The sequence below is a fragment of the Apodemus sylvaticus genome, chromosome 4 (genome assembly GCF_947179515.1).
Source record: "Apodemus sylvaticus chromosome 4, mApoSyl1.1, whole genome shotgun sequence".
Classification (NCBI taxonomy): domain Eukaryota; kingdom Metazoa; phylum Chordata; class Mammalia; order Rodentia; family Muridae; genus Apodemus; species Apodemus sylvaticus.
In genome coordinates, this window is record NC_067475.1 from 61,363,563 (window position 1) to 61,507,741 (window position 144,179).

At 43.6% G+C, this 144,179-nt stretch overlaps 1 protein-coding gene across 2 annotated transcripts; it reads right to left on the reverse strand.

Annotated features, from left to right (window-relative positions):
* Positions 1-40,378: 40,378 nt before the first annotated feature.
* Ngf (nerve growth factor) lies at positions 40,379-94,376 on the reverse strand. 2 transcript variants are annotated; one of them, XM_052179625.1, is made up of 3 exons: positions 94,318-94,376; positions 48,571-48,694; positions 40,379-41,262 (listed from the first exon to the last, which is right to left on the reverse strand). In XM_052179625.1, the coding sequence occupies exon 3, from the start codon at positions 41,248-41,250 to the stop codon at positions 40,525-40,527; it is 726 nt and encodes a 241-aa protein (XP_052035585.1). In that variant the 5' UTR covers positions 41,251-41,262; positions 48,571-48,694; positions 94,318-94,376; the 3' UTR covers positions 40,379-40,524. The 2 variants fall into 2 exon arrangements, with proteins under 2 accessions (XP_052035585.1, XP_052035584.1); XM_052179624.1 differs by lacking the exon at positions 94,318-94,376 and adding an exon at positions 93,846-93,926.
* Positions 94,377-144,179: the final 49,803 nt, after the last annotated feature.

The following is a 144,179-nucleotide window of genomic DNA, read 5'->3' on the forward strand; positions in this document are numbered from 1 at the left end:
CATGTATGTAGGGGAAATGGCTTCAGAGCAGACAACCAATGGTGTATACTGTGCTACTCAAGAAATACTTGCTGTATGAATCATTTGTATGAAAGCTATCTATACTCTCTTTTAAAGTTCTCTATATATTTTAAATTATTTTACTGCATGTGCATGGGTGGTTTGCCTCTAAGTATGTGTGAGCACCATGTGCATATCTGGTGTCTGAAAAGGTCAGAAGAGGGTGTAGGATGCCCTGGAACTGGACTTACTAATGATTGAGAGTCACTATTTACATGCTGGGAACCAAACCTGGGTTCTCTGCATGAGTCACAGGTGCTTCAAACCACTGAGCCATCTCTCCAGCCTTAACTATATATTCTTAATAATAAAGAAAAATCAGGTGTCCAATAATGGTGAAGCTGTGGGTAAAAGAGTCTTATCTCTTGCATATGAATTCTGGGGGAACAGTTTCTATCCAGGAGGATATCAAAATACCCTGGGCTGGCCAAGGAGGTGACCTTTGGCTTCCTTGTTCCATTCCAAATGAGCTGAGTAGTTTTATGTGAACTTGACACAAGCTAGAGTCATCTGAAAGGGGGGAGCCTCAATCAAGAAAATGCCTCCATAAGATCCAACTGTGGGGAATGTTCTTAACCAGTGACTGATGGGAGGGCCCATCGAGCTAGGTGGTGCCATCCCCGGGCTAGTGGTCCAGGGATCTGTAACAGAGCAGGGTAACCAAGCCACCACGGGGAGCGAGCCTTTAAACAGCACTTCTCTGTGACTTCTGCATAAGCCCTTGCCTCCAGCTTCCTGCCCTGCCTGAGTTCCTGCCCTGACTTCCCTCAGGGAGGGGCTACAATGTGGAAACATAAGCTCAATAAACCCTTTCCTTCCCAACTTGCTTTTGGTCATGGCGTTTCATTGTAGCAATAGTAATCCAAACAAAGATACCAACTAATAAAATATGCAAAGAAGCAGTGAACCCATATATTTAAAGCCATCTGGGGCCTGTGATCCTCAACCCTGGCTCTGTGACAGAATTATAGAGGAAATGAAAATATATCAATAATTAAGAACATCTTCAGAGGTTCTGTTTTGTCTTGGAATTCTTTTTCTACTGATCCTCTGGAGTTTTACTTTTAAATTTAAAAATTAAATACCATTAATTAATTACTTAATTACCCCACTTCTCTTCATCTCCCTCCAGCCCTTCACTCGTCCCTTTCCTTTAACTCCTCTCATGTCTCCCTGCCTCATTCCTCTCAGATCGATGGCCTCTTTTTCCTTGGTTATTATTGTTATATGTATATAGAGGGAGGTCTATACTAAAGTCTGGTTCCCTAATTAGTTCTTGATTTGGTCAATAGAGAAGGCTGGAGCTAATTGCTGGGCAAAGAGTAAAGGTGGGACTTCTGGGTCCCAGGAGGAAGAAAAGATTTAAGGAAAGAGAAAGGGCTTTTAGGCCAGCCGTTGGAATGAGAAGCACACAACAGCCACATACAATTTTGAGGTAGCTAGAACCAGCGACCCCTGCCAGCCGTGGATGGCTGATAGAGAGTAGCTGCTAAGGTTAGGGCAGGAGATTCTACACCCAGCAGTTGTGTTATCTGGCAAGCCCTAAGATAATAAAGCTGTTGAAATGTTTCTTTTAAAAAAAGATTTATTTATTTATGATATGTAAGAACACTGTAGCTGTCTATAGACACCAGAAGAGGCATCAGATTCCTGTGACAGATGGTTGTGAGCCACTATGTGGGTGCTGGGATTTGAACTCAGGACCTTTAGAAGAGCAGTCAGGGCTCTTAACCACTTCCTTGGAGCAAAGGTGGGCAGAGATTGAAAGATGCTGGGCTGTTGATGGCAGTTTGGCAAAGCTAAGCTGGGAGGGGCCGGGAGGGGCCGGGAGGGGCTGGGAGCATAATTTCAGCTCCTAGGACCGGCAATGGCTGGCTGTTGGTGGAGCTAAGCTGGGAGAAACAGGCAAGTCTGGTGTGGGACTATGGGCAGCTGATCTCGGAGCTGAGCTGGGAGCAAGGGCCATGGTCCTGGGAAAGGTGGTAGCATGCTTTTAAAATCACACATAACACATGTATAAACAAATAAGTATATAAATATAACCTCCAGAGTTCTTTTAGTGTGGTCTGGGTATATATTTTAGGGGTGACTACTTTGTATTGAATAACCATTTGGGGGAATAATTTGTGGGAAAGACTAATTCTCCCTCTTTTAGATATCATTGGTTGCCTGCAGTTCTTTGTCTAGGGGTGGGTCCTCAGGAGACTCCCCCAGTCCATGTATACTGACTATTGATGATCTCATCTCATTGTTCAGGTCTTAGTTAGGCAGCCCGGTTGTTGCCAACAGCTGTTTAGTTGGACAGAAGGCCCACTCAGGACTGGAGTGTTGTGGTTTGACTATGCTTGGACCATGGGAAGTGCTACTATTAGGAGGTATGGCCTTGTTGGAGGAAGTGTATCACTGTGGGTGTGGGCTTTGTGGTCCTATGCTCAAACTCTGCCCAGTTCAGAAGAGAACCTTTTCCTGGGTGTCTACAAAAGAGAGTCTCTTCTTGGCTGCCTTTGGATCTAGATGTAGAACTCTCAGCTCCTTCTGAAGCATCATGTCTGCTTACATGCCGCCATGCTTCCTGCCATGATGATAATGGACTAACTCTCTGAACTGTAAGCCAGCCCCAATTAAATGTTGTCCTTTATAAGAGTTACCTTGTCATGGTGTCTATTCACTGTAACGAAAACCTAACTAAGACAAGGAGGGAAGCTATGTCTGGTACTAGAAAGCTAGCCAGCTCTCTGGGGCTGGTGTGGGCATAGGTCTACTGACACTTTTCTAGACCAACATGATTTCTAATGATTCTAAAGCGTATCCAGGGACCCACAGATGACACTCATCTAAGAAGTCTCTCTTTTTTAAGAAATGTTTTAGAAATTTCATGTTTCTCCAGTGATTAAAATATTCACCCAGAGCTGTGGATTGCTCTGCCTGGGAAGATATCTGTGTTACTTTGCTTGAGCAGCCACAAAAGTATGGTATACCAAGTAGCTAAGCAACAGGACAACTTGGTTGTCTCACTTCTGGAGTGTTGATGTGTCTTCTGAATTCTTTTCCTGTGTGTGTGTGTGTGTGTGTGTGTGTGCACATGACATATGGAAGCTGGAGGTCTTCTTCAATCACACTTCAATACTGAGTGTCTTCTTCAATCGGTTTGCCATCTTAATTGTTGAGACAGTCTTGCTCACTGAACATGAAGCTCACTGCCTGGCTACACGAGCTGTGCAGCTCTTGCTGCTGCCTCCACAGGGCTGGAATTACAGGTGTGCGCTCCTCCACCTGAGTTTTAATGTGCGCTCTGGGGACCTGAACTCAACTCTTCACACTTATACAGCAAGCACTTTTCCGCCTCAGGGCCTCTCCCTCTGGGTGTTTCAGGCCATTTTCTCCTAGTGTCATCACATGGTCTTCCCTCCATAGCTATGTCTTAGTTTTTCTTTTCGTAAGTACACCGATCATCTTGTATTAGGACTGACCCTAATAAATTACATCATCTTAACTTCCTCTTTCAGGACACCATTCTGCAAGGTGGGGACTTCAGCACACACATAGCTTTGGGGAAAATTTACCAAATACTTTTTGCTCTTTGGGCCACTAACCGGTAGGAAGGATGCTGAAGAGGAAGGATGCTGAAGAGGAAGGATGCTGAAGAGGAAGGATGCTGAAGAGTCCCCGCCTTCTAGGGAGTATGACAGGACCACACAGCCAATGGTGTGACCCGCCTTTCCGTAGGGTGTTAAATTTAGGAAATTCTGCCTCTTTTCTTTGTGATACATATTTGGTCACAGTCACAACACTGATGACAGGGTTGGAAGCACCACTGCTTTGGCCTACCATTTCTGATGTATGTAGCCCTAGGTGAAGGCAGCTCCCTCCCTCTCCTTGTCAAGCCCACCCTAGTCTCACTTCCATTCAGTTCTGTGAATAAGATGGAGCAGCCTTTCAGTCCATCCTGAGGGTTTGGCTCAGCCCTAGATGCTGCCTTCGTGTGCTTGTGCTCGAGCTTCTGTTCTCTGACATCTCCCTCACTGCTGTGAGCCAATGCTACTCAACACCGTGGCAAACTACAGAACTAGTCTGCCTAGTGTCAGCAGTATCAGTGAAGAAAATCAGCTGTGTGACTTGTACTGAGCCAAGGCATTTGGTTGGCTGCCTTTATCCAAGCCACATACTGCAGTCTGACCCTTACACTTGGCTTTGAAGTATCGGATTAAAAACAAGATTCATTAACTTACTCATTCGTCGCTAAGCACCTAGTCTAGGCAGAGAATGAACAAATGTGTGTAGGACAAAACAAGGTATTTATCCTCACGGATCAACATAGAGGAAATAGTGAAATAATCACACAACACACAGGTGACTATGAAATATGACAACAGCTAAACAAGGCAGGTGTCCCTGGAGACACACTAAACCCATATATTAATGCTCTTCAAAGTGCTCTTTGCTTAGGCTATTGCTAAGGCCGTTTTTGGAAAAGAGCTTGGTGTACCCAGAAATATTCCTGTGTGATATGTTTATGGCACAAGTTAAGCATGTCCAGAAGTGTTCTTGTCTGCTGTCATTCCTTCTCCAACTGTGTGTGACCTTTGGCTGAGCATGTTCTTTAATGTGCATGTTAACTCAAGATGCATACTCATGAGCATGCTTGGGAATGAGCCTAGTCTGGTGGCTTTTCCTTATGAACATGCAGCAGCTCTGCAGTAAAATCCTCACACTCTCTCGGCTAGAGGAGGGTTATGCTTTGGGAATGACTCCTGTGATGTCATCTGCTACAAATAATAGATATTTCTTCACTTTCAGTTCTTGACGGTTCTTGTTTTGGTTTTGCACTTACCAAGATGTTAGCCCACTTTACTTGGCCACAGTAGGTGCTATGATGGGACAGTCAAGAAAGCAACAAGGAAGTAGGGTGTTCCCACTGAGGATGGGGCATTTGGACACTTACAGTAGGACAGAGAGGACATACTCTGCTGCACTCCCCTGCACACATACTTCTGATGCTTTCAGTGTGGAGACTCAATCCCTCACAAACAAAGCTGTGTTTGGAGAAAATAAAATGAAAGATATGAAGCAGGTATTCTTTAATGTGCTGCAGTAGAAAGGGACACTTGATTGGAGACTTCCCTCTCCTTTTTCCCATTACAGAAAGGGTCACCTACAAAATCATTATATACATCTCAAAGCCATTGCTAATGGGATTGCCCTAGTTGGCCCCCATTCTTTAGAATACATCTTGTGGGAACCAAAGTATGAAGTTCCTGACAGCACAGCAGGTTCTGCCATCTCATTGGTTTTGCAAGAATGGAAAATAAGAGCAGGCAACTGAAGTGAAAACTTAAGGGTTCTTTCGAAAATCGGTTGAATGGTGTTTTGCTGGGGCAAACATGTGAAGGAATGTTTCGCTGAAGCAGACACAGGAAAAAGGTTTTTCTGCTAAAGCAAGCACATGACACGTGTCTCTGCTGACATCACTCTGCCAATCAGTCTGAGTCCACAGAAGTGGCAAGAAACTGCAGCAGAGAAGTTTTTTGATGCTCTTCTTTTTCTGGAATCCCAACCAATGGAGCTCAAAAACACATGTAAGGTGGATCAATATATGCATTGTTAGCAAAGAATCCTCCATCACATGTCCTTCATGTGCTTGCTTTAGCAGACTAACAACAGGAGTTAATCAAAACTGCCTGTATTTTATTTAGCAGTGGAAGATAAAGAATGCACCTCTTATTTTTCTGGGGGTAATTATTCATCTGAAGGGACTACGCCTGTCCTAGTTACAGCTTCTATTGCTATGATGAGACACCACAACCAAGAGAAGGGTTGGGGAAGAAAGGGTTTATTTGGCATATATGTAGTTATCAGTTTTGAGCATCAAAGGAAGTCAGAACAGGATCCTGGAGGCAGGAGCTGATGCAGAGGCCATGGAGGGGTGCTGCTTACTGGCTTGCTCATCATGGCTTGCTCAGCCTGCTCTCTTATAGAACCACCAGTCCAGGGAGATGGTACCACCTACAATGGGCTGGGCCTCCTCCATCAGTTACTAATTAAGAAAATACTTTACAGCAGAGGTTCTCAACTGTAGGCTGAAACTTCTTTGGGGGTAGAATGACTCTTTCATAGAGGTTACCTAAAACCACCAGAAAACACAAAAATTTACATTATAATTCACAGCAGTAGCAAAGTTACAGTTATAAAGTAACAATGAAATACTTTTATGATTGGAGTCACCACAACATGAAGAACTTTTTAAAGGGTCACAGCATAAGGAAGGTTGGGAACAACTGCTCTACAGGGTTGCCTATAGCCCCGTCTTGTGGAGACATTTTTCTCAATCAACGTTTCCTTCACTCAGATGACTATAGCTTGTGCCAAGATGACAGAAATCTAGCCAGCACAATGCTCTTAGCCAGCTAGTCTCTGTGAACCTCACTAAGGACAAAAATCAGTGGTCTCAAGACACCTTCAACCCTGAAACCTTTATAGAGATCAAAGATGAATTTAGACGTGCTAGCCTCCTGTGGCTCTTGGCCCTGAGTTCATGCATTATGCATGACAGTGGCCAATCATCTCTCTATCTCCCATCTGAGTCCCCCACTGCTCAGGGACAGGTGAAAGGACTTAGGTCATGCTGAAACAGTCTTAAAACAAAGAACACTCATCAGGTGAAGGAAGTCTTTTCCTCGGCCAAAGCTCTGTGACTGCAATCTATGAGGACAAAGTCCCACAATGTGGGATACCACAGTCTATCCCCTCAGATGTGATAAAATAACCCCAACGAGCAGCCACAAAACCATCTGGAGCTACTCACCTCACTAGTCACCAGAGTTTGGCTCTGGTACATCTAGCCACTGACCCTGCCTCATCCCTAGGGAAAAGCTCAGGCTCAAAAGTCTCGGGAGGGTCTACTTGAAAGGACACTGCTGACGTTGATCTGGACAAAGCTCATGGGATGACGTTTTATTTCTGTGAACCATGACTCAAGGCTGTGGAGCCACTGGTGACTCTGTGAAGGAGCTTGCATGACATGTGCTGGAGCACGTGGAGACTCAGAGCGAGAGGTTAGGGAGTTAAATGGTTGACAGAAGGGATAACATGCCACACTGAATCATTCACAACCAGAACAAGACAGGCTCTCTTTGGAAATGGTTGTATTTCCTTAAGTAAAAACAAAACCTCTCCAACAGGAAGCACAACCTTAGAGTAGGCAGTCCCAGGGGCTTGCTCACGCCTCTCTCCATTCTCCTTTTAGGAGGCGTGGAGGAGAGTTGGGCTTAAGCCTGTGAATGACTTGCTGGACTGTGGAAATATTCCCAGAAAGGCCTATGACTCTATAAGGCCAAGAGCCTGAGTTTTCGTCAAGACAATAAAAAGGAATAGAAAGTTTTATGAATCAATATATCTCTTATTTAGCTTTACTTTCTAGACTTTGGAGAAAACAAACAAGATTCCCCCTAAGTTCGTGTAGGAAGCTATCTACAGATAACTGATATCATCCTCAAACACTCCCAGTAAGTATATATACAAACACACACAGACACACATCCACAGAAACACACAGACACACAGACACACACACAGAAAAACAGACACACACAGAGCATATGTGCACACATACAGAGAGAGAGAAAGAGAGAGAGAGAGAGAGAGAGAGAGAGAGAGAGAGAGAGAGAGAGAGAGAGGAGAGGAGAGGAGAGGAGAGGAGAGGAGAGGAGAGGAGAGGAGAGGAGAGGAGAGGAGAGGAGAGGAGAGGAGAGGAGAGGAGAGGAGAGGCTTTCTTAATAATTAGCTTTGTTGAGTACCAGTCTGCATGTCAAATGTTCAAAATTTTCACAGAACTTCAACTGGTCTTGTTGTGCTTGGATCTGAAATATTGTCCCAAAGTTCTTGTTGAGAACTTGAGTCTAATCCAGCACTGTTAGAGTTGGCCTTTGGGATGTAATAGATTGTAAGTTCTCTGACCCCACTGGCTTATGGGCCAACAGTGACAACAACAATGGCCTGTATGTTTTATGAGTATCTTGGCCAAACCTGGCCAACAATTCCAAAAGGGTTTCTTATATCTGGGGTTGGGGATTTTGTTAGATGGTCCTTAGCTCTTGCAGGGGTCATCATCTGCCTAAATATAATTTTTTTTATTTAAATTATATATGTATATCTGTATACTGATTTATGTATATTATAGCTATTTTAAGTAGATAGTTAACAGTCTGATTCCTTGCACCTTTTCCAGTGTATTTTACCCTTCTTCTTCTGTAACTATCTCCTTGCCCCTTCCTAGTGAGAGTCCTGTGTTTTCCATCAGATCACTTGTACTCTTCCACGTCCCGCTCCCCGTTGCTTCCCCTACTCCCTTCCCATCCCAGTAAAGGTCCCTTTTCACTTTCCTGGTTTTTGCAGTTACTCATGGATACATACTCACATCTGAAGATTTGAACCTAGGAGTCTCAGGTGAAAGAGGGCACATACATCTATCTTTTCTGGGTTTGGGTTACCTCACAAAATAGATCTTTTCTAGTTCCACTCATTCACCTGAAAATCATATGACTTTATTTTGATTTAGAGGTGAGTAGTATTCCCTAGTGTTTACATACCACAGTTTCATAGTCTACTCATCAGTGGAAGAAAATGTAGTTGTTGGCATTTCCTCAATATTGTGTATAAAGCAGCAACAAACATAACTGGGTAAGTATCTGTGGAAGAGATTGCCTAACACTTTGGGTACATGCCAAGGACTAGTCTAGATGGCCATATGGTAGATTTATTTTGAGTTTTTTGAGAACACTCCACACCAGTTTCCCTAGTGGCTGCACCAGTGTGTAGCTCCATCAACAGTGAGTGAAGTTTCCCGTCCCCCCGCCCCCAATCCTCTTTAGCATTGTTAGTTATTCCGTTGATCTTTGCTGGGATAAGAATCTCAACATTAATTTGATTTGTATTTCTCTAATTGCTATGAATGAGCATTGAGATATTTCTTACGCATTTTCCCCTTCTTTTGAGAACTCTCTGTTCAGGTCCCAGAACCATATTTGAATTGATTGTTTGGTTTTGGATTTGTTTTTTAAACTTTAAAAAATGTTTTTTTATATAGTCTATATATTAGTTCTCTGTCAGGTATATATAGCTGGCAAAGATTCTGTTCAATTCTATTGGCTTCCTCTTTACCTGATTGTTTCCTTAGATGTGTAGAAGCTTTTCAGTTTTATGAAGTTCCACTTGTCAGCTGTTGGTCTTAATCCTTAGGCAAACTGAGTACTATTTAGAAAGTCCATTTGTATACCTATGTCATGTAGAGTACTGCCTATGTTCTCCTCTGAGAGTTCCAGTGTTTCAAGTTTCACACTGGGTATCTTACCTGTTTAGAGGTAGATTCTTGTACAAGGTAATAGACACAGGTCTATCTTCATTCTTCTTCATGTGGACATTCAATTTTCCTAGCACCATTTGTTGAAGTTACGTTCTTTTCGCCAGCATGTTCTTGGCATACTTGTCAAATATTAAATAGCAAAGTTATGTGTACTCAAGTTTGGGTCTTAATTTTGTTCCATTGGTCCAAGTGTCCTTTTTGTGTGTGCTAGCACTATATTGATTTTATTACTACAGATCTATAACATACCTTGTGGAATGATAAAGTCTCCAGCATTGTTCTTAGTCAAGATTGTTTTGACTCCCAGGGGTCTTTTGTGGTTCCACATGAATTTTAGGGTAGATTTAATTTCTGTGAAAAATAAAAAAGGGATTTTTTGATTTGGATTGCATTGAATCTGTAAATAACTTTTGGTAAAATGGTCATTTTTCGATATTCTACCAATCCATGTGTATGGGACATCTTTCCATCTTCTAGGGTCTTTTCCTATCACCTTATTCAAGATTTAAAGGTCCAGTGTAGAGGTTCTTTACATTTTTGGTTAGGTTTATTCCTAATATTTCATTTTTTGAAGCTACTGTGAATGGGTGTGTGTCCACAATCTCTTTCTATGTATGTTTGTTATTGTATAGAAAAGCCATTGGTATGTGTAAGTTGCTTCTGTAAGCCTGTTCATAGTTGAGTTTGTTTACTGCTTCTAGAAGTTTCCTAGTGGAATTTTTTTAGTCTGACTTCTTTCCCTATTTGTATCCCTTTAATTTCTTTCTCTTTCCTTATTGCTGCAACCAGTGCTTTGAGCACAATATTGAAAAGACATTCTTGTCTCATTTCTGATTTTAGTCAGATTACTTCAAGTTTCTCTCCATTTAAAATACTGTTGGTCATAAGTTTCTCATATAAAGCTTTTGTTATGTTGAGGTGTATTCCTATAATACATTCTCTAGGATTTTTTTTTTTTATCATAAAGGCATGTTGGATTTTGTCAAAGACGTTTTTGGTGTCTATTGATCATGTGATTTTTTTCCTTTAAGCCATCTTGGTTATGGTGCATAATCTTAATGTCTGTTTGTATTCTGCTTTCAAGTATTTTATTGAGCATTTTAAAATCTATATTCATCATATATTCCCCTTCCCCTCCCCTCCCCTCCCCTTCCCCTCCCCTCCCCTCCCCTCCCCTTTCCCTCCCCTCCCCTTCTCCTTCCCCTCCCCTCTCCCTCTCCTCCTCTTCCCCTCCCCCTTCCCTCCCCTCCCCTTCCCCTCCCCTTCCCCTCCCCTCCCCTTCTCCTCCCCTCCCCTCACCTTCCCCTCCCCTCACCTTCCCCTCACCCTCCCCTCACTCTCCCCTCCCCTTCCCCTCCCCTCCCCTTCTCCTCACTCTCCCCTTACCCTCCCTTCCCCTTCCCCTCCCCTCCCCTCACCCTCCCCTCACCCTCCCCTCCCCTCCCCTTCCCCTCTCCTCCCCTTCTCCTCACCCTCTCCTCACCCTCCCCTCACCCTCCCCTCCCCTTCCCCTCCCCTCCCCTCACCCTCCCCTCCCCTTCCCCTCTCCTCCCCTGACCCTCCCCTCTCCTTCCCCTTCCTTTCCCTTTCCCCTTCCTTTCCCCTTCCCTTCCCCTCCCCTGACCCTCCCCTCCCTTCCCTTCCCCTCCCCTTCCCCTCCCCTCCTCTTCCCCTTTCCTCCCCCTCCCCTCCCCTTCCTCTCCTTTCCCCTCCCCCTTACTTTCCCCTCCCCTCCTTTTCCCCTTCCCCTCCCCTCCCCTCACCCTCCCCTCACTCTCCCCTCCCCTTCCCCTCTCCTCCCTTGACCCTCCCCTCTCCTTCCCCTTCCTTTCCCTTTCCCCTTCCTTTCCCCTTCCCTTCCCCTCCCCTGACCCTCCCCTCCCCTCCCTTCCCTTCCCCTCCCCTTCCTCTCCCCTTCTCTTCCCCTTTCCTCCCCCCTCCCCTCCCCTTCCTCTCCTTTCCCCTCCCCCTTACTTTCCCCTCCCCTCCTTTTCCCCTTCCCCTCCCCTCTGCTCCCCTCTCTTTCCCCTCCCCTCCCCTTCCTCTCCCTTCCCCTCCCATTCCTCTCCCCTCCCCTCCCCTCTCGTTCCCTTCCCCTCCCCTCCCTTTCCTCTCACTTCCCCTTCCTTTTCTTTTTTTCTTTTCTTTTCCTTTTTCAAGACAGGGTTTCTCTGTGTATGCCTGGCTGTCCCGAAACTTGCTCTGTAGACCAGGCTGGCCTCAAACTCAGAGATCTACCCACCTCTACCTTTTTTAGTGCTGAAATTTAAGGCCTGTGCCACCACTGACCACACTTTTTTTCTTTTTAAAAAATAGTTTAAGAATTATTGGCTCTAGCTTTCCTTTGAAAGTCTGGTAAAATCCTGCTGTGAATCCATCTGGCCTTAGCCTTTGTTGTTGTTGTTGTTTTGATTTTATTTTTATTTTTTCAAGACAGTTTTTCTGTGTAGCTGTGACTATCTTGGAACATCCTCTGTAAATCAGGCCACCCCTGAATTCAGAGATCTGACTGCCTCTGCCTCCCGAGTTCTAGAAGTTAAAGGTTTGTGTGACCATACCCATGCTCTACATTTAAAGAAAAAAATCCAGAAGGCTTTTTAGTACTATTTCAATCTCCTTGCTTATTGATGTATCACTTTTAAGTTTTGACCTGCTTGGTTTAATTTTGCCTGAATCTAGAAATTCTTCAATATCTTTTAGGTTTTCCACCTTCATGGAATATAGGTTTTTAAAGATGCCTTTATAATATTCTGAATTTCTTTGGTGCATGTTGTCATGATTACCTGTTAATTTAATTCTGCTAATTTGAGTCCTTTCTCTCTTTTGGTTGGTTGGGCCAGGGGTCTGTTAATCTTGTTTATCTTCTCAGAAGCCCAGCTCATAGATTTGTTGATTTTTTGTTTGGTTTTCTTTGTATCTGTTTCATTGTTTTCTGCTATGATTTTTATTATTTCTTGCCATCACCTGGGTTTGGATTTGATTTGTTGTTGTTTTCTCAACTTTTTGAATCGTATTATTAAGTTGTTTTTCTGTTTGTTCTGATTTTTTTTTAAAATCTAGGCACTTGGAGTTATACAGCTCCCTCCGAGAACTACTCTCACAGGACTAGTTTCAAAGGGTCTCAGAGGTTTTGTTGTACTGTGTTTCATTTTCATTTAGTCTCAGGAACCTTTTTATTTCTTTTTGATTTCTTCTTTGCTCCATCCATCATTAAGTAATGGGTTGTTTAATTGCTATGCTTTGTGCAATTACTAGAGAGTTGCAGCCAATTTTAACTCAACAACAATTTCTCCAACAAGGCCACAACTACTCCAATAAGGTCACAGCTCCTAAGAGTGCCACTTCCTGTGGGCCTATGGGGGCTATTTCCATTCAAACTACAACAGGGAGAAAAATTCTGAAGATGCATGTTAAGTCTAATTGATTCACAATGCCATTTAGCTCTGGTGTTTCATTTTTTGTCTAGATGAACTGTCTGTCTATTAAAGAGCTAAAATATCCTATTTTTAATGGGTTGGTGTTAAGCTGTGTCTTTAAATTCAGTAGTATAATTTTATGAAATTAGGTGCATCAGATACTGATGCATATGTATGTAAGACAGGAATGTCTTTTTGGTTAACTGTTACCTTTATTGAATGAAATGCCCTCAGGATGATATTTTCTAGCTATTCCATTTGCCTAAGAATTTCATGAAGTCATTGTTTTTGATAGCTGAGTAGTACTCCATTGTGTAAATATACCACATTTTTTGTATCCATTCCTCTGTTGAAGGACATCTGGGTTCTTTCCTGCTTCTGGCTATTATAAATAAGACTGCTATGAATATAGTAGAACATGTGGACACTATGCTGCTATGAGCATAGTGGAGCATTGTGAATCAAGTAGACTTATTACATGTTGGAGTATCTTCTGGGTATATGCCCAGGAGTGGTATAGTTGGGTCCTCAGGTAGTACTATGTCCATTTTTCTGAGGAACTGCCAAACTGATTTCCAGAGTGGTTTTACCAGCTTGCAATCCCACCAGCAATGTAGGAGTGTTCCTCTTTCTCCACATCCTCTCCAGCATTTGTTGTCCCCTGAGATTTTTATCTTGGCCAAGCCCAAAAGCTCAGAATACCCAAGATACAACTCACAGACTACATGAAGCTCAAGAAGAAGGAAGACTAAAGTATAGATACTTTGATCCTTATTGGAAGGTGGATCAAAATACCCATGGCTCACAGCCAACCAATAGACTGAGTATAGAGTCCCCAATGGAGCAGCTAGAAAAAGGACCGAAGGAGCTGAAGAGATTTGCAGCCCTGCAGGAGAAACAATAATATGTACTATCCAGTACCACCTAAAGTTCCCAGGAACTAAACCACCAACCAAAGAGTACACATGGAAAGACCCATGGCTCCAGCCGAAGATAGCCATTTCAGACATCAATGAGAGGAGAGGCCATTGGTCCTGTGAAGCTATGATTCCCCAGAAAGTGTGTGTGGGGGTTGGTGACCAGGGGGAGAGGGAGGGGATAGGGTTTTTTTTTTTGAGGGGTAATGAGGAAAGGGGAATAACATTTGAAATGTAAATAAAGCAAATATCTAATAATAATAAAAAAGAATGAAATGCCCTTTGTTTCTTTTGTAGTTTGAAGAGTATTTTGTCAGATATGAGGATAGGATTCCTGCTTGATTCCTGATTCCATTGATTGGAAATTTTTCTCTCTATCCTTTTACTCTAAGTGGGTGCCTATATTTAAAGCTGCATTTCTTGTAGACAACAGATAAGTGTATTTGTTTCTTGATACATTCAATCATTCTTTGTCATTTGAGTGGAGAATTCAGATCACTAACATTTAAATTTATTATTGAAATTTGTGTATTGTGGTCATTGTGTTGTTTTTGGTGTTGTGTTCCCAGTGATACTTTGTGTTTTGGTATTTATGGCTTTCTACTTCTTTCCACAGCTCATTTTTTTCTTCAGCATGAAATACTGCTTCTTATATTTTCTTTAGGTTTAGTTTGTTGAATATAAACTTTGCTTTTTATACTATTTAAATTGTGGGAAATTTTTCTTTCTCTTTTAATGTTGCCCAATAGCTTTGCTGGGTTATTACTTTATTTTTTTCTGTTAATAATGGCACTATTTTTCGATATATTCTTTATGTACATTTCAAATGACATCCCCTTTCCTGGATGCCCCTCCCTGAAAGTCCCATAAGCCCTCTTCCCTCCCCGTGTTCCCCAATCAACCCCTTCCCTTTTCCCTATCCTGGTATTCTCCTACACTGCTGCACTGAGCCTTTCCAGGACCAGGGGTCTTTTCTTCCTTCTTCTTGGGCATCATTTGATATGTGAATTGTTTCTTGGGTATTTGTCTTAGTCAGGGTTTCTATTCCTGCACAAACATCATGACCAAGAAGCAAGTTGGGGAGGAAAGGGTTTATTGAGCTTACACTTCCACGTTGCAGTTCATCACTAAAGGGAGTCAGGACTGGAACTCAAGCAGGTCAGGAAACAGGAGCTGATGCAGAGGCCACTGAGGGATGTTTCTTACTGGCTTGCTTCCCCTGGCTTGCTCAGCCTGCTCTCTTATAGAACCCAAGAATACCAGCCCAAAGGTGGTACCACCCACAAGGGGTCCTCCCCACTTGATCACTAATTGAGAAAATGTCCTGCAGCTAGATCTCATGGAGGCACTTCCCCAACTGAAGCTCCTTTCTTTGTGATAACTCCAGCCTGTGTCAAGTTGACACACAAAACTAGCCGATACAGTATTCCAAGTTTATGGGCTAATAACTGCTTGTCAGTGAGTGCATACCATGTGTGCTCTTTTGTGATTGGGTCACCTCACTCAGGATGACATTCTCCAATTCCACCCACTTGCCTAAGAATTTCATGAATTCATTGTTTTTAATAGCTGAGTAGTATTCCATAGTATAAATATACCACATTTTCTGTATCCATTCCTCCATTGAGGGATATCTGGGTTCTTTCTAGCTTCTGGCTATTATAAATAGGGCTACTATGAACATAGTAGAGCATGTGTCCTTATTACATGCTGGGGAATCCTCTGGGTATATGCAGAGGAGTGTTATAGCAGGGTCCTCCAGTAGTATCATGCCCAGTTTTCTGAGGAAATGCCAGACTGATTTCCAGAGTGTTAAAACCACTTGCAACCTCACCAGCAGTGGAGGAGTGTTCCTCTTTCTCCGCATCCTTGCCAGCACCTGTTTTCTCCTGAGTTTTTGATCTAAGCCATTCTGAATAGTGTAAGGTGAAATCTCAAGGGTGTTTTGATTTGTATTTTCCTGTTGACTAAGGATGATGAACATTTCTTTAGGTGCTTCTTAGCAATTCGAAATTCTTCAGGTGAAAATTCTTTGCTTAGCTCTGTACTCCATTAATAGGGTTATTTGGCTCCCTGGAGTCTAACTTCTTGAGTTCTTTGTATATCTTGGATATTAGCCCTCTGTTGGATGTAGGGTTGGTAAAGATCTTTTCCCAATTTGTTGGTTTCTATTTTGTCCATTTGACAATGTCCTTTGCCTTACAGAAACTTTGTAATTTTATGAGGTCCCATTTGTCAATTCTTGATCTTAGAGCATACGCTAGCAGGGTCCTCCAGTAGTATCATGCCCAGTTTTCTGAGGAAATGCCAGACTGATTTCCAGAGTGTTAAAACCACTTGCAACCTCACCAGCAGTGGAGGAGTGTTCCTCTTTCTCCGCATCCTTGCCAGCACCTGTTTTCTCCTGAGTTTTTGATCTAAGCCATTCTGAATAGTGTAAGGTGAAATCTCAAGGGTGTTTTGATTTGTATTTTCCTGTTGACTAAGGATGATGAACATTTCTTTAGGTGCTTCTTAGCAATTCGAAATTCTTCAGGTGAAAATTCTTTGCTTAGCTCTGTACTCCATTAATAGGGTTATTTGGCTCCCTGGAGTCTAACTTCTTGAGTTCTTTGTATATCTTGGATATTAGCCCTCTGTTGGATGTAGGGTTGGTAAAGATCTTTTCCCAATTTGTTGGTTTCTATTTTGTCCATTTGACAATGTCCTTTGCCTTACAGAAACTTTGTAATTTTATGAGGTCCCATTTGTCAATTCTTGATCTTAGAGCATACGCTATTGGTGTTCTGTTCAGGAAATTCTCCCCTGTGCCAATGTCCTCAAGGGTCTTCCCCAGTCTTTTCTATTAGTTTCAGTGTGTCTGGTTTTATGTGGAGGTCCTTTGTAGTGTCCAGCAACTACATTCTAAAGGCAGGTTCTATGGAAGGAGAAATGGGAACTGAACAGGGTGGCAAGAGAAAACACGTGGAGACAGACATGGCTTCTGGTTCAAGTCTTCACCTTTCATGCATCTCTCCCAAGTTAAAAAGGCAGCCCAAACCCCTCCCCTGAAGGCTGGAAACTGGTTCTGCTTGTTCTGCAGGAGGTGGGGGGTGAGGTTGCTGGCTGCTATTCTTTGAGAACAATGGGCTGGGGGAGGTCACAGTCCTTGATCCACTTGGACTTGAGCTTAGTACAAGGAGATAAGAATGGATCGACTTGCATTCTTCTGCATGCTGACTTCCAGTTGAACCAGCACCATTTGTTGAAAAGGCTATCTTTTTTCCACTGGGTTGTTGTAGCTCCTTTGTCAAAGATCAAGTGACCATGATTGTGTGGGTTCATTTCTGGGTCTTCAATTCTATTCCATTGATCTACCCTGTCACTGTACCAAAACCAAGCAGTTTTTAACACTATTGCTCTGTAGTACTCCTTGAGGTCCGGGATACTGATTCCCCCAGAAATTTGTTTTAGCTATCCTGGGTTTTCTGTTATTCCAGATGAATTTGAGAGTTACTCTTTCTAACCCTATGAAGAATTGAGTTGGGATTTTGATGGGGATTGCATTGAATCTTTATATTGCTTTTGTAAAGATGGCCATTTTTACTATATTAATCCTGCCAATCCAAGAGCATGGAATATTTTTCCATCTTCTGAGGTCTTCTTCAATTTCTGTCTTCAACGACTTGAAGTTTCTGTCATACAGATCTTTCACTTATTTGGTTAGAGTCACTCCAAGATACTTTATATTGTTTATGGCTATTGTGAAGGGTATCATTTCCCTAATTTCTTTCTCGGTCTGGTTATCCTTTGAGTATAAGAAGGCTACTGATTTGCTTGAATTAATTTTATATGCAGCCACTTTGCTGAAGTTGTTTATCAGCTGTAGGAGTTCTCTGGTGGAGTTTTTTGGGTCACTGAAGTATACTATCATATTATTTGCAAATAGTGATTATTTGACTTCTTCCTTTCCAATTTATATCCCTTTGACTTCCTTTTGTTGTCTAATTGCTCTAGCTAGAACTTCAAGAACTATATTAAATAAGTATATATAGAGAGGGCAGCCTTGTCTAATCCCTGATTTTAGTGAGATTTCTTCTAGTTTCTCTCAATTTAGTTTGATGTTGGCTACTGGTTTGTTGTATATTGCTTTTATTATGTTTAGGTATGGGTCTTGAATTCCTGTTCTTTCCAAGACCTTTAACATGAAAGGATGCTGAATTTTGTCAAATGCTTTTTCAGCATCTAATGAAATGTCCATGTGTTTTTTTTTCCTTTGAGTTTGTTTATTTAATCCAATGTAGTGGATTACATTGATAGATTTCCATATATTGAACCATCCCTACATCCCTAGGATGAAGCCTACTTGATCATGGTGAATGATCATTTTGATGTGTCCTTGGATTTGGTTGGGAAGAATTTTAATGAGTATCTTTGCATCAATATTCATAAGGGAAATTGGTCTAACGTTCTTTTTCTTTGTTGGATCTTTGTGTGGTTTTGGTATCAGCAAAATTGTGGCTTCATAGAACGAGGGTAGTGCTCCATCTGTTTCATTTTGTGGAATAGTTTGAAGAGTATTGGTGTTCAGTCTTCTTTGAAGGTCTGATAGAATTCTGCACTAAAACCATCTGGTCCTGCGCTTTTTTTTTGGTTAGGAGACTGTCAATGACCACTTCTATTTCTTTAGGGGTCATGGGACCATTTATATGGTCTGTCTAATCCTGATTAAAGTTTGGTAGTTGATATCTGTCTAGGAAGTTGTCCATTTCATCCAGATTTTCCCGTTGTGTTGAGTATAGGCTTTTGTAGTAGGATGTGATATTTTTTTGAATTTTCTCAGTTTCAGTTGTTATTTCTCCCTTTTAATTTCTGATTTTGTTAATTTGGATAGTGTCTCTGTGCCCTCTGGTTAGTCTGGCTAAAGGTTTATCTATCTTGTTGATTTTCTCAAAGAACCACCTTTACTCAATAGTGATCTGATAGGAGGCATGGAATTAGTTTTATCTTAAATCTGTTGAGGTCTGTTTTGAGACCAATTATATGGTCAATTTTGGAGAAGGTACCAGGAGGTGCTGAGAAGAAGGTATAGTCTTTTGATTAGGATGAAATGTTTTATAGATATCTATTTTGGTCCAAACTTCTGTTAGTTTCACTGTGTCTCTGTTTAGCTTGTGTTTCCCTGATCTGTCCATTGATAAGAGTGGGGTGTTTAAGTCACCTACAATTATTATGTGGGGTGCTATGGGTACTTTTGTAAAGTACCCTTTATGAGCATAGATGTTCAGAATTGAGAGTTCTTCCTGGTAAATTTTTCCTTTAATGAGTATAAAGTGTCCTTCTGTGTCTTTTTTGATGACTTTTAGTTGAAAGTCTAATTTATTGTCTATTACAATGACTACTCCAGCTTGTTTCCTGGGGCTACTTGCTTAGAAAATTGTTTTTCAGCCTTTCACTCTGAGGTAGTATTTGCCTTTGACACTGAGATCTCAGTGTATGCAGCAAAATGTTGGGTCTTGTTTACATATCCAGTCCATTAGTCTATGTCTTTTACTTATTTATTTATTTTTATTCGATTTGTTTTTTATTTACATTTCAAATGATTTCCCCTTTTCCTGGCTCCCCACTCCCTGAAAGTCCCATAAGCCCTCTTCCCTCCCCCTATTCCCCCATCTACCCCTTCCCTCTTCCCTGTTCTGATATTCCCCTATACTGCTGCACTAAGTCTTTCCAGAATCAGGGGCCACTCCTCTGTTCCTCTTGGACATCATTTAATATGTGGATTATGTCTTGTATATTCCACATTTCTAGGCAAATATCCACTTATCAGTGAGCACATACCATGATTGATCTTTTGAGACTGGGTTGCCTCACTTAGTATGATATTCTCCAGCTCCATCCATTTGTCTAAGAATTTCATGAATTCATTGTTTCTGATGGCTGAATAGTACTCCATTGTGTAAATATATAACATTTTTTTGTATCCATTCCTCTGCTGAGGGACACCTGGGTTCTTTTCAGCTTCTGGCTATTACAAACAGGGCTGCTATGAACATACAGGAACATGTATCCTTATTGCAAGCTGGAGAATCCTCTGGGTATATGCCCAGGAGTAGTATAGCAGGATCCTCTGGAAATGTCCTGCCCAGATTTCTGAGGAACCACCAGAATGATTTCTAAAGTGGTTGTATCATCTTGCAATCCCACCAGCAGAGGAGGAGTGTTCCTCTTTCTCCACATCCTCACCAACACCTGCTGTCTCCTGAGTTTTTAACCTTAACAATTCTGACTGGTGTGAGGTGAAATCTCAGGGTTGCTTTGATTTGCATTTCCCTAATGACTAATGATGTTAAACATGTCTTAAGGTGCTTTCAGCCCTCTGAAGTTCTTCATGTGAAAATTCTTTGTTTAGCTTCATACCCCATTTTTAAATAGGGTTATTTGGTTCTCTGGAGTCTAACTTCTTGAGTTCTTTGTATATATTAGATATTAGCCCTCTGTTGGATTTAGGGTTGGTGAAGATACTTTCCCAATCTATTGGTTGTCATTTTGTCCTTTTGACAGTGTCCTTTGCCTTATAGAAACTTTGTAATTTTATGAGGTCCCATTTGTCTATTCTTGATCTTAGAGCATAAGCTATTGGTGTTCTGTTCAGGAACTTTTCCTGTGTGCCCATGTCCTCAAGGGTTTTCCCCAATTTCTTTTCTATTAGTTTTAGTGTGTCAGGTTTTATGTGGAGGTCCTTGATCCACTTGGAGTTGAGCTTAGTACAAGAAGATAAGGATGGATCAATTCACATTCTTCTGCATGCTGACCTCCAATTGAACCGGCACCATTTGTTGAAAAGGCTATCTTTATTCCACTGGATGTTTTCAGCTCCTTTGTCTAAGATCAAGTGACAATAGGTGTGTGGGTTCATTTCTGGGTCTTCAATCCTATTCCATTGATCCGCTTGCCTGACATTGTACCAATACCATGCAGTTTTTATCACTATTGCTCTGTAGTAATGTTTGAGGTCTGGGATACTGATTCCCCCAGAAGTTCTTTTACTGTTGAGAATAATTATTTGAGAATTGCTCTTTCTAGCTCTATGAAGAACTGAGTAGGGATTTTGATGGGGATTGCATTGAATCTGTAGATTGCTTTTGGCAAGATGGCCATTTTAACTATATTAATCCTGCCAATCCACGAGCATGGAAATTTTTTCCATTTTCTGAGGTCTTCTTCAATTTCCTTCTTCAGAAAACTTCTTCTGAAGTTCCTGTCGTATAGGTCCCTCACATGTTTGGTTAAAGTCACCCCAAGATACTTTATGCTGTTTGTGGCTATTGTGAAAGGTGTCATTTCCCTAATTTCTTTCTCAGTCTGCTTATCCTTTGAATATATAAAGGCTACTGATTTGCTTGAGTTGATTTTGTAACCTGCTACTTTACTGAAGTTGTTTATCAGCTGTAGGAGTTCTCTGGTAGAGTTTTTTGGGTCACTTAAGTATACTATCATATCATCTGCAAATAGTGATAGTTTCACTTCTTCCTTTCCAATTTGTATCCCTTTGACCTTCTTATGTTGCCTAATTGATCTAGCTAGGACTTCAAGAACTATATTGAAAAGATATGGAGAGAGGGGGCAGCCTTATCTAGTCCTGATTTTAGTGGGATTGTTCAAGTTTCTCTCCATTTAGTTTGATGTTGGCTACCGGTTTGCTGTATATTGCTTTTACTATGTTTAGGTATGGGCCTTGAATTCCTGTTCTTTCCAAGACTTTTAGCATGAAAGGATGCTGAATTTTAATCAAATGCTTTCTCAGCATCTAATGAAATGGTCATGTGGTTTTTTTTCTTTGAGTATGTTTATGTAGTGGATAGCATTGATCGATTTCCATATATTGAACCTGCATCCTTGGGATGAAGCCTACTTGATCATGGTGGATGATCGTTTTGATGTGTTCTTGGATTCGGTGGGCAAGTATTTTATTGAGTATTTTTGCATCGATATTCATAAGGGATATTGGCCTGAAATTCTCTTTCTTTGTTGTATCTTTGTGTGGTTTTGGTATCAGCGTCATTGTGGCTTCATAGAATGAGTTGGGTAGTGTTCCTTCTGTCTCTATTTGGTGGAATAGTTTGAAGAGTATTGGTGCTAAGTCTTCTTTGAAGGTCTGATAGAATTCCGCACTAATACCATCTGGTCCTGTGCTTTTTTTGGTTGGAAGACTTTCTATGACCCCTTTTATTTCTTTAGGGGTTATGGGTCTGTTTAGATGATCTATTTGATCCTGATTTAATTTTGGTATTTGGTATCTGTCTAAGAAATTGTCCATTTCCTCCAGATTCTCCAGTTGTGTTGAGTACAAGCTTTTGTAGTAGGATCTGATAAGTTTTTGAATTTCCTCAGTTTCTGTTTTTATATCTCCCTTTTCATTTCTAATTTTACTAATTTGGATACTGTCTCTGTGCCCTTTGATTAGTCTGGCTAAGGGTTTATCTATCTTGTTGATTTTTTCAAAGAACCAGCTCCTGGTTTTGTTGATTCTTTGTATGGTTCTCTTAGTTTCTACTTGATTGATTTCAGCCCTAAGTTCGATGATTTCCTCTCTTCTTCTCTTCCTGGGTGAATTAGCTTTTTTTCCCCAGGGTTTTCAGTTGTTCCTTTAAGCTTCTAGTATATGCTGTCTCCAATTTCTTTTTGGAGGCACTCAAAGCTATGAGCTTTCCTCTTAGCACTGTTTTCATTGTGTCTCATAAATTTTGGTATGTTGTGCCTTCATTTTCTTTAAATTCTAAAAAGTCTTTGATTTCTTTCTTTATTTCTTCCTTGACTAAGGTATCATTGAGTAGAGTATTGTTCAGTTTCCATGTATATGTGGACTTTCTGTTGTTTTTGTTGTTATTAAAGACCACTTTTACTCCATAGTGATCTGATAAGAGGCATGGGATTATTTCGATCTTCTTATATTTGTTGAGGTCTGTCTTGTGACCAAGCATATGATCAATTTTGGAGAAGGTACCATGAGGTGCTGGGAAAAAGGTATATTCTTTTGCTTTGGGATGAAAAGTTTTATATATATATATATATATATATATATATCTGTTAAATCCAATTGGTCCAAAGCTTTAATTAGTTTCACTGTCTCGCTGTTTAGTTTCTGTTTTCCTGATTGGTTCATTGGGGAAAGTGCAGTGTTGAAGTCACCCACAATTATTGTGTTATGTGCAATGTTTGAGCTTTAATAAAGTTTCTTTTATGAATGAGGGTGCCCTTGCATTTGGAGCATAGATGTTCAGGATTGAGAGTTCTTTTTGGTGGATTTTTCCTTTGACCAGCAAGAAGTGTCCTTCTATTTCTCTTTTGATGACATTAGGTTGAAAGTCAATTTTATCTGATATTAGAGTGGCTACTGTGGCTTGTTTCCTGAGACCATTTGCTTGTAAATTGTCTTCCAGCCTTTTACTCTAAGGTAGTTTTTGTCTTTGACACTGAGGTGTGTTTCCTGTATGCAGCAAAATGTAGGGTCCTGTTTCCTTATCTAGTCTGTTAGTCTATGTCTTTTTATTGGGGAATTGAGTCCATTGATGTTAAGAGATATTAAGGAGTAGTGATTATTGCTTCCTATCATTTTTGATGTTAATTTTATACTTGTGTGGTTATCTTCTTTTTGATTTGATGAAAGAAGATTATTATCCTGCTTTTTCCAGGGTATAGTTTCCCTCCTTGTATTGGTGTTTTCCCCCTATTATCCAGTAGGGCTGGGTTTGTGGAAAGATATTGTGTAAATTTGGTTTTGTCATGGAATATCTTGGTTTCTCCATCTATAGTGATTGAGAGTTTCACTGGGTATAGTAGTCTTGGCTGGCATTTGTGTTCTCTTAGAGTCTGCATGAGCTCTGCCCAGGATCTTCTAGCTTTCATGGTCTCTGGTGAGAAGTCTGGTGTAATTCTGATAGGTCTTCCTTTATAAGTTACTTGCCCTTTTTCTCTTACTGCCCTTAGTATTCTTTCTTTGTTTAATACATTTGGGGTTTTGATTATTATGTGACAGGAGTTATTTCTATTCTGGTCCAGTCTGCTTGGAGTTCTGTAGGCTTCTTGTATATTCATGGGCATCTCTCTCTTTAGGTTAGGGAAGTTTTCTTCCAAAATTTTGTTGAAGATATTTGCTGGCCCTTTAAGTTGTAAATCTTCACTCTCATCAGTGCCTATAATCCTTAGGTTTGGCTTTCTCATTGTGTCCTGGATTTCCTGGATGTTTTGGGTTACAAGCTTTTTGCATTTTGCATTTTCTTTGACTGTTGAATCCATGGTTTCTATGGTATTTTTGGCATCTGAGATTCTTTCTTCTATCTCTTGTATTCTGTTGTTGATATTTGCATCAAGGCCCCTGATTTCTTCCCAAAGTTTTCTATCTCCAAAGTTGTCTCCCTTTGCGATTTCTTAGTTGTTTCTACTTCTGTTTTTAGATCCTGGATGTTTTTGCTCAGTTCCTTCACTTGTTTGTTTGTGTTTTCCTGTAATTCTTTGAGAGATTTTTGTGTTTCCTCTTTCATGACTTCTGCCTGTTGATCAAATTTCTCCTGTATTTTTTTTAAGTGATTTTTGCATTTCCTCCTTATTGGCTACTTACTATCTTTTGACCCACATTCTCCACATGAATTTCTTTAAGTGATTTTTGTGTTTCCCTTGTAAGGGCTTTTGATCATTTTTCTCATGAATTTCTTTAAGAGATTTCTTTATGTCATTCATGTGTTCCTCTAACAGCATCATGACCAGTGATTTTAAATCCAATTCCTTTTTTTCTGATGTATTGTATCCAGAACTTGCTGTTTTTGGAGAATTCGGTTCAGATGCTGCCATAATGCCTTGGATTCTGTTAGTAATGTTCCTACTATGTTTGCCTTTAGCCATCTAGTTCTCACTGGTGTTCCATGGTCTTATTGTCACTGGCTGGTGCTTCAGCCTCCTGTGGACCTGTAAGATTTCTGTGACACTGGATGCCTGGGTTTCCTCTGGCCCAGATTGTTGATGTGCCTTCCTCTTTTGTGCTGTTGGAACCCTGCTGAGTCTTGCCCCAAGCAATGTTATACTTGGGTTGTCTCAGTGAACTGGATGCTCCCCGACTGCTCTGTCGTGGTGCTGCTTTTCTATCCTGTCAAGCAGGGAAGATGGCTGCGGGGAGTCACTCCCTCTGCTGATCTCCACATAGGACACAGGCCCCACAGCAGGCTGGCTGGCTCAGGACCTGAACACAGACAGACTCCTGGCAATTTGTGTCCCCAGAGCTCTTAAACTCAGGATATTCAGTACCTGGTGCTGCTTTTCTGCCCCGGCAGGCGGGAAAGATGGTGGTGGGGCATCACTCTGGACTATCTCTTTTTATTGGGAGCCACTTTAAGCTGTATCATATGGCGCCATTGTTTCAATCATGAGGAGTACTGGAAGGAGGGCAGAGATTACTTCAGTTCGCAAAGAGTTTTCCTGGCATGCACAAAGCTCTGGAGTCCAGCCTTCAACATCACAACCAAGCCAGATATGGTGAGAGGTCAGGTTAGCTGAGGTCTAGATCCTGCCTGACAAACTGAGGGGCTCTATTGTTAGCACGGAGAGGCGGTCTTCAGTGAGACAAGACTGTGTGCAAAATTTAGGCGAGGAAGTGGCCTGGTCTTCAGGGCACTGGTGTGAGTCACCACCACACAATCAGTCTATGTCTTTTTATTGGGGAATTGAGTCCATTGATGTTAAGAGATATGAAGGAATAGTGATTGTTGCTTCCTGCTATTTTTGATGTAATATTTATGTTTGTGTGGTTATCTTCTTTTGGGTTTGTTGAAAGAAGATTAATTTCTTGCTTTTTCTAGTGTGTAGTTTCCCTCTTTTTGTTGGTGTTTTCCATTCATTATCCTTTGAAGGCCTGTATTTGTGGAAAGACACTGTGTAAATTTGTTTTTATCATGATATCTTGGTTTCTCCATTTATGGTAATTGAGATTTGCTGGATATAGCAATCTGGGTTGGCATTTGTGTTCCCTTAGGGTCTGTATGACATCTCTTCTGGCTTTCATAGTCTCTGGTAAGAAGTCTGGTGTAATTTTGATAGGTCTACCTTTATATGTTACTTGACCTTTTTCCATTACTGCTTTTAATATTCTTTCTTCATTTAGTATATTTGATGTTCTAATTATTATGTGACAGGAGGAATTTCTTTTCTGGTCAAATCTATATGGAGTTCTGTAGGCTTATTGTAGGGCTGGATTTGTGGATAGATATTGTGTAAATTTGGTTTTATCATGGAATATCTTGATTTCTCCATCTATGATGATTGAGAGTTTTGCTGGGTATAGTAGCCTGGGCTGGCATTTGTGTTCTCTTAGGGACTGTATGAGGTCTGCCCAGGATCTTCTAGCTTTCATTGTCTCTGGTGAGAAGTCTGGTGTAATTCTGATAGGTCTGCCTTTATAAGTTACTTGCCCTTTTTCCTTTACTGCTTTTAATATTCTTTCTTTGTTTCGTTAATTTTATGTTTTGATTATTATGTGCTGGGAGGGCTTTCTGTTCTCGTCCAGTCTGTTTGGAGTTCTGGAAGCTTCTTGTATGTTCATGGGCATCTCTTTCTGTAGGTTAGGGAAGTTTTCTTCTACAATTTTGTTAAAGATACTTACTGGGACTTTAAGATGTAAATCTTCACTCTCATCTATACCTATAATCCTTAAGTTTGATCTTCTTATTGTGTCCTGGAGTTCCTGGATATTTTGGGTTACCAGCTTTATGCATTTTGCATTTTATTTGACTGTTGAGTCAATGTTTTCTATGGTATCCTCAGCACCTGAGGTTCTTTCTTCTATCTCTTGTATTCTGTTGTTGATGCTTGTATCTATGACTTCTGGATTCTTTCCAAGGTTTTCTATCTCCAGAGATGCCTCTGTTTGTGATTTCTTCATTGTTTCTACTTCCACCTTTAGATCCTGGATGGTTTTGTTCAGTTCATTCACTTGATTGCTTGTGTTTTCCTGTAATTCTTTAAGGGATTTTTGCGTTTCCTCTTTAAGGGCTTTTACCTTTTGATCCATATTCTCTTGTATTTCTTTAAGGGATTTTTCTGCTTCCTCTTTAATGGCTTCTACCTGTTGACCCATGTTCTCCTGTATTTCTTTAAGGTAGTTATTTAAGTTTTTCTTGAATCCCTCTATCAGAATCATGAGATACGATTTTAAATCCAACTCTTGCTTTTCTGGTGTGTTGGGGTATCCAGGACATGCTGTAGTGGGAGAACTGGATTCTGAAGTTGCCATGTGACCTTGGTTTCTGTTGGAAGGGTTCTTGTGCTTGCCTTTCACCATCTGGTTATGTCTGATGCTTATTGGTATTGTTGTCTCTGGCTGGACTTTCTTCCTCCTGTGGGCCTGTAAGCCTGTGTCCTTACTCCTCTGAGTTCAAAAGTGAAAGCCTCTATCATCTTCTTAAAGCACTTTATCTGTGAGACATTCCTTTGTCTTTTCTAGTTTGGCTATTTTCTTTTGTTTGTTTTATTTTGTTTTTCAGCTCATTTTTACTTTTGTTTTTCATCTATTCAATGTTTCCATTTCTCTTCTTTAAAAGAAATTATTGAATTTTACTTTTAAGTCCTTGATTGTCTTTGTAATTTTTATCAGCCATATGCTTATATTTTCTTGGTTCTCACTCATATACTTATTCTTCTTAAACTCTTCCTCCTGGATTTTATTGATCTGTTTCTTTGTGTCTTCTTCAAACTTCTTAAATTCTTGAATAAAGTATATAGTTTTCCTTTGAAATTCTGTGCCCTGGGGTTCATCTAGGTAGTTCTCATTGGCAAACACTTGTATAGGACTGGGAGGTTTTGTAGTGAGATGCTAGTTTGGTCTTTCATGTTGTTTGCATGGTTTGTGGTAAGATCTGGGTATGCTAGTCCTGTTTCTGATGTGGGCTAAGCAGAATGGGACAGAAGAGAATATGTGTAGGCAGCTTGGGCCTCGAAGTTGGAAATGTCTTAGGAGGAATAAATCCAGATGGACAGAAGGACTGGGAATAAAGACAGATATGCTAGCTGTGCATTCTGGCCCAAGCCTGAAGTGTGGAGGTTGATCTGACTGGGTGCAGAGCTTGGATGTGGTATAGGAAGAGCTTGTGAATTGGGGACAGGCAGGTCATAGAGGAAGCCTAGAGATTGGTTGTGGCACAGACAAAGGTGTCCAGTCTAAGCTGGGACATTGGATGTGGGACCTGGGCTAGACCTGGCAGGTTGGAAGATGAGCATCGACGGGAGAACCAGTGCATTGTCATTCTTGTTATTTTGACTTGAGCAGTATAGTGGGGTGCCCTGGGTTGAGGATTCCTCAGACAGCCTTCCCATGGAGAAACATAACAGAGCTTCTGAGGACAAGACCTTGGGTGTGAATGTGTAGAGGTTTCTGCCCATCATTGTGTTCCAGAACAACTCCACCCAGACCCCAACACATGTTGTGGGCCAGGCAAAGAATGTGGATGAATCAGAGGAGCCTTGAGGGTGTAAGCAGGCCCATGGAGTCTTTTCCCAGTGGTCCTGGTTAGTCTCCATCAACAATGCAGTTTCCTATGGCCACCCACCTCCTTTTTTTCATTCTTTAAACAAAAACAAACATTATATAAAATACAAAAATTCACTGTAATTCTACAATGTACATATTATACTTCAAATGTCCCTATTATCTTTCTTATCATCCTCCCACACCTCCCTTTCCCTATTCCACACCCTGATAATCCCTTTACTTTCATGCCTTCTGCCCCAGGGTCAATTCCACGAGCGATATCTGTCTTTGTGAGTATGGCTTATGTGCTTAATGCAATGATCTCCAATTCTATCCATTTCCCTACAGCAGATATATTCTAATTCTTTATGGCTATGACTCCCTTGTCTATACAGGCCACAATTTCTTTATCTATTTATTTGTTGGTGGTACCCAGGCTGATTCCATGACCTGACTACTAGGAACAGTCTCAACATGGCATGAACGTATCTCTTTAGTAAGTTGACTTAAATTGTTTGGGGGTAAATATCCAGAAGTGGCATACCTGTGTTATACAAAACTTCAATCCTTAGATTTTTCTGAGGAACTTCCATATTGATTTCCAAGCTGAATAGACTAATTTATGTTCACCTCAACAGTATGTAAGACTGCCTCTTGTCTTGTGTCTTTATCAGTATTTATTGGGCTTTACTTTCTTGATGATAGCCATTCTGATTAGGGTTAGATGGGATCTCACTGTCGTTTTGATTGGCATTTCCATGATCACTGATGATAGTGAGCATTTTAATGTATTCAGTGGCTATTTGGATTTCTCTATTTAACAATTGTTCTGTTAATTTCCTTAGCTCTTTTTGTTCAGTTGCTTACTTTTCTATGTTTTCTTACATCTTTTTCTCTGCAGATGATGCCTACTTTGTTAGAGATGGCCTGCCATGAACAATAATTTGCTTCTCATATTTAACCCTTCAGCCCCAACATGCCTACCTGTTGCTTCCATGTGGAGAATTACATTCTTTCCTTCCTGGGTTACCCTTCTCATCTTCCTATCTATTCATGATTCATTGTTTCATGTCTGGTCTTCTGGCTGGTCTCAAGTCCACAGTGGTCAAAACTCTACATTGCCAATGATTTTTATCCATAGTGTGTAGTAGAAACTCATTTCCATGTTAAAAGAACAGGTGACCAAATGAATGACCAGCAGTAAAGAATAGCTTGACTGTAACTTTGTGAATGGCGTTCAGTGATCCTGGAATGAAGGGAAGCAAGCATCGTGCTTTGGGTCACCTGTTGACATTGTTTTCCAATAACGAAGAACACCAAATGAGAAGTGTTATTGAGTGACAGGCTCCCATAAACTAAGGGGAACTCTTCAGAGAAATATTGTGAAGTAGCATAGCTTTCCTCAGGCTTTTCTGCAGCTTTAATCTTCTCTAGCACTTAAAATTTCTCCTTACGCTTTCAAAGATGATCGAACACCATGGTAAACAAAGAAACAAGCAAGAGCCCTCTAGTTTCCTTTGAAAGACTATTCCTAAGTCTGTGATGGAGTCATTGCTCTATCAGGTCCATGATTTACACATGGTACTTTGGTCTTCTCAAGGAATTGGTCAGTGGGGTCTATGAGATGCTTGCTAACACTGTAGGGAATATGCATGAAAATTATTGCATAGTTAGCTCAAAGAACAGAATTATTCTTGATGACAAGCCAAGTGACTGTCTTTTATTGCCTCGTCTTCCTTCAAGCCTCCACTGTGCATGATGTTTAGGGCTTATTTTTATCCACCACAAGATTGTGAGTTCCATACTTGATTTTTTTCAAATGTATCCTCAACTCCTACACAGCCCTTGGCGTTAATGAACAAAAGAACGAACCAAAGCTCCAAAGCACAACTTCAGTGAACACAGGGTCCAGATTTCTGTGAGAGGGAAACTCTGATTTAGGCAGTGGCAGGACAGCTAAAAGGGTAAGAGATGTGGTGTACAGTCCACATGAATGTACAGTAACTCCCTCAGTCCAAGGTCACATACATCAGTCTTTCTTCTATTAGCCTCAGAATGAGGTCAGCCTCATTCTGCCTGAACTTGTCCTTCTAATGGTTGAGAAAAACAGTCAGCTTTGGATTGGTGAGGTTTGGTAGCTATTATTATACTTTGGATTTAAAATGGAGCCTTTGCTCAGTACTTCCTTGCTGTCTCCATTCTTAAAGCTTGCATCATGCTGGGGGAGGCACCTAGCCCAGAATACAGCTGGTATGTCGGGTCAGCAGACGAGGCACTGTGCTAGACTCTGGAATATTACACTGAGTCAGATAGAATTTCTGGCCACACGGATCTTATATTTTACCATTTTGTAAGCCAGATGACTTTGTTTAGGTCAAATAAGCATGGAAAAAATGCAAGAGTCCTCTTATAATGGTAAGAGCCAAAAACAAAATCAACGACATGATAATGTCCCGTGAACTCGAAGTGAAAATCTAGTGTGATGTGGCAATAGGGAAAGGCTGTGTAATATCAGTCTGTATTGATAGAAATAGGTACTTCCAGTTATACTTAGGGATGGTCAGTCTGCAGCTAGAGTATTGCGTTTCCTTCTGGGCACCACATTTACCACATTTATCTGATTTAAGGGGATAAATCAGAGTGTGTCCAGAGAGGGTTGGTCAGGAGAGCAAAGGGTCTGTTAGCCATGATACAGGGGACTGAAGGACCTGGTGATGTTTAGTCTGGGAAATAAAGACTTAGATTGGAGACACATAGCTATTTTCAAAGACGTGTAATATGGACAAGAGTGTGAGTCACCTTGTGCATTGCCCAGAGAGCACTCTTGCAACAGCAGCTGAATGAATGGGTGGAGATGTTGGGGAGGATCTTTAGTTCAAAATGAGCAGAAACTCACTTGATATTCACCATCCAACAGTGGACTGGAAATGATCCTTTTACTAGGACTTCAGATCCTTTCATCCCCTTTGCCTCCACTCCCTGAGGCAAAAATTTGGAGATTTCTTTTTCTTAACTGTAATAGAATGAAACTGTAGAGTCTCCTTCTGTCCATGTAAGTGAGAGGTAATACTGACAAACAGTTTACGGAACTGACACTTAGACCAGCCGCCAAAGGATGCTCCCGTAAGACACGTGCAGAAACAAACCTTAGACAACGAAGTGGAAGAGGCTGGTCTGGGCTTCTGCTTCTCTACTCCACTGCTGTGATCTCTCTGCCTCACAGGCCTCTCCATCACTAAAATACACATCCATTCAAAAAGGCAGCATGTGCAGTGTGCTGAAGGAGGAGGGTATTTTCCAGTAAATGAGGTGGAGTAGAAGCCAGCACGTGGCTTCTTGTGTGTGGTGAAGACAATGGGAACCTGGCAGCACTTGGCTTGTCATGACACTGAGTGAACTCTCCATAGTGTCTTTGAGAAAAGAAAATAATTCTCAGCTTCATCCCATGCTTCCTATGGATGGCAGGTCGGTTTTTGTTGTTTTTAACTTTCTTATTTCACCAGGGTTCGATTATTCCGTTTTAATCACATCTTTGTTACTGTAAGTAGGACTAAGCTTTACACAATGAATAAAGTAACTGAAAAGCTTCTTCCACTTAAAAAAAAAAAGGAAAAATACTTTTGTGACTCACCCAATATAAACCACAACCCAATAAAGCCACGATTAAAGTGGATATAGACTAAATCTCTCAGTGAATGGAGTTTCGCTTTCTGTTTTCTCGAGTCATCCCAGTCCTTTGATGCATGCTGGGGCCTCTTGCTCACCACCTTCTGTTCTTACTTGACTCTTTTCTGCCATGAATGCCATGCCTGCCATTGCTTGGCTCAAGCTTGCCTAGCAGAAGATGGAGGGAAAGGCTTCCCGGAACACGTGGAGCAAAGTCAGGAAAATGACCCAAGTGAAGGTAAACCAAGAAGAAGAGAAAGAGGAAGAGGAAGAAGAAAGAGGAGGAGGAGGAAAGAGGAGGAGGAGAAGGAGGAGGAGGAGGAGAAGGAGGAGGAGGAGAAGGAGGAGGAGGAGAAGGAGGAGAGGAAGAAGAGAAGGAGGAGAGGAAGAGGAGGAGGGAGAGGGAGAGGGAGAGGGAGAAGAAGAGGGAGAGGGAGAAGAAGAAGAAGAAGAAGAAGAAGAAGAAGAAGAAGAAGAAGAAGAAGAAGAAGAAGAAGAAGAAGATAATGATTTGTGGCAAGTTCATGGCCCTTGCAGCTGGATGCTTTCCTGTGCTGGCTGACTTCATGGCTTCTGGGCTAAGTGATCAACACTGACTGGGAGAGACTTTTACCCACATTTTTGTTGTCTGGCTCTTGCTCTTCATATACTCACTTAGTAAAAATTCAAACAACAGCAGCAAAAAAAAAAAAAAAAAAAAAAAAAAAAAAAAAAAAAAAGGAAAAGAAAAAGAAAAGGAAACGCCAGGCGTTTCTCTGAAACAACGTATTTTAAGAGAAATGTGTATTTACCACCTGAGGCTTATAGTCCATGGCACCATTTACCTGAATGTAAACTCTAGAGACTCTCAGAGTGATGGTAATATATGACTTCTGGCATACACAGGCAGGATTTACTTTGATTCTAATGCTCAGAGAAACTATTTACACAGAGTACTCACCCCATCTGGTCCGATAAACTTTGGGTGGTTTTAATTCTTTGCAATATTTTTCCCCAGCAAATCTCTTCCTAGGGCAGTCATTTTTATTGTGTCCATGATCTTTTTACCCAAAATAGTGATATTTTTTATGTAATGGATCAAAGAAAGATTGTGATTATAGCAGGGACTATTATGAAATCAGAAAGGAGCCAACTAGAGAGAGAAGGAATACCGAAGGCTATTTTTAAATGGCATTCTTCAAATATGACCGACTGTAAATAAACTGTATGTTGTCCTTTGAGGGCAAGATCCTGAAGTGGAAACACCACATATGGCCATCAGGAGGTCTGGCACACCACGTCCGTGTGTTTCAAGTGACTCTAGATATGGTTTGGCTATGGAATTCTTCAGCTTGAGGCTGCGGAAGACAGTTTTTTTCAGAGTCCTAGAAGCTACTTTCTTTAGACATGGAACGGTGGCATTTTTTCATTTCTATAGCCATCACTGATGTCTGTAGCAAGAGTTTTGCAAACTGTCCTGGGTTGAGTACAAATAATCCCTCTGGGAAGTTGTGGGATGGACCTAAAGTCCTCTGGAAAGGGTGACTTTTCATCTCCCATTATCAAGAAGATGAACTGTAGAGAGAAAAACGTGTTCAGAATCATGTAAAGATGGAAAGCCTGTACTTTGTTTCCATGGTGACAGTCTTTTTGTGATCAAGTCTTTTTTTCTCTCCAAGTAGGGCCATTCTTAGTGCTATGTGGTAGGTTCTGCTTTTCTTTCACCTGCCCCACACTATTCCTTACAATTCCCTCTACCTCCCATTCCCCTGGTGTGCTATTGGTCAGACAGGCTCCCTTCTGACTTCTACATTTCCAGGACAAAAGCTGACCTCTGAGGACATGGGCCAGATTTAAGATTAGATCTCCAGGACTGCTACATAAGTCTAACTTAGACTCTCAGAACCAAAAAACCTGAATCTCATCAAAGTTCTTAGATGAGAACTGAGGACCGGACCACTGAGAGACCAGGCACGGTCCCAGTCCTAGCTGTTCAGAGTATGTGCCATAGAACATACCCTGGCATTCTTGGAAGTGTTTCGACTGTAGAAGCTCAGCTCCCAGCCCCCAATTACCATATTGGACCTCTGGGTGCTTCTGGTGAGCATAAAATCTGGAAAAGTATATCTTAGAGAACTGGAAGCAAGGCCAAGAGTCAGGCTAGTTAGAAGAAATTAGCTGACAATAGTGTTGAGAATGAGAGCAGGACAGTAGCAAGCAAGGAAAGACATGAGAGGGGACCGGGGCGATTACTGCCAACACCAGGGATGTCTGAGGCTGTCTTCATGTGCCATGAGTTTGTGGCTATGTGGTATGTAGGTATATCCTGACTGTAAAAATGGCTTGAATCCTCCAGTCAGCCTTCTAAGAGACTGGGGCCCATCTTTCTCTTCTATCTGCCCCAGACCTGCCATGGCACCTCATAGCTCACTGACACATAGTCATTCTTTGTTGAACAGAATAGTTTCCTAGGGCCCTCACTAGTCATATATTTTGAGTTTCTTGTCATAGACAATCACCTTTGATTATGCATCTCCCCCAGGAATCTCCCTGTGAAATAACAATGCTTGTGTGTTTTCTCCAGCACAGGGCAAAGTGAAGCAAGACACCCTGCTGGGTCAGAGCTGATCCAGCACCATATCACTTGAGAGCTCGGGCAGTGCCCCAAAAGCACTCATGACAATTGACCTGCTAATGCACAATTTCTGCAAAAAGGCTAATAAACCTGCTAGCTCCCATGATGCCCAAAAAGTCAGTGCTTAGATGTCAAATTCAGAGCTGAACTTTGTACAGAATGGGGAGCCACCTCAAGGCTTCGGGAGCAGGCTCCACACACAGCAGCCTCCAACTGGCAAGAGTTAATGCTAAGGTGCAGCTGCAGGAATGTGAAGCTGGAGAGCCAGCTCGGGGAATTGCTATTGCAATCAGAGGACAGCCCAAGTCAGAGCTCCAAAGCCCTTTGAAGGGATGCCAGCTGGGACACATGTTTCCAATTATCATATGCAATCTCGAGGCAGTGTGTGAGCTGCACTTTCATTATGTTAAAGTGAAAGGAGTGGTGGGGAGGGGTGAAGAGAAGGGCGAGAGGCCGAGAGGCTGGAGACCACTCTCTGCTGTGGCACCAAATGTGCCCAGGCGCAGAGTGAGCCTCCGACACAGGTCTGTCCTGGAGGTGTGTGGCACCTACTCTGAGAACCTTTGCTTTCCTTTCTCGTTCTGAGGACAGAGCCAGCTGACACCGCTATAGGAGGCCCAGTCTCCAGGAAACTTGACCATCTCTTTGGTATTTGCTCTGGCCACAGATAGGAGTCTATGGAAACCATACAAAGATGTCCACTGTTGTGTCCAACCACAGGATTTCAGGTTATTTCCTAAGTTTTTCGGAAGTTTGTATTTCCATGAGGAGATGGTTTCTCTGCCTGATGTAACGCAGAAGGAGGTGCAAGCACAGACAGTTCTTCCTTCTCTCCGTTGGGCTTTGCTTCCTTTTTGCATTCTGAACTAAGCCCTAACCTAGGAGATTATTGCCTTCAACTGTGTTTTCCAAACAAAGTTCAAGAGATTTCCCCTGAGGAGTTCTCCCAGACTTCCCTCTTCCACACCATTGCCTCTTAGGACTGTTGCTCATAATTGGAAATGGCTATTTGGCTGATCCGAGTGCTGTTCTGTCTTTTTAAGTCAGTGTGCAGCGACTTGTGTATTATATACAATAATCAATGCTGGACTAAGCAGTTTGTAAGACAACAGAGTTTCCATGTAAGAGAAGTGACATTCAGAGAGACAAGGAGCCTGGCAGCGCCGTTCAGTGCTGATTGTCTAGCAGTAAAGCCAGGCTTGGGTTCTGATGGTTCTGTCACAATCCTCATAACATCTCCCTCTGAAAGCCAATCAGTTGTCTCCCACGCTGTGCACCTAGGAAATGCCACTCAGAGTATCATTCCACTTACTGCTGACCGAGGGAGCATGGAGGGGAGAGGAGCCTGGGGGGGACTAGTGGCTGTGAAGAATAAGACAAGAGCTGAGTAAGCACTGCTTTACCTGCCCCGAGACACTTCTGAAGCCCGTGCTTGCCTGCTGCCTGCCAGACTGGGTCCAGGAATGGAAGAGACGGAGATGGAATACATCACTGACACCAGGAAGCAGCCCTGGGTTGGGGGAGTCTCCTCAGGCTACTGCTGTGGTTAGTTAAGTCTGGCCAACTTTAGCTTCGTGACCCCGCTGTGAGCCTCCTATGAAGACCAGAAGAACTCTGGGGAGGCCAGAGCTCTTTAGTACAAATCCAACTGAAACTCAGCAAAACACACTCCACGTGCTTGACACGTGGAACCTCTCAGAGCCAGTGGTTGATAAATGTGCCAACCTTGAGGAGTAAACATTCCAGAGAAGGCTGCATGCAAGCCTTTCTGGCTTCATCAGATGGCTATATTAGCTTCAAATCTGGAGGTTAGCTCATAGCTAATCCATACAAGGTGTTGAGTCCTGTGCCAGGCATACAGTGAGCAGGCTCTCGGTAAGTGCTAATAGACACTATTAGTAACACTCACTATTTCAAGTCAGTGGGAACGGAACATATAGTTATAACAATGGCAGCTGATGAACTTACGTGCCTCATGGAAAACCATTCCACCACATTCTAAGAGCCTTGAAATGTTTAGCTGAAGCTGACTCTAGTTTTCAAAACTATAATTTGTTACATATTTTTTAAATGCTAGGTAAACATACATACATATATTATATATAATCTTAGCTATTTCTAGACTTTCTGAGAACAGCATTATAATTAATTATCCCTACTTTACAGTTGCAGAACTTAACTCATAGACAGTTCCTAAGAACCATGTTTAAAGGCCTGCAAGATGGCTCAGCTGTGCAAATCTGGCAACCTTAGTTCACTTCCTTTGAGAATCCTCTCCGTGAAGTTGTCTCCTGCCCTCCATGCATGTTTCACAGCACATATGCTAATATACAACACACACACACACACACACACACACGTGCACACACACACACACACACACACACACACACACACACACACACCAGTTGAGACAAGAACTGGCTCTTCATCACTACTCTGACACTTCTGAACCTGAGATGATCTCTCAGAGGCCAGATTCAAGTGGATTTTGCTCCTACCCTCCTGAGCCTAGCTGTATACAGCCATAGTCTATGATCTCTATGAGCTCAGCTGTATACAACCATAGTCTATGATCTCTATGAGCCCAGCTGTATACAACCATAGTCTATGATCTCTATGAGCAAAGGGCTTCTGTCTCTACGCCGTCTGTATACCCTGCAGTATCCAGTGATTCCTAGCAAGTCAGCACGGGCTTGCTCACAGCTAAGTCTTCTGACCCTTGCCTGGGACTTAACCGGCTTCGTGGCTTTACTCTGTGTCCACAGCCCTGTGATTATTTTCACTTCCCAGCTGCCAGGCTTAAGAGAAGCTGAGCCTTGCCAGAGTTCTCAGATAGGACGGAGGGAGCAAGACCCAGGACTTGGCTCTGCTGCTGTCTTCCCAGAACTTGTCCCAGAACTGGGGACTGCTTCCTCTCTACCATGCATAACCGATGACTCTGACTCTGTGTGGCCCAGTGCCTCCCATTGTTCTGTAGGAAGATTACAAGGTCAATGCTGAGGGTAGCCCCTGAATCCCAGACAAGCTGTGCTTCCCCATGGTTCTGCCTGTCTTGCCTATTTCTTTCTCTCCAGAATACAGGCAGGCATCCCAGATGGGGCAGAGCCTGCCTTCTGTCCTGTACTCCCCCCATAGTGCTTAAACTTTGGGATCACTCCTGGGGTCCACAGTAGCCAGTCTAGCTATTTGGTGGTGCCAAAACCCTGCGTCTAACTCTGCCTTCGGTTAGGAGTGGCCCTGGGAGATGCTGGCGGTCCAACTGGAGGTGGGAAGTCCAAGGGACAAATTGGGACTCTAACCCAGAATCAGATCACCTAGTGCTGTCTGCTCCTGGAACTAGGAAGCAGAGAAATGGATCCTGGAGGGAGGTTGGACTGGGCTAGCAGGGAGGAGGACGGTGGGTTTGTGTTAGTTTTCTGTGGTGGGTTGGAGGATACCTTCAGAAGGAGGAAGCTGCTGAAGAGAAGTGGGAAACAGGTGGGAAGTCTTAGGAAGACACGGAGGGAAGAGCATGGGGTGGGTCACTGCTTCTCTCTGAACACAGTGGGAGAGCAGAAGCTGGCTTTTCCTCATGCTCAAATGGTTGGGACCCTGGCTAAGCAGTCAACTTTAGGGGAAAGCCACCATAGGTCTGCTGGTTGGTGCTGGCCTCCACATAGGAGAGAGTTCAAGCTGCAGAAGGCTGGCTTTGGACAGCTTACACGCTCTTCAGCCAAACTGAGAGCCTTTCATGCTGTGTGAAAACATTAGCTTCCACACCGTGACTCTAGGGACTACCTAAAGCACTGTTTCCCTTTGGGGGAGCAGTGGGGGGCGTTGGGCAGGAGGCTTGTTTCGACCAGTAACTATAGAACTTCTTTTGTGGAGATGGGGTGTCCTCAACCAGTCTCCATTAGAGATCCGGATGTTGAGTCAGCTCTGTAAGCAGGCCAAGGAGAGCCAATGACATTTTTTCAGATATTCCCAGAGCCTGGCAGCACTGGGCACATCCTCTCCGGGAATGGCTTTAGTGGTATGACCACTCTGAGGCACCACTGCTCTGCCTAGATGCTTCCAGAATGCTCTCCCTCACCATTACTCTCCTCACATCCAGGACCTTGCAGGTCTGCCTCCTAAGAGAAGGGCTTCACATTCTGTTCATGGGAGGACTCTGGGACTTTTGAGGCCATGGAACTGGAGCCCTGCAAAACCCACAGAGACGGGCCAGTAGGAGAGCTCCCTTTATCTGACCCAACATCTCAGCACACAATGTTCTGGTTAGTGTTTCTTGAACATAAATCTTTATTCCAGTTGCAGTAGCCCTGATAGGAAAGGCCATCGCACTGCATCAGCCCTTTACCCTAATCTGACAGTTCTCACTACAAAGTCTCCGAGTTTCCTGTTTGCCCCATTTGAATGAGGTTTAGGGTGGGTCAGGGCAGGGAGGTTTACAGAGGTCATGAATGCCTTTTTTTTTTTTTTTTTTTTAGCTGATGGACAGTTTGGGATGTTTTTTGAAAAACAGAGTACACATTGTTATCCTTGGAGGAGAGGTGTGGACGAAATCTCCCTGTGAGGATTCCTATTCTAAGGGGAAAATTGTGGCTCAAGGGAAAAACAATAAACAAACAAGATGAAGGGTGTGGGGACTTTGACTATGTGGGATTTGTCATGTCCCTGCTCCAGGGAGGAGCCCTCAGTCTCTGTTGCCTTTATTGCTCTTGAGACAGTGGACATGAGAGCATTAAAAATGATATTCCCCTTCCCCAAACTACCCAGGGATCTGGCTGTCTAGGAGGAAAGGGCTTTGGTAAAGGATAGACGGCACACACATGCACATGCACACACGTGCATGCATGCACACACACATACATGCATACTCTTGCACACACATACTTGCAAGTATGTATGCACACAGTCACGCACACACCCCATGCATGCACGTACCCACGCATAGAAAGCAACTGTGCCATACTGGTTTGGACTGGCCCTTCTCCATCTTCCAGAGCTTGTGTTGGTCTTACTGTATCTGTTCTACCTCACCTCTCTCATTCCTACAGGTCTTGTCCCAGTCAGCTCTGGTCACTTGTGGAAATCATCTAAGTAAATTTAAAAAAAAAAAAAAAAACTTCAGAAGTTCTTTTCTGATTGGTCCCTGGCTTGCTACTCGGAAGCCGATGCTGGGTCGATTGGGCCACCGACAGTTGCTCTTAGAGCTGTTCCTGTGTGTGGGTGGCAAGAAGTTTGGAAGCCTTACTGTTTTCCTGGGATAGTGAAGTTTTTCTGCAGGCAGCCACAGGGGAATAGTAGAGAAGCAGCCATCAGAGCTAAGCAATCTTAGCATGAAATCAGATCTGCCATGACTGGCTCAGAAGATGATTTTTGTTACAGCTCCTTCGGACTGCCCATTCAATTGACTGAAGCCAGAAGACCTGTGAAGCCTTTACTTACCCACACGGGGAGTTTCCAGCATCCTCCGAGGACCCACCTGGGTCTCTCAGAGGTGTGAGGCTGCCTGTGTACACAGCAATCTGCTTTCTGACCAATCTCAGCGACTCTTCTCTCCTCAAGTGAGGCAGCCAAAGCTCATGGATCCCTGCTGTGCAGCAGATAATCCAAGGATTTGGTAGCCTTGGCTCTGGAATGTAGACCAGAGCCTGCAGGCTGCCTTCCCTTCCTAATCACGCTGGGTACAGAGCAGGGTCTGAAACTAGTTAGCCAGCCCCAGAACAGTGCTGGCTGGGAATGAGGGGTTCAGATGGGCTGTGGTGCCAGGAGTGGCTGGGTACAGTTCACTTCTGCACTCTCTCAAACTTTGTGGGTACTCTTACTGAGAGAAAGGACTCAAGTGTGGGTACACACAGGATGCTTTGAAAATTTAATAAATAATGACTTTAAAATTGTATAAACGATAAATTATCATGCAGTCCTTATAATTTAAAATAATTTACAGGCTGAGGTAGGGAGGGGCCCAGGAGCGTGTGGAGGGGGCAGGTGGGGGAGGGGCTGCAGGCAAGTCAGCCTCTTCTTGCAGCCTTCCTGCTGAGCACACACACACAGGCTGTGTCTATCCGGATGAACCTCCAGGCAGCCTGCTTGTCATCTGTTGTCAACGCCTTGACAAAGGTGTGAGTCGTGGTGCAGTATGAGTTCCAGTGCTTGGAGTCAATGCCCCTGCATCCACTCTCAACAGGATTGGGGGCTCGGCACTTGGTCTCAAAAAAATACTGTTTGAATACGCTGTTGTTAATGTTCACCTCGCCCAGCACTGTCACCTCCTTGCCCTTGATGTCCGTGGCTGTGGTCTTATCTCCAACCCACACACTGACACTGTCACACACTGAGAACTCCCCCATGTGGAAGACTGGGTGGGTGGATGAGCGCTTGCTCCTGTGAGTCCTGTTAAAGGAGATTGTACCATGGGCCTGGAAGTCTAGATCCAGAGTGTCCGAAGAGGTGGGTGGAGGCTGGGTGCTAAACAGCACACGGGGTGAACGGAGTCTCCGTTTCTTAAACAGTCTGGGGTCCACAGTGATGTTGCGGGTCTGCCCTGTGACGCGGGCAGCTATTGGTGCAGCAGGGGCACTGCGAGCTCTGCGGAGGGCTGTGTCAAGGGAATGCTGAAGTTTAGTCCAGTGGGCTTCAGGGACAGAGTCTCCTTCTGGGACATTGCTATCTGTGTATGGTTCTGCCTGTACGCCGATCAAAAACGCTGTGATCAGAGTGTAGAACAACATGGACATTACGCTATGCACCTGGAATGACAAAGACAAGAGAGGTTACCTAAGTTATACCAGGAGTGGTGCTAAGCATTAGCGGGACGGTGTCAGGCTCCCTCATGAGAATTGATCCATTCTTATCTCCTTGTACTAAGCTCAACTCCAAATGGATCAAGGACCTCCAAATAAAACCTGACACAATGAAACTAATAGAAAAGAAACTGGGGAAGACCCTTGAGGACATGGGCACAGGGGAAAAGTTCCTGAATAGAACACCAATAACTTATGCTCTAAGATCAAGAATAGGCAAATAGGACCTCATAAAACTACAAAGTTTCTGTAAGGCAAAGGACACTGTCAAAAGAACAAAACGGCAACCAACAGATTGGGAAAGGATCTTCACCAACCCTAAATCTGACAGAGGGCTAATATCTAATATATACAAAGAACTCAAGAAGGTAGAACCAAGAGAACCAAATAACCCCATTAAAAAGTGGGGTACAGAGCTAAACAAAGAATTTTCACATGAAGAACTTCAGAGGGCTGAGAAGCACCTTAAGAAATGTTCAACATCATTAATCATTAGGGAAATACAAATCAAAACAACCCTGAGATTTCACCTCACACCAGTCAGAATGGCTAAGGTCAAAAACTCAGGAGACATCAGGTGTTGGTGAGGATGTGGAGAAAGAGGAACACTCCTTCACTGCTGGTGGGATTGCAAGATGGTGCAACTATTTTGGAAATCAGTCTGGCGGTTCCTCAGAAATCTGGGCATGACACTTCCGGAGGACCCTGCTATACCACTCCTGGGCATATATCCAGAGGATTCCATAGCATGCAATAAGGACACATGCTCCACTATGTTCATAGCAGCCCTGTTTGTAGTAGTCAGAAGCTGGAAAGAACCTAAGTGTCCTTCAACGGAGGAATGGATACAAAAAATGTGGTATATCTACACAATGGAGTACTATTCAGCCATTAGAAACAATGAATTCATGAAATTCTTAGACAAATGGATGGAGCTGGAGAACATCATACTAAGTGAGGTAATCCAGTCTCAAAAGCTTAATCATGGTATGCACTCACTGATAAGTGGATATTAGCCCAGAAACTTTGAATATCTAAGACATAATCCACGTATTAAATGATGTCCAAGAGGAGGAGGTGCCCCTGGTTCTGGAAAGACTCAGTGCAGCAGTATAGGGGAATACCAGAACAGGAAAGTGGGAAGGGGTGGATGGAGGAACAGGGGGAGGGAAGAGGGCTTATGGGACTTTCGGGGAGTGGGGAGCCAGAAAAGGGGAAATCATTTGAAATGTAAATAAAGAATATACCGAATTAAAAAAAAAAAAGAGTTCTCCCAAGAGGATGCCAGGAGGCTTCATTGGTAGGCTATGGGTAGAGAACTCGGATTCATCACCCACAGTAGAACACTTGTGAGAGGGGAAAGGGTGCAGGCAGCAATCACACTGGGCTCACTGGCATTAACCAGAGCAAGTCCTGTTGTGGAAACCAACGGGCCCTTGAATTCCTGCCTAGAAACTTAGGATCTCACTCACAGAATCCTTTGGGATTCTGACTGCCAGTTTACAGGGCTGGATGATGGTGGTGCCTGCACCCTGAATGTGATTCCCTTGGGAAGGTTCTGGAAGACTCTGCAGGGAGCATGGCCTGAAGTCCTAACACTGAATTTTTCCTTCATTCATCAGCTCTGAGCCTGGAGACTAGGCATTCTTGAAATTAACCCACAAAGCACCACAGGAACTGAAGATTTGGGGGGGGGGGCATTCTAGTTAGGAATCGCCATCTTTCTTTCACATAGAAGGAGGCTAGTCCGCAAGGAACCAACCTACAGGCAGAAGCTAGGCCAGAAAGAGAATCCAAAACACCTCTTACCAAGCCGGTGTGCACTTCTCCCCTCCTCCCCTTCTCCTTTTCATTTTTGAACAGATACTTTGGTTTTTATTGCTTGGAGGTTAGTATAGAGAAAATGTCAGGCTCTACCAAGCTCACCCTGAGTGACCCCAGAGTCAGCTCTGTTCTGGGGGCCATTGTCCTACCCATAACGAGCACCAGCTCACACCTGCAGGTTTGGATCAGAGGCCACCTCCTTTGTGAAGCTTCTGCAGATCATGGCTGGCTCAGAGGGGTCCTCCACAGAGTGTTTTCCAAGCCCCCAACTCCATCTTTTCTCTCATCTCCTGTGCTGATAGATCATTTTGCCTCCTCCCCTATCTTTTTCAGCCTATTTTGGATATTTCCTAATCCTTAAAGCTTTCTCTAATTATGCTAACATATAAGTGTTCCATCTGTCAGCCTGTCTCTGTTTATGTGTTGTGGGTATGTGTCTGAATGCATGCATGTGTATTCTTTCCTGATGAATATATACCTATATACCTAAATACCTATATATCTATATATCTAATTTATATATCTACATATGTCTGTCTCTGTCTCTGTTTCTGACTGTGTCTCCATCTCTATATATTTGGATCTGAGCAAACTTTGGATACCCAGCTCAGCAAACTTTGGATACCCAAATTATGATATTTGTCATAATTTGAAAACTATCTAATCGACTGCACCTTAGTTTCCTTGTGGGCAGTAAACACTGTTTTCCAGGTGGGATATTTGGATTAAGTGTGTATTGATTCTGAGTTATTGCATCTCTATTAAGACAAGGACTTTGTCTTCTTTAGGTCTACTGCTACTGCCCTCTCTCTGGGGCCCCTCCATCCATGGGTTTTCAGAGCATATTGTTCTTCCTCTCTCAGACTTCTATAAAGCCTGTGTTTTTGTCCACCACCTGGATGTGTAGTCCTAGAGGGCACAACCTCGTCTAATCCACCTTGGTGGCAGCTTTCTCCATCACTATCTGTCTTGTGCATTTCCTTCACTTGGTGCTGTGGATATCCATTCTCACGTCTGTCTCCCTCCCAGATGGTGCTTTAGAAGCCACGTGACTTTCATTTCATTTCATATACAGTGTCTGGAATGTTACAGCTCCTCAAGAATAAATGGAGAATGAGGAAAGGATTGAGTGGAGGTGTCAGAGAAGCCCACCCCTTGCTTTCTTTTATAGTCATGGGTCCTTTCGACTGTGCCTTCCCACCCACATTCAGCCAGTGAATCCCAGATAGTACTATTCTTCTTTCTGGGATCCGAGAAAAAAAACCAACCACATTCTTTTCTCTTTGAGGAATGTTTTGGTCGCTCCACTTCTCCAGTCACCATGCAGAAGAGGAGGTGGTTGGTACACCTGAGTTTTTGATTCCCCCTCCCAGATCTGATGGCTAAGGGTCGCTGATCATCGTCTTGCCAGCTCTTGGAGGACTGATCATTCTTTTGGCAGCCCATCCAGCCTTTTATGTCTGTTCCTTTTCTTGTTCCATGCCTTTCTTCTCAGTGCACATTATCTTTCATCAGGTGAATTAAGGCAGAAGACACAGAACCGAAGTCCATACTTTTATAACCAAATTGGTAACACCTGTTAGAACTGGAGCAGGAACTGAAGAAAAGTCGACCAGTGCTTAGGGTTTCAGTGGAAACAAAGCAGCCTTGCTGTTTCCCATTGTCTCATCCCGAGGCTCTGCTGGGAAGTCCATCCTCTTCTGAGCAGACTGCTGGCTCCCATAGCTCCATCCTGGCCCACCTGCTCCCTTGGAACCCTCTCTGGACCTCCTGCTTCCTGGGGGCATCTATCTATGGATATTGGCAATCTCAGTGCAGGACATCACTGAACAAAACCTTCCTGCTCAATTCCACCATCATCCCACCTCCATCTTCTGTATCAGTAGTAGCGGCCGGATGTTGGACCACCTGCTTTCTTCCAAAACCAGTTCCACAGGCACTCTCGCTATTGCTCCTGTTTCTCATTCTTCTAAACGGCATCCTCACATTTGCTCTCCCATCACTAGGACCACCATGTGTGCATTTACCAGCTGCAAATCTCAGCTCATCCTGGCCTCTGGTCCCTGCCCTTCATCCAGACCTCTCTATGTTGTCTTTTGAGTTCTGCGGGAGTAGCATTCCCTGTAGCTGTAACTTCCTTTCCAGCCTCACTTCTGTGTTTCAGGTTCAGATGGTGAGACTACATCCCACCTGATATTCTGGACCTTTCTCTCTCTTATTCTAGTCCCTTCCCCTCTGACTTCCCCATTAAGCTTCTTAATGCATTGCTCTGACCTCAGGAACTTGATCAAAGAAGCCAGTGGTGAGCCCTTGTCTATGGGTCCAGAACAGATGACTCAGCCTGACAACTGCCCCACCTCCTTCCACTTTACCTAACGTTTCTTCATTCCATGCACATGAGCTCTTGGCACAGCTCCTGCCCTGTGCTTAGCCACCCCTCCCCTTGCGGTGGGTTCTTTCCTCCTGATATGCTTCCCCTGCACTCCCTGTCCCCTTTCTGCTCTCTCTACTGTCAGAATCCATCCCATTGTCCCCCAACCTCTAACTTCAATGGCATCACTCCAATAAATTCTGACTCTATACCAGGGAGTTCTCAATCTTCTTAATCCACAACCCTTTAATATAATTCCTTATATTGTAGTGACCCCCAATCATGTTATTTTTATTGCTACTTCATAGCTGTAATTTTGCTACTGTTATGAATCATAATGAAAATATCTGTGTTTTCTGATGGTCTTAGGCGACCCCTGTGAAAGGGTTATTTGACCCCAAAAGGGTAGGCAACCCACAGGTTGAGAGCCATTGCTCTAGGCCAAAGAACACCCTCCCTGGTACCCTTCCCTTATGGCAGGTATGTTCTCTTATCCTCTCTGATGGAGGGAGAGAGCTTCACACAGGCAGAAAGCTGTCTGCTTCATTGTCTCCTGTGACACGTCTACCTCCAAAGAGCATTGCATATGGAGACACCTCTGTCCTCCTGACTGTCTTGATTGCTCTCCCTGAGGGCTGATATTTAAGGTGTCTACAGACTCTGACTTTATTTTATGGAATTATAAAGTTTTCTACTCCATATATCACATGCTCACTCTGCACAACAGACTCCACAATAATTTAAACTTTTAATGCTGTGTGTAGATTTGCTGTTGGGTTGGTACCCATGGCCCTTCAGTGGCAATGGAGACTTGAGTTATGGACAGATAGTTCATTAAGAGTTGGAAAAAGCTCAAGCAGATCCTTTCAGTTTTTGATTAAAATGTAACTTTGGGGAACCATATTGATTTACTCATTATTGTGTTCCTATATTCTTTAAAAATTATTAGAAAAGTTTCACAGTCATCAGAAAATACAGAAAAAGCCAGAAGTAATCCACACTGTTTTCCATTCCAGTGACACAATGTACTAGCACCAATGAGCATTCTCTTCTTGGATGAAGTGAGCCAGGGAGGGGTTGATTTATTTATAGTGAACCCTTAAAGTCTGTGTCCTGAGCAGGTGACAGCCCTCTGTGTAGCATTACAGCACTTGTCTGAGTGAGACATTTATCTGGGGAGAGAAGCTAGGGCTCACATGAAGGAACACATTCCGTTTCAGGTATAAATGTTGTTCCCTTTTGCATGGCTTCTATCTAGAATGGAAGTTAAGTAGCTGGGAAAGAAGAGAAGCCTGATTTTAGGGTCTATCCTTCGAGGGCCCCCAGCCTCCATCAAGACTCTCTCCCTGGCAAACAGAGTGTTCTGTGGATTGCTAGCATTTACCTCCATAGTAAAATTTCTTTTATCAGCAAATAATCTTTACACAGGTCTAGCCCTGTCTGACTAGGTGATGAAGCTTCCAGACAGAGCTAAACAGTTGACCCTAACTAGTCTTTGTCTTCAATTTCCAAGAGGCCTGCCAGCTAGGCCTGCAGAAGGTCTCATATAAGGGAAGAAGATACATCTCTGCTTACAGAGAGATGTCAAGAGCTATTCACAATTCGTGGGCTAGAGATCAGATCTGTGAACCTGGGTCATCAATTGTTGGCCAGAGAGAATTCTTGTGACCAAAGAAATCCAGCCTCCTCTATCTCACTGGCTGCAATCTGACAGGGGGTCAAGTGGTCAAGTTTTGCTTTAAACTTGGCCTCCATTTTAAATGTAAAATGGCTGCTGGCTTCCATTTTAAGATTTGAGAATTCTCCTGCTAGAACCTACAAGAAGTATAAAAGGAATTCAATGGCTCCTTAACTCCCTAGGTAGGGATCCCTGAGGTGTCCTGGGATGAACACAGGAGAGTGGTGACAGAAAAGAGCTTCTGCTGGCCTACCCAGGACTCAGGAGGAGGGACAGCTTGGAAGTGATCTCAGAGACTAAAGTCTTCCAGGCCTCAGATGCACCTAGAGATCTGTTAAGCCAGGCAGCTTTGTCTACTTATAGAATTGTTGATTCTCTAGGTTTAAGGGTGGTAGTGGAAGAAACAGGTCAGACAAGTTACAGATGATACTGATGCTGGTGATCCGAGGGCATGCTTTGAGAGTTAATAGACTAGCCTTAGAGGGGATAAATGATTTGGGGTAATGTGGCTAGTATGTGCCAGGACCATTCTGTTGCTCAGCCTCTGCACTCTGTGATTGATAATGTATCCTGACATGCACCTAACCATGCCAACATCCAAATGCACTTCTCAGATTGTGAGTTTTGCCTCCATGGTACTATACATCCAGATCCAGAGGAACATAGTGGTTGATTGCTTTTATGCCTGACATTTCAGGTTTTTGAGTATCACAAAGACGTCTAGGATCCAAGTATGTCTTGATCAAAAAGTACATATGATGCCCATGATGGTGACACATTGCCAGAGAGTCTAGAAGGTTCTAGACTCTTGGAATAGCTGCTATTCTTTAGGACAGGTGTATAAGCTATAGACAGGAGCAGAGTGTACTGTTCTGAGTCCCGGAGTCACATCTTATGTCTCATCAGTCATCACAACTACCTGGGACAAGGCTGTGCTTGTCCCATCCCATTTTATGGTTGAGGGAACAGAGGACACAGAGATTAAATCACTTGGTCCTTGACTTGGGGTAAAGGAGACCTTAGAGCCAGGCCTGCCAGTATCCAGATATGGAACTCTTTCCTACTCTTCTGCTTAGGCTCCAAGAATGACCACAGCCTTTCTGCCTTACAAGGACACCTGCTCAGACCACTCTGGGGCATGTGGAGTGCCTGTCTATTGCTGTCTGTCCACTCAAGTGACTTTTAATGTGTCCCTAGAAGCTACAGAGCAAAAGGACCTCTTTGGACAAGCCCCATTTGCAGTGCCACTAAGATCTTTGGGCCTTACTGATCCAACTCCCCTTCCAAAACCTGCAGAGTCTTTCCAGCTGTGTGTCACTTTCGAGTCTAGCAGCTCTAGAGATAGATGTCCCAGGAAGGCAGCTGTCCCACAGGCACTTACCTCACAGTGGCCAGGATAGAAAGCTGCGTCCTTGGCAAAGCCTTTATTGGGCCCAGACACTGAGGTGAGCTTGGGTCCAGCATGCCATCCAGCCCCTTGGACTGCACGACCACAGGCCAAAACTCTGTGAAGGAAAGCTGTTGTTAGACAGGATTACCATCATTCCCTAGCAGACAGGTGGACACCTGAGCCCTAGGCAGAGAGGAAGGAATGTCCCAATAACGCCAGTGCTATTTCCTCAGTTCTAGTATTTTAGCAACATTAGGGTCCAGGAAGGCACAAGAGTCCAGTTGCCAGGATTTCCAGAGTCCTGGGCTTGCATAGCTCTGGTCTTGCAGAGCTCAGGTCTTGCATGGCCCAGTGATGGTACTTGCCTTTACTAGTTTCAACCTGGACGTAGTCCACAGTAGGACTGTACCTAGTGCAGTGGCTTCCAGATCAGTACCTAAACCAAAATAAAAATTATTTTGCACATGTCAAAGAGCAGATGTAGTAGATCTAGTTCCACCCAGCCTTGGTGATGCAATACCACAAATACAGAAGTGCCGACAATTCCAACAAGCCAGCTTTCTGATGGAAATACAAGACAAGCAGTAGGAATGGGACAAACTATGTGACTCATCACTCAGACCTCTTGCCACACCAGGACAGGGTCTTGGGGCACTACACTAAAAATCAAATCTCAGGAATTGGAAGCTATGGGGATAACACAATGAGGGGGAAAATATGCTTTAACTTATAGCTTCTAGAGCTGCTGTTTTCCTACTAATTCTGTCAACATGATACATGTAGGTGCTTCATTCATTCATTAATTCATTCATCCATTCACTGAGCAAACACTACTCTTGGTACTGGAGGCACAACAGTATATAAAACAGGAAATTTCTCGACCTTTATTGTTGACCGCCCAGTCTAGTACAAGTAAATAACTTCAGACTCTGCTCATGTCCTAAAGAGAACAGGAATGGTGTGAGGAGAGAGACTGGAGTACGGGGGTGGGGTGGGGGGGGGAGGATGTAGACAGAGTGCTCAGTAAGGACCTCCTCAGGGAAGCTGCCTTCAAGCTGATGACAAGGAATGGAGGACCGAGTATTCCAGATGAAAGGAGGAGTAAATCCCAAAGCCCTGGGCATAGATAAGTCAACGTAACTCTCATGAAGGAAGAGACCTGTGAGATGAGCTGGAGAGGTAGAGCAATCCGTCTTTAGAATAAATCAGGGGCCACAGTTTTATCTCTGGGGCCAACAGGAAGGGAGTGGGGGCTTTAACCAGCAGAGTGTCATGGCAATGCTGAAGGACAAATGGACAGATGACTTAGTCTGTGAAGAAAGTCTGTAAAGAAAACTCGAGAATCACACCTTTATCTGTATTGTCTATACTTTTTCAAGTCCTGCAAACCCTTCATCTGGCCATTCCTTGCTCCCCCATGACCTCCATCATTTCCCCCCTTTTCCTGTGGCATCAGATATCATGGAAACATCCTGAGGGCAGTTGCCTTGCTGTGAAGAGGGGCTGGAGAGCAGGGGAAGTGGAAGAGGCCCAGGAGTAGCTTCTGTGTTACTGGAAAGCACAGTGTCAGAGGCTGGGATGTTTCTATTCTTCTTCCTTTCAAACCCTGCTCAATATACTCCTTTTGTTCTGATACACAACTTAAAAAAGCCAGGCATGAAAAAAACCTTACTCTAATGCTCTTCAAAAATTCTGTGAGAGTCTGTAACAAATAGCATATCAATGCTACGCCTGGGGTCGTGCTTAACCTGGGGAAGGGAAGGTAGCATGTCTGGAGTAGGTGGTATGTGTACCTAGCCTCCTTACTCAAGGGGGAAGCTCACCTATTCTGCAAGCCCTTCTACTGGGGACTTGGCTGAACTGCACAGGTTGTAAGGTTGGAAGCCACTGTCCTGTGCCCTGACTCAGTTCCCTCTGATTCTTGGGTAAGACACTACTCTGAATGTCTCTGTGTCACCTAGAGGAACAGATGACAACTCAGGTCCCTCTGGCTCTGGTCCTCTGTGCATCTAAGACACTATGAGTAAACAATGTTTACAATTTCTCATTGTTTTCACCACCCTTACATTGAAATTCACTAATCTCATCAATTAAACATTGGAATTTCAGCCCCTGGGCCAGGCACTGTGCTAGGTGCTAGGGACACAGAGAGAAATAAGACACAGTTTTTCACACAGCAATCATCTGGAGGAGGTGGAGGGGCAGTACAAGCTGAGTCTTTAAATTAGCATAATGATCAGGGTGTACATTACTTATGATGGGGAAGCGGTGTACATTACTTATGATGGGGAAGTGTAACAGACCTAGGAACCTATTTTGTCCATTCAGGCTAGTCAGAGTCATATGCTCATGAAGGGGTAACATCTGAGCTGGGTTCTTAAGGATGAGTAGGAGCTGCAGAAGAATGGAGAGAAAAACCACTACACAGCCTTTGAGCTCAAGAGCCGGCTGTGACAAGGGTCAGCATGTGGGTGGGAGTGAAAGGCATGTGTGGTAGGCCTTTCTATCAGTGGGGGAGAGTGACTTCGGGGATCCCATTGCTGTAGCCTGCCCACTTGCTTCCCACAATACACACTAAGCATTCACCTTTAATCCATGGAACAACCAGAGAAAGAAAAGTAGCCATCTGTAAATATTCTAGATATTCCTCGATTAGATGTCTTATAATCTGAGTGATTGGAATTAGAGATGATGCCAGTAGAAAACATATACACAGAGTCCACAGCTCTGTACTTTTGCCTGTAGGACTGTGAAAGGCAGCCCGGTTCCTGGTTGAGCTAAGGCTAGAAGATGGAAGGCATTTTGCCTCACTTCTGGGCATCAGCTCCTGTCATGTAGCTGCAGCCCTCCATAGATTTGTGGCCATCAATCACATAAGGGCAATGCTCCAAGGCCCTCCACAGGCAGAGGACTTGACCTGTGGTCACATAGCCTTAAGACAGATCTCCATTTTAATGAGGTACCTAAAGGCTTGGAGGACTTAGTCAATAAACTCTCCTACCCACACACTCCTCTCTACAAAAGGTATTTAACCTCAGGTCCACCCTGAGAAGTGGGGTAAGTTTTTACTCATCCATTTTCCACCATGACAATAAATGTTTTAAAACTATGAACTGTCTCTTTTCACTGGGCTCTGCTGTAGGGAGCTGTGGAGGCCGTTGCCTGTAGAGTCACCGTATAATCTCCCATAGAAGACCTCTCTGAGCTCCCAGTCAAGACTATGACCAAGCTAAAGACTCATCCCTGTGGGATCTAGCTGGAGCGCTCTCCTCTTTTCCTCTTCAGCCCCTGGCTAGATCCAGCCCATGGGCCCCCACTTCATTCTCAGCTCTTTTGCGGCTCCCAGCAGTGCCTGGCTGCCTAAGAGCCTGAAAATCAAATGGTCCCAGCCTCCTTGCAGGCCTAGGGACCCTGAGCCAGCTCTGGCTGTCCTGCACCTCAGGCTGCACTCCCCCACCCCTGGAGTGGTGTCTGTAGTGTCCCTGTGGCTTCCCTACAGCCTGACACCCACCTGGTGACAGCATGGGGCAAGTGCGGTCCATTTCCCACATCCCACCTCCACAGTGGAATAGAATCCACACAACCACAAGTTTCCTAGATATATATCCACAGCCTCTTGCACAGGTAACCTTGGTGTGCACCAGTCTCCTGCCCACACCATCCTGATGCCTGATTGCTACATTTGAGACTCCTTCCAACATCTTCCATGCCCTTGGCCTTCTCTCAGATAGTGCTGGTATAGCAGTTTGCTGCAGGAAAGAGAATTTCCTGGCAAGAATATTGACTGATTTTTATAGGTGTTGTTGCTTTAGTCTTGTCCTAGGAAAAGCTGAGTCTCTAAAATTAAATCCAATTTAAATATTGCCAATTACTAATGCAAATACATCAGAGACAAGGAAACTAAATGGATAACTATTTTTAAATCCCTAATTGTTCTCATAATTACTTAAAAAGACATCCAATGGCTCTCATACTCTTGATAAATATGGAGAAATAGAACACAGCTCATTTATGAACTACCTTACAGTCCTTATAGAACACAATGAAATTTTATTGAAATTTGTGCCTCTGCTAGTTTGGCCTGGTCTGATGCATTTTAGTAATGGTACTGCAGCATCTTAAAACTTGTTGATAATGCAAAGTTCTGAGTAGATATCCTGAGTACTAGAAACAAGACATCTTGGGATTTAATATTTACTATATTTTTATTTATCACCCAAGTTTAAGAATAATAAGGTTCTGTATTGGTTATCTTGATCTCCAAGGGACTGGATAAAAATCACCTAGAAGATTGAGATGTTCCTCTGGGCACATCTGCAGGGGATTTCTAGAGAGGATTAATTGAAGTAGAAGGTCTGTTCACACTATGGGAGGCTCCTATCAAGGGCTGGCTCAGATAGAAAGTGGTTCCTAGACCCAGCAGTGGAGAGGACCTGCCTTCCTTTCTGCTTTAGGGTAGGTGTGTCTAGCACAGCTGTGTCACCCTCTGCTGACTTCACACTACCATGGATTCTAGAATAGTCTTTCTCCAGGGAGTTTCCATACTTTCTGGTTTGAGACTGGTTTGAGGACTCAAGCTTCATGGACTGAGAAGTTACTGGGTTCTTTACCTCTCCAATAGGCAGATGGACATTGTTGGATTACCTGACATCTATGTACCAGCCAATCTAACAAAATCCCTCTTTGCTATTTATGTTCTATTGATCCTGTTCCACTAGAGAACCCTCCTAATATGCTCCTCATAGAATGAGAGATCCAAGTCAAGAGGACAAAGAGGTCAGAGATGACCTGCTGTGAACACCCCACCTGAGCATAGCCTTCCATGGGACCCCTCACCTTAGAACCCATTAACAACCAGCCCAGAGTCTTCTAGAGCTGGAAGATGGAAGGATTCTTCTGAAGATCCTAGAAATAAGTCTATGTTTGGCTCTCAGATCATTGTCTCCCTAACTCCCCCAACTCCTATTTATTTTCTTTATGTCTCAAAGGCATTTTGGCCAAACTGTTACAGTTCAATCAACTATCCAAGTCCAATCAACAACCCAACTTGCTTCTGTGGGTAATTCATGGGGAGTGGTAGACATCCCCATAAATCCTTCATACGTGAATATGCAAGACTATCTAGCCCGCTGGTCTCTACTTTCCACGGTCCTCCAGTCCTCTGCAGCAGTTTCTCTCAACCCTGGCCACATAGCCAACTCATAAAGCCAGCTTTACACACCCACCATGCTGCCCGTGTCCCACCTCCAAGGACTCTAGTTTCACTGGCTTGAGCACAGTACGTTCACTAGGAGTTTTCAAAGGGTCCCTAGGAGAACCAAATGTAGGGCCAGCTCCAAAGTCACTCTGCACCAGAGAAAGAAGAAGCTTGACAGTGCATTTAATGAGCCAACTGAGAGAAATTCATAATTGAGAAATCAATATATCTTAGAAAATATAAAATACAGGTGCAATCATATTATGAAAAACAAGGAGATAGTGAGGGGAAGTCATATTTGCAACTCCTCACTGTCTAGATAACAAGGGCCATCTGTGAATAGGAGATTTTCGTTTTGACTTTGTAAGTCCATTTCAAAAAAATTCTTCAATGTTGGAGTGATGGTAGCTTAATACTAAAATGTTCAGGGATGTTTGCTGACTTTTTCTTTCAAAGATTTGGGGATGGATGACTTAAAGGACCTCTTACAGGTCATGAGCTCCAATGGCCAGCCAGTCCCTAAAGCAACTCACATTGTTCAAAGATGCCACTTCCTTCTGCCCCTACGTGGTAGAGTTCTGAGTGAAGAAATCTCACTTCAGGGCTAGCATTGAGGACAAGTTCTTGGGGTGCAGTAAGTTTTGGTGCTGCTATTGCGATTTTCATTGCTATATCCATTCTTCTTACTTTTACCCCCGTCTGTCATTTCTTATGCTGTGCCTGTGTACAAAAGGAGAAGAGCTGGAGGTCTTTTATGCTGTCAATCTGTTTTTCTAATTTTTAGCCTAATCAGTCATTTTCTAGAAAGAAATATGACTGTAAGGTTTGCTGACTAAGAGTTCTTTTGTTGTTCTTTTTAAAAAAAACAAATTTCAGTTTGGGCCACTTTGAGATGATTTGATGTCTTTTAACTATTTAGTGGTTTTGGCAGATCCAGTAGGAAAATAGTGCATCTGGCACCAAGGACTTAAGAAGACATAAAGGTTCAGCAAAAACTATTATTCTTTTTCCACCAAATGGTCTTTTGCTCACAATTCTAAAGCGTCTTGTCACATTTCTTCAGGAGAATCGGTCCTCTGGTTCATTGGGAGATGTTGAGGTAAATTACATATGCTCTCTCAGTGTTTTCCCAGAGCCAAGCAGATCAAAGAAGAAGCCATTGTGGTTGGCTGCCCTTCATCTTTGGAATGAAAGAGCATTCGCTGTGACTGTGAGTGGCCTTCTATGGTGTGCAGCTGCCCATAGCCAGCATGGTGTTTACCTGACTGCAGTAATTCATGAGCTCTGTAATATGCAACGCCACAGAGAGGCTTTCAAAGACGGCTAATTACAAGGACATTAGTGCTGTAGATAAGTTATCTAAACACAAAGCAGCCTTCCACGACAGAGAGTTGAGGGAAGAACAGTTTTACAAGAATGGATTGCTAAATAGCGGTCCATATAGACTAGCTCATTGGCTTGGTAATGCTAATGACATATCTATAATCTGTGTTTGAGTGCCAAAAACAATCCAATAGTTTTGCAAACTTCTCTGCAACCTTAAGAAAACATCTCTTTGGTTCCAACTGGCTGATCCTTAAACCACAAGAAAAAGATCTATTTCAGCTATGCTTTTGGTCTTTGCCTGGTCTGTCCCATGCTTCTAACTATGTACAGACAGCAGTACTTGGAATAAAGGGGACTCTGGTTGCTTGGAGTCGAAGTTCACATTGAATAATAACAGTTTCCAGGTCACAGGAGATCACAGATGACAACCTGGAAGATGTGCATGAGATCAAACGGTACCAGCCAATGTTAACTTAGACTGGGGTCCCTTTTTTTGATTTGCTTTATGGGGGCCCATGTCCTCAGTTCTTCTTGAGCTAGCCTATTCCACTCAGTGTGTGGCATATTTTCCAAGCAGTAGGACAAGAAATGTTACAACACATGACTCTCTAATACAAGTCAGATGTAACTCCAGGAATTAAGCTAAATATCCATAGCTCTAGAAAGGACTGGAAAGATCCCAGCTTTAGAGATATAGTGTGTGTGTGTGTGTGTGTGTGTGTGTGTGTGTGTGTGCATGTGAGTGAGTGAGTGCGTGCGTGTGTGTGTGGGGGGGAGAGGGTCTGATGCTTTTGAAGGCCAGGCAGCCTTTCCTTCAATCAGGGAAGGATAGCAGAGAGCCAGAGACTTGGAAGTACGGGTTCTAGCAAAACGCTGCCTTAATAGGTAAGTATCCATGCTGAGGACATTTCTGTTTAAGTTGTGCTGTACTATAAGAATTATCTCACCTAGTCATCCCATTTCCAGAAAACAGGGACCACAAAGGCCTCGGACCAAGTTCATCACAGTGCATACCTCCTCACAACTCTGGAGCGACAGCTGCCTCTGATTTTGAACCTCCTCACTCCTCTGCACTGACATTTCCTAGCTTGTCTGCTGGCTTCACACCCAGAGAATCTGACTCAAGGCATGAAATAGATAACGGCCAGCTTTGCCCGGGCATGTCACACATGAAGATCCCCAGGTACCCCAGGCTAAGACAGCGCTGAAAATGAAGAATTGATTCCTGGGTTTGTCTGTTGGTGTTGGGGGTGGGGGTGAGCTGCTGTTTCAGCCACTTCCTGTGTCTGGCCTCAACACTCCAGCCCCAAGTTGTGAATGGTTTACACTAGAGAAGGGCCCTTGGATGTGCATCCATGAGCTATGTTAAGGTGACTCATCTAACACAATATCTCAGGAGCAAAGGTCAGGGGTGAGGAAAAGCTGCTGTCTGTTGTGGTCACTTGACTCTCATGTACTTAGGTTTTAGAATATTTCCCATCTTCTTGTGTTTCTCCTTTTAGGGTTTATTTGACCACAGCAATATGCACAAAAGGAAGGCTCTCCTCTGAGGAAATTCACTCCAGAACTAACAAAAGAGCCACACAGTACATCTGTCTCCAGAGACCCAGAGGCTGTGGGTAATCAGAAATTCCACAGAGGAGAACAATTTTCCACACTCTATCTTTACACACACACACACACACACACACACACACACACACACACAAACCATTCAACTTGTGCCTCTTAAAGAGCTGGTTTTACATTGTTAAGATTCAGAGAAATAGAAACTAACTCGCTTTAGCATCTACATAAGCCTGTAACCTTAGCTTCAAAGGATCTACAGACTCTGAAATTCAGTGTTCTTGTGTGTGTGTGTGAGAGAGAGAGAGAGAGGGAGAAAGAGAGAGAGAGAGAGAGAGAGAGAGAGAGAGAGAGAGAGAGAGAGAGAGAAGGGAGAGAGCAAGGTAGCTTCTTCCCAGTGCTACCTCAAAAAAAAAATCAGAGTAAATATCACTTCTACTTTGAGTAGAGAATATTAACAAAATATGCACACTTAACCCACTATACAACATCTAGTTAACCCAAAGAATTTTATGTTCTCTTTTTTTGCAATAGTATTATTGACACTTGGCCAAAGCAGAGCAATGCTGTACAGGCAGAACTTGGTGTATAAGAGAAATGACGCAGTGTCCATTCTAGGTCTCTATCTGACCCTCTCCTGCAGGGGGTAAGAGGACTGTGGCTTAGTGTCCCAGCTGTGACTAGAATGGCTGGCCACGTGCATGCTCTGAGAGGTTGCAGAACAGTATTTGCAGCTGCGTGGCAGTGAGCTGTAGTCAGTCACCTGCCAACGGGACACTGAGTGAAAAACAGAAACACTCGCTTTTGAAATGATCCCTTTTCTCCAACTCTGCCCAGTCAGTGGGAGGAAACTGCTTCATCATGGCTGACGCTCCCTGAACAAGATGACCTGGCCCCACTGTTGTGACCACCACTATCACCACTATGATCATCCTAGCCTCAACACTATAAATCATCCCATCATCAGCACCATGATCATCCCAGCATCAGCACCACCATCATACCAACATTGCCATCACCAGCCTTGACACTTGACATTTCTTGACCACTACTACCCAGTCATCACTGCTGTGTTACCTAATATGCCAGGACCTAGGGTCACTAAGATAACAAGTCTTTAAACTTGCCTTGAGGGATTATCAAGGTGGGTAACATTATGCCATGGGATGGGATCCCAGGCTGCATAAGGAGAAGAAGGCAAGCTGAGGATAAGCATTCATCTCCATCTCCGTCTCTATCCTAGCTAAAGAAACAAAGCAAGCAACTGGCTGCCCTGTGCTTTGGCCACCAGGACATCCCTGCCCTGAAGGAACTGCATCCAGAAATTTTAAGGCAGAACAAACCCTTCCTCCCTTAAGTGGCTTTTCTCAGAATATGAGAAATGTAACCAAGACAACCACCATCCAGTCAACATGGCCACTTTAGCTATTTTGCCACCACTATTTCCAACCCCACCATCACCAGCTCCATCACTGTTGGACCACCACTGCCATCACTATCATCAACATCTCCAAAAAATGAAGAAGCATTTGGAGCTATTGTAGTCTGATAGCCATCTGTTGAGCCAGCTGTCAAAGGAAGGATAGAGTCAGCTTGTGAGGTTGGTAAGTAATTCCCAGAATGTTTCAATTATTTAGTTAGGTCTGTGCGGGTTCCAAATGAGGGGCAAATGGAGCCATGTCCGCAAAATCAACTTTCCTGTTTCCTAAACATTATACTATTTTCTAGCTTCAGTCTAGGAACTGGTTTATTTTTTTCTACATCCCTTCCTCTCCCCTCCCGTGCCTCCCCTACTCTCTCCTTATCTTCTTTCTTCTTTTCTTTAAAAGGTAATGCATATTTATGACAATTTTCAATTTAGACATTAATAAACTTTAGAATGATCTAAAAATTAATACCTATACTTGCCATGAGAGATTTATATCTATAATACAGAAAATCAAATGTAAAAACCAAAATGAGGAATTATATCCCTGGCTTCTCCAAAATGAGACAGGGACTTCCTTTTGCCTAATGCAATCCTTAAAGATGTATGAACAAGTTTTACAGGCTATTGTGAGGTTTCTCCTATCTGAAGGCATGTAGATCTAGCACTTAGGATCCTGAAGAAAGGAAATCTCTCTCTGAATCAGCCCTCATGTAAAACTCCGATGGAGGTAATTGGTTCCCACCTGAAATAGAGAGCTAACTCCCTGAGAGTGAAGGCCAGACCCTTCCACTGTCACATGAACAGTGGCTGGCCAGTTGCCCCAGACAGAGGCCCTGGACTCTCCTTCTTGTCACTTGTTGCTTCTGGTCATTGTGATGAGTGAAACAAAATTGGGTTTGAGTTGAGGCTTGTGGGAAGAGAGAACAGGGAGGGGACAGAGATCCCCCAAAAGAGTCGTGAAAGGCATAGTTTAATTATGGGTGTGAGAGTTGAGGTAGTGCAGCTAAGTGTGTTAAAATATTACGTGTTTCACTAGCGTACACTGTGGGTTACAAGCAGTTACATCTAATACTATTAATGATAAATAATTTCTATTGTTATTTTCTGCTAGATGCTACTACCTCAGGGCTTCCTGTGTAAAAAGTAATAAACATCTTCTGAGGTCAGTGTTTTCCCATCCTGCAGAAGCAGAGACTTATTCTGTCACTCAAAGACAGCCTCCTGCTGATGTACAACACATCTGATACAATCTGATACGTCTGATACAATCCCGCATCTGACCAACCCAAAGGAGCCAAGGCTGCTGTGGTGGAGTGTTGATTTCTGCTTTAGTGACATGGGTAATGAATATGTTGGATTTTGTATATTTTCTTTTCTTAAATTTACCCAATTTCTAAACAAATAAATACAAACAAACAAAAAATGTAAAACAGTTTTCTAGAACATTGTGATTGTTCCACTTCTCTCTTTCCTTGAGGGAGCCCAGAGAACAAACCCATCCTCGCTGAAATACACAACCACCTGCAATAGGGGATGGAAGGACCCATTATTCTGATAGAAATCTAGTCATGAAAGTTTGGCGACTTAGAAATGTTTAGTTACTCTACTGAGAACAGCATAGAAATCAGAATGTGGCTGTTTCAAATCTCTTTTCCATATCCATCAAGAAAAAAATCACAGGCAAGACGCGAGCAACTTGCTCTGGGACGGGGATGTGAGTCTCTGTTGGTTGGCTTTTTGGGTGTGAAGATCAAGCCAGAGGCTGGAGCCAAGCAGAGTCTGTTAATATTTCCATTCATGGACATGCAATAGCAAACCATTTCATACATTTATAGGAAAGCATCAAATACAATATCTTTGTTGTGCTTAATCAGAACCAGAGTAGAATTCCAGGAGACAAGAATAGAAATTCATCCTAATGATTTCATCCTTAGTCCAAAACATACAGTTTTTCCTACTCTGTTTGTCACTTTCTAAAACAAGAAACCACCAAGAAGTGCTGTTGGTTTGAGGGGTGACTTGAAAGCAAGAACACTGAACAGAAGGAAACACGAAGCTATCCAAAGGCAAATGGAAAACCAGAAATGGGGTTAATCTGGATTATTGAATTCACTCTCCCTGTTTTTGTGAAACACCCAACAGGAACCAACTGCCCAGGCTTCATGCTCTCCCCAGCTGAGTTCCTCCTTCAAGAGAAGGAAATCACAAGACAAAAGGAAATGTTCAGTTCCTAGCAAGATTCTCCTTAAGGAGGTGTAGTTTTTTTATTCTTAACAGGTGGAATGCTTTTCCCCCAAAAGAATAAGGATCTCTTCCATGAAAAACACACGAGCCATGTAGGCAGGAGAGAGAGCAACTCCTCCTCTTGATTTGTTGTACGAATGGTTTCATCTTATCCATCCCATTGCTAAGCACACAGCAGATCAGTGGTGTTCGCTGCAAGCACTTGCCTTGTGAAATCTGGAAGTTCACCTAGCTCCCCAGCTTACTGATTCTAGAAACCTGCTATAAGAGATTTGGTAATGGATTTCTTTGGGATCCTCAAGAACAGTGAATACAAAGGTTACCATCAGTGGGCTCTTTAGCTGTGAAAATTAGCCATCACCTACAGAATAACAATGGCATTTTGGCAGTCACATCAGGACACATGCTGGTCGTTAATCATAAAGTTTGGCCCCGTCTCACAAGCACCGTGGGGAATCTGACTAATTCTGGCACAGAGATAGATAGCACTGGTACTGGATCTGCCAATTTTAATTAGCGGTCAGGCTAGGGCTAATCCCATATCTGAGCTAGAGGGAGAGTTGCCCATCTCATTTTCCATCAGCTTGGAACCTGACGAGTGTAGCGGCAAGAATGAATGAGCTCCGATCAGATGGAATCAGATCAAGCTTGCATATGATGTTTGCCCTGCCCTTAGGAAATCTGATGTCATCATAGAAGGAAACTGAAAAACCAGGAAGAGGCGGACACAGCTACAGTAAGAAGTGATCAAGAGATCTGGGAAGATGATTCCTTCAGTAAGGTGCAGGTGTATACATGTGAACATGGCTTTGGATCCATAGAACTTACAAACAAGGCCAGGTTGTACATGCCTAGAATCCTGGTGCTGTGGAGGTTGAGACAGGAGAATCTCTGGGATTTGGTGGCCAGACAGTCTAGCCTATCAGTGAGCCCCAGGTTCAGTGAGAGGCCTTGTCTCAAATTAGAGAGCAATCAAGGAAGCTACTTGACATCCATCTCTGGCACACCACACACACACACACATACACACACACACACACACACACACAAACAGAGAGAGAGCGAGAGAGAGAGCGCGAGAGAGCAGCAACAGCAGCAAAGGTGGCGAAAGGAGAGGCAGAAGGGAGTGGACAAGTCAAAAGCAGGGTGGAGAAGGACATGCGGAGGCAGAGGGGCAGGAACAAAAGGAAGAAGAGATTCCTGAAAGAGCCGCTGGAGAAACGGTCAAAGAAGAGTAGGGCTCAGACTGAGAAAGGACTTTGAAGATGAGAGAGAGAAACAACTGCACAAAGTCCAAAGGACTCCTTAGCCTCTGATGCTAAGACTTGATTTCTGAGTGCTCCTAGAGAAAAGGCCCAAAGAGTAGGCCATCACAACCATTTGTAATGAGTACTAACCCTGCCAACAAAGGCAAGTTTCATTGAATCAGCTTCTGGTAACCTTACAAGACAATCTTGGTGATGTTCAATGAATAGTTTATTACAGTGTGAGCTTTGCTGGAGAAGCCCCAATCTGAGTCCAAACCCAGCGATAGCATTGCCTTGGCAAACTGATTTCATCACATAGGTTAGGGTAAGGCCACATCCCAGACACACAGCACGTTCAACATAAAAGCTCTGCATCCCAGGGCTGCTGGGGCTGGATGAGCCAGACTGGACCTTAAAATAAATGAGATTGTATGACCTCACCATTATCAGCTTCAGAGAGAATGCTTTAGAAAGAAATCATGAGTGGAAAAGGACAAAAGGACATCAGGGGAATTGGGGTTTCCCACTGATGCTTGGGTCCAGCTGGAGCTGGTTACAGTGTAAACTTTGTTTAATCAAATCCTCTGTCATTAATAAAACTCAAAACAAATCCAAACAGAGATAGATGAGGATGTACTTGGATTTCACATGGGGTTTGCATCACTGTTTCACCAGGTGCCATCCATAAATCCTGGATCAGGCTGCTGAGCCGAGGCTGCAGAGAGGCCATCTTAGGAACTTCACCCCTTCTCTACGCCTACCATTTCCACATCCCTGTCGCTGCTCTTTGGAGCTGAGAGAAGCCCAGGATCTTCTCTAGACCCATTGTCCTTCTTCCCCAGAGCCAGGCTAGTGGTCAGCCGGGAAACTGAGATGCCTGAAGGGACCCTGGGACAAACATGGCTGGAATTGGGGGTGCTACATTTCGAGCAAAGCTGCCCTCGTGGCAAGGGAGAAGAGCTTCTCTCCACCATGGCAGGAAACACCTGGCACGAGTGGGCAGAACTCAGCTCCACTGGCGTTCCACAAGAAGAATGGGCTGTGAATTATGGACTTCCAGTGGTGAGGAGAGAATACTGTATGAGACGGGTAACAGTAATAGCTACCTACAGAATCAAACTTGTGTGCACATATCTCCATGGAAACAGAGAGTAAACATGAAGAGGGAAATAGGGAAGAAAGGAGAGGGAAAGATGAGGAAAAGGGAGGGAGGGAAGGAGAGAGAAAGAGAGAGACAGAGACAGAGAGAGACAGAGAGAGGGAGGGAGGGAGAATAACACCATTCCATCCAATAAATGCTGTAGATAGAAACTTGAATATTTAAATATACATCTGTACAATGCAACTTCCTTTAGAGTTCCCATTAAACCTTCATTCTGCCGGACATTGTAATTAAAGATTTGTATGTTTTAGGCAACACGGTTCCTTTGCAAGCCAACTCCTTCATCTGGCGCCCAGCTGAAGAGCATGGCCCTTTCCCAAAACAGAGATATAGTGAGCAGGTTGGACTTGCAATGCTGCACCCCAGCCTGGACCCTCCCAAGGAGTGTCCAAGGTTACGTTGGCTGAGCTTTGCAAACTTCTCATGTTCTGGCAGCCCTGTCAGACTCCATCGAATGGGGTTGCTAGAGATGTCCTGTTGGCAGGGAGGTTGGACGGTTGACTTGCAACAGAATGATAAGACTGCTGTGTGTGTGTGTGTGTGTGTAAGAGATCCAATAGCCTGCGACCACCCATTGTTTGCACTCAAACCAGATTCCTTTATTTTACTGCGTAGATCTGCCCACCAACTGCCTTGTAGACTAGTATGCTCTGAAGCTTAACACTTAGTGATCCGAGTTTTGAAAACTAAATTTAGATAGATGCATATAGAAGAGATAAACTTGGAGAAAAGTCTAGAATGAAGTTAATAGTTGAATTTTATATCTTATGACTTTCTTATTTTTATACATGCATATTTTATTGTAATATTCTATAATTAGCTTTTATAATCCAGACAATATATTGAATCTATGATAATTTTATAATTCCATATTTAAACTATAGATTGTCTGTAGTTTTTTTTTTAATCTGCTAGCTCCATCTTTAAGATTTTTGTCTTCAGAGGGGAGAAATGTAACTCATTTTTCTTTTTCCTACAACTAGAAATCCTGAATTGCATAACCAGACATTAAGAATTCTTCAATCAAAGGATAGTTAGTTACTTTGTGGAAAATCTTTTTTTGTGAGCATCTGTGCAGTCATTAACTCTGTGAACTGTAAGGACAACTAGCATGAAGGGGCACTTGTAATCTAGTCCAGAGTCAAGAGCCTAAGAGAGGGTATGTGAAATCATGGCAGCCAAAGAAATCACATGCACATAGGAGTCGGGCCTGGAAGTGATATATAAATGGAAACAGTTGTACTGAGTGTGAGTTCTCTGGGTGAACCCCGCCCTCTCTCCCTCCCTCTCGTTCTCCAAGTGGCTAGTAATGTTGTTATAATGCCTTCATAATGAAAATAAGGTTTGTAAGCCTTTCCATATGTCTTCTATCTGGGTCCCCCAGGCTTAGGACTACACCAAATATGTTTCCACCTTTCCCCTTCTCCCCATGGTGCCTAGCTGCTTCATTCTGCAAAGGCTCAGACAATGTTGCTGAGTAAGTAACCAGGTCTATTTGACCGATAAAGTTGGGTTAGGGTGGAGGACAGTACTTGTGCCCCTGTTTAGGCATGCTACAATCTTATCATGTTGAGCGCAGGATGAGCCACTGAAGAAGGGTCACAGCCTGTGTGGATGCATTGCTTATATTAGAATGTTCTTATATGTGAATGAAAGGAGCTGTGGGCTCAGGCTCCTATTTATCCATTGCTGACTTCGGCTGTTCTGTTCTCCAAAACTCACATAAGGTTTGGATATAATATTAGCCCCTGCAGATCTGTTCTATAGGAGGGAAAATTGGGAATAAACCACCAAGACATTTGTAGGGCATAGGATTTGGCTGTGTTCATTCCAGACATCAGGGAAAGGGCTGGGGTGGGGGGTGCAGCAGAAGAATAGAGGAAACCTGAGAATCTAATAAATTCCTGCTACTTCCCAGGCATCCTTCGAGGGGGTTTCTTGCAGGGCACAACTCACTACAGCTTGTGAAGGCTGTGGAGCAGACATTCCATCTTTCGTATAGATTGCGAAACTGTGATTTGGGAAGATAGATATGTGTTCTGAGCCACACAGGCCAGAAGGAGATTTGTCTGGTTCTAAAACATTTGAAATAATGCTTTCTGTCCTCTCTGCACAAACGGATGGCTCACCCACAGGATGAAACTTCACATGACTTGTCTAGAACTAACTTTAATAACCAGGATTTTTTGTGATACCGAACCAAGAGACATTTCCCTCCACCTCTTCCCACCCCAGGGGACATTGTTCAGTATCCAGGGACACTCTTTAATATCAGTAAGCAGGTATCAGGGTGCTGGTGGCATCTAGTGGGTAGGTGCTAAGGGTATTAAAGATGTCCTTTAATGCCCAGAGAGCATTTTACATTTGACCCCAGATGTCAGTAGCACGGACAGTATAAATGCCATATTGCCATTTCATAAGGGAACCCAATGGAAGCTGTTCCCTCTAAATTCACTTTCTCCTTCACTTATGAAATTAAGTTTGTGTGGCTTTGAGGAATTCTCATAATTAAAGCATCAGAGGTGCTTAATGGCCATACAATTAGAAACCACCCAGCATATATAAATCAAATAAATGTGCATAAAATCTGTATGACAATGCCAAGCACAAATCTGAAATTTATGTAGGGAGTTTACAGTGAAATTGCCAGTAAGAAATTAACAACTCCCCAAGTGTTACCAATTGTGGCAAACCCTAATCTGTACTAAATTCTACAATGAATAGCTCAATGTTCACTTGATTCCCAAGTTGCCCATATGTAAAGTCAGAGGCTTGGCCTGTCTCTGGTTACAAGGTCAAGCTGACTATGTGCCCTAAGTTCTAACACTGGAGCTGTGTCCACAGAGGACAATAATTGCTTCCATTAGCCATGGCTTGTCCTTTGGAGGGACAGCATGCTTTGCTTTGTTACTTTTGAGGCATTAAGATGGCTCATAGAAAAGTAGAGGCAATAAATTACTCAATAATTTTGTGGTAATTTTGTCTTGTAGGCACAGCACTATACCAATGTTTGAGAAAGAGACTCATCATTACAAAACTTAAAAATAATAGATAATCCAGTTTAGTAGTTTAGACTTGAATCAACCAACCAGTTCCCATTCGATGTCTTATACAGCCATTCCTCGTTAGGAACCTGAGGGAGCAACAGACAAGTGCAAAGTCTGTCTTGTCTTTAGGAATAGACAACATGGGGGAGGGGATAAAACACATTGGGATAGTTAGCAAGCCATTTAGATTATAAATGAAGGGCTCAGATAAGCCTGTATCACATGATACTGCAGACACTATATAAATGTTCATCTCTCCCATCACACTAATAGCTACCAACAAGCCAGGACTTTGATATATCCTTCTTTTTATGTGTCTTGGTGTCTAGGCAGGATCTGGCCTATAAAAGCTAAGAAATGTTCATGTAAGAAGTCAGTGAATGGACAATAGACAGTGGACCTCGATCTGGATATCACAAGAATGTCTAAACAGTGTTTCCTAGGCTTGGAATATCAAAGAAAAGTTTTGGTGACTCAAAAGTTCTGCTATGGGTTTCACATGAAGCATTTTCTACAAAGACTTAGGGTTGAAGACTTAGTCCCCAATGGAAAGTGTTCAGACATTGCAAGGTAACTGAACTATGAACAGTCTGCCTCAATGAATATATTGATCCATAAATGGAATCAATATTTCATGACACTATTAGGAGGTTATAGAAAGTTCTAGAGACAAAGCCTACTTGGATGAATAGGTCACCCAAGGCACGTTCTTGAAGGCTTGTCTCCCGATCCCCTCTCTGCTTCCTGGCTACCTCTTCCTCTGTGCATTTTCACTTTTATGACATTAGTTAACTCTGGCCCAAAGTAATGGCTCTACTAGACCTCTGAATGCAGTTTTCTGAGATCCTGAAGCAGAACAAGTCATTCTGGTCTTTAAGCAGTTCATGTCAGGTATTTCATCACAGCAATGAAAGGGTTAATCACACTGGTTAATAGACAAATTTAGGCACTGCTGGGTTAGAGACAGCTCACTGCTCAGACCTCCCCTTATACCAGCCAGCAGCGGGCCTCTCTAAGATTTCATTTGCTTGGAATGAAACTTACTTCTCTATGGGGTCTTTTTTATTGTAATGAAAACTTGGCAGTGTATACTTGAATCAATACACCAAAACATTCACTTAGGCACTAATCTAAATCACCCAAGTAAATGGCTTTTTGCACTGATCAGAGCTTGGGGAAAAATATAGATGTATGTGCACAACTGTAGTCTTGGGATTTTCTGGGGAGAGGGACAATGCCAGCCCCTCCAAGCCAGTCAGTATGAAGAACAGACCCATATGCCTTTCTTGTCTCAAGCAGCATTGGTGAGTGACTTCTCTTGGTTTAAAGGCTCTGCTTTAGCCTGTTGTAACTCTTTGAGTCCTTGAGGTATATTTTTAAAAATTCTAGACAAGTCTTTTTCTTAATATTCCCACTGGGCTTGTATTTTTATTTTTTAAATGTCATTATCCTAAACCGCTCAATTGGGCTTGATGTGTTCTCAGCAGACAACTGGCCCCAGGCCCCAGACAACTGCTGTTTGTTGTTCTGTAGCTTCTGTGGCTTCGATTATGGTGGGCTTCTGGGGTGGGCAGCAGTCCACTCAGCGAAGCCAAACTACCCATCATATCAAATTTCTTTACCTTATTTAATTCTCTCTCTCTCTCTCTCTCTCTCTCTCTCTCTCTCTCTCTCTCTTTCTCTCTATACATTTACCTTTCAAATGTATAATTATTTTTTTAAATCAAGTTTTGAAACAAATCTCCCAGATGCCAAAGGGTTTTATTAAATGATAAATCTGCCACCCCTGCCACCACCCCCACCCCCGAATAACTAATGGTGACTTTGGGGACTAACTAGAAAAGCATTCTATTGTCATTGGGAGAAAATGTAGACAGACAAGGACATATCATGTGAATTATTTCTATGTAAGTATTTGAGCCCAAGGAAGTAGTTGAATGCAGAACTAAGTTCTATTGTTTTCTTTTTTACAAGAAGCTTTGATTTTAAGATGCATTTGTAAAATGATTCCCAGTACACTGTGTTGTGATCTAGCTCCTCAGAACCCTGAGTTTTGTGTAAATAAATCTCTTCCTTCCAAAGGGTCCATTCAACTGGGAAGACCTTATAGCACTGTCTCCCTGACCCTGGATGTGAGCACCAAGGATGACGCAGTGGGAACCCCGACCATCACACAAGCAGATGGGTGTGATTCTAAAACAGAGGGACCAAACTGTCTAACTCTTGTGGAGTGGAGCAGAATTGGACAGGGGCAGAGACCTCTTAGAGTGGCTGACTCACTATGGTTTGTCTACACGGTCCTGTGGCAGACAAATAACATGACTGCCCCCCTCTAAGACAGACCCTTTGACCTTGGCTGCTCACATCCAATCAACTGTCCCATTACGCTTGCTTCTGACTCTCCCCAGAGCTTGGCTGTGCATGTTCAAGGCGAGGAAAGGTCACCGCAGACAGCCCTGACTACTGATGAAAGCCAGCTGCCTCCCCCCTTTTCAATCACATGACGAGCCATTGCGCTGTTCCTTTTCTCAAGAGCTATATCCCAGGTTCTAATTGAACCCTGGGTCTATCCTTAAAAATTAACCTTTGGGTACAGTGCTTCTTGCAGACGATGTGTCCTGGTTTTATGTCAACTGGAAACAAACTAGAGTCATCAGAAAGGAGGGAATCTCATTTGAGAAAATGCCTCCATAAGATCCAACTGTAGGCCATTTTCTTAGTGATTGATGGGGAGGTCCCAGCACATTGTAGGTGGTGCCACCACCCCTTGGCTTGTTGGTCCCAGGGTTCTATAAGAAATAAGGCTGAGAAGCCATGAGAAGCAAGTCAGTAAGCAGCACCCCACCATGACCTCTGCATCAGCTCCTGCCTCCAGGTTCCTGCCCTGCTTGAGTTCCCATTCTGGCTTCTTCAATGATGGACTACCATGTGGATGTGCAAGTCAAACACTTCCCCCTCCCCAGGTTTCATTGGTCATGTGTTTCATTGCAGTGATAGTAACCCAGTGTACATTAGATTGAAGCCACAAAATTTGTTGACTAATACCCGAGGACAACCACGTGTAATAATCCAACGCACTGGCCGGGAGCACCTTTTCTCCTGCACATGCACCATGCTCGAAACCACAGGGATTACATATGTTAATGACACTGACCTAAGAGGGGCATTTGGCAAGCACAAATCACTTAAATGAATCATGGTAGGAAAATATTGCTGACTCCCTCTTTCATCATTTATGTATTAAACACTTACTATGTGCCAGTGCATTCTCCTAGAGATGGGATACAGTTACGAATAGAATAGAAGAGTTCTTTGCTCTCAGGGAGCTTAAATTCTAGCTAACAAAACAAAGCAGTAGACAGCAAAATGCCAGCTGGCAATATGGTTGGAAAAAGTAATGTACAGGAAGTGTTTTAGCATTTCGAACGGGAAAAGCGCTGAGCTGGTCTTTCTGTGCTGTAATGGTTATGGGGAGGCCGGAGGAGAGTCCTGAGAGTGAGTGAAGGCAGTGGCTGAGAAGCATGGGCATGTCTGCATGGCTCGGGCAGAATGGTCAGAGGTCAGACCTGACAGGAAGTGGGACTGGCTCTTACAGGAAGTCCTGGGTGAGTTTGGACTTCATAATGCAGGAGGTAAGGAAGCCCTGAGAAGGTTCTGAGCAAGAACATGACCGACCCTGGAGCATTTAAGAGGGAGCACTTTAACGGAGCGTGAGAATGGAGAGGGGAAAACTGCTGTTCCTGCAGTAACAAGTGAGTGGTGACTGTCATCTGGGCTGTAATGTCACTGGAGGGGAAGAAGAGAACATCGTGCATGGGATATGTCGGAGGAGAAAAGGCCAGTGGGAGGTTCTGGTGGGCTGTGATGTGCAAGGATAAGAAGTTGTGGAGAATGGAGACTCAAATGTTCCAGCATCGTTGGGTAGAGGGCAGATTCACCAAGGAGGATATCACTGGGGAGGGGGCGGGGGCGGGGGCGGGGTTGAGACGCAGAGTTGAGAGCCAGGTTTGGGTATGATAAATTCAAATGTTTATGCAGTGGCATGCCTACATTCAAGACAGTTCATGTTGGACAGATGAGCATGAGGAGGGGCTGACAGAGAAACATGGAGTTAAAAGAAGTTTAAAGATTAAATGTAAACAAGGAAAATAAGTGCCCTAAGTCAACTTTATCTGGGGTAAGTAGCTGCCCAGAAGCTCACTGGGCAATTACTTTCTTGTGTTTTTTTTCTTTCTCTTTTTCTGTAAATTAATATATACAAATCTCCCCTCTCCCCAAATTCCCACCCCTCTGCTGTGCCTTCCCTGGTAAATCTCTGGGAATGTTTCAAGGGCAGGGACTTTGCGGTAGTTTCCAATCTAAACTGCTCAGTGATTACCTAGGCACATGAGAGCCATAACTAGACACTGATGGAGCCATGGTCAAGTGCCTGCTGTAGGTCCCGGAGTGGGTTTCTGCCTGAGTGACATCACGAGACATCTAGGGCATAGCAGAGGAAGGCGGCCTCATTATAAATTAACAAGGAGCAGGAAGAGCTGTCGGAGCAGAGGGATGCCTAAGCAGTGAGCTCTGGCCTAGTCGTGTCTCTGCTTCCCTGTGACATTGGGCGAGGTATCTACAAAATGATGGGATGAATCGCAAGGTCCTCTCCAGTCCTTACTACCTGCCATGCCATCCAAAGCATAACTTGAAGGGCACTTGTGAAGAGAGCTAAGCGCTGACAGAGGCTAGAGGACCTCAGTCAGGCCCTCGATGCAGTCTTTTACATTCACATCTATCTCATAGACCCAGAAATTAAGACAATGGGAGCTGCCTGTCTCCTGGTGTTTAGATAACTTCTTAGAGGTCTGGGGAACATCAGTGGGTCAATGTTCACATTACAGACATGAGAATCTCAGTTTGATGCCTAGAGCCCAAGGAGAGCTAGATGAGGTAGCACACATCTCTATTTCAGTGTTCTACAATGAGATGAGAGACAGAGACAGGAGAGTATCTGGTAACTCCTGGACCAGCGACCCTGGCACACAACAGTGCAGCAAGAGAACTTGTCTCAAACAAGGCATAAGGCAGGAGACACCATGGCTGTCCCATGACCTGCACGCTGTGGTATGTGCATTCGCATACTAGCAGATGGACAGGCACACACACACACAGTGCACACATCATTTTAAAATTAGATCTTGGTGTTATCTTTGTAAAAAGATAGAAGTGAAATATATATATATATTGAATACGCACACAGAGGGGGTGGGAGGAGGGGGCCCAGGCTACTTACTGTTCACAGACAGGAAGCCAATAGATGCCTTATGAAAATTTCTAATCCCAATCAATTAGTAAACCTACCCTAACAACCTTTTACCCAGATTCTGTACTTTTAATATTGAAAAGTCAAAAGAAACTCAAAACAATTTAGACTAAAATGTAAAATTTAGAGCAACTGAATTAATTTGTAGCATTTTAAGATAAAAAAAATTCTTGAAGTTAAACTGAAATACTCAAATTAAATACTTTATATATTTCCACACAACCTCATAATGTTTTATTGGCAAGTTACAAATTAGATGATTAAACATCGGCTGCTCCATTAGCCTTACTGTCTTTCATTCCAGTGCCATATTGATTTTTATTCCAATCTCTCTTGTGCAGAGATAACTAGCATTAGCATTTAGGACGCACTGCAGAATTATCTATGACATCCCAGGTTTTATCTGGTAATCACCCTTCTCCGTTCTGAGACACTCGAAGAGCAGAGCAGCCCGAGACCATGGTAATGCTGAGCCTTCTACATACTGTGATTTTCCTATTCTAATGGCTATGGAAAAGCTTAGCTTATAAAGTAAATCAGTAGGAGACTAACATATCTAAAACCAAAATAGAAAATTATAACAATATACTGTGGTAAGTTATGTTCTCTCCCTCCCTCCTCATTCCCTCCCTCCCTCTGTCTTCCCTCCCTTCTCTCTCTCTCTCTCTCTCTCTCTCTCTCTCTCTCTCTCTGTCTCTTTCTGTCTCTCTCTGTGTGTCTCTCTGTGTCTCTCTCTGTCTCTGTCTGTCTCTGTCTCTCTGTCTCTGTCTCTGTCTCTCTCTCTCTCTCTCTCTCTCTCTCTCTCTGTGTGTGTGTGTGTGTGTGTGTGTGTGTACTATATTCACACTTCCTGTGATGCTATAATACAATGCCCGCATGACATGAATACTGAAGTAAAGCGAATGGTCCAGCAATGTACCACTGAATTAGGCTTCTCTGTACTTAACACACTCAAGGCAGTACATCGGAGAATCCATTCAGTTGCCTGGTGACTAACAGGTAGCGGTAGTCCATACAATATGGACCCGCTGGGCAAAAGGGGTGACGGGCATCCTAACAGGATGGAGCAAGATTTTTATCGAGCTACTCAGAACAGCATGCAATTCACAACTGAGTTGTTTATTTCTGGGATTTTCCATTGAATGCTTTTCAGACTGTGGTTGACCACAGATGACTGAAACCATGGAAAGTGAAAGTAGATCAAGGGGCAAAGGTGCGGCTTTGGCTATCTAGAAGTGCTTTATTTGACAGAGGTCTTGCCCCTCAGACTGTGTGTATGGAGAAAGGAAAAGGCTTTTCTTCCTCATGATTGCTTGGTTTTAAAAAAAAACAAAACCGAAGTTGTGAGAGCATTAGAAGATGGAAGCACAGATCTCGTAATTTTCTGACGGTGCTTGCATGGAGCCACCATCTGTTTGTAGGGCAGTTCTGAGTGTCGTGCATCTGATTTCAATAAGCTGGAAGAATGGTTCCGTCCTCCAGCGCATTAGCAGGCAGGCACATCTGCTCTGCCCCATGCTACAGATGCCAAGAGAAAGCTGCTCTGGTGGAGCCCTGTGGTCCGACTTGACAACAGAAGACAGTAGTTGCTGTTGGATCCTCTCCAATCCCCATGGAGGTCACGTTTTTGACCCTGAGCCTTTTGGATCATGGAAGCCAAGCTGGTATTGTTCTTTATCATTAGTTGTGTTGTCTTGATCAGAAAAAGGAAAATCTATGAAGTCTGGACACAGAATTCTCAAGTCTGGAATTCCTCCCACACATGGAAAACAAGCCTCAGTCAAGGAAACAATGTCCCTGTGTTTGTCACCCACACATTTCGGGATTGACCATGGAGAATTTACTCTTTATCAGAGTGCTTCTCACCTGGGATTGATGAGCCACAGTCGCTGAGCCATGGTCAAGGGATGCCAGCCAGGTGACTATGTGGCAATTAAAGTAAAATCAATCAAAAACAAACAAACAAAAAAAACCCCTCTGGCACTCTGTAACTGGAAATGCGTCCCTGGCCCTGGCAGGAGTCCCCATTTGTTGTAATGTTTGGATAATTATCAGCAATAAGATGTTTTATTGAACAATATTTGGACAATGAAGACAGAAAGATAAACAGGCTAATTATTTCAATGTCAATAAGGGAAACAACCCTTCATCCACAGACCACAAACATTTCAGCTGTCCCTAGGCAATACTGTAAAGTTGGTAACAAGAGTGTCCCCATTCTCTCCCGAAAGGTTTGCCCCTCTCCCAGACAGGGGTTTCTAAGGTCAGGACCACACAGAATCATCTCGTGGATTAGAAGGAGCATTTCCTCAGACAGGTGCAGTCACGCCAGGGACAGGTTTGGAGAGTAGACCCCTTTTCGTCTCCTTAGGTTAATGCCTTGACAGTCTGCACAGCTGTGATCTGTAGTGGGCTTCTAACTCTGTCTCTCCACCACTGATGGAACAATACTCTCCTTCTAGCCCATCCGACTGATGTCTTGTGTCTGGACCAGGAACATCGAATGACTGTACTTTGCTAGAAGAGGCAGGGGATGCCGGTGGGTCCCAGGGAGGGGTCAGGAAAGGATGTTTCAGGGAGTTGTACTGGTAGACCATGAGTGTAGCCCAGCAGAAAGGGAGCCCAGGGCCACTGGTCTTTCTGTCCATTGGCCAGGCTGCCTTGCTCGCTGCCCACCCTGTGTAATCTCTTTCCCTAAAAACTGCAGGCTCTGTAGCCACTCTCTTCCTTCTTGCCTCCTTCAAGAACATTGAACCCTTGAACAGCAGCCATCATTGTATCTAATCCCCAAGCCACCCCAGCAGCCACTGCTGGCTCTTATTCAGCAACAGTTCCTGTGCTGTGGAGACTTTCGCCCGTCTGTACCCTGAAGCATGCAGCCTCTTGCTTCATGACCTTAAGAGATGACCTTCAAGATCAGGTGTTAGCAGTTGAGGGTACCGCTCCAACCAAACCGTGCTTGGATGTGTGCTTGAGTAGAAGCCTCCTGGAAGTACACAAGAAAGTGCCAACATTCTTGTGTGTGTACATGTGCATATACACTTACTTGAACACATAGGTGTGCACACACACACCACATAGGTACCACATCCTCTTGAAACAAACTGCCACAGCAAAACTTGAACTTCAGGGGTGGCTGCCCATCCTTATTTCCTGATAGTCTTCATTAAAATTCAAAATTGTCGGGCAGTGGTGGTGCACACCTTTAATCCTAGCACTTGGGAAGCAGAGGCAGGTGGATTTCTGAGTTCAAGGTCTATAGCCTGGTCTACAGAGTGAGTTCCAGGACAGCCAAGGCTACACAGAGAAACCCTGTCTCAAAAAACCAAGCCAATAATAATAATAATAATAATAATAAATAAAATAAAATGTCAAAATCCTTTTTCTTTTGGGAAATCTCTCTATAGAGTTATGTGGTAAGTGGATATACACAGGTAGTAGATTCTGTTCATTTAGAACATTGCTGTCACATGTGGTCTAACCTGTAGCACCCACTCACCCAAGGCTACTTGTGCTCAGGGACAAGGTGGCAAACAGCAGCTGCGCCATCTCCTGTCCTGTGTCCTCAGCTGGGCTCCCAGCCCTGACTCTCGTGCCTCAGAAACCCATGTTATATTAAGGAAGAACAATGTGAGCCTCGCAGCCTCAGCCAGGCCCAAATTCCTCAGGGGTCACAGCCTGACTCGAGATCTGCCTGGCTAAGTGTCTCACACAGTGCTGGGCAGGCGTGGGAGGTTGATAAATATCATTAGATGGCAAGGGGGTGACGAGGACCACAAGAACAGGCCCTTTCTTAGAAGCTTGGTGCTAACTTGTTAGGATGTCCTGGATCCTAGTAGATGCCAGATGGCCCAGGGTCTGAAATAAACAGTCCCGAGGCCAATGGCACTTGTTGACTAGAACAAGCACTTGGTTTCAGCAGGAGGGAGAGCAGGCCCTTGGCTTAAAGGACAGTGTTTGTGTTGCTTGCAGCCATGAAGCAGGTGGTGCATGGTGAAACCTGCAGAGTATTGGTAAAGTGCCTTTCCAAACTCAGAGGAGGAGCCCTAATTTGTGGCATCTGCAGCTTTCTGTGGTGTTAAATACATCCACTGCAGCCAATTCCAAGTTACCGTGTGACCTCACAAAGCCAGGAGATGGCAGAGAAGTTTGTGGTGGAGCAGGTGTGAGCCAGTATGAACTTGCGGTAGCACTCCATAAGAACACATTTTCCTGGATGAGGAAGGAGGATTCCCTTTCATTGTTGGTGCAGCCATCTTCTGCCTCCTTCTGCCTGCCTCTCAGATATTAGATGAATCATGGGTTGTGCCGCCACCTGAGAGGAAACTTTTGGTTTCTTTGTGGCGTTGCTCATCAAGGACTTGCTTCTAGACTGGTCTGCAAGTCCCATATGAAAGGCAGGAACTACAGCAGTTTGTACCAACATCATGGGTGCCGGGCTAAGTTGTCAACACAAAGGGTTGATGAAAGTATGAAGGGAGGCTCTACCACTGGCTTTAGGCAAGGCACCTTTACCTTTACCTTTACCTTTAGCCTTTTTTTTTTTCTTTTGAGACTGATAAGGAAGATGCGCCTTGCTCTAGGGCACTGGGCAGATATTAAACATGGTTGCAATTGCTGTTGTGTTGATGACAGGTTCTTATTGTGACAGGTTCTCCCTTGGTAGTTCATTTTCCTGTACATAAACAGAGATACTCAGGACGGTTCCACTTGACTTCCTATTAGCAGCTGTTGGACTCGCCCTTGCTGCCCTACTGCAGCAAAAGGACTATCAATCAATTAATCAATCAGCTGGACCCTATTCCAGAATGGGCAATCTAGAACACCCCATGGTCATTTTGAGACAACAATGCACAGATCAATTAGGCTGATGGCCTAGGCTCCTGATGGGGAAGCCCCAGCCAGGCCTGTTTGCAGCACTTTGTATCAGACCTTTTGCTACAGCAAGCCTCCAAGGGAGATGTTTCTGTAACTACTTCCACCTTGGCCAGAGGAGAGAGCACTTGCCCTAACTGCCTAACAGAGAAACTGCTGTGAGGGTGCTGACAGGCAAGGCTATGATAGTCCAGTAAATGGCTGTGATTGGTCCAAATGTCCATGGCTAGTTTATATAAATAAGCTTTCAGGCTCACTCAGTGAGTTGGCTGGCTCATTCTCCTGAACTTCTGGTATGGCAACATTAGACACAATTAGGTTTCTTTCAAGCATCTTCTCATGTCTTTCAGGGTATGTGTTGAGTTGGTAACATAAGAAGCAGTAGGGACACCATAGAGGGGTAGCAATGGCAGCAGAATGGCCTCGACTGCTCCCTAGTGCAAGACAACTGTCAAAGCAGAAAGGCAGAGGACTGCTCGATGGCAGAACCTGTCTGTCCTTCAGTTCTCCAGTAGGTAGCTGCACTCCACTAATTTCCTCAGCTCTCAAGCACCTTGACTCCTGAGCATTCTAGTGAGCACCCTGGCGTCTGACTTTTGAGTGATCTGCCAGGCATCCTGATTCCTAAATAGATTCACTTCCCAAGTAAGTGGCCCCAACAGATATTCCAGACAGTCCTGCTGGAGATAGTCCCAGCCACAGCTGAGTTGTGGAAGTCAAGCAAGCAGCTTCTTGCAGGAGCTGTCCAGTCTTTAAGGCCAAGAGTCTGAGACCATTGGCTTAGTTCTTTAACAGTGGCTGCTTCCTGCACCCAGGCTGTATGGGAACTGCAACACTAGGGGGCGCCACTTGCTGCTTCTGCCTGCACACAGTTGTTGCCAGTTACCAGGAAAAGAAAGTTGCCAGATACCAGCCCTAAAAGACTATCTTCCTTCTTTCTTTATGACTAGAGCACAAGAACTTTCAGACAGCTGATGGGTGACACTATTTTTTCCCTACTCATAAATAGAAAGACTTGTGGTTTCTCATGATTCTTTCAACACTACAATTTCATTGACCTTTGAGTTGAAAGTATTATAATTCTTTAGTGTTTGCAGTTTTCTCATCAGTGACAGAAAGACAGATAGATACAGGGCCAGATAGCCCAGGAAGCATGCAATAGGGACAGGAGGTTTCTAATAAAGTTCTTTTTCTTTTTCTTCTGCTTCAATGTATTTTCCCCTAATGGCCAGCCCTGTGGAATTAGGTTCGTCTTGGAGGTTCTCTCCTTCAAGGATCACATCTTCATTGGAGTTAAAGTTAAAATAAGAAATGCCAATCAGAATGGCAAACCTTTAGCCCTCCATAGGCAGGTGCAAGCCTTAAACATCCCTCTGATGTTTAAAGCCTAGAACAGTGTGTGCACACAGTTAGGACACAGAGATTCCTGGCGAATGATTGGGCTTAAGACAGACAATTCTCTCACAGTAGAAATTATTTATAATTACCAATTTTGGCCAAAAAGTGCCTCCATTTTAATGTTTGCTTAGGAACACAGGCAAAAACACTCTCACGCTTCGCTTCTGTTTTGGTAGTTTTCATCCAAAATGGGAACTCCTATGATTTATTTCGGTGTCCAAGGAAGACAGAGAGGAATGGACCAGAATTCCTTCCCTGTCCTGGTCCAGCACTCTCTGACAGGGTCAGAGGCAAAAGATATGACCTGGCTCCTTGCCCTGCACTGGTGGCTGAATTAAACTTCCTTCAGAGCATGGCTCCTGTGTTTTGATGTGCACCTAGGAGTGAGGAATGGCAGCTAGGAGATCAACTTCAAGCTGTGGAAAGACACGAAAGGGCTTCAGAACAAGGCAATGTTGGCCCATGTGACAATGCCACCTGGGGGCAAGAGGTCCCTACAACTCCATGAGGATTTTGGTGGCTTAAAAAGCCGTGTGAAGGCCAGGCCGTGGTGGCGCATGCCTGTAATCCCAGCACTTGGGAGGCAGAGGCAGGCAGATTTCTGAGTTCAAGGCCAGCCTGGTCTACAGAGTGAGTTCCAGGACAGCCAGGGCTACACAGAGAAACCCTGTCTCAAAAAAAAAAACAAAAAAAAACAAAAAACAAAAACAAAAAAAACAAATACAAGCAAGCAAGCAAGCAAACAAACAAACAAAAGCCTTATGAAAAGAGGAGCCCCTCCAGAGGAGAGGCTGTGTATTCTCTACCTACATTTTGGATCTGGGCATAGAGCTGGCTGAGGGCCTGGGTGTACTAGCAACAACAAGAACAACAGAGATGCTGTTTGTTGAGGCTAATGCACTGTGTTAAGCATTTTATAAGCATCATTGCCCTCAATCATCACAATGATATGATCCCCATCTTACAGACAGCGTAACTGTGGCTTACCCCACAAAGGAACACCGGGTCCTGGGCTGAGACGTGGACACAAACCTTCTACAGTCCTTGTTTGGGGATTTCTTCCTATCCCATTCACTTCCTCTACCTTAAAAAATATTTCCAGATCCAAAATATTTTAAGGACTGATGTCTGCATTTTGTTTTCCAAGATTTTGCAAGTGTAATGAGGATGGCAGCTATTTCTCCAACAGCTTTATGGGCTAAGTCCCGAGCTGAGTGTTATATGACCTCTCCTCTTTAATCGTTTTATAAGGGAAGTATTGTGATTAATCTGCTTCCACCGCTCAGGAAATGAGACTCAAGGAGTTTATATAATTCATTTAATGTTACACAGGAAAAAGGAGACTAATAGTGGCCTGCTGGAGGCTCTGTGGGTGTGGCCTGTTGCCTTTTCTAGTGGTGAGGATGCGACGACTGCTCCCAGCATTTGCCCCTGAGGTAGGCATTTCTCTGAGCCGTTATCAGCCGCATTAGTTCCTAATATGAATGAAGGCTCAGAGGTTGTGTGTGGATAGAAAAGTTTAAGAACATCAAACTTGTATGCACCGAGAAGGAGAAGACTCGACACGACAAGTTGGCAGATGGGTTCTTATGAATGAGAAGCCAGAGATGGATAGTTGTCCTGTGGGGGTGAGGCTCATAAGTTCTGAGCCTGGGAGACAGACAACCTCATTGCTCCAGCCCTACAAGGCACACAGTACCCAGGCAACGATGAGGCTATGTCTGTGGGGAAAAAATCCATGTTTCTATGGACTGAGTCAGGACTAAATTAGGCATGAGTCTTCCAACACATCTGAATTTCATCACCATTATATCACTCTTTAGACCTTGTAAATTTTCATAATAATATTTTGGGTAGGTTGGGGTAAGCTGTCTCCATCTGAGGTGTGTTACTTTAAATCTACATTAACAGACCAATAAAATGAGGTGTTGGCCAGCTAATCCCATACAGTCATCTCTTCAGAAGTATCCAGGCAACAAAACCAGCCAGTCATGAGTACATGTCCTAAGGTGGCCCTGCAAGCACGGACCCTGACCACACAATTTCTTGAATAAGGTTTTGGCGTGACTGGTACTATGTGCCTGTGGCTAGCATCCTTCCTCAATAGAGGCCTTACTATCTGCCCATCCCAGAATCTGTATCCCCTAGAGTTTGGGGCCTTAGATATGTGAGCTTTTAAAGCTTCATCTTTATCAGGTGTCATCATTGTGAGATAGTGTGGGGAACTGACATAAGGGGGTCTCCCTACCTGTCAGTGGCAAGGACCACCCCTCCAACATGGTGTTACTGTAAGGACTGTTGCACTGCAGCACAGGTGTTGGACAGTGGGTCCAAGCATTTGGAACTGTTTTTCATATACTTATACCCAGCACTACCAACTCTGAGGAGGCCGGTATGACTGTACAGGGAAGTTCTGTCTGGACACCTTCTTTTCATTTGCTTTCCTAGTGTCTCTGGACCAACGCCCATCCCTTTTGTTTGACTCCTTGCAGACAGTTCCCAGAATCACCTCCATCCCTTCCAGAATCCTGGGACAGTAGACCAGAGACTGTTTGATAGAGACGCCAGCTCTTCCCAGACACCCTCCTTTCTGTCTACCCTAACCACCCAGATGTCCCTGTGGGTCCTGATTTGCCCCTATCTATTCTTTCCAGAGTCCTCTCTTCAATGACTCCTCGAACCCTCGGCCTTCAACTCAGCCCTTCATCCTTTTAAAGATTCAAGTCCATAGCTGTCTCTAACTTATAAGACAGCCACCCACAGACATATAGGTCTCTGAAGGGGGTGTGTGTGTCAGATCCTGTTCCAGTTTAGGACATTGCATCTAGAGGGGAAGGTGGTGACCCAAGAGCTTACACTGCAGACCATGGCCACCTCAGACTACTGAAGACCACTAACTGCTTCCTCTTCTGACCTTCTACGGTAAGGCACAACTGAACCACTAGTATTATCTATTTGTTGAATCACTTGTCTGGCAAATACTTTTTGAGATCCTACTATGTGGAGAACTTTCTGATGAATATAATAAATTCCATACCCACCTTCTTTTGGGAGAGAGAGTAAAAGAAGGAACTGTTCAGAACACTATGGAATAAGCAGACGGCAAAAGGGAATGACTGGATTTGGTGGAAGTGGAGACAGATTCCGGATTAGAGTGGTTAGTAGGTGACATCCTGGCAGTCCTAAATGATGAGCAAAGCTAACCATACACAGATGAGTGGGTAGTGACCTCATTAGCAGAAACAGCACCTGCCAAGATCCTGAGATGGCTGCACGCATTGTATTAAGTCACTGTGGTTGCGTGTAAAGGCGGGGGTGAAAGGAAAGGCTGGGGACAGCCGGTCTGGCTCAGTTAAGACACCATTTCTCCCCACCAGCATTTGGAGCCAGACCCTTGTTTATTTGGGTGACTGTCTTGCACACGGACAGTGTGGGTTCCTTAGCAGCGTCTCTGGTCTTTCCCCACTGGATGCCAGTAGTAACCCTATTTTGTGAAAATCCAGACTGTTTCCAAGTATTGTCAAACGTCCCCGTGGAAGGAAAATGAGCTCTGGTGAAGAAGCCATGCAATAAGGTCATGACAAAGGCGTGACTTTGAGACAAGGTCACACACACACACACACACACACACACACAGTCCCAGGTCGCTTCCTTGAATTGCTGATCCTCCTACCTCCACCTCCCACGTTCAGGGATTACAGGTGTGCACCAGGAATGTGGATTTTATTCTATGTATATGGAGAGTGATCAGAGGCTGAGACACACCACAGCATGATTTCCACCTGCAAGGGGGGTGTGGCTGCTTCTGGATAAAATGCTGTACTCAGGGGAACAAAATCAATCAAGAGGGAACTGCCAGGGGTGAGCAGCAACTGTGACTCAGACTAAACTTACAGCAACACTGGCAAGAAGTGGCTACGCTATGCGGGTGATGCCAGCAAGACTTACTGGTTACTGGGGTAGGAACAGTGGGGAGGGAAGTCAAATTGAGGACAATGTCTAGATTATTCTGTGGGAATAAAGTAAGACTAGGAGAGGGGCTTGGAGGTGGCCAACATTTTTAAATTTGAGATGTCCATTATCCATCCAAGTGATTCTGCCTGTAGAAGAGAAGAGCCTGGGACCCAGGGGAGCAGTGCAGAACGGAAACAGACATCCAGGATCTTAGGTCGTGTTTAATGATGGGCAGGATGACATCATCCTGGAAGAGAATGATCTGGAAAATAAAGAGGATCCTGAACCAAGCTCTAGGGACTCTCATTTAGAGGTCAGGAGGAGACAGAGAAGTCAGAAAAGGAGACACCAGAGGAGCCAGAGAGGGATAAGGACAATAGGAGTGCTTCCTCTCTTCAGGTCACCTGATGCCATGGTCACATCTGCCTTGAGATGTCCTCAGTCAGGTCACTGGGATGCAGGGAATGGCTCACATTCATCTTTACTCTGCATCCATGTCACACCACTGTAATGCACAGTCCCCAGGCTGTAGACCGGCAGGTGACAGAATCCTTATGTGAAGAAGTGCATGCTAGTAGCCTCATCCTTATATGTGGGGGGATCGACAGCAATGTATGTCCATCACCGTCTGGTCATCTCAAGCCTCACCACTGAGATTAGAACTTGGAGACTCTGCTTCCTCCTTCTGGCCTTTTCCTCAGAGCCCCTGAACTCTGCCTCCCAGGTGTCTTCTTAATGCCTAGCGCAGGCTCCATCCAGGCATGGCCAGAGCACCTTACTAACTTCCCAGGCTTCTGAGGGTAATTCCACATTTGCTCCTGCTCTTGAGATGTGGTTCCCCATCTGGACCAGTGATTGCCAATGCTTCTCACCTGCCATGCGTCTGTAGGTCATGTGTTTGTACACCTGAGCTGTAGATCCAGAGGGCAGAAGTGAAGGCCCGATGGGGGAAGGATGGGACTCCAGTATATACTGACTCTGTTCATGGTGAGGTGAGAGGCATTGCCTATCACTGGTCCCAGATGGAGCCCCGGGACTGCTGGTAAATATTGTCTTCATTCCGTGGATGAGGAAACAGGTGTAGATGAGTTCTGTGGTTTGCCCAACTCAGATGGTATATGATAAGAATAGGAGGTTTTTCTGAATGCTTGGTACTCTCCCATCTCTTAAACTCAGTGTTACTAAACTCAGATTATATATGAGTTCTCCTTTCTTATGTAAAACATTTCCCAACCCACAAAAGAAAATGCTGCTGGCAGGTTTGTTGAAGATTCCCCATCACAAACATTGCAGGTCAAAACTCTACCAACATGTATAATTCTACAACAGAAAATCATCAACAGAACAGAAATGAGCAGATAGCGAACATTCTGTGTACTGTGGAGATTTAGAATTACTTTTCTCCCTTTAATTAAGACATTTTATAAAGAAGCTTTTGGAGACATATTCATTGCTTTATAGACTCCAAGCTTCCTGACACATCTTACCCTTTGTTTGGAAAAACTCAAAATCTAGGACACTTAAAAAAATAACCCACCCCTAATATATTTTCTTTCATTTCCAAGATCCAGGGCTGCTGACATATGGGTGTGAAAGCCAGAGCTGGAGCATTGGCTTCTGAACTCTTCAAAGGGAAATGCAAAGCCTTGTCGAGAGCTCGCACGTTCCCTGTGGACGGCTCAGAAACAACAGCCTTGAACACAGATCAAAAAGAAAGGTAATTTGTTTCCTTCTCCATGGTGTGCCACTTTTGGGACAAGTGATCCCATTTGTCATTGCAAGTTTTAGAAAAGGCAGAAACAGCTGGGCAGTGGTGACACACGCCTTTAATCCCAGCACTTGGGAGGCAGAGGCAGAGGCAGGTGGATTTCTGAGTTTGAGGCCAGCCTGGTCTACAGAGTGAGTTCCAGGACAGCTAGGGCTACACAGAGAAACCCTGTCTTGAAAAACCAAAAAGAAAAAAGAAAAAAAAGAAAGAAAGAAAGAAAGAAAGAAAGAAAGAAGGAAGGAAGGAAGGAAGGAAGGAAGGAAGGAAGGAAGGAAGGAAGGAAGGAAGGAAGGAAGGAAGGAAGGAAAAAAGAAAGAAAGAAAGAAAGAAAGAAAGAAAGAAAGAAAGAAAGAAAGAAAGAAGGAAGGAAGGAAGGAAGGAAGGAAGGAAGGAAGGAAGGAAGGAAAGAAAGAAAGAAAGAAAGAAAGAAAGAAAGAAAGAAAGAAAGAAAGAAAGAAAGAAAGAAAGAAAGAAAGAAAGAGAGGCAGAAACACACTCCCCTCACCCCATCCCATGAGCGCAGAAAGAACTCATCAGTGTTTGCTTTTCCCTCACACCCGGTGCAGCAGCCTGGCTAGGTCCGCACCACTCCAGCTCCCAGGTGCTTGGCTCTGGATCATCCACCTGCTGGGGGCGAGTCCCGTCTGATGGGACAAGTGGCTCTTCTGCTATGAATAACACTTTGTGTCCTTGCTAGGCTAGTGCTGTTAGTTTTGTGGTGACTGAAGTGTGAGTGTTGAGTACCCCTAAGATCAGGTCCATTTTCTTCTCCCTGGCCACCCTCAAACGGTTTGGAAGGAGTCAGTGTCTTGGCTGGGCTGGAATTCAACCTTTGAGATGTCACAAATAATCCTCTTTGAGTCTCTGTGGTGAAAGCTGTGCCCAGAGGAGGGACATTTTACAAGAAGGGCTGGAATGAGCCTCAGGGGAGCAAGGCTTCTATAAACAAAGAGCCAGGCAGTCAGTTACCACTGAGCAGCCCTCTGGGCCGCATCTGCCAGGCTCTCAAGGAAACTGAGACAGCCGTCTTCCTGGCTCCAGGGTTCAATCACAGTGGGGGTCACTTTCTCCGATGACCTCCACTGAGAACCCGAGTAGCCAAGGTCAAGGACCAACTGCTCTCAGGTTGAGGGCAAAACTGGCCTTAGTCTCACCTAAAGGTGTCGCCTCCAGTGTCGACATCGACCTTCCAGCTGCTTGCTTTTACTGGTAGAGAAACTTAACAGCTCCCAGTGATCATGAGAAAATCTTCAGCCCTCTCTGCTCTGGGCAGAAAATACTTCTGCCAACATTGCAACAATGTTTTAGGCCTGCTGTCTTTTAATATCTGTATCTATAATTTTATGTTTATATATGTATATATATATATATATGTATATATATATAGAGAGAGAAAGAGACAGAGACAGAGACAGAGACAAAGAGACAGAGACAGAGAGAGACAGAGACAGAAAGAGGTGTGAAGGATGATATTGTAAGAATAGCAGCTCATCCATCGCCACTTCACCCACACCAAGACCAAAGCATCTATCCCAGTGACAGGACGGGGAGAGACCACAGCATCCCTCTGACCTCCAGTGACAGAGACAAGTGCTTTGCGTCTCTTACATGATGCTTGTCATGGTCACATGTAGGGGATCGGAGTCCATATAAGATGACTCTTCACAAGTGAAATGTGGAAGAGGGTGCAGAAGCAAGACCAAAGACTATGTGTGATCATTAGAGCTTCTCTGCCAGGAAGCCCAAACCTCAGGGATAAAAACATCACCGCACTGATGAAGAGAAGTCACCACAAAGCAGACAAGAGAAGGATGGAGAGCAGTGCAGCAGGAGAGGAGATAGAGGAAAGGATGATGAGGCAGGGAGAGTGGATGGGAAGAGAAGATGGACACTGAACTACAGAAGCTCCAACTTACGAGGAGCAGGCTCAGCACCAAGGATTTCATTTACTGCTGGCATCACATCTATGTGACATCTCTGTGATGGGACAACTAGTCTACCTCATCGAAGACACCAACACTTAAGGAACAAGGTTACCTAAGACCATGCAATGAGAAATCACAGAGCTGAGACTGGACCCCAAGGCTGTCTGGTTTCAGAGTTCTGTTCTTTTCTCTAACCCTTTAGCACTCTGTCTTCTACACCAGCAGTTTTTAAAATAATATATTAGAAATCTATACCTCATAGTTCAAATAGAAAACATTTTCCACTATTAGCCAATTTGAACACTTCCATGTGTACAGGTGTACAGGGAGACAAGATTTCATCGTGACTCCCAATGTGTAATGGTTTTTAAATCTTTTGTGCAAATCTGTCTATCTATCCTTCCCCCTAGCCTGCCTTCCTCTCTCTCTTCCCCTTCTCCCCACCCTGCTTCCATTTCTCTTCCTCTCTTCACATTAACAAGAATGTTAGTACTAAATTTATCTTCCAGTCTGCTGACGGGTCTCACCCTGTATTTTGAAAGACATTCTTCTTCCAGGCAGGTGATCTGAACTGTTTCTCGGCCTTCTGCTGCTCTGAGAGGGTTTGGGCAGTGTCTTGCACTGAGGCACACTGCTAATTGTGTACTCTGAGCATCCCTCTGCCAAAGGGGACATCATTAATAAAGTATCTCAGAAATTAGAAATATCTGACAAAGAGCCACTGCTTGGAAACGAGTCAGCCCAGGAAACCATCCAGAGGACACAACTGCTGATTGTGGGCTCCAGCAAGTGATATTTTAGGCAGTTAGTGTGTGCTTTTTCTACAAAAGAGATTATTTCCTCTCTTTCAGAAACTAAAGGACTCATCTGCTCTATCAGGCCACACATGGTCACCATCTACCAATAAATGCTAAGGACAAGCAAATGCCAGGGCTTGTGGGACTCTGTCCCTTACAGAAACACTATTGTCACTCTTAATTCTTAGGATCTGAAATTGGGCTGTTATTAGGGGAGTGGGCTTCCCACCCTGGCTTAAGATGTGGGGATGAGTCTGTGTGGTACTGAGGCGCAGTGGCTTGGGTGAAGAAAAGCCCAGTCCAGGTCAGGTGTGGCCGAGCCAGCCCGATGAGCTGAGGCCTGGTGACTTCACTTTAGAAATGTGCTCCATAATTGAGAAAACATGTTCCTGTGATGTCCTCACGCAAAAATCCAGATTTGTGATTTTTTTTTTTATTCCTAAGAATTCCTTGAATATTTGCTGTGCGTGTCTGTACAGACTCCCGAGCAACTTCTAACTTAGTACACTATTTTCCCCCTTTGGTGGCCTAGCTTAAAGGGTAGGATTCTGATGGGGAACCTTGGGCAAGCACCCACAGGCCCTGAAGAGGAGCAGGAAAGGGAAAAGAGCCTGTACCTCTTCTGCTTTGGGGGTGGGGGGCAGATGAGGCAAGGCAGCCTGGGTCCCAGCAAAGCATCTAGCTGTATCCTGAGAGGGGGCATTCAGAGCCAGGACAGCCCCCTGTCTCCACACTGCCCTCAGCTTCTCACCCACACAAACAGCAGCAAAGCACTGATTTCCTAGACCTCTTCAGAAGTTGCCTCCTGGCCATTTCTCCTCACTGGCTCGACTGCTCACTGAGGCCAGCACTCTGGTGCCTCGTGCCTGAACTAGAGTTAAGTAATGAGGTCACAGAAGTTGGAACAATCCAAAGCTCAATCTGGTGCATTTGTGACTGAACATCTACAAAAACCCTACAGCTCTCCCTCCCACCCCACAGAACTTTCCTGGGATCTCCTGGCCCTTTACTTCTCTCCTCTTCGGAACTTATGATGACAATTTGTACTTCTTTAGGTAATGGTAACTACTCCAAAGGTGAGAGTTTAGAACCAAAGATAAGGAGCCTTCTCACAAATTTTGTTTGAGTCGTTAGGATTTATTTTACCCTCTAAGACTTGTTTAGTAGATTGAATAGAAATAGCCCTCATAGTTAGAATACTTGGTCTTTTAAGCAAGTTTGAGTTGGTTATAGACTATGAGGACTTTTGAAATTGTGCTGAATGCATTTTTACGTTATGTTATGGCTACAAGCCTATGGAAGTCAGGGAATGGAATGTGGTGGTTTGAATAGGCCTGACTTCCATAGACTCCTGTGTTTCGATGCTTGGACCATCCGGAGTGGTACTATTAGAAGATGTGGCCTTCTGGGAGGAAGTATGTCACTGTGGACATGGGCTGAGAGGCCTCCTCAAACTCCACCCAGTGTGGCACACAGTCTCCTTCTGCTTCCTGTGGATCAAGATGTAGAACTCTTAGCTCCTTGTCTAGTGCCATCTTTGCCTGCATGCTGCCTGTTTCCTGCCATGATGAGAATGGCCCAAACCTCTGAGTGCGAGCTAGCCCCAAATAAATGTTTCCCTTCATGAGAGTTGCTGTGGTCATGGTATCTCTTCACAGCAACAAATCTCTAATTTTTACAACTGGAGAATGAACTTGGGCCATATTCTTGCCCGTCTCTGACCTCAACCCTCCCATTACCCTTAATTTTGAGTCATGGTCTCACTAAGTTGCCCAGGCTGGCCTTGAATGAGAATGTGCCTCTCATAGGCTCAGCTGTTTGTCTTCTTGATCTCCAGTTGGTGGCGCTGTTGGGATCACTATAGGAGTTACAGACTTGTTGGAAGAACTATGTCACTGGGGATAGTTTTAAGAGCTACATGACAATCCCAGTTCACTCTTGCTTCCTGCTCTCTCTTGGAGATATGAGTTCTGATGTCATGGCTGCCACAATTCCAGACTGTGAGGGACATTTATCCCTCTGAAACTATAAGCCAAACCAACCCTTCCTTCTAGAAGTTACTTTGATCATAGTGTTTATCACAGTAACAAAAGTAACCAGTACAGCCAGCTTCAGGGAGACATTTTGAAAAAGAGGAAATAAGACATCCAAAATCAAAGTTTTGATTACTCGTTAATGGTTGTAAATGTTGGCTCCATTAGATCTACAATCCTGCAAAATACTAGATGGCCTGTCCCCTCACACTGGGCCATTTTTCTCTTAACTTTCCATGTTTCCTAGTCCTTCGTGTCCTGACTCCTGCATATCACCTTGTGAGCAAATGTTCTCTTGATTTTTGACAAGCTCCTTGATACAGAATTGTGATTGTATTTTCCTTGCATCCCCCACAGTGCATGTCAAGAGCATGTCAGTGAAGAGGCCAGTTGAGAGAATGGTTAACTGTGGGGATGTGGCCTAAATCTGGGAATATGTACTGAGCTGAAATATCTTTCTTCCCCTTGGAAATGTGACAAGATACTTAAGATCTCAAGCATGCAGAGGAGTTGTTATTCAGTAAAGGGAACTGAAATGCTCTGAAGCCTGCCAGAAGGCATGGTGATTCTCCAGGAAGGCCTTATTTCAAGAGAACTGTCTAACATTTTCTGACAGCAAAATCTGAGAACAGAGGCTCCAAAAGAAAACACCAGACAAATACCAAGATATGATGAGAAAGACAGATGAGTAAATTCCTAGAGAAGACTTTAGCTACATTAAAAGATTTCTTGTCCCCAACGAAGCAGAAGTGTTATATATACAGACACAATAAGTACAAAAATGTTGCCATTCTATTAAAAATGAAGGCACCACAAAGGGCAGTCAGTTCCCCAAAGCCCAACTCCCTCTCATCCCCACATGGAGAAAGAACTTTAGGGAGGGAAGCTCCTGCTGGACTCATGCCTATTTTATGCCAGGGTCTTTGGCATTCTAACTATCCCATCCCATCAGGGAATGGCAGACATACCACAGTGATGTGCACTTTGTACACAGGAGAGAAAACTGGTTCTTTGGATCTCTGATCTCCACAGAGTTCTGCCTTCTTCCCCAATTTATTAGCAGAGTATCTTTCAGGCAATGAGAAACCAATATGACTTCTCTCTTCTTTAAGTGTGTGTGTGTATGTGTGTGTATGTATGCATATATGTATGTATGTGTATATGTATATATGTATATACAAACTATATTATATATCATGTATGTGTTGCATATATATATATATATATATCATTTAAAATTTTTTTAAACTCATGATCAGAATGTAGAGGGAACCTGTCTCTCCTGGCAACTCCCACTTGCCACAGAGGACTTAACGCATGGTTATTCATAATGATGAGGCAGTACCTCTGTCTGCTGACCTCTCACCCAGGTCTACTCAGATCCAAAACTGGGATATCGTTTCACCAGACTGAATAGGGAAGAGCTGCAAGTCACCATCATGAGTAATGATGGTTGTAAACCACAGAGCTGGCTGCAAACCACAGCACTGATGCGACACTTTCCCCTTCTCTATCGTGGGCAATGGCTGAGTTCTTGCCTCCACCAGGAGGGACTGTTGTCTCTGCGCTTCCTTAGGAACAGCATGTAGCACACCAACCTTTACTATGGAAGGAAAAGCCAAAGGAAACAGGAAAAACCATCCGTGTCCATGCATGAATATTCTCTCCCATCTCGGTGACTTAGTGGTGAGGAGTGACTATGTGCTCCTATAATATCGTCCAAGAGAGCAAATACCTTGTGGTTACTTGGAAACTATTCCAGTATCAGTGCGTTGTAACTGCAAAGCATGGGATAGCTTCTGTGCCAGACTTGGGCTGTGCACTCCAGTCAGCTTCGGAGCCAGACTCAGCCACTCATCAGGATTCCACCTGCAAAAGCCACCCAGGCTGTGCCAGAGCTTCTCAAGCTGCTAGATTACTGATGAGTTTTCACGGAAGCCCTGACTGTCTAACTCTGACTCACATCCCTACCAATAAAAAGACTTGCTGCACGTGCAAAAGGTTTGCCAAAGTCTTGGGCAATTCAGAAAGCATTGTAGCCAGCCCTACCTGACAGATTTTGTCAACAGATCAGTCTCATTTGTAATCCCTTTAAATCTCCCCTCCCCTCCCCCGTGTGTGTGTGTGTGAGCACACACACAGGTGCTTATAGCTTATACATGTGTAGTGCTGGGCTAGGCGTTTAATTCTCCTCTTAACCTCCTTTTTTGAAACAGGTGTCTCACTGAACTTGAAAGTCACTTTTTTGGCTAGACTAACCCAGGCAGCAAGTTCCAAGGAGCCTCTCTTGTCTCTGCCTCCCTGGTGCTAGAATCCCAGGCTCATGTAACCATCCCCAGCTTTTTAGATGGGTGCTTGAGATTTGAACTTTGGTCTTCATGTTTACACAGCATGCACTTTATCACCTGAACCACCCATCTCCTTCCTGGTTCTTCTCCTTTTTCTTTTGATTTCATTAAGAATCCACTCTGAAATCTAAACACTCTACATTAAGTTTCTCTTCTATTTCTATCTACTAAGTTGGGGATAAGTAGAAAATGTGTGTTTCAACACATTTTACAAAAATATTGTTATTTTTTATCCACTTTCTTTGGTCCCATGATGAAGCCTTGGGTCAGAGGTGAGGATAATGGAGCTGTTCTGTTTGAGAATGGTTGATAGATGCCTTGGGCAACATCTATCCCATGTGGCATTGCTAGTTTATTCTTTTAAATGAATTATCGAAATTTACCTTCACAGCTTGGCTAGTTATATTAATTGGATCTCAACATGTGCTCATACTAAATCAAGTGCTTGCTGTTAGTGCCACGGGTGAGGGGATGGGGCTTCCTGCTTTAGGGAGGGCACCTCCTATTGCCAAAGAATAATCCCTTCAACAAGGAAGGGGAGGATTTTCCTTAGGCTGGGAACTCCCCAGCAGTCAGTCAGTCTGCCTGTGCTTTCAACAGCATATGGCTGAGAAGGAAGTTGCCATGTCCTGATACCCTCTCTCCCTCTTCCATTCTTTCCTGTGGGTCATTTGAAATTCTAGTCACAGAAGACAGAGGGTGACACCTGGCAGGACCACAACACTGAGGTCCCTCTTGATAGAAGCACTGAGTCTGACACGGCGATACGCGTAGGACAAAGACTAGAGCTTCTAAAGTCCCAGTTCTGTGACTGTATCATAGATGCCACAAGAGAAAGAAGAATGACCTTTATTGATGATTGCTGAGAGAATTCTCAACTGGAAGAACCATTTATGCAGGGAGCCAAGCTCAGTTGCCACCACGACCTCTGACATTTAGTAGGTAAGGCAGGGACACTGAACTTCCTGTGTGAGGAGAGTGGTCACACTTAACCAAGAATTGCCCTGATATATCAATGGCTCCATTGACAAATGCTACCATGCAATGCACTATTTGGATTCCATGGGGTTAGTGACTAGTTCTCAGCCACATACTGCTGCCTTTTCTTTCTTAGAACTTAGAAACCACCATCAGAAGATTACTCAAAATTCAGGAAAAGTAACCAAAAGGCCATCTCCACTCAGCTATTTGGTTCTCCCTCCATCATACTCCAAGGCCAATAGGTCTACAGAAATTCCTCAAACATGGTAGAGAGTCCACAGAAGAGCAAAGAAAACAAAGCCCCAAGCAGTGCCTTCTGTGGAGGGGTCTCACTTTTCTAGTCCTGTTTGAACTTTGTGACTGAAGGTCTATTACTTTTAGCTCAAACAAGAGCATCTCCATGCTTTGCATACCTGCCAGAAAGCCAGTGATCCCAAAGCCTCAGTTTCCCTATTTTGTACACTGGTCTCAGGTTCACTTTAGTCTCACTGTTTAGAATCAGGAGTCACAGCCATAGCCTCACTGAGAAGACACAAACATCCCAGGAAAGGGTTAGGAAGGGTCTTTCTTTCTTTCCTCTTTATTTATCTGGCTGACGTCACTATGACACGACACTAATTCCCTCAGAGTTAATCTTAGAACTGGCTAAGCTGGAGAACAGCAGTACACAAGGTCAGATGTGCCAGTCAAATGGAGAAAAGGGACACTTTCTGAAACACCGGCCCTTTGCCCCTCGGCCAACCAGAGAGTTTGTATACATCCTCAGCAAACCTACTTCCTCACACTGGAAGGCCTGCTCGGATACTGAGGTGCCTGGAAGTTCTTATTAGGAGAAGGCAAGCGGCCAGGTCTCTGGCTCAGCCTGTTACTGCTGTGTGGGGTCTGGGCACAGCTCGGTTGCATGCCTAGGCTGTGTGTTCCGCAGCTCTGAGGCCCGGTGCTCCACCAGAGAGCAGCTGTCACAATCAGCACTCATTTAGAACTGTGTGATTTTCTCATCAGCTCAATCTCAGTAGTGATGAGAAACTTCCCTGGGGCTTCAGCCCTGCCCTGCCCTGCCCTGGTCTCCATGCTGATGTTGGCAGCTGGGGCCCCCTTTCTGGTCCCAGCACAGAATTCTCCCTGGAGGAGAATGGGAGTGCGGGCGCCTCATCCTTTCCTCCCACTGGCCTCAGGGCATGGGGGCTGAAGCCAGTCCGAGGAGAATGTGAGAGCTGAGCCCATTCCTAGCTAAAGGTTAAAAGGAAAGAACTGAGAGCCGCCAGCATCTGGATGACAGTCCTGAACAAACTCAGTTCAGCAAACTTCCTGATGAGCCAGGGCTGCTTCAGGTGGCTATCCAGGCATGACAGTGAGTTTGGCTGACTATAAAACCTTCTGAGTCATTGCTCCAGTCTGTCAAATCACGTGCCCTATGCCACAGAGACCCTGACCTCCTATCCCCGGTACCCTTAACATTTTCTCTTGATGAAGGAAAGTACAGAGATGTGGCATTAACTCCATTCTCCTTCAATGACCCAGCACAAGGGACAGTCAAGTCTTCTGCATGTCAGTACCAGTCATGCCGGCCTCATCCTCCAGCCATACTCTCCTCCAGCTGCTTGTCCCCTGTCAACCCCCGGGAATACCATCTACGATGGATTAGTACTTCAGGTTACCAGGCTGACACACAGCTTACTCAACAGATGAAAACCGAATGTGGCCCATGACTCTGGAGAGAGGGGAAGTTTCATTTGGTAGGGAACTGGAACACTGGTCAAGCAGGGAGGTAGGGGGCTACTGCACTGCCCGCTGGACTGCCGGGAGAGGGGGAGACAGAGCTTTTCATCAGTTATAGCTGACAGTTTCAGGAGTTCGAGACCCTGAGGAGAAGTTATGGATGGGACCTCTGTGGCTAGTTCTGAGCTTGCAAAGTTCAGCTGGCCATGCCTGTGGGGAGAGTGGTACCGTTAGAGAGAGTGCTCTGAGAGGATGGACAGCAATACATCAAGTGCCTTTTCTCCAGGGTTTCTACTGGCCTCCCATGATAGATGGGGCAGAGGCACCCAGGAGAGCAGTATTTTTGGTCTGCAGCTGGGAACGTGCACTGAGTTTTCCTTAATACCCACAGCACCCAAAAGACCTTGCACTAATACACTTTAACGCATGAAACACCCATAAATTATCCTTCAAACTGCTACAATTTCCAGCCTGGAACAACTTGGAAAAACCAGCCTAACAAGCGGGTTCTTCTTGAATCTCTGAAGTAAACCTGATGAGAAAGGTCAAGCCAAAAACCACCTTCTTTATAAATCTCAGAAAGTTTTAGGAAAGCAAGAGCATTGTAATCAAAGGGGGCTAACTAGCCTTGTGTTTACATTGGCTTCAAGTTGCAACACCCTGACCCCAGAGTCCTTCTCTGCCTGAACCCAAGAGCGCCCGCTGCCCTTCCCAATCCCGGGTGCCAGCCTCTGGCACACCTGGCAGTAGACAGCTGAATGTACCGGGTGACCCAAGCAGTAAGGCTACATGCCTTGGGATGCCCAGCAGGCCCTACCGAGGGCCCCCGGTGTTCAGCACTTGGAACCCACGCTTCCAGAATCAACCCTTGGCACCCATAATCTTAGATTCTGAGCCCTGCTACAAACACCGAGTCTAGAGCACCCTAGGCGACAGTCCTCTTACCTAGGGGCAGCATGGCTCTCTTGGGACTGTGAGTACTCCCCAGCCGGCGTGCTGTGAACTCACCCTCCACCTCCACCCCGCGGGCTACTGCTCCGCGCCGCCACCCCAGCGCGCTTGCAGCGCGCGCATCCCTCACTCCAGGCTCTCTCGAGCGCTGTCCCCTTCTGGCCCGAGAGCTCAGGCTGGGCAGTGTAGCTTCTGCAGGCGCCAGTGTTGACTTTGGGACTTCTGGTCATCCTGGAACAGGGAATTTCATGACCAGAGACACCCTCAATCCCTCCGCTTCCCTTGCGTGTCCACGATCTCCTGCTCCTATATCTACTCGGGACACTTCTTTCAAGGGTGCGTTTCAACCCACAAAGATCTATCCAGACAGGGATCCAAGCACACCGACCCAGGGAACCCAGAAAGCCCGGTCTGCCGCACCGCGCTGCACCCTTGTCGGGGCTCGGCTCAGAGCAGCCTGACTCACCGATGCGCTCCCCTCCGGCTCCAGGCGCTCTCTGCCGTGCTGGAGCACAGAGCTTCTGTAACAGGCTTCCTGAATGTATTTAGCCCCTCCTCCAGGCTCGAGTCACACCCTCTCCAAATCCTGCCACCCACCCACCAGACCCCTCCCTCTCTGGCCAGCCCCAATCCCAGTCCCGCACCTGCTATGACTGGACCCAGGAGCTCCGGGTTGTAGGGGTCCTGGGGACCAGGGATGGATAGCTCCAGATAGCTAGTGGGACCTAGCTAGGAAAAGCCAGTCAGGGAAGTATTCAAAACCCTGAGTTTAGATGAAAATGCAGAGGGTGGGAGTGGGAGGTCACATATGCAGAGAGAGATTTTCTAGGGCATCAGGCAAGGTAGCTGGCTCCAAACACCAATGAGCCGACAGGCTGAGCAGGGCCGAGTTGATTGGCTGATTTGGAGTCCCTTTACCTCTTTCCCTGGCTCACTGCCTTGCTAGCCTCCTGGGGTGGCTTAGTCTCATTGGTAGCCAGGACATCAGGTGTAGTATACTATCCCTGCAAAGCTGAGAGTTGAAGGAACCCACCCAGGAAGTGCCTGGATTGGCCAGTGCCAGGGGTTACTCTAAAACCAGCAGAAGCAAAATTAACTTGAATGTCCAGACAGCGGTATATCTGCCTGGGGTGAAGGAAGAGGGCCTTAGGTGTCCAGATTACCCCAAGTCCCACCACCAGCCAGCCTTAGGGCTGGGATTGCAGGAGCCTCTCAGGAGACTTGGTCCCTTGGATACTGTAGATGGAGTGTGTCTGTATGTGCTCCCTACATTTTTTCTAAATCTGGGGTCCTAGGGCTTCTGTCAGCTTAAAAGCTGACAGAAAAAAAGAGTCAGTGAGCACACACCCAGTAGAAGGCCAAACCTTCTGTACCACCCCAGGGCCCACCTCAATTCCCTTTTACCCCTTTTGTCTACTTTTGAGGGCCCTCAGCTGACGCTCCAGAATGTCTTGGATCTGATAGATTCCAGAGCTGATGGGGGCTTCACCTGTTTGACCTCCCTTTCCCCCAGGGTGTTTCCACCTCGCCTCAAGGTAGAAATATACCTTAGGTCAAAATTTTAACCAAATGTGCACATACAATTGTAATCAAGTTCTATGGACTTTGGAAATTAACACACAGACACACACACACACACACACACACACACACGTACACAATTGCACACTCCTGCGTCAAATGACTTTTCTTCCTTTGGAAAGATATGTTCTATGCCCCATCCCCACCCTCATGAATGCCACAGGAAGGGATGGATGCAGAAGAGAGATGACAGAGGTAGGTGAGGGACTGAGTCTCCCCACTGCTGGTGACACCTTAGCCCAGGTGAGAGTCGTGTTCCATGAAGCTGGGATGGGGTGAGGCCCAGGTGGTCCTTTTCCCACTGAAGGTCACTTAGGGAAGGAGAGGATCTAGAGATGTATTTCCAGTCCTCTGAGTTTCAATTTTTCTCTGACTTTGCCTTTGTCCCCACGCCTACCATCATTCCGTTCCCAGTACTCTAGGGAGGATGAAGGAAGAAGAGCGAACTCTTCTGCCTTGCTATTGTGCTCTGTGAGGTTCAGACCCAGGCTGGTGGATGAACAGAGTTTAGGAGGAAAGGTGAGAGGTCAGGGGACACCAGAACAGCAGCAGACAGAGTTGGCATCATGGTCATGATGCTCTATTAGAAAACGTATCACTGTTAAACACCTAACAGTTACCAGGCAATATGATCCATTTCTCCATTAACCATTTCACGTATAACACTGTAATTTTTTTTAAAGCACAAGCCCAAATAATAACTACCTTTGCATTTGGGGGGTGGAATTACAAATTACAGAAGCTGAGCTTTTGTATGTGTCCTTGTGGTATCACCTTGAAGGGCAGAGGGATTTCAGTCACTTGAAAAGAACCTTGTGGTTCTATTCAAAAAAAGAAAATTTAAAAGGCTAAATGAGTAAAATCTAAGTCCAGCTGTCCTGCCCCCAATTTGTTGATCATATTCACATGGTCCAATAGGAGTTCTTTGCTAGCTCTGATTGGATCTGTTTCTGTCCCTGAATTTGAAGGATCTTGAACAAGTAAGAATATGTAAACAACAATCATCGTTTACTGAGTTTACTCTGTGCTGTGTACTGGGAGATGGCTGCCACCTGCTGCCACAATTGTTCCCATGATGGCTTGATTATTAGGTCCTACCACACTATTAGTCTCCCCAGGACCTGGCACCGGGACCTGATATGGTGATAGCCACTTGCTGGTGTCAAATAATCCACCCATCCTAGGTCCGTTTCCGGAACAGGTCAGTCAGCCTGGCTTCCAATGACCACAGTCAGGATCCTACTCATTTTGCCTCTTCCCCTTTCAAGGACTCCCACAGAAGTGTCCTCCTGGGTCACTGAGCAAAGGACCTTAAGGCCTGGCTCAGTTACATTTATAGGAATGAAAACCAGCTGAGAGGGCAGCGGCCAGGAGGCATGGTGCCGACAAGCAGAGAATGAGAATGTTTTGATGTACTAGATTTTCTCGAAAGAGCTTTTTATCCAGGGCATCAAAATAACCAGCAGCTGACGCACGTGCTGACTCGAAGGACAGCGGGACAGCTTGTGGTGTGTACGGTAATTGTTGTTATTTCTGAGGATGCAGAAGCTCGCAGTCATTGAGAGCCTCATCAACAGCACCACGGAGTGGCACCGGCCTCCTGGCCTGCCTCTGCCTCCCCTCCACGCGCCTTCCTCCAGGTGTTCTGGCCTAATTTCTAGATACCAGTCACGTCTTTATCCCTGACCTCCCAGACACACTCCGGAGGTCGCCAGTGTCTATTGTATGCACAGTGCTTGTTAGTTTCCTGTCTTGGTCACCTGCATAGACTGCTTCATCTTAGCTCTGGCCCCTCAACCCCTAGCCCCATCCACAGTCCTTCTTGCATTTTTCTTTCTTGTTTACTTCTTTTGTTTTTGTTTTGTTTTGTTTTAAGATATGATCTCATGTCACCCAGGCTGCAGCCCCCTCCCCATTCACTAAAGCTGAGGATGACTTTAAATATATGATCCTCCTGCCTCCACTTCACTAGTGTGCCTACAGGCCTGTGCCACCACACCCAGTTTATTCAGTGCTGGAGATCAAAATGCACGGAGGGCCTCATGGCTGTTTGACAAGCACTCTTACCTACATCCCTGGTCCTTCTTTCCCTGCAGGGTCTCATGGGATGCTCCTGAGCTGGAAACGTAGCAGTTCCACTCTTGTCCTGTGGGGGCACTGTGGCTCAGAAAAGCAATCACCTTGAGAACAGGCACGCGTTTGGCCTATTGATGTGACCTTGGGAGAAAGATCTAACCCGTAAGGGCCATAATAGTTATGATCACAACAAAACCATAATTATACTGATTAAATACACTAAATCAAAAATTTTGAGCACCTGTCCACCCCAGACCATTTGTAGGCACAGAGGATTCGTCCAGAAATAAAGCATCCTCTAGACACATGGAATTTAAGTTCTAAAAATTCCCATCACCAATTTAATATTTGATGAATGTAAATTATTTAATGTACATTATAAATTTGGAGAACACAAGGGACAGAATTCTATGATGTTAGAGGTAATACTACTTAGGCACCAAGAGAGTCAAGTATGTCTCTGGGGATCAAATCCTGTCCCTGACCACTGTGAGCCTCCCCCTTCTCAGTCTTGCTGGACTCTGATCCAGCAAAGATCCCTAGTACTCTTGGTTTCCATGTGGGTGACCTAGATTAGGTGCCAATGCCCCGGGCACTGTCTTCAGAGGTCTCTGCCTCTGTAGCAACACCTTGGGGTCTCTTAGAAGCCTTATAATACTGTCTCTTACAAGTATGCCTCCATCCAGGTCTTGAGTGGAGAAATTCCTGTGGGGCCACCACAGAGGTGCATCTAGGACAGGACCTAATGCCAACACCTTAGAAATCCAGCTCAATATATTTCATAAAATATATTAAATATATAAAATATATTTCTAAGAAAGGAGCTGTATAAAAGGAAACAGAGATCAAGAAGGAATGTTCTTATCATGTAAGCACCCACTACCCAGCACAAATATAAAATAGACCTATAAATGAGTGGGAAACCTGTAGGAAAAGATGTGGCCATTCAAAGGATATAGAGTTTGATCTACTTTGATCTTCAAGGATCCTCCATTATTGTCCTAAATGTCCTTAGTCTAAATCCTCATTCTTTAAGGAGACTGTGTGTCACCTGTCCTTCCATTCTCCTTGTAACCTGCTTTACTTTGCTCTGGCTCTGGCTCTGGCCTTGGGGTTTTTCTTTGGCAGTTCATTTCATAAGTAATGGCAATAACTCTGGCCTCTAAATAACAAGGCCTCAAAGGCCATTGCTCTGACCCCTACTTCTTGCCCATCTAGATATATCTCTTAGCCACATTCCTAATTGGGAGATTTCTCCAAACCCCCAAGTAAAGCCTGACACCCTTTCTAGATGCTTCTATGAACAATCTACATGCCTTAGAGCACACACCTAATACATTTTCATGGCTGAGATATTGTCTGTGCCTCAATGCATGAGTAAGAACTACAAGAAGACGTCTGGGGAGGGCATCGTCTGGGACAGAAAGAATGGCTTGGAAAAAGAATGGGTCAGAAGGAGTCTGACTGGTGGGGTTGGAGGTGGCTATGGGTGAAGTGTGTGTGTGAGGTTAAGGGGGGCTAGGATACGATGAGTAAGAACAAATATGGGTGAACTACCTGGGTCTTGTTGTGCCAGTTTAGATCAACAATGATGACTCCATGAGCCAAGTCACTGAGACATGATCATGCAGTGACTCATTCAGAATAAATGTAGTGTGTAAATTCATTTAAGTAATAGGAAATGGCAGGGTAAGGGGCCGTGAGGGAGAAAAACAGGGCTCATGGATGTCCCTGTATTCCTAGTTTGTCTGATCAGGTAGGTGAGATGACCAGTTGTGGAGAAGGGCTATCAGTGGGAGCTAGTGAGGTAGGGATCTGGGAGAGGGGCAAAGGTCTTTAGTTGAGGGTTCTGTGGGGACATGTGTGACATTAGAGTGTGTGTACAATAGAGAAATAAGAGACTTATGAGCAGTACCAGGGCTAGCATCCTGGCACAGTGCACACAGGCTGAAGTATACAGCCTTAACTTTTGTCTCCAAGTCTCTGCTGAAGGCTCACCTCCCCAACAAAGCCGTACTATCCTCTGTTTGTGCTGAGCCAACTGTGGGAACTCTCCCAGAGGCCGGAAGTCGGAGCTCAGGGACACAGATCACTCGAGGGTTCTCTGCATCTCCCCTACCTCTTTGTTCCTGTAGTGCTCAGACCCCATGAAGGGGTGCACGCCAAAGACAGGGGAAAGGAGGACTCTAGGAGGTGAGCACCTTACCCGCCCATCCTTTCCACCCTGGTCTCCTCTTCTGCAGCACACAGGAAGTTCTTTCTCCTGTTCTTTGCCATCAGAGCCTCCTAAGTTATATCTTGAACTCTCTCTACTCAAGATTTACAGGAAGACTCTATGGTCAACTCCTCCAAGTTTTGCTCTTAATACTTTATGGGAGCCAAAGGAATTCAGAAAACTTGTTTTTCTTTTTTTACTTGTGACTGCTTGGCTTTCAAAAGCATTGTCTTGCTGTGGACTCAGAAATTCTATTCTTGATGTGGAAAGATGAATATTGGCTCTTTCTGTGTTCCAACTACAGCAAGCCTAGAAGCAGCCTATGAAACTCATGTGCTGCTGGAAGGATACTGACAGATCACACCCTGGGGAAAGTAAGAGAAAATGTGAGTACATCTGATAATGCCCACACAGTAGGCAACAGATTGACTCTCCCTCTGTGTGTCTCTCTGTCTCTGTGTCTCTCTGTATGTGTGTGTCTCCTTTCCTCTGTTCCTCTTGTCCTCTCTCCCCATCTCCCCTTTTTCCTCTATTTTTCTTTCTAAGTCACTCACTCACACTATAACCAGGGGTGGCTTTGAACTCACACTAGTCCTGTTTCCTAAGTCTCCCAAGGGCGGAGGTCACAAGAGCAGCCACACACCCAGCAACAGAGTACTTTCCCCCACTAAACTCTAAAACCCTTAAGAACTGGAGGTAGCCATCATAACACCTGCTATGCTGCAGGTGGCAAACACACCTTATCCCATTCATTATCCTTGTCCCATTCAAATAGGATTTCACCTTCTGCCAGGTCCTGAGTCTGGAAGAAGCTCCCTTGGGGCAAGCTGCCTCAGCACAGCTGCACCACTGAATCTGTTAGTTCTGCTCTCAGAAAACTACTTGGACTGTCCGCTGCTTTCTCAGAGCAACCCATTTCAGGAGATGGGACAGAGCTCACAAAGAAAGGTGTGAGAACTAACATGTAAGTTGAGTGGCACTATTTGAGCATCACAGGGTTAAGAAATCGAGCATTAAATCTGTATAAGTTTGAAAATTGCTCACAGGGGAAAACTGCATTGGTTAATTACCTATCTATCTATCTATCTATCTATCTATCTATCTATCTATCTATCTATCTATCTCTGCTGTGCCTCAATACATGTCCTGCCTTTCTCCTTGGACACTCACTCTTTTCTGGGTGTTCTTTAGCCCTGCCTCACCCTTAGGCAGACACAATCTTGAGAGGCGGCCCAACTGCCTAAGTTATAGGTCCTCTTCCTCTGTAGGCCAACGTACCTTAGATGGGGCTTCCACAATGTTCCAGCCATGTGCTTTTCTCGGTTCCTTCTTTCCTCCCAAACCTCTGCAAGCCCCTTTGTTCAGTGGCAGGGGGCATTCTATCCACAGTGTTGAGCACCAGGCCTATACAGGGGAGCACACAGTAGGAACATGGCTGCACACAGTAGGTGTTCCACTCTTAGCTGCTGCAGAACTTTCTGCTGACATGCATACTCTTTGGTCATATCTTGAAATTTTAGTGAATTTTCAGTATGAAAAAACTCACAGTCAGACTTTTCTGTGTAGCATATAACTTTCTCTGAGAGAGGTGGGGCATACCCTCTTTTCTTGAACTCCCAGGAATACATGGTCCCTGAATGCACTGTCTCTCCCCACATACCCATAGGCTGGGCCCAGTGGGCTACGGCAGGACTTGGGCAGATGGAGATGGACTTGAGTGAGCATCCCAAGTTATGTGCCCGAGGTGCATGCGGAGCGCAGAGGTGGATTCCAGCCGACGCCCTTCCCCACCCCCTCAGGCTTCCTTTGCCCTCATTCTTCAAGCCTGAAAGGGGTGCGGGGGTATTTTTTAGGTTCAGGATGGAGATTGATTTATCATCATTCTAATTTTAAAAGCTCCCCACGTGCAGAGATGACTCTGATCTTCATCAGGAGTTTATTTCTCCCTATTAGCATCCCATTATACAACCCCTGACAGATTAATCACAGCTATTGTTGTGCTGTTTATTCGACACACTGTATAATTTTACTTTCAAAATGTTATTTTAATTAAGAAGGAAGTGCATTGGGGGAAGGCATTTTCCTGACAGACAGGCTTCTCTGGGGCTACCAAGCAGGTGTATGCTCGCTGCCTGCGATAGCATCATCTCCAGCCAAGAACTTGAGCCCCAGCACCAGAGATGGCCTTCAGAACATGAATAACTATGAATGACTCATTGCAGTTGACTTGTGTACTTTCCCAACAATGTTTCTTTGTTGTCTTTAAAACAAATAGCATGTTTTTGTGGTTTAAAAAATATGGCTGGAGTTTTGTGGGAATTTATAGAGGACACAGGTTGAGCCATGATCTTCTGCTTTACCTAAATCTCAATTCAACCAGCCCCAGCCACCTGCTCGCTTTGTGACTTTAGACAAACTATTGAACATCTTTGAGCAACGCCTTTTCAGAGACAGAAGATGCCCATTGTAAGTGCACACAGGATGTTGAAATGTTTAACCAAGACCATGTGCATAAGTCACTCAGAATGGTTCTTGACACACAGTGTTCAGTAGAGGAGTCGTTATTCAGTTCACTGCCTTCTGCACAGATAAGCCAGAGATGCTCAGAGAGCAGCCCCATGACAGGAACAGGCCCAGTGGAGACACACTTTGCAGAGGGCCAACCTTGGTTTGGAAAGAGTAACCGCTTTGAAACCACAGAATCCAGAAACACATTGCAACTTCACCATTTACCCTCAAGCTCTGGACCCAGAGCCAGATACCAAGTGTTTGGAGCAACAGGTTCATTTTTCAAAAAGAAAAAAGTTTTGTGGTGAGGGAAACTATGCTTGAACAAGAGGCCCAAAGAAGGAAAGCTCCCATATACAATGTACTGTCACTGGACAGAGATGAAGTAGTTATTTTGAGACCCGAACGAGGCAGAGACCTGGATTAAAATCTGCTTGTCAAGTACACCGGTGCAGACCAATCCTGGGTCATTTGCATGAAGTCAGCGCCAGCATCATATGACAAGACCTGCCTGGCTTCAGGAAGAGACCAGAAAGCTTCTTCTGCTCTTGAAACTTAGCCTATTGCAACACAGAAGAGTGTCTGGAAGTAAGGGACTTCTGTCCTGCTGCTAGAATTTAGGAGCCATTGGCCCTGACAAAGAACTGCAAAAATAAGAGAATAGAAATCTTCAAAAAATTGCTATAGTAAAACCACCATTCCCACTGGCCGCCCTACAGTAGGTCCCCTCTGAGCAAAGTTCAAGGGATAACCACAGTCCTTTGTTGTGCTGGAATTTTGTCATTTCAAATGCCAAGCCCTCCGAGATTGAGGACTCGGCTCTTTTCATGTCTGCATCAGCAGAACCGAATACAGGAGTTGGGAGAATTGTCTTCAAAAATAGTCATTAAACTTGAACTGAGTAAAATTGTTCACAGAAAAGGGCCATTGTTTAGATCATTCATTGTAGAGAAGTCTTTGTTGTAATGGGGGCTTAAACTGTGTTCTTTAATAACAGCTGGGACCAGTTAGGCTAGAATAAAGGTATAAATGGTGGGGGGGGAGGTGAAAATCTGAAGACGGCACATCTGGCTTTGCCATTAATGGAGTTTAGCATGGAGTTAATACATGAAACAGGCCGTGTGTCCAGGAACAGCCCGCTGTCGCGTGCTTCCAAGCATGGCTTTAGTGATCTTTCCACACCCCTTGCACGTGTGCAGGGAAAGACAAAATTGGTTTGCATTGGAAGAAAGGGAGGCTGACCCAGCACATCCAGTTCAGTATTTGCAGAGGAGTGGAGCACGGAGCATGCCTTTTTATGGGGACATCTCTTTTCCAATGAAAGCGAATTCACTGGAAACACCCTGCCGTAGTTAACATTTTTATAGACTTCTATGCACTTTCGGCACTTTTATGTAATGCAGATATTTGCTTAAACTTCAGAAGGGAAAGTTAACACACTTTTAGTTTATCCTAGACTTTTTTTCCCCCAAACGTTGAGGCCCAGGGCAATTTGCAAGCTGTCGCTCCAGCTGCTGATGGATCTGACAGTGGCTACTTGGCCTCCAGAGCTGTGAATCTCTGCAGCAATGTTTTTCTCTTCAAGGGACTTCTTTTGCCGGTTGTCTTAGAAGAGGAGATTTTGCTCTGAGCCTCCTGTTTACCACTCTGACACCCTGGGACATGGCCAATCTACCTAAAATGGTAGTTTGGCTCTCCGGGGCTCCAGAACAGGTCTATGACAAACAAAAGTGACTGAACACGGACATAGGCCAAGGTTTGTAAAACACCAGAGATGGCTTCCAATGTAATGATTTCAAGTTGATGTTTTAAAAGGTACAATGAATAATAAAAATCTAATAAAAATCACAGTTGGGGACTTTTCAGGTTTGAAGTATGACACAGGGATGCATAATCCAAATGATTCTAGTCGGTCTGAGAGGAGCCGGAGAGGCGGGCTGCCGCTGACTGTTCTTAGCTGTGCCCGACCCGTGGGGGACAGCATAAAGGATGCAAGAAGAAAAGCACAAAGCTGGCAGGCAGAAAAACACCACCCAGGACAGAAGGAAGAAGAGGCTTGAACATGCCCCATGCCTTCTGATGTCAGAAACACCAAAAAGGCAGGTTTCCCCCCCCCCAAGTTCCTTTTATAGTAATTTTTCTTCTGAGTTTGGTCATTGGATCAGAACCAGTGAAATCAAAGGTAGAGTAAGTGAAGGTGCACCTCAAGTTCCACTTAAGACTGATCTACATATAGTAAAGGGCCCTCCTGCATTTCTAGGGAGGCCCCAACCCAGCCCAGAGTGTCTTCCTTCAGGCTGGGCATGGCATGAGGAGGAAAGCGTTGCTGAGTCAGGGGCCTCCTCTCTGGAGCTCAGCCTGGCTATGTCTCTACCTTGACCTTGTACAGGATCACTGGCTTCTCTGGATTGTACCGTGGCTTCTCCAAATTAAACGAGATTCGAACCAGGGTTTCTTAGAGTTGCAAGTGGCTAACATGAATTGGCCCCTGTGATGGCTATCCCTATAGCCTAGGTCTTTTCATTTCAAAATAAACCTCAGCAGTGTGGTGCTGAGCCCAGAGGAATGGCTCTTTGGTGGTGAAATTTGGGTTATTTTGCCCACCACATCAAAGGCTGTCTTTTTTCTTTAATGGAGGGCAGGTATGAAGTTTGGAAAACTGAGGGCTTTTCATCTTCAAGGAGAGCTCTTGGAGTCATCTGTGTCTCCCTTCTTCTCCATCCACTATGTAAATTGTTGTCAAGCCCTTGTCATTCCATTTCCTGTACGGACGCTGGTTGCCTCCATTGCTGCGGCGGCGGCGCAGACCTTCACCTCTTCCTAGTTAATGGCGGTGCTGTCAAGCTTGTCCAAGCTTGACCTTCGCGGCCAATTCTTAACACCAGCTGCTACCAGGACAATGCTTCTAAAGCCTCCCATTTCCCCAACCTTTGCCTTTTCTTAGACTCCATGTCAGGCAGCTAGGGCTAGATCATGTCAAGGAAGTGAGCAACACCAGTCACAGCAGCTTAGTCTAACAAACTCGACTTTTCATTCAAAAGGCATTGTCCAGAGGGGCTCGCTGAAGGGACTCTGTTCGTGGTGGTCACCGGGGTGAGGAGGGGTCTGGCTTGAGGAAACTTTCCTCAGTCACCCAAGCAGGGATGAAGGCAAGGCAACCCATGTACAATGGTTCTAAAACTCCGGCCTGAAGGAGGACAACTACCTGAACTTCTGTTCTATTGGGAGAATAAGCCACAGGTCTTTCAGTGGGGGCCCAGAAGGACAATCCAATCATGTGACATGCAGATTGGAAACATCTCACAGAAAGCATGAGGTTGAGCTCCAGCTTTGTGTCTTCCTTAGAAGGTACGCCATGCGCTGAGGTTGCTCAAGGATATGATGCAATAAGGCCTTCCCGGCCCAGTACTCTCAGAACTAACTCACTGCATCCTTGTCTCCTATATACACCTCAGGACATTTGCACTTGCCTTCCAGCTATGGGGATGCGCTTCCTCTAAATGTTTGCAGAACTTCGTCCTTTCTTAGTCCTGCTCAGTGTCCCTTCACAAGGACTTTCCTTACCACCATAATTAGAATGGAAGCTACCCTCCCCTCTACACAGCGAGCCCTGCCTCCTACTTCTTCTCTATGTTTTCCACCGCACCTCCAACATCTGGGGTTACATCATCTCTGTTGTCACCCTTTGACATAACTGAGCAGAGTGTAATTCAGAAGCCTAGGCTTTGCCCTGCTTAGGTTCAAATCTACAACTCTGCCTCCGTGGGGAAGACACTGACTGTCTCTATACCTCAGCTTCCTTGTCTATAAGGTAGAGTTAATCATGCTGCCCACCTTCCAACAAGGTGGGGAAGATGAAATATGTAAAGTCTGTAGAACAGGAAACTCCTCATGACAATAATGTTTGCTATTCTGCATTGTCCTCTGAGTCACTGCACTGGGATATGAGTTCCACAGGGGAATAGATTTTGAACTTTTCAATACTAATCCCCAGAGCAGGTCCCTATTGCATGAATGAGTGAGTGACTGAGTGACAGGTAGGTTGGAGAAAGTGGCTAGTACTTACTCTCCTCTAGTTTCTTCTGTCCCTGAGGGCTCCAGGCCTTAGCATGTCAAAGACTGTAAAGTATCTAGTTCTTCCATCAGGCCAGACTGCACAGAGTCCCTGAAACACTTGCTAGGGGATGTCCCCTCATGTTACAGGGTGGCACGGCTTTATCTGATTAGGAAGAATCCTGCTGCACTTTGAATCTGAGCATAAAGTGGACTCCAGAGGGCAGATGAGACCAGAGTGCTCTGGGGTGACCTGTGTCCCATTAGCTGGTCAGCCTCCATTTCAGCCTCGGACCTGTGATCTGCTCCTGTAGTATAGGATATATCTGTTCCCACTGCAAATTGGGACACTTACTAATGTTGGAATTTGTCTGGGATCTGTCCCTGTGGGGAGCATGACAGGCCAGCAGCCTTCCCTGAGTCAGGCACATAGCAGCTTTTGTCAAATGCCTTAACTGATGGGTTTTAGAAGTCCATCAAATAGAAGTCAAATAGCACAGCTCCTCTCTAGTATGTTGAAAAGAATTTTGATCTCCTGCAGTGTGGGAAACTGCACAGAGAGCTACCAGAGACTATTTCCCTCCCCCCTTGCAGTTGGACAATTTTGTTTAATAGCACAGACATGGAATGTATTCATAAGAGGCATCTGCTATCCCAGGGCCTCGTGGTGCTCTACAGTGGATGAGATCGTCACAGGTAGGTCAGATGCCAGAGGGACCTCAATGACTTCAGCAACTTCCTGATTGGCCTCATCTAAGCTGACTGGAGCTTCCAATTGTGGAACAGGCTTAAGATTACAAAGCAGAGCACAGATATTACAGGAAATTCCTGGCAGTAAGGCTGTGTGGTGTTTCACATTCTTAAATGTACTGCATGTAGCAATCCCTCAGGTGAGCAGCCGTCAGAGGAGAGCCAGTTAGAGTGTCGGGTACCAGAATCTGGATTTGATTTTGTTTGCTGACACTAGGTTCTGTGCAAGGCCCACTGGGCTATCCCTTTCCTGTTTGTGCTACTCAACCTTGGAGGCTTTGGCGTAAAAGCTCTCTGGGATGTGCTCAGAGCCGTGAGTGACAGGAGGCAAGGAGGGAGGACCTGATGGCTGCTTCCCTTTTCTCCTTGGAACCTGGCGTGGGAAAATGTTCCTTGTCTGCTTACTCACAAGTGTGCAGAGCTGGTAGCTCACTAGTTGGAAACCCTCCACCCCACCCCACCCCACCCCACCCATGGCCTATTCGGGCCCCCTTTTACTCCTTAAAATATACTCACACACAGGTAGTTATGTTTGCAGCTTGTTCTGGAGCTTAGCGCTCAGAACAGTTGTGAAGTGGGTCAGGCCTGCCTAGTCACGTGCTTTTCTGTCCCTTTCCCAACCTCAGCATCTTCTGACCCCGATTGACCCAGGCACTGTCTGTGCGCCGGTTTCTCATCTTCAAAGTATTTATGATTGGTAGTATGTAAAACTCAACATTTAAAGAGAAACTAGAGGAAGACAGGGGAAGGTTGTTTGAGGCATTATTAGGAGCAATGACTGTGTGGACAGGATGCCAAATGCATGGGAAAAGCAAAACTTGAAAAACAGGACTACAGCAAACATCTCCTGTGGCACAGGAGCCAGTCAACAGAGTGAAGACAGCCCCAGAATGAGAGCAAAGTGTTGCCAGCGATTCACTGGATCGAGGATCACTATCCAGAATATATAAAGAGTTCAAAGGGCTTATAAAAATCTGACTAAAAATTGGCAAATAATCCAAATAGCCCTTTCTTCAAATGAGTGATACAACAGCCGGTAGCTGTATGAAAAGGGACTTGGTAGTGCGAACCCATCAGGAAATGCAGATCTAGACTGCATGAGAGCATCTCACTGCAGTAACAATGACTGTAATTGACGAATCAAAACAAAACAAGATGTCAATTGTTTGTTTACAAATGCATATGGAGGAAAAGGTACTAGGGCACACACACTCTTGACCCTCTTGGTGGGAATAGTGAAATGAGTCCAGACACTGAAAGCAGTTTCCACAATGTAGCAGAGTATGGGTTCGAAACCTGTCTTTTTCTTTCTTTCTTTCTTTCTTTCTTTCTTTCTTTCTTTCTTTCTTTCTTTCTTTCTTTCTTTCTTTCTTTCTTTCTTAACACAATGTTTTCTGGTTCTATGCATCTTGCTGCAAATGGAAGTATTTCACCTTTCCCTATGTCTGTGAATCTGAATATATACATACAGGTCATATTTTCTACATCCATTTGCCTGCTGGATGTGGAAACAGAGGGAGGAGAGGGAACCTGAGGAGAGCAGTAGTTGCTAGGCACTAGGACAGGTGCATGGCCCATTAATATGTGTAATGAGCATGTGCTAAGAACATGGACATCAAAATAGCATTTATTTCCACGAAACTATTGGACCGGGAGATGACAGTTCCAAAATGAGCGCCCAGTGCCCTAATATTGTCTTTCAGGAAAGTGTTTGGCATCCACGCTGGCTTTTCTTAGGGTCAGTGCCATATGACTCTGTGGAAAGAACTTTGGCATCCTTCGGCAGTTAGGGGCAATATGTTGGAATTGCGACTCAGATGCCCTGGAGTCCAGTAGTGTATCCTGCCCCTTCCAGGGTAGGCAGTCCACTTCGCGAAGGAGTGGTTGGAAGGGAAATAAAGATTATCATGTCCTTTACAACATGCCTTCCCCCATTCCCTCAGAGGTTGAAAATCCAACCTTATCTTACTTTGAGAAGTTTGTGTCAGAGTCACAGTCAGAAGTCATAGGAGTTCTGTGGGAGAGGACTCTGTTCTTATGAAGCTATTTGCATCCTCCTGGCTGACAGACACTCTGACCTCCCAGCCTCTTACTCTATTCCTAATAAGCACAACTTCAGGTCTATTCTGACTGAAGATCAGAGTTTCAGCAGGGCATTCATTAGACAGGTTTATAGAGTGCAGCCCAGGTAGTCTGACAATGGCTGCTCAGCACTGGGGAGGTGAAGGATACAGTAGGTGCTCAGTCAACAAGGCTGTAGGTCTCAGCAGTCTCACAGAGTCTCCATTGGAACCCTAAAGATGATGGTAATACTATCAATAAAGGAACACAGTGGCAGGATACACAAACTTACCAGCAAGAGTGAGGACAAAAAGACAGAAGGCAAGTTTCCTTCTTGATGTCCTTTAATCTGGGTTGCTGCCACATTCGAGGTGGGTCTACCTGCTTCAAATAATCTGATCAAGGAAATCCCCCACGAGAGTGCTCCGGGAGCTTATGTTTCAGTTGGTTCTAGACACCATCCAGATGACAACCAAGACACTTCCCCTTGGATGTTTCCTACAGCAGTGATTTCCAAAGCAACAATTATGTGACTAGTGAAGGGGAGTAGAGTGCTCCACCTCCACGCCGGCTTATGGCTCCACAGTCATGAGGCAAAGGGAAGACTGCATGGCTCTTTTGTACACTTGGAAAACCCAGCTATAACTGGACAAAGAGGAACAGGTAGGGACTGGAGACTGGACAGTTACTCTCTGCTATTCAGAGCTGAATGTCAGCTTTAATCAACAGATTCAAAAACATTCCCAATCAATACTTCAGAATAGCCACAGGAAGTGATTCACTTGGCCAAAATACTTTAGCCTCCAAGCTGAAGTCTGCCCCACTCAGAGGACTTGCTGCCACTGTTACAGTCAGGAAGCCAAACTTGGATTCGATGAAAACAGACATTATTGAAAAAGAATTCTGTTTGTTTTTTTTTAGGGACCATTGGCTTCTGGCATCTTTCTGCTGTTGAGTTGCTGGAAGGGGTTGTTTGTTGATGGAATTTGTTGTCAGAAAGAACAGTCTGGGGAAGTGAACTCAAGGAGGCTTACTCCCACAAGGGTGGACTAGACGGGAAAAAAATCACTGAAGTAATGCACGGAAGCTTCTTTTGCTTCACAGGTATTCTTATGCAGTTTGTGTGCTGTTTTAGTGGTGGTAGTGGTAGAGTGTGTGTGTGTGTGTGTGTGTGTGTGTATAAGGATATCAACAGATCCCACTTTTAGAAAAACAAAAAGAAAAACAAAACTAAACTAAAACAATAGGCCACAACTAAGCTGAGGGAGAATACAAGGGTTTTTTTTCATAACATACATGGATTTTGGAATGCCTTTTTGTGCTTCAAATTTGCAAGATACAAAAACAAAAACAGAGTGAAAAAAACTCCTAAATTCAGTTTCTGAGCAGTATTTCAGGATTGAATGCAATGTAAAGAGGCCCACCTGTAAGATATTTAATTAGGAAATCAGTCTATGGGAAAAAGCAATCCTTTGCAGATCCCCAGGCACTGAATTTGGCACCAAGAGACAAAAAAAAAAAAGGATTTTCATCTTAAACTTTTCCTTTAAACTTACGATTTAGTGTCAAATATTTGCAGCCTTGGTCCCAAATCCAGGGTACCAGCTATGGAGACACATCAGCTACTGGCCAACATTCCTCTGTTTATCCTGTATTACTCTTGTCTTACCTCTGGGGACTATATTTGATATGTAGCCTGACCCTGGTTCAGATTCTGGTGATTTAGTCTCCATACTTCATCCACATGAGGCAGTCTGTGGTCTGGGCATAGGGCAATCATCCAATGGGCAATCAATTCATCACATTCCGTGGTCACTGGCTTGTTTATGAATGACAATGACCTCACAAGGCCAATCAGGTGTCTCTAGGGATTCTGAGATAGCAGGAAACACCTCTGCCTAGGCTGTTCTTCTAGCCTGAACTTGAGACAATCTTCCCCAGAGCTACTTGGTTTGATAGAGCACAATGGAGCCCCCGAGAGTAAGGTGACCTTTGAATTGGTTGTGCCTGAAACTAAGTTTGATCTGCTTTGGTTTCTATAACAAAATATCACACAAGCTGGTATCTTCATCCACAGGTAGTTCTTTCTGGGAATTCTGAAGTCTATGAAGTCTAAGATCAGTGTGGTAGTTAGAATGGGTTTCAGCGAGGACCGCCTTCTTGTGTGATGGATAGCTGGCTTCTCACCACATCCTCAGATGGAAAAGGAGCTAAAGGGAAAATAGACATAGAGAGGACAGGAAATGGAGGCAGAGAGGAATCGCTAGCTGCTTCCTGTAAGGTCGAAGAACAGGAATGCCATCATGGGACGGACTCTCACACCCATGCCCTCCTCCCCAGTGCCATGGTCACATGGCTGGGGGTAGGTTTTCAATGGCAATTTGAAGAAGACACAAACATTCAAGTTATAACAACTCCTCTTCAGGCTTATGAGTTACAAGATCCGTGAATTAATATTCTGCTTTAGAGACTTTAGGCTGGGTCCTTTGTTTGCTTGTAGCTGAGTCTTAACTAACAGAGATATCTGTCTTGGAGACCAGGATGTCTGAGCCCCACCCACGAAGAGTTTCCATTTGTTCCAGCATTAAAGCCATTTCTTTCTCCTCCACCCCCTGTTCATCCCTCCCTCCCCAGCGCAGGTGTGCCCACATTGGAACATTCTGAATCAGAGTCTTAAGTTGCTTTGTACACTTGCTTCTTTGCTAGATGGTAACTCCACCAATTGTTCTGTGAGAAAACTGGGAGAAGACTTAGACTCATAATCTGTTTTCATTTCCCAGATCTTCCTATAGTGTCTTTCATAACAGGTCTTCATATACTTTAAGTTTATTCTGCGTCATAAATGGTTCCATGAGGTTTGTCTTGCTAAGGTTGACATTACATTCAGACTGTCTGGAATAAGAGAGAGAGAGAGAGAGAGAGAGAGAGAGAGAGAGAGAGAGAGACAAAGAGACAAAGAGACAAAGGGAAAGAAGAAAAATTGAGTTAAGCAGCTTGCTTTCTAGAATTTTGATGTCTAGAATGTAGTTCTGGGAAGCAGTGCTTTTCATCCAGATAGTCCAACTTTGCAGGGTGGTTTGTGTGTATCAGTCAAGAGATCAAATCATGCTAACCTCTTCAGTGCAGTACCAGGCCCTGTGCAGGCACTGCCAGGCTTGTTTCCAGGGCAGATGGAGAACACGGTAGGCTTCTGACCTTGGGCTTGATGTGAGCCAGGTGATGATGTAACAGGCCACGGTGAGGTCAAGCCTGAGTCCTAGTTCTAACTCACCTGAGGAAGCTTGGGCAAGCAGCTTTGCTTCTGAGAGTTTTCTTTTCTGCACCTGTCATGTGAGAATAATGATACTTCTGTAACAAATGCCCTATGTGTTCATCCTTTCTAAGCAGTGTCCGACAGAAACACTTGGAAATACTTGGCTTTTTCCTTCTCCCATCACACATCAGGACAATCAATGACCTAGAAATCAGCAGTGCCAATTGGAACCATGGCTCCTTCCCTGACATCTATGATGTTGAACAAATCTGGGGTTTTGTTTGCTTGGCTGTTTTTTTTTCCAACATGGAAATAGAAGCAACATCATTATCCTTGTTTTGTAGCTGACAAGAACAAAGTTCAGAAACTTGGACAAAACTACTCATTAGTTGTAGAATTGGGAAATGTATCTGTTTTCTAAGGGGTATATTTTTACTTATTCTCTCCCTTAATCTCTTTCTATGTATGTATGTATGTATGTATGTATGTATATGTGTGTATGTAATGTATTCATCTGTATATGTGCTTGTACAGTCAGAGATGAGCATTAGAGATCCCTTTCTAACACTTTCTCCCTTATTTTATTTTATTCTTTTTTATTTTGTTTATTTTGGGATTATAATTTAATTAGAAAGTTTCTCCCTTCCTTTCCCTCCCTCCAAACCCTCCCGCGTTTCCTCCCTACTCTTTCAAATTCATGCCTCTGTTATCACTCATTGTCATTGCATGTATGTATGCAAGTATTATGTATGTATGCTGAATGTATATGTATATATTCCTAAATATAGCCTGCTGAGTTTATACAGTATTACTTGTATGTATGCGTTTTCAAGGCTGATCGTTTGGCACTGGACAACCAGTTGGTATACGCCTTCCCGAGAGGACCACCTCTCCTACTCAGATTTCCTTAGATGCCTCCTGGGAGGCCTCATCCAGTTAGGCATGTTTGTCAGTGTCATTATCCAGCTTACATTTGGGCAGTGATCCTGGTAAGGGTTTACAGGTGTAGTTTCTGATGTCTCAAGGAGACACAATCTCATAGAACTCTCTGACCCTTCTCTCCCTTGTTATTGAGTCGGGGATTCTCTGTAAACCTGGACCTCACAGTTTCAACTAGTGGCTGCCATTATGCGTGTCTTCCCGTCATGCTGCTAGTGTTATAGAGACACTACTGTATCCAGCTTTTAAAAGGATGCTTGGAACCCAAACTCAACTCTTTGTGCTTCTCAACAACTACTTTACCCATTGAGATAGCTCCCTAGCCTTTGAATCCATTTTAAAACTTGGGGCAAATTCTAGTCACCCATCAATTCATCCACCCACGTACCCATCCCTCCTCCCACTAACTCATTCACCCCTTTCTTCATCAGATATTTGCATAAGGATCGTCTCAGTTTGTGGCAAGCTACTACACACATTCCAGTGAACGTTCCCCACCCTCATGGAGCTTATGAACCTGTAAAATCCTATCATCTCCTTTCTCCCTCACAGGTCAAACCAAGATTGAATGAAGAAATAAGAATATGAGTGTGATTTGTTGAATATAAAATGCAACAAATTATTATCCTCTGTTCAAACATACTGATGGATTTGCTTACACAATGATTTGAAACTAAACAAACACTAAATAAAAGAATATGGAAAGTGTCAGTTTTAATCCCCAAGTTCTATAAGGCCAGATTCAGATTCACCACGTTCAGAACCCAAATGTGGTCACAGGCAAACTCTGAGTCTCTAGGCTGAGATGGCCGGACTGGGCTTGTCTCTCAATCTGTCTTGGACCTGGAAACAGCCATGTTGTCCTGGGTGTGGTCTTCATGGGATTGATGCTAACAGCCCCATTGCCCTGGGTCTGGTCTTCATGGGATTGATTTTTTAAGAATGTTTGCTAGTTCTGTGCTCTGACATTTTCCTAGGTCTTGTCTCTCGGGTCACTTCAGTTGTCCTCCTAGTCCTGGCCCAAGAATCCAGTCCTTTGATGGTCTCTTTTATAATCTGTGCCAGGTTGAATGAGAATGGCCCCCAGAGGCTCAGATGTTTGAATACTTAGTCATCAGGGAGTAGCACTACTTGAGAAGGGTTAGGAGGTGTGGCCTTATTAGAGTATGTGTGACCATGTTGGAGGAAGTGTGTCACTGGAGATAAGCTTTGAGGTTTCAAAAGTCCAAGCCAGACTCAGTGTCTCTCTCTTCCTGCTGCCTTTGGATCCAGATGTAGACTTCTCAGCTACTTCTTCAATACCACATCTGACTATATGCTGCCACAATCTCTGCCATGATGATCATGGATTAACTATCTATAACTGTAAGCCCCAATTAAATGCTTTCTTTATAAGAGTTGCCATGCCATTGTGTCTCTTCTCAGATATAGAACAATGACTAAGATACCTTCCAAGACTGTTCACACATTAGAAAGGAAATCCAACTGTGAAAGACTTATGGGAATTCGTTTCTTTTTTTAAAGCACTTTCACCTGACCACTCTTTATTTTACTGGCATCCAAGACCAAATGTTATGTTGTCTGTCAGAGGATGGTGTCTTGGACTTTAGGACAGACACCTACTCCGTCCTTAACCTACCCTGTAAGGCACTGCCCTTATAGATGACTCTCATCCCTTCACTTAAGCTGATATTCTGGCAGGGACAAGGAAGACTGTACACCTCTCCTGAGTAAGTAGCTCTGTGACATTGCTCTACCTGGAGGGTGCCAGCTAGGACAAACCTTCTCTCCTTGCTGTTAAGCTTCCAGAACATGATGCCCAGGGGAGTGTGAGCAGGCCACTGTACTGGTGGCAGGCCTGAATGAACCCTCACTGCAGGACCAGCTACTGCTGTGCTCCCCTGCTGCCACACACGCCTAGGATGGCCTTCAGGCCAAGTTGGTTAAAATCACATCACCCTAGGCCGTTGTGTATGCGGTAGCTATTGGTGCTCCACAGAAGCCCTGGACTGGAACCTGCACAGGCCTTTTAATACACGGCTGGGAAAAAGAGAAATGAATGTTCCCAGTGCTTTTCCCATTCCCTCTCTTACCAAGAAGACCTCAGATGAAGGGGGAGGGGAGTTTCATACCAGAGGCAAGTCTGCAGTGAGAATCTCTGAGTCTATTTTCGGCTAGGACCATCTGGACACAAATCAAGAATCTAATTTCCCCCACTACTTTCTTTCCCCCTTGTACTTTAGCTGACTCTGAGAGCATGGAGCCCGAAACCAAGTCTGAACCACAGAATTCCATTAAAATATAAAGAATAAATAGAAATAAAATGTCACTGAGTTCCACGGATTATTCCCCTCATGAAGTAGAGGCCAGCCCTACGGCAGCCAGAGTCCTGCAGCCCTCCCTCCTTCTAGCATCTTCTGGTACCTTCCAGAAAAAGTATAGAAAAAGGCAAGTTCAGACTCACGGCCCTTTCTGAGGCTGTTTGGTCCCTCCACCAGTGGGTGCTAGGTGCTGCTAGTTGGGACCACGGAACTGAAGTAACGGCCATACAATATATTAAAACAACCCCACTGAGGGCCAAAATCCACCAAGAGAATACGATGCACCTGTCAGCCCTGGAAACTCCTTCAGTACAGCATCATCATCCATGTGACAAAGATCTTGAAGACACCTGAAGTCTTACCCAGTGGTGTCTTGAGCCTCTTCCACGTGGTCATCAGCCCGAACCACAAATACAGGGGGTGAGAACAGGCAAGAGATTCATTCTAGACACTGGTGGAGTTCCTTTTAGAGTACATAATGATAGAGTGCTTCAGCTCCACAGTGCAGTACAGGATGTTCTAGGCTTGATCTTCCATGCAAAAAAAAATGTATTTTCTCTGGAATCTGGACATCGGCAACTTAGATTTATAGTGTATCAGTTCAGCTAGAAGAACCAGACCAAGATAAAAGTGAAGGCTCCGCTGCTTGTGGTTGTATGAGAAGTTGTTCTGAAGCACTAAGGCTGAGGTAATCTGCTCTCTCCGATCTTGTTCTTGTTGTCGGATGCCTGGGTCTTCCCTGAGCACCTGAAATATCGCATTTGGGCCTACTATATGCCAACTTCCCTGTGGCTGTCTTGGGCACAATGCCTTTGTCAGTCTGAGTGAAGGGCTTTAGGGAGCTCTTTGTCTGACTGAGTGTCTTAGAAGGCAAGGAGCCAGCTGGAACCCTGGTGGCCTTCAGCTGCCAGCAGGACAGATGTGTCAAGTCAGGTTTATGAGAGAAGTTTTCCCAGACTGTTATGTCCAAACTTCTGTCCATCCTGCTGTAACCTCTCCAGATAGATGGATGAAAACCAGATCAGTCCAGCCTTGGACCAGAGTTGCATAGATAAGAACTTGAAGAAGAAACAAATAGTTTATCATTAGATATTTTTTCCACTCCAGCAGAATTATCAGGGGTTGAGGAGACTGGAGGAGCGTAGCCTCTGAAGGGCAGTCGAGGTGATAACTAGCAAGTGAACACAGGAGCAATTGCTCAGGGAAGCTTTACCAGGAGACTTTATGACTGACTGGACCTGGGACCTTCTCAATATAGAAATGACCATAAAAAGAAAGCAGATAGATTCCCAGGCAGAAAAGTGACCTCTCCTCTGAATTCCATGCTTGGAAAAATACTTATTTAAAGGAAAGGAGAAAGTCTACATAGCAAAAATCTGGCTTCTTCAGAAGGACTTGGCCTATCAAGATGGCAGAAACAGAGCCCAAGAATACGTCTGCAGAGAAGCCTCTGCCAGGCAGGAGTCCATTGCCACTTCTGAGTTTCCTGGGCCTGAGTGTGGCATCTATGCCACGTTCATGAAGAAATCCATTTCATGTGCGTGATGTGAGAAGAATTATATTGATAGGATTTCACACAATACTTTAAAGATATTTTGAGTCATGCCTGCTCATCCATTTCTAGGCTAGAAAATAATTGAGATGTGTCCACTGTAGGCTACATGCCAACTTGGGTTTCTTCTCTTCCTTCAAAAGAAAAAAGAAATCACACTTAAAATTTTACCTTTGAGACTGAATCTTACTATGTAATGTAGACTTCAGCTTCGGACTCACTGTAGAGCCCAAGTTGGCCATGAAACCATGATCCTCCTGCCTCAGCCTTTCGATGGCTGGGACTGCAGATTTGACCCACCACACTCAGCTGGTTTTCTCTCTGAAGGGCAGGCCAGGTCAGGAGATGGTTTGCTCACAGTTCAGTCAGGAGGAAAGGGTGTGGCTGCAGAAACAAAATTAAAACAAACAAACAAAAACACAAAATAAAACCAACCAACCAGACAATGGCCCAACAAAACAAAACAAACAAAACAAAAACAAAACAAAAATAAGGACTAAATTGGGAAAAATTGGACAGTGGCCTGGAGAGGCTCACATAAAGAAGAGCCTAAGTTTAAAGGTTCTAAGTTTAAATTCAAGGGGTTTGTCTTCCAGCTGTGTGGATGGTTCTGAACTTAAACAGAGAGACAAGGATAGTAAGAGACAAGAGATAAGTAAGACACAGGGTAGTAAGAAATTGAGAGTGGTCTTTTTTTCCCCTATGCTTTAAATCTTGCTGGCTGATTTTCTACATTTCTAGTTGAGGTTTAAAAGCTATTTTAAAGTAATTAGCATAAAGGACACCTTATTTTACAGAAAATATTTTTGGGATATTTTTGTTTTAAATTGTTTTAAACAAAAAAGTTCTGAGAAACAGCATTTCAGAAACAGTATTGAAAAGCCTGTCTTTCCTCCTACTTCTCCTCCCTACCCCCAACCCCACCCCAAGCCCCACTCCAGGGGTTACTGTCAGGCATAACTATGCCAGCTCCTTTTCAAAGCCTGAAAAAAGTGGCTTCAGGAAGGAAGAGTTTATTTGAACTCATAATTTAAAAACGCATTTAGTCCATCACGTTAGGGAAAGCGTGACAGCAATATTGTGGAATAGATGGTCACATGGCATCCCTACTTAGAAAGCAGAGAGCAGACAGGAAGTACAACAGGCCTATAAAATCTGAGGCCACACCCAGTTATTCACAACCTTCCAAAAGCACTACCAGCTGGGGACCAGGTGTTCACACACATGGGTCTTGAGGCATATTTCTACTCAAAACCACAGCAATAGTAATACAGTTAATCAAAACTAAGAAATGAGCATTGGTGCAATATTATGAAGCAAACTACAGATTCCATCCCACTAAGTCAAGGGTTCCAAGTTCCACTGAGTTATTATAACACCTCTGACTCTCTCAATGCAGCATCATTCCTAATTGACTTTTACAACCTCAACATTTTTTTTTATTTTAGTATGTGCACATGGTCTACATGTGTTCCTGTGGAACTCATGCATGTGTGTTGTGTAGCAGTTTCCCTTGAGATGACAACATACCATCTTGGAGGAGGTCTTCTTACAACAGATGTTTACAGGGAGGTAAAACAGCAAAATGCTCTAAGTTGGAGACAGAGAGTAAAGTACTGCAGGGAAGCTCATTAGGATAGGAAATACAGCCAGGTGGTGGTGGCGCACGCCTGTAATCCCAGCACTCTGGAAGGCAGAGGCAGGCAGATTTCTGAGTTCGAGGCCAGCCTGGTCTCCAGAGTATGTTCCTGGACAGCCAGGGCTATACAGAGAAACCCTGTCTTGAAAAAAACAAATTCAAACAAACAAACAAACAAAAAAGATAGGAAATACACTACTCAAAATAGCTTCAGGAAGTCCCTGAAACTAACCAGATTCGTTAAGTCCCGTCCTTCTCAAGAGAATAGAAATAGTAAAGCCCACTGAGAAAAAACTCTCAGACAAGCCCAGTCATCTAGAAGAAGCAAAGACCAGCTGAGCTGCCTGGCAGAGGCTCAGAACAACTGAGTCTCATATCTGAAAAGGACCCTATCCAGCCTGTTGAGCTGCCTGCAAGCTGTGCAGTGCGCAGTGCGCTCCAGGATCCCAGCTTTGTGAGCTGTCACCCCTGCTTTCCTGGGCTTTGGTGATGCAGCTGTCTTTGAGCCATTTCTACTCCTTCAAGTAACCCCTCAGGCAAATTCCTTGTACTGGCTGGCTTTGTGTCAACTTGACACAAGCTGGAGTTAACATAGATAAAGGAGCTTCAGGGGAGGCAATGCCTCCAAGAGATCCAGCTGAAAGGCATTTTCTCAATTAGCAATTAAGTGGGGAAGGATCCTTGTGAGTGGTGCCATCCCTGGGCTGGTAGTCTTGGGTTCTATAAGAAAGCAAGCTGAGCAAGCCAGGGGAAGCAAGCCAGTAAGTAACATCCCTCCATGGCCTCTGCATCAGCTCCTGCTTCCTGACCTGCTTGAGTTCCAGTCCTGACTTCCTTTGGTGATGAACAGCTGTGTGGAAGTGTAAGCTGAATAACCCTTTCCTCCCCAACTTGCTTCTGGGTCATTATGTTTGTGCAGGAATAGAAACCCTGACTAAGACATTCCTGTAAGTAACCCCAATAAAACTCTGGTTCGTCAAAGTAGACTTTGGTAGTATCTGTTCTTGCTCTGTCCTCAGTTCCCCATCAGGAGTGAGCAGACATTTGTTCAAATCTCCTAGAAATAACATCAATAACCTGTTTATATATATGCACATAAAGTGTGGATGTAGATATCAATTGTCTTTCTCAGTAGTTGTTCATGTCATTCATTTGTTTGTTTGTTTGTTTATAAACAGAATCTCTAACTAAACCTGGCATTTATCTGACTTAGCTCTTTGGCCAGTGAACTCCCAGAATCTTCTTATCTCTGCTCTCCAGTCCTGAGTTACAGATGTGTGTTGTTGAACTAGGCTTTTTGCAGAGGTACCAGAGCTTTCCTCCTGCATGTTCCGCAGGTACTTTATCAATTGAGACATCTCCTCAGCCCCCTCATTATATTTTTACAACTTTGTACTGTGAAATAACTATGTTTTTAAATGCATCTGTAAGAAGTAATACAGAAAGATCCCATACATTTCTTCTAATTGCACCTAGTGGTAGTCTTATCTAAAACTACAGCATGCCATAACCAAAAAATTGATGACACAGCAACACAAGACCATGCTCAGATTTTGCCAGTTCCCATAGGCCCCCAAGTGTCTGTGTGTGTTATAGGCATGCCCAGAGGCTGAACCCCTCGCAGGTGTACCTTGAGGTACATTCTTGTCTCCCAGATGCTTTCAGTTCCTGTCTGGTTGAGAGTCAGCATTAGCCATCACAGTTAGTGTTTGCTAGGGCTTTTTTCCTTCCTGTTATAGAGATATTACTTCTCCCTTTGTAGTAACTCATGGGAGGGCAAGCTGCTTTTCTTGAATGTTTATAATTATGGAATGTTTTCTTCACTAGAGCCTGTGGTTAAATCTCTGGGTCACTTTAGCAAAGCATAGCAGGAGCTTGTCCTGAAGGGACAGGAAGAAGGTATTGCTTACGAGGAAACTATGATTCTCACACATTCTACAGTGTCAAACCTTAGCTGTTTTCTAAAATCACCCAGCTAAGAATTTTAAGTTCTGTATAAGGATGCATTCTTCAATGGTTTCTTCTGGCAGAGCTAGGCAGATGCATAGAAGGTAGAAACTCTCTTTTGGGACATCCAGGTAGTTAACAATGGGCAGTGACAGGCCTTGCTCTGGCTTCTGAAAGAGACTAGGGCCCACTTTCTTCACCTTGAGTCCTTTTCATGAGGCCCGCTTTCTTGCCTGAGCTCTGCTTCCTAGCTCCTTCCTGAGAGAACTTTAGACATTTGTGCTTACCATCATTTTCTTGTGCAACAAGGAATCTGTTGGAACCATAAAATGTTAATTAGATTTGATTCTCTTCAATCTTGAAGGTCCTAATGAACAGGAAGAAGGGAGGGAGGGAGAGAGGGAGGGAGGGCAAAAGGATGTAGGGACGAGGGGCAGCTGAGAACTTTCAGTGGCCCCCAACTCTAAGAATATTTCCATATCCTTACAGATGACTAACTAGTTCAATAAGTGTGTGACCCAGCTTTGACCAAAAAGAAAGCAGGTTTCTTGAGAACATTTCTTTAAAAAAAAATGGATTGATCTGTTTTTCCATATAGACAAGACCCAAGAAACATGATGACCTGACTTCCACAGCAGCCATCTTGTCACCATGATGTAGCCATGGAAAAAATGGCCACTGTGAATGGTAAAATGGACAGACAAAAATAGGTAGACCTTCTGAGATGTTGATGCCCCTCAGGAAAAAGAATATAATGGGATTTCATATAGACTTAGTTTAGAGATCTTAGTGAGTAGCAATCACCACTTTAACACCTTACCTCAATCATTAAATATTTACATGCACCTCATTAGATGGGTGCTCTTGTCCACATTTTAGAGATAAGAGAACACAAATTTAGGGAGGTTAAGTTTATAATAGCATTCTGAGCCAAAATTCTAAGTGTATTCTGTCCAAGTCCAAGCTCATGGTCTTCCTCAAGAGGAAGTATGACTTGAATTTGGATCTTTACTATTTAGCACCAGGCCAACATGCGGCGCTTGACAAGTGCTGAATGGATGACTATGGTGGACTCGATGTACTTCCTTCCCATACAGAAGTAGATGCTTTTCTTTTGTAAGAAAGTCAGACAAGTACTGAGATCTGAGTGGGAAGTACAAGAACTTTGATGGAAGGCAAATCTTGCCTTTTAACTGGGGTACCCAGTGTCATTAAACTTCTGCTTAGCGGCCTACATCTTTGTTATTTATTTATTTATTTATTTATTTATTTATTTATTTATTTATTGGTTTTTGTTTTTTTTGAGATAGGGTTTCTTTGTATAGGCCTGGCTGTCCTGGAACTCACTCTGTAAGACCAGGCTGGCCTCGAACTCAGAAATCCACCTGCCTTTGCCTCCCAGAGTACTGGGATTACAGGTGTACACCACCAGCGCCCGGCTAGCAGCCTACATCTTGCCCCTGAAAACTAAGGCTGTTGCCAAGATAGAATTATAACTAGACTTCTGTATACACAGGTCTTTCTTTATTATATCTGCATGAGGGGATAAAACAAAAATACTTTTGTAAGCAACACTATCAAAATAACAAAACACACTGTTATTGTAAAAAAAAAAAGCCCTGTCTAATATGATTATTTTCCAAAAGAAAAGGTACAGTGGAACCTTTTGGACAAGCTAAGCTTTAGCACTTGAGAGTTAATTTGAGATATCAGGAACTAAGAGGAAATCCTTAAACTGCTCTGTACAATTTGACCATGTGAATGGTTTGTTAATTACTAATATTTTAGATAAAGAATTAAGTAGGTTTGAAGTAGGCACGATGAAGGTGACCTTGGGAGGATGAACCCAATTCTCAGGAACAGAGCCTATAGATATCCTTAGAAGATACTAGAACCTGGTCAGAGCCCATGGTTGCAGGGCACATGGTTACTACTCTACAATTCTGTTTAGATAATGCTCCAAGGCCAAGGCCTGGACCATTCTCCACAGTTCTCCCTGGACAAGAGCCTTGGCTGAGTCCTACATGCCTATGAACTCTGGTCTAGTGGGACCCATTAACACCTCATTTGTCATCTATCACATCTATCCCTAAGGGGAGAGTGCCTGGGATGGAGGAAGTAAGCCATTGCAGCCATTTCTGTCTTTGTTGACCTAAGAGAGGATTTTCCTTCTTACTCATGTTTTGGCTTTAAGAAATACCTAAGCTGATGGAATTGTGGTGATGGGTTAGCAATGGTTTAGAAGATGCTGTCTTTGAATTCTCTGAGTAATTTTAGAGTCATAGTCAATATCAATAGATCCTGTGTCTTGAAGGAAGAAATCAAAAGAAATAACCATAAGCTTCTACTACAGTTTTTAAAAAAATATTCACCCAAAAAGGGTTATGGAGATGCCTTGGTCAGTAAAGTACTTACTATGCAAATATGAGGCTCTGAGTTTGGATATGTGTTGTTTTGTTTTTTGTCAACTTGACATAAGCTTAGACCTTTTTCCTAGGAAAAAGGAACTTCCACTGAGAATATGTACCTCTCAGATTGGTCTGTAGGCAAACCTGTGGGCATTTTCTTGGTTAATGGTTGATGTGGGAGGAGGGTCTGGTTCATTGTGGGTAGTACTACCCTTAATCAGTTAGTCCTGGTACATAAGAAAGCATACTGAGTAAGGCATAGGAAGTACACCAGTAGGTGATGTTCCTCCACAGTGTCTGCTTCAGTCGCTGCTTCCAGGATCCTGTCTTGAGTTCTTGTCCTGACTTCCCTTCAGAATGAACCATAAGCTATAAAATGAAATAAATTCTCCAGGTTTCTGTTGATCATTGTCTTTATCACAGTGATAGGAACCAAAGTAGGATAGACAGACAGACAGACAGACAGACAGACAGACACACACACACACACACACACACACACACACACCACCTATTAAAATATCAGGGCAGAAAAGTATATTTTCACTTCCAGTGCTGTAAGGTGGGTACCCACATGTACCTATAGAAACATGGACACACACACACACACACACACACAGATGCAAGTGGCCCAGACTTAACTTTGGGGCTTTATGCAGATTTGTCCATTGTAATCTGCAGACCATGTTTTCTGTGTTGTTTGTCGCCTTGCATAACTGCTCAACATGCATGTGCTTAGAGCCTTTCATTCAGCCACTTGGCTTACACATTTTATCACCTTTATGTCTCAACAATCCAAGGATTTGCCTCCCACAGGTTACTCTGAAGTATTCATTACTAAACGTCTTTTCTAGGAAAAGATGTTTGAACTCATTCTACTTGACACCTCCTTTCCCCCAAGCCTTTCTTCCCATGCTTCTCTTACCTCCTGGTTATTGTGATCTCTTTTTAAATTCTCTCTCATATGTCCAGCAAACATATCCATGTCTAAGATGATCCTCTTTTGATTGTCCTTCCACTAACATGTGCAGATATGGACAAATGCCATACAACCTCAAAGATAATGTAATTGGGACCATATTCAAGATGGATTAAGAAAGTCAATGACATTATAGCAGATGTCATGGTCAATATAATCTCTATTTCCCATGGAATCTTCACCTGACCTTCCTTACATAAGCTATTGACCATGCATGGTGGGTCATACACCTCTGGATCCAAATCCTGTTTATGACAATCATGATCCTATGCCTTTAGGGGATCTTTTCAAATATGTTGCTTCAGTCTGTATAGGACAGGTTATGCCGCAGCAATAGGTAATCCCAACATTTCAGTGAATTCAATCTATTCAAGCATTGTCTGATACCAATCTGGAGACTTGTCAGCTCGGCAGTTCTGCTCATGGGGGCTGGAGGGAGGATCTGTCCAGACAACCATATCTACCTTGCTTTCCAGGGTCATTATGGCACAGGGAAGGGCATTAAGTAGAGAGTTAAGCAACAAGCCCAATAGTGCCAAGCCTGAAGTGGCCTGTGCTTCTTCCACTCATATTTCCTTGACCTCAATTAGTATGATTGGCTAATATCAATACAGCAGAGAGTAAATGCCTCTATAGAAAGAGAGAGAAAGAGAAACAGAGAGACAGAGAGTGACAGAGATAAAAAGAGAGGGAGAGAGAGAGAGAGAGAGAGAGAGAGAGAGAGAGAGAGAGAGAGAGAGAGATGGCTACTACACACCATGGTAACACCACTTTTCTGATCCCCATTTTTCTCAAGAATAAGATAGAAAGAACATCTACCACAAGAATATTGTGATAAGTCAGTGCAACAGTGTCTACAGAATGGAATGCCTAGAATTAATAACAAAGCACCCAACAAACATGTTTTTTATTACCTGTAACATTATATATTATCATATAGTAATCCAACTCTATAGCACATTGCAATAATGGAAAGTAAAGGTCATGATATAAGGAGCTCCACATGTTAGTTCCAGTAAAACTCCCATCCTTTACAACAACCACTAGAGCACCTTTAGTTCCTGATGTGACTTTTTGCAAGATGTGGATAGAAAGAGAATATTCATCCAAATGTTGGCAGTCACTAGCTGTATAGTCATAAGTGCATTTAATTACTCCCTCATACATTCTAATATTTTTCTGAATATTTTACCATCATCATGGATGGTTAAGAATAACAGCCTGAACATGCCAGTCACCATCTTATTTCTCCCAGTGCATTATAATATGGATGATGTCATCACATCCACGTGACAGCTAAGGAAAACAAGGCACTGAAAAGCTAATTGACCTCTAAGTACTGAATAGCAGAATCAGAATTTGTCCATAAACTGGAAAACAATCCATACAGAATTTAATGGCACACCTTTGTGTTCATGGCCCCAATATAAAATGTAGCTTGTGCCCAGCACTGCACTGTGGAGGAGACAATAATATTAAGAGTCCTACTACCCCATCCCACCATACAGCTTCTGTTTATCACAGAATCTCCTCCTGATCTGTCTTACATAAGATGCTGACTGTAGGTAATACACTTCTGGATCCAAATCCTGTTTATGACACTGATGTCTTAAACACATGACACACATGTCACCAAGAGCATCCTCACAAGTACACATAAAAGGTTCAGTAAGTCAGAGGCAGGGTAGTGGTCTTTTTCTGACTCAGGACCTAGAAGGGCACATCAATTTGATGCTTATTTGCTGAATGATAAATAAATTATTTGCAAATAAATAAACAGAACCTGGGAGAATCTCATTTTACTGAGGATGGGAAGAAAGTCTGAGGAAGTTACTTAGTGGTTAGAATTGCAAAGCTATTGAGTGTGTGGACAAAGAAGCCCAACAGACTCCTGCTTTCTTTTCTCCTGCATCACACCAGCTTCTCCTGAGAAGACTCAACTCTGGGAAGAAGCAGAGTCTCTCTGTGCCATGTCTGAGTGATAGTGTCACCCTCTCTTAGTCATTGTTTACTGTGAAGAGACACTGTGACCCAGGAAGCTTCTATAAAAGAGAGAGCATTTAATTGAGTGCTTGCTTACAGTTTATGAAAATTAGTTCATTATCATCATGGTTGGGAATGGTGGAGGCATCATAGGAACATGGCAGGAGCATGGTAGCACTCATGATATTGGAGCAGTAGCTGAGAGCTACATCCTGATCTCTGGCAGAGAGGCTTAGCATGTAGACCAAGCCTAGCACAGGCCCTTCAAACTTAAAGCCTACTCCCCGTGTGGTGGTTTGAATATGCTTGGCCCATAGGAAGTGGTACTATTAAGAGGAGCAGCTTTGTTGGTGGAAGGGTGTGAGAACTGAGAAAGGGTAGGGGTGGGAATTGATATCCTATGCTCAGGCTTCACCCAGTGTGGAAGAGATTCTCCTCCTGCAGAAGATATTCAGCATCTGCTGCCTGTGGATCAAGATGTAGAACTCTTGGTTTCTCCAGCACTATGTCTGCCTACACTGTGCCATGCTTCCCACCATGATGAGAATTGACTGAACCTCTGAAGCCAGCACCAATTAAATGTTTACCCTTATAAGAGTTGCCTTGGTCATGGTATCCCTTGACAGCAATAAAACCCTTACTAAGATATACCCAGTGACACACTTCCTCCAAGCAAGGTCATGCCTCCTAACACTGCTAATCCCATCAAAGGTTTTCATTCCCTGATGACTAAGCATTAAAATAGATGAGATATGGGGGGGGGGGGGCGTTCCTATTTTATCCACTGAAAACCCTGAGTCATTCTGCATTACCAGGGTCTCAAAAGTCTCTTCTTAAGATTTCCCTGTGGATCTCCTTCACTAGCCTGGAGCCTGGCCTTTGAGCACCAGCTCTACGCCATCTCCTTCCTCCTTCTGGACATACTTCTTCAGTCTTCTGTGGCAGTGCCATGACCTGGGCACTTCTTTTCCATGATCACTCTGCCTGCTTCCTCTCCTGATTTCTTCTTTTCTGCTGACTAGTGAATGCTCGAGTTCTTCCCAATCAATACTCTCTAAGTAATTCCAACTGGTTCTACCATATAACTGTCGTCATTTGCATAAATGACATGCAAATTTATATTGTTTCCTCAGTCCCCAATTCATATATCCAAATGCTTACTTGACATTTTTACTTGAATGCCTAATATAATATCAAATTAATTTTTAAAGCCCAATTCTGTTTTTCCTCCTCAGCATCTCAGCAAATGACATCATAAACCTTCCTGGTTGGTCTAGATAAAACCTTGGGGTCATTCTTAATGTTCCCTTCCTGAACCAGCATATCCCTTCCCCCAGTAACTCCTATTTTCTGCTTCCAAAATAAGTTCCCAAATTTATCCACCTCTTTTCTTTTTCACTGCTACCACTGTAATTCTTACTTGGACAACTTTCATAGCTCTTCACTGCCTGCCTGTTTCTATTCTTGCCCTATTCCAGTTCATTCTCCCCACAACAATGAGAATCATCTCACAATGTGAACCAGATCTTGCTGTTTCTTGTAAAATAAGGTCCAAGTCTTCACATAGATACCTTGTCAGCCTCTCTGGCGCTCCCAACTATCTGCCTCACAGCCTTCTTCCTGTATTTAGGCACCACATTTCCTGCTGAAGTACCTGTTCATCTGTTCTCCTGCAGTCTGGAATATTCTCTCAGTGCATATTGCAAATGGTCCCTATAGGCCCTACAGAGTTAGCACATGCCTTTCTCCCAGCTCCAGGACTGAAGTGAAATGTTAACTTTTCAGTAAAACTTTTTGACTACTCTCTATGCAAATGACACCCCCAGCCCCTTACCCAACCTTTTGTATTGTGTAAAACACTAACTTGCCATCTTTCTTAATACTTATGTGCTGCAAGGACTTGTAGTTGTTTAGTTCACTGGAAAGGTAGGAGGGTATCTGACACTGTTTGACATATAGGAGATGCTCAGGGAAGCAGGCTGAGTTTTGCACAATCAATTCCATCTCATTCCCACAGTTGTCCTTACACTGGGTCAGTCCCTCTAGGATTATATACTGTTCCTTTGAGTTTCTTGCTCAACCTCACAGTCTGTTTTCTCATGAGATGTCAGCACGTCAATACCACAGAAAGAATTTATCAGCCTGCTCTCCTTAGTACAGATATCTGATCACACTACACTCTCAGTCTTACTCAACATTTCTCAGCCTGTGTGAAGATTAGCATGTGGGTTAGTACCAAAACACATAGGTTAGTGGCTTTGTCAGCAAAAAAAATGGACAGACCTCTGACAGGAGAGCGCCTCACTGTGTTTCCTTTGAGCCCCCTTCCCTGGTGTATTCTTGGATTTTGTTCTTACCCAATCACTGTCTTTGCTTTCTGTGATGCTGAAATAGTTTCTTCCCAAATGGGTTCTGTCTCCCTAGCCCAGAATGTGTTCACATGGAGCCTTGCCTAGAAAACAGGCCAAGCAATTTCTTACCATCTAGGCTTTGCCCATCTTTCCCATAGTCGGCCACTGAGAGAGCGCATCCATGCGCGCTGTCTCCACATCCCCTCTTCCATCTTCTTGATAGTTTCTTTTTTTTTTTTTTTACTAGACTACACTAATTGTAAAAAATAGATGCTATTTGAGATTTTTATACAAATGCATCATGGAATTTGGCCATAGTCCCCTCTGCTATAACTTTCCCTTCATCCCCACCTGTCCCATGCAATCCCACTTTTTCACTTCTTGCCACTATCTTCTAATCTATTGAGGTCCTCTTCAGAAAGCACTTGCTTATTTTTGTATCCCTACTTTTCAAAGTTTCAGGTCATGCACTGAGGCCTATGATCCATTTTGAATTGTTTTTATAGGGTGAGAATAAGGTTGTTACGGTTTATCGTTATTGTTGTTTGCCTATGGATATCCTGTTTCCCCTGTGCCATTTGTGGAAGAGGCTGTCCACTGTATAATGTTATGGGCATCTTTGTCAAAAATCAGACAATGACTGGATTTATTCCTGGGTCCTCTATGCTATTGCATTGATATTTGTGTCTGGTTTGGAACACTACAGTGCAGTTTTTAATTACTTGTCTCTGTAGCTCAATATTGCTGTGGATGTTGTGTGTGTGTTTGTTCTTCCATGTGGGTTTTGTGATGTCTTTTTCTATTTCTGGCAATGCTATTGGAATTTTGATAAAAGTTGAATAGAATTTGTAGATCACCTTTAGAAATTTAGTGATTTCCACAATGTGCTTGCTGCCAATCCTCTAACAGAGGAGATCCACTTTATAGTGTTTTCCTTGGCTTCTTTCTTGGCTTCTGGGGATTTCTTTGTAGATGTCCTTCACTTCTCAGTTAGATTTGTTCCTAGGCATTTTTAAAGATTATTTTTAGTGGGGCTGTTTTCTTGAATTCTTAACACAAACATAGTGGTGCGTATAGATGATATGCATTTTCTATTGATTTATATTCTGAGGATTTGCATGTGAGGTTTCTCAGAACTAAGAGTTTTCTAGTGTTTCAATTATAGGGAATCATTATTTCAAATAGGGATAACTTAGTGGGACTCTTTCTTTCCTAGTTTTGTCCTTTTTATTGCCTTGCCTTATTACTCTTGCTAAGACTTCAAGTACTATATTGAATAAAGGAGGGGAGTGTGAGTATCTTTGTCTTATTCCTAATTTTAGAAGAAATGCTTTCAGTTTTTCTCATTTAGCATATATTCTATACTTATGTTGCAGAGCATTTCCTAGGATGACCTCACTCCTTGGTACCCACTCCACACTTTTGTTTTACTAGTTCTTTGAGAACACCATACAAAGTGTGTTGGTCCTATTTACTTTCCCCAGCTCCTCCCAGATCCATCACACTTCCAGGCCTAACCAACTTTGTGTCCTCTTTCTCTTTTTCTACACATCAAGTCTAACTTGTGTTACCTATATATTCTTGAGTGTGTGGCTGCTCATCTTACTAGGGGAAGCATTCTTAAAAGAAAACTGACTGTCCCTTTCTGACATCTCTCAATTGCAATTGCTCCTCAGCTAGGGTAGGGACTTCAGATCTATCTGACCACTCCATGCTGAGATTTTGTTTGTCTTGAGCTTGCACAGAGCCTGTGTATGCTCTCACAATTGCTCCGAGTTCATATAAATGCAACTGCCTTATGGGGTGTGAAGGATGTGTGGTCACCTATCACTTTTTGCTCTTACATCTTTCTGCCTCCTCTTCTGCAATGATCCTTGAGTGTTAGGAGGAGGGACTGTGGTATAGCTGTCCCATTTAAGACTGAGCAGTCTTATTCTCTAAACCTTGGCTAGTCTTGAGTCTCTATGTTAATCACCATCTACTGAAAATAGAAGTTTCTCTCATAAGGATTGAAAATGAATTGATCTATGATGATAATGATGTTGTTAGGGGTTGTTTAATACTATGCTCATTTCTCAGAGTAATAGTAGTAGGTCCTCCCCCAGGGCCTGTGTATCAATATTTTTAATATAAATGTATGCAGTGGCTATAAATTAATACAGTGGATATTTTTATTTATCCTAGCTAGTTCCTTAATAAGGACACAGAGAGACCAATATTTATTTAATGAGGCTTTACTGAAATACCTGGGCATTCATTGATCTATTTTAATATTCTAAACTAATCTGGCTACATCCCAGCTAAAATCCCTGAGATACTTGCACTTTAGTATTGGTCCGACTCTCTGGACTTCAGATGTATTTTCCCATGATGACTCTCTGGAACCCCTTCCTCGTGGCAAAATCCTATCCTTCTCTCTCCCCCTCTTCTGGCTGGTGGAAGTCCTGGTCATATTCTCTCTTCTACCCAGCCATTGGCTGATAAGCATTTATTGACAAGGCAGGGGATATATGGTCAGAATTGTTTACACAAACATGAGACAGGAGATTCTTGACACAACAATTACAATATTGTGTCCAGTTTGGGATTGAAAAAAATATAAGGGCAGAAAAATCAGCATTTGAATAACAGAAAGATAATCTTTACCCAGTGAACGAAAATGTTATGCCTACTGGCCCATGTCCTGTCTAGAGCATACTTACGTGCTTGACCAGACACTGATGCCAGGTATGGCTTTCATCTTGTGGAGTGGTACTTATCTTGACATAAGTGTCTTTCTATTGAATAAAGCCCACGCAGTTCTCACTTGCCTAAGAAAGTGACAGGAGTTGCTATGTTCAGTCCAGTTGACTGCAGCATTCTGTATTTTTATTTCATATGCCATATTGCTTCCTTTTTCTTGTTCAACACAGTCTCACTAAAAAGCCTCATTCATTACTTGCTTTAAATTTTCTTCATTACTCTGACTATACTAAAATTCATGTTGTCATGCAAACTCTTTCTCTTAAAATTCAGCCCCATAAGTATCATCTTCCAGTGTCTGGGAGATGGGGAGTCTGGTGCTGATCTTTGTACACTGGTGGTTTGCAGGTGTTGACACAATTTTCTAAGGGAAGAGGAAAGGAAGATAACAGGATCTGAAGCCCTGTTGGTAGGCAAAGAGCAGAGGGTGAGATAGACTCTATGGCATAATCAGTGATGACCTCTTGCTTGAAGAGGAGAGTTGCAAGCAAAGCCAGAAAAGTCAACCACTCATGCCTCGCCCTGACCCTTTCTCTGGCTCAGTGTTCTGCCAAAACCCTTGTTCTGCTGTCTTCTATCAGCACACTCTGATTTTATTAATTAAATCCATATCTACTGAGTAGCTATTAAATGTCAGATCTTACCATATGCATTATAGCATACAGTAGTGAGTAAGAAAGTTGGTTCCCGTCTTCACAGCCTAATTGGGTCAAAGATGTAAATCATCATGCTACAACATACTAATTGCTATAACATGCATGAGTGAACTTTGTTATTGGAACACTCAGGTGGGATATCTAATTCACTTTTGGTTGAGTTATTAAATTTCAGGCCCTGAAAGTTCTGTTTTGACATAGCATAATTTGAATAAGTCATGTGATAAATTTTCACATTGTATCTTTTGGAATACAGCAGAAGCCCAGTCAGAGATAAGCAGAAAAACACGGGCTATTAACTCATATGTTGGTCCATTTCTTGTCTCTGCAACAGAATATGTGAGACTGGGTGAATGATAAACAATAGAATTTTATTCATCTTATGGCTCTGGAGACTGGGGAGACCAGGAACATGGTGGCGACACTGAAGAAGAATAAGGCAGAAAAGACTGACTATTAGATACTGATTTATTAGTGATCTACTTAAAGCACTGTTTGTACTGCCATTTACCAAGCATGACTTCACTTGCTACCTGGAACAGAATGACCTAGAGAAATAGCTGAAACAATGGGTTGTTGCCCCTAACAACCTGCTGTCACATAAACTTTTATAAAATCTCTCTTGCTTGCCTGCCCCACCTTGTGGTTTTAGAGTATAAAATGGGAATGGAAGCTGGCCCCGGCATCAAAGCCTTCCAGGAGCTGTCCTGGCTTCACTCACAGTAGCATCTCCTCTTCCACCCTCACTGTCCTCAGAGTGCTGATTCCAGAAAGGTTCCCATGACAACATCAGTGGGATCACAGCAATGGGTAGGAAGGCAGAGTACGCAACCTCCCGTCTTTTCTATACACGTAAAGCTGTTGATCTCATGGACATCCACCCTCACCTTACTGGCTACAGTCAACACTAATGCCCTCTCATAGACTCCACGTTCAAGGACTATTGACAGATGAATTTGGAAGTTGTTCTTAACATAGAGGATGGGGTTGGGGGAGCACATTTGACACAGAAACTGGGTGTAGTCCATTAATCGAGACATAATTCTGGGAAGGCGCTATCAGTGGTATGTCAAGAAGTTCCCCATGGAGCCTCATTCTATGCAATGTTTTTATTTGTGGCTTAGATGGTGACTTGAAAACTTCAGTTCTCAGCTTTGCTGTTAAAAATCAAGCTGGAAGGGAGTGCTAATACGCTTGTCCATCATCCCTGAAAGTCAATTTGGGGCCAATGACTATGAAGAAAGAAGCAGGGCAGAATTAAAACGCAAAGTTCTACATTTTAACTCAATATTTAAATGGGCTAGACTGTAAGTGTGTGTGTGTGTGTGTGTGTGTGTGTGTGTGTGTGTGTGTGTGTGAAACAAGTTAGTCTTATTAAGAGTGCAATCTGTTTGCCAAAACTGGCAAATCACCAGTAAACCCATATTAGAACCATAAAGAAGAAAAAGGGTGGGGAGTTTTCCCCCATGTCAGTGCCCTAGCCAGGCCACACAGATGTGTCAACAGCTAAGTGAAAGGTTAATCCAGCTCAGATGCACTTATTAGGACAGTGAGGAAGGGCTGAAGGAAATTGGAAATTTTGCAGAAGACACCAGAATTGCCTTCCCTAGACTAGCAGATGTGTCCTCTATGTGGGCCCAAAGGGCAGGGCAAGTAGGTAGGGATTACATAACAGAAATATTTGGTTTGATATAAGGGAATTTTCTAGTAGAAATGAACGACAATGAAACGCCCTCTCTGCCCTTTTAAGAGGTCAATATGTTATCATTGAAAGTTGACATCTGAGGCTAGAGAATGTTGGGAGCTTCCCAAGTCTGTATATTTAAGTCAAATGGTATCTCAATGTCCCTCTGACTCTGTGTCTTTGGCTTCTGGACAGGGATCTGGGATGAAGAGAGCATCGCCGACAGAGTAGTCTGCAAAATGAAAGGAACAGATTCACTCCGTGTACCTTGGAAGGTGCTTGCTCTCTACTGAGCCGCCTGTGCACACTCTGCACACAATGAGCCACCCCCATCAGCAGGGCAAGGCCATTTGTAAAGTGTACACAAATACGTTTATGCCCAAGTAGTCAACTAACGAAATAAATGGCCAAACGTTAAATGTCTAAATATAATATTTTACCTGTATAAATAAAGACATGAGTTTAATTTCAGTCCCAGGGCTCTTTAATGGGCCCACTGTGGCAGATAAAGTGATTAAAAAAACAAAACAAAACAAAACAAAACAAAAACCTGTTGGGTCTTTGTGCCGTGAAGAAGGAAATTAAACACACAGAGCACTATTTAAACAATATCAAGGCCATGACTGAAGAAAACAAAAGGCAGGAAGTAGGGGAGGTGTGATGGGTTAGCCTTCATTCCAGCTGCTGTGATCATGCACAGACAGCTGAAAAGAACCCTGGGGACACTCTGGAGGCACAGTTTTAAAACCTGTTTACTTAAGAGAAAACAGTGCAAAGACCTTTTATCCTATTTATGGGAGAAGGGATTAAACATCAACTCAATGGGGTATGTTAAAAACCATTTTACAAATCCAGAAAATATTTGCTAACTCCTTCTTGACTTGCCATATGTAAATCAGCTGTGTTAGTCAGAGGCACATATTCTGATAATTAATCATTGAATTAAGAAGACTTATTAGATCTCTTCTTGATTCCTAGGAGATCGTGTTGAAATTAAATATTTGCTTCTAGTCTTGTTAAAAGTCACTGTTTCAAGGGAGTGGAAAGCTGCAAGGGGAAACAAGGACTCAAAGGAGCAGAAAGTCCTATGGCTTCTTCTCAGTATCAGTTGGGAGGGGAGGATGTGCCTAAGGCCTGGGTCAGGAGAAGAGGCTGTGTCTGAGGTCTGGGCAGTCTGTATCTATTCCATAGGCCAGGGCTCTTCTACTGGAGGGCTCACAGCAACTTGTCATCTGATCACCGCTTTGCTGTTGCTGATGTGGCCTAAAACCATCTTCCCTAATGAAGGGGCTACAGGGACCTGTTTTGAGAAGCCTCAGGTGAAAGTGGGACTAAGAATAGAGCCAGATAGATTTGAAGGCAGTCAATGGTCCAGCAGGGACACCAGTTATACGGCCAGCATGGAGGCCAGTCAAAGGTCCAGCATGGATACCAGTTATACAGCCAGCATGGAGGCCAGTCAAAGGTCCAGCACGGACACCAGTCACAGGTCCAGCATGGAGGCCAGGCAAAGGTCCAGCATGGAAAGAAGGAAAGAAGGAAAGAAGGAAAGAAGGAAAATGAAAATGACCCAGAAGGCTACATGTATTGCATTGTCCAGTACAGAGTCTGACACAAGACTGTTGTGGCTGATGATGACGACAGTGACAATGATGAAGATGGCCCCAACGATGACGACGACGACGACGATGACATAGCAATGACGATGACTTTGCTGCTGCCACATTCCTATCACCATATGCTTCACTCCTCTGTCTATAAAACCTCCACTTCTGTCACTTTTCGAACTCTCTAGTTGTGCATAGTCAGATTTAAAGAGCAATGCTGTCTCCATGAAGGTTCCCTCACTCCCTGTCACAAACCGTCGTTCCTCACCCATAACCCTCATCAGCCACTGACCTGACTTAGGTATCTAGTGTGAATCTGGAATTCACACAAGAGACTAAAATGCACTCAATCCTTGTTAGGCCCACAGGACAATAGCTGTTTCTTACTATCGCTAAGTAGTATGATTCCCTTTTACAAATTGTTTCTTCATTTGCCAGTTAGTCAGCAGTTAGGTTGGCTAATTATTTAGTGGGTATGAATAAAGCTAGTACTAGTAATTCTTTATAAATATTTGTATGAAAATATTTCTATTTCTTTAGAAAAAAACAAAAGCAAAATAAAAAACCTAGACCTGGGAGTGCTAGGTTGTGTGGCCAATCATATTTAAATTTCCAAGAAACTTCCTGGTGTTATCCAAAGGGCTCCACCGTCGTGTGTGTCAACCAGTAATTATGAGAGGCCTACCTGCTCTACACTGTTGCTAAAATTAAGTACTTAGTAATTTTATTTTTATTTTTAAGGAAGCATACTTTCAGGTTTTGTAATGAGCAAGGAACAATGACCTTGCTTTGGTTTTGATTTGAATTTTCCCCATGACTAAGGAAGTTGAAAACTTTCGTTAATGGGTTTTATTTGACATTTGTATATTTGTATACCATGTGATCTGACTTTTATTGCATTGTAAAAATTCTTTATATATTTTAGATAGGTTGTTTGTTGGATACACGTTTTTTACAAGAATTCTTATTTTTAGTTATCTGAACAATGCCTTTGAAGAGCAAAGCTCCCGCTTTGATGATTCCCAATTTGGCCATTTTTCTGTAGTCTCCAGAGTCCCAATTTTACCTAAGGAAACTTCTCTTTAAACCTAAGGTCAAGAGATTTTTTTTTCCCTGAAATTTCTTCTAGACAAAGTAAAATAAAATAAATGTTTAGCTTTTGTATTGAGGTAAGTGCCCCCATTTAAAGCTGAATTTTTAGTATAGTGAGAGGGCCATTTCTCATAAGGTTAGCTGGCTGTTATGACACTGTTTACTGAAGCAGATATATGAAGGTCAGAGTCTAGCCTCTGTTTCCTGGTCCAGAGGTACACACTCCACTCTGCATAGCCACTCTGCCTTCCCTTAGGAGCCACGATCCTTCCTGATCCCACCAGTGAAGACGCTGTTCCCCTAACCATTTCTCCTATCACTTCTTTGGTGTAGCAAGAAGAGAAACCAATAAACCTACCAATACCTCAGCCCTCAGGCTTTTAGCTTCCAGAACTGCGAGAAAATAACTTTTTATTACATAAGCCAACCAGTCTAAGGTATTTTGCTATAGTAGTCCAAGCAAAAGTACAAGAAGATTTAGACGTTTAATACTATGAAATCCTCTTAAATATAAATTATTTTGTGCCATTCATGCAAACTGTTCAACCCTTTTCAGCGGTGCTTTTTACTGTGCGGGTCCTCCCTACTCCCAAATTTCTAAGCATTTTGTAGGTTTCCTGCTATTGTTTTCCTATACTTTGTGACTGTGAATTCTAACAGAAACACTGGGCTGATTTTTATACTGATATTTTTATACATTTTATCTTATATTGTTTCTGAGGGTTTTTTTGGGGGGGGGGTCTGCTGTCTTTTCTGTAGCTTTCTTGGAACATTGTCCTCAAATGGTCATGTTACCTTCAAATACAGTCTATCGGCCTCTGTACTGCATGTGTGCATTCTCATTCCTTATTGCAGAGGCGAGGACCTTGGAGCCAGTTACACACAAGTGCGTGGGGTGAAAACAGACATCGTATGCTTTACCAGTGTCAGAAGAAAACATGGTAGGGCACTGTTTTCATTGCTGTCTGTTGCTGATTCCAGATGTTTCCAGTGTATCATTTATGAATCAGAGGAAGGCCCGTTTTATTCTTTCTCTGGTAGAAATTCACCAAAAATTAAAAAATGATAACGAGCTTTATCAGATGGCCCTTCAGTAAGTATCTACTCTTGGCATCTCTGCTCTGCATGGTGTGCAGGATGATAAAGAGTCCTGAACATTAAATCAGACTGGCTCTCCCAGGACAAAAACGTCCTGGGCTACGGTTTCTCATCCATCGTGTAGATTGGGTTTGCAATGATGATGATGATGATGATGATGATGATGATGATAATGAACACTAACAATGAAAGAAAAACTTCACCTAAATTCAAAAAGCTTTAAGGTTTTATTCTTTTCTCTTTTTTGTTTTTGTTTTGTTGTTTTTTCTTTTTTTATTAGGTATTTTCTTTATTTACATTTCTTTTTTTTTCATATAAAGAAAACCATTTTTTTATTGAAAAGGGAAGTAAAACACTATATGATAGAATTAAAGACTTACATGGAAAATATTTCACATAAACACGTTAAAATTGACAATTTTCATGGAAAATTAAAGAGTAAAGTGGTAGACATGTAAAACACTGCTAAATTAATTGAAATATGGAATAGAAACATTTTATGATAGAATTGAAAATTTACGTGGAAATATTTCTGATAAAATTGTAGAAAATGTAGAAAAACATGTTATAATTAAAGATTATCATGGAAAATTTTATATAGATATACTAATGGTAGGCATAAAAGTATTCCTAAGTTGATTGAAAGTGGAATTATAAATATTTTCTGATAAACCTGAAGATTTACATGGAAAATATTTCCGATAAAATTGAAGAAATATATATAAAAACATGTTAAAATTAAAGATTGTCATGGAAATTATACAGATAAAATGATAGGCATAAAGATAATTCTAAGTTGATTGAAGTTGGAATTATAAACATTTTCAGATAAAAATGAAGAATTTCACGGAAAATATTTCTGGTAAAATTGAAGAAATATATAGACAAACATGTTAAAATTGACTATTTCATGGAAAATTTTACATATACAATGGTAGATATAAAAATTCTAAATTAATTGAAGGTGGAATTAGGAACATTTGTGATTAAAAATCAAAGACTTACATTGAAAACATTTCTGATAAAATAGAGGAAATATATAGAAAGGCATATTAAAATTGAAGATTATCATGAAAAACAATGCAGATAAAATGATAGACATAAAAAATACTAAATTACTTAAAAGGGGAATTACAAACATTTTCTGATAAAATTGAAGATTTACATGACAAATATTTCGTTAGTCTATGTCTTTTTATTGGGGAGTTGAGTCCATTGTTGTTAAGAGATATTAAGGAACAGTGATTGTTGATTCCTGTTATTTTTGATGTTATTTTTACGTTTGTGTGGATATCTTCTTTTGGGTTTGTTGAAGAAGATTACTTTCTTGCTTTTTCTAGGGTGTATGCCTCCTTGTGTTGGCATTTTCCATCAATTATCTCTTTGTAGGGCTGGATTTGTAGACAGATATTGTGTAAATTTGGTTTTATCATGGAATATCTTGGTTTCTCCATCTATGATGATTGAGAGTTTTGCTGGATATAGTAGCCTGGGCTGGCATTTGTGTTCTCTTAGGATCTGTATGAGGTCTGCCCAGGATCTTCTAGGTTTTATCATCTCTGGTGAGAAGTCTGGTGTGATTCTGATAGGTCTGCCTTTATAAGTTACTTGCCCTTTTCCCCTTACGGCTCTTAATATTCTTTCTTTGTTTAGTGAATTTGGTGTTTTGATTATTATGTGCCAGGAGGACTTTCTGTTCTGGTCCAGTCTGTTTGGAGTTCTGAAGGTTTCTTGTATGTTCATGGGCATCTCTTTCTGTAGGTTAGGGAAGTTTTCTTCTACAATGTTGTTGAAGATATTTACTGGGCCTTTAAGAAGTAAATCTTCACTCTTATCTATACCTATAATCCTTAGGTTTGGTCTTCTCATTGTGTCCTGGAGTTCCTGGATGTTTTGGGTTACCAGCTTTATGCATTTTGCATTTTCTTTGATTGTTGAGTCAATGTTTTCTATTGTATCTTCAGCATCTGAGGTTCTTTCTTCTATCTCTTGTATTTTGTTGTTGATTCTTGTATCTATGACTCCTGAATTCTTTCCAAGGTTTTCTATCTCCAGAGATGTCTCACTTTATGATTTCTTTATTGTTTCTACTTCCACTTTTAGATTCTGGATGGTTTTGTTTAGTTCCTTCACTTGATTGTGTTTTCCTGTAATTCTTTAAGGGATTTTTGTGTTTCTTCTTTAAGGGCTTCTGCCTGTTGACCCATGATCTGTATTTCTTTAAGGGATTTTTGTGTTTCCTCTTTAAGGGCTTTTACCTGTTGACCGATGTTCTCCTGTATTTCAAGGGAGTTATTTAAGTCTTTCTTGAAGCCCTCTATCAGCATCATGAAATACGATTTTAAATCCAACTCTTGCTTTTCTGGTGTGTTGGGGGTATCCGGGACTTGTTGTGGTGCGAGAATTGGGTTCTGATGTTGCCATGTGGCCTTGGTTACTGTTGGTAGTGTTCTTGTGCTTGCCTTTCACCATCTGGTTATCTCTGGTGCTTGTTGGCATTGTCTCTGGCTGGAGTTTGTTCCTCCTGTGAGCCTGTAAGCCTGTGTCCTTACTCCTCTGAGCTCAAAAGTGGAACCACTGCTGGGAGATCTCTCTCTCCTCGTTGGCTATGCTCAGAGGGCTGTGGAGTTTACCTGCTCCCTGGTGCAAATGGCGGTGGGAAGACTTCTGTCCCAGTTGCTCCACTGATCTTATGTCCTGTGTGCTCCTAGCTGGTCCCCTCCAGAGAGAAGGTAGAGATCTCACCTCTGCTCCCAGAAGTGAAAGTGCTGCTGGGACCCCAATTTCACTCATCTCTCCCTCCCCTCATTCCTGCTCTCCTCCCTTGCAGCCCCCTCCCCAAAGAGAAAAAAAGACTCATTGTGGAAGCTCTCCATGTGTCACAGTGTGTCCCACAGTGTGCCCTTTTGTCCATGCTTCTTTACTTGCATTCATTTACATGTTCATTGCAATGACTTATTGATCTGGTATAAGGCTTCTGCTACTCTACTCAATACTGGAACCTCACTGGGACTCCTCTTTGATATCCTGTTGTTGCCATGTGTTATGGAGATCCTATAGTTTTGAATCTGTAGGACTGGCCTCTTCACGAACTCCAGCATTTCATAGATGGTGTAGATGTTGGGGTGGGCCAACTCAGAACCCTGGATCTGGGCCTGTGGAGTCTCTGAGCAGCCCACCTGCTTTCCCACTCTCAGGCCTCTGGGGCTAGCTCATCAGCAGCTCCACAACTAGGGTACTGCTGCCCAGGCAAGGTGTAGAGTCTCCTCCCCACAATGTTTCAGCCAGTGAGGGTCTTGGCCAGTTCTCCCACTCTCATGATCCCAGGGCTAGCCTTCTCACCTGCCATAGATGGCCAGGGACAAGGGAGAGGAAGAGAGTGTCTCTCCCTCATCCATGCCTAGCAGCCAAGAGGTTGGCTTGGCTCTCTCTCATGTTCATGCCCTCCAACAGGCTCACCCATAACCTATATTCAGAACCAAGTCTACTGCAATGTCCAGGTGAGGTGCAGGGCCTGCTCTCCCAAGTGCTGCAGCAGGTGAGGGGCAGGAGCAGATATCCTGCTCTCATGACCTCAGGGCCAGCTCTGCTAGGAGGGCTCTTGATGTGTGGAGCACTTAATACTAACCCTGGGGAAGTTCAAACAACCAGAATAAATGGGTTAATCCAAAAGGAGGCTTATCAATTTTATTGATGTGTCTAAATAATTACCTTTTGTATTCTTCTCTATGTCATGTCCATTTTAAATTCTACAAGTTTACACATCTATTTTTATAATTATGTTCCTCAAGCTTACTTTAAGTTTAGTTTGCATTTATTTTTCTTATTTTTAAATACAAAAGTTTAGATAACTTGATTCAAAAATCCTTTCTCTCTTTGCATCATTTTGCACTGCTGTAGATTTCTCTCTAAGCACAATTCTTGGGATTGAGACCCAGCTCAGTGACATAGTGGGCACTTGCCCTGTCTGTGTGAGGCCCTAGGTTCAATCCCCAGAGCCACCAAAATAAATAAGCATTATTTCTGCAGATTCCCACAAGTTATGAGATACTGTGTATCCATTTGTGTTCGGTTCAAAATATTTTCTACTTTCCCTTGTGATTTCTCTTTTGACCCATGGTTATTTTCTACTTATGTAGTTTAGTTTCCCAATATTTGGGGATTTCCCAGCCATCCCTCTTTTTATTTCCTGTCTGACTGAGTTGCAGTGGAAGAATATGCTTGTGTGACTCCAGTACTTGCACTTACTGAAGCCTGGTTTAGCTCTTAGGACCTGACCTGAGTGAATGGCTGTGTGTACTTGACAATGTTTATTCTGTGCCAGTTGGAAGCCGTGTTTGTTCTGGAAATGCTGATTAAGCTGATTGACTGATAGCTTTGTTTGGGTCTTTTAAAATATCCTTATTGGATCTTTGTTCCACTTGCTTTATCAGTTACTGAGGGAGGAATACCGAAACCTCCCATTGTGGTTGTGGGTATCTGTTTCTACCTTCAGTTTGACCAGTTTTTGCTTCTTTTAAGTTATCTTTTATTAGGTACATTTACAAATGGACTCCCTGATGATTACAAAATGAGTCCTCTCTATCTGGTTCTACTGCTTTTTCTGAGTCAAATTTCTGATGTTATTGGGCCTCCTCCATTTCCCCCTTTACTGGAGTTTGCAGAGCACATGCCCCACATCCTTTTAGGTAGCAGATCAGCGTCTTCATAACAGAGTATTTCATAGTAACTTATAGTTGGGCTCTGCTTTTCTAAAACTAAAGTCTTATCATCTCTACATTGTTACTACGGTTAATACAATACCAATACAGATAGCTTTAAATCTCCCATCTTGCTCCGTGTTTTCTGCCCTCCTGTTCCCTTTTATCTCTCCATTTTATTATTTCATTCTTATATACTTTTTATAGTCCAAGTTTCTTTTCATTTTTGGTTTATTATCTGAGCTGTGGTGATCTGAATGAGAAATGTTCCCTATGGGCTTATGCATCTGAATATTTGGTCATCAGTTAATGGTACTATTTGAGAGCTTTTGGACTCTTTAGTGGGTGGAGCCTTGCTGAAGGAAGTGTGTCACTGGGGGTGGGCTTTGGCCCACTTCCTGTTTCCTTCCTCTCTTTGCTTCCTGTAGATGGATGAAATGATATCTGGCAGTCTCATGCTCCTGCTGCGGTGTCTTCCCCACCATGATGGACTGTATCCTTCTAGAACTGAAAATCAATAAAACTCCCTCTTTAAAAGTTACTTTTTGTCAGGGTATTCTACCACAGTGCCAGAAAAGGAACTAATACACATGCCTTTGTGTTTCAACATTTTAGTGGTTATTTTAGAGCACTTGAAGCACTTATAAAGATCTTTCCATTATAGTATTCTTTCTGTCTCTTTCTTTTATATTACTGTTGTACTTTCACTTTTATGTTGTCTAAGCAAGAAATTAATTTTGCTTTAAATCATCTATTATCTTTGAAATGAGGAATCTTTATGTCTTTGGTCTACTGCAAGAGACAAATAGCTATTTCAATTTCTTTACTACTTAATCAATGTTGTATTTTTCCTTGGTTATATTACTGTTGTCTGACTTTTATCCCAGTTATGAAATACTGTTTGTTTACTTGTATGATGGCATTACAATGGGTGATGATTTTTATTGCCAAATGGCTGTATCACTTTTAAAAGTCTCAAATTTTACTGACATTCTATAATAGCTTAGGGTCTCACACTCATCACCCATCAACTTCAGTTCTTGGTCTATATCAATAACTTCCTTAATTATCAGACATTGAGACTCAGACTAGATCATACCTGCTATCCTGGTTATTCAGCTTGCAAACACCATTTTGTGGGCCCCTTGGTCTCTATAATTGCACAAGTGGATTTTCATGTAGTGTCCCAGAGGCCTAGGCCTGTTTATTCTCCAAGTTGTCTGTTGTGAAGAACATTGGTACCTTTAGATTTTGTTACGTTTTCCAGTTCCAGAATCAACATGTCACATAATGTTTGATCAGAAAAGTAATGTCACCTGTGTTCTGTGTGAGACATGATATATTCAAGTGATTTGGCCTATATAAATTTGTGTAACTAAAAGTGATTACTTCCTTTTTTTTGTTTGTTTCCCAAGTTGCTGATAGCTACTGAATGGAGACCCACAAATGGCTTTAGTGTGTACTGGCCTGTGGCTCGGCCAGCTGCCCTTCTCTCTGCTTTGGCTTGAGAATTCTTCTTCTGGCTTATCTATCTGAAACCACAAGGTGCTCTTGAAGGTACTAGCTGCCAGAAGTTTATTTTTCAGATTGTTGAGTAAGGCTGCATTTATTCTCTCTTTGCTTTAGACCATGGATGTGCCCTGACTGAATTCCTGCCTTTGCTTCCCTAAAACAATTGATTTTAAATTAGAATTGTATACCAATTCATTAAGTGGAAGTGTTCTTATGTTTCATGTTGAATTGTTAAGTTATATTTTGTGTTGACTTGAAAGAATTAGTCAAGTAATTACACAAGAGAAGGTAATTAGGAGAATACAGGTTAGAAACACTTTATTTCAGGAGACATGATTATATGTTTGGAGAGCTTTTAAGATCTGTTGATATTTTAATCTTAGTACATGGATAAATAGAATGTGATGGTCAGGTTTAGTTATCAACTGGACACAATCTAGATGACCTGGAAAGGGATTCTCAATAAGGTATTATCTAGGTTAGGTTGGTCTCTGAGTCTGTCTATGGAGTGGATTATCTTGACTGTGTTAAGATAGGAAGACTCCAGTTCCTACCACTCTGACTCCTCTGCAATAATGGATTGGAACCTGGAATTGTGGGCCAAATAAACCCTCTCTCTCT

Bases quoted from the DNA above. Each gene is read 5' to 3' on its own strand.
- Ngf (XM_052179625.1), bottom strand. From the start codon at position 41,250: ATGTCCATGTTGTTCTACACTCTGATCACAGCGTTTTTGATCGGCGTA.